The sequence below is a fragment of the Cryptomeria japonica genome, chromosome 11 (assembly GCF_030272615.1).
Source record: "Cryptomeria japonica chromosome 11, Sugi_1.0, whole genome shotgun sequence".
In the NCBI taxonomy this organism is placed as follows: Eukaryota; Viridiplantae; Streptophyta; class Pinopsida; order Cupressales; family Cupressaceae; genus Cryptomeria; species Cryptomeria japonica.
In genome coordinates this window covers 707,806,366-707,950,544 of record NC_081415.1, presented here as the reverse complement: position 1 = coordinate 707,950,544, position 144,179 = coordinate 707,806,366, and the positions used below count along the sequence as shown (strand labels likewise).

Below are 144,179 nucleotides of genomic sequence, written 5' to 3'. Positions count from 1 at the left end.
AATTTTCTTGTCGGTTACTTGGGTAAGCGAAATGGCTTCAATCCACTGGGTGAAGTATTATGTGGAGGTAATGATGAAATTGTGATCATTGGATGAAGATGGATGGATTTTACCCACAAGGTCTAGTACCCACTAACAAAAGGGCCATGGTGTTGCGATTGGTTATAGTTCTTGCACTAGTGCACATATCAAATCTCCGTGAACTTGGCACTTCTTGCATTTTTTGACAAAGTAGTAGGATTATTTTTCCATGGAGGGCCAATAGTATCCTACCTTCATGATCTTTTTAGCCAATGAAGGGTGGCTCGAGTGAGCCCCACAGATACCATCATATACTTCTTCTAAAGCTATGGTCACCTCACCTTGCTCTAAACATTGGAGGAGAGTATCGTCAAGACTTCGTCGGTATAGCGTTCCGACAATGATAGTGTATCGGGCATATTGGCATATGAAGGTTTTTCGTTGATTGTTTTATTGGTTTGGTGGAAGGATTTGATCATGCAGGTAAGCATAAAACTCACCATACCATGAGGAATCGAGACCAATGAGTTGACATACCATCTCAGATTCTAGTATATCATAAGCGGGGATCCAAAGTTGTTCAAATAAGAACTCATAGCGTGTTGAGTTATGTGGAAGATCAAGGAGAGAGTCTATGGTATCCATTGCATCTGCAACTCTGTTTTGATCTCAAATAATTTGCTTGAAAGTGATAGCTATAAATAATTATTTGAAGCTATCAACCATTTTCTTTGAAGGCATGAGCTTATCATCCTTAGTTTGGTATTCATCATTGACTTGTCGAATGACTAGTTGTGAATTGCCATATACTTGTAGCTCCTTTAAATTCCATTGTAGGACCATTCTTAATCTTGCGATCAAGGCTTCATACTCTGCTATGTTATCTGTGCATGGGTATGTGAACCTGTATGATTTGGGAATGCTATCACCTTGAGGTGTGATGAAAAGAATGCCAACTCCTGAACCATGTCTAGTGTATGACCCATCAAAATATAACTTCCATTGTTGTGTTGGAATGAATGTGAAGATTTCCTCATATGAAAAATTTGAGATGAAAGGATGGTATTCTATGAGTAGTTCTTCGGCAATAACTTGTCCTTTGATTGCTTTTTAGTCCACATACTCAATGTCAAATTCGCTGAGAAGCATAACCCACTTTGTCAAGCGGCCTGTTAGTGTTGCTTTACTGAGTAGGTACTTGAGTGGATCTATCTTGGCAATGAATTCTATCTTGTGTGTCAGCATGTAATGCCTCAATTTTGTGGCTACTAAAATCACAACTAGACAAGCTCGTTCAATAGGGGTATAATTGAGTTCATACCCTACCAAGGTTCTGAAAATGTAGTATACTGCACATTCTTTGCCTTCTGCATTATGTTGTGCTAATAGTACTCCTAAGGACGTAGTTGTAGTTGCTATGTATAATAACAATGGCCTGTCTGGAGATGGTGGTGTCAGTAATGGTGGCATCATCAGGTAGTCCTTTAACTATTGAAATGCTTGCTGGCAATTCCCTTCCTATTTGAAGTGAACATTCTTATGGAGAAAATGTGTGAAGGGGTGACATTTATTGGCCAATTGTACAATGAACCATCGGATTGATTGTAGCCTTCTTTTTAATGTACACAATTGACCGATGTTCTTAGATGGTAGCATTTTCATGATTGCTTTTACCTTTGCCAGATCCACCTCAATTCCTTTATTTGAGACAATGTATCCTAGGAGCTTCTCAGAGGTTACTCCAAAAACATACTTCTTTGGATTTAGGCATACATTATATTGCTCTAGTCTGATGAAAATTGTGTCTAACACAGTGAGGTGACCCTCTCTTGTTAATGATTTAGCTATTAAATCATGCACATAGTCTTCCATTAGTGTATGCATCATGTCATGGAAGATGGTTGTCGTTGTTCTTTGATATGTGGCACCTGCATTCTTGAGACCAAATGGAATTACATTCCAATAGTATGTACCCCATGGGCATGTAAAAGTTGTTTTATATTGGTCCTCTAAGGTGACCTTGATATGGTTGTATCCTAAAAATCCATCTATGAGTGATAGCATTGCATGTCCCGCTGTGAGGTCCATGATCATATCAATGTTTGGAAGAGGGAAGTCATCCTTAGGACATGCTTTTTTTAGATCTCTAAATTCGATATAGATACAAATGCCCCTAGTTGGTTTTGCCACTGGTACAAGGCTGGAGATCCATTATACATAATCAATTGGTCTAATGAAACCAACATCTAACAGTTTCTTGAGTTCTGCTTTTACTAACAGTGCAATCTAAGGATGCATCTTTCTAAGATTTTGTTTTATTGGTTTGGCTCCTTCTGCTACTGTCAAATGATGCATTACTAGCTCTAGATCTAGTCGTAGCATATTTGCATAGGACCATGCAAAATTGATTTGTCACTTTTGAAAGAACTCTATAAAATCAGGATCTTCAGCTGGAGTCAGTGATTCTGCTAGATGTATTATATGTGGATTTTTTGGTGCCCCCAAATTGACTTCCTTTTTTTCTTCGATGAGAATAGACAATCTCTCCTGATTAGTGCTGAAGGGTAGAATTTCAAACCTTCCATCTCTTGCGCCTTAGAGAGGTTTTCACCTTTGGATACGTCCTTTGTTTTTACTCTTTTGGTCTCCACAAGTGCCACAATGTGGTTTTCACTTGAGGATCTTGTTTTGATCGTAATATTTTTGTGACTAAAAGGTTTTGCATTCTCTCCAAAGTAAGTCGTGTTGTTAAGTTTAATAGCGAATCCAACTTTGTGATCCCCACTTGGTATGGCATCCCGTAATTCAAGAAAGTCTATGATTGCATCATCATTTTGGAAGGTGTCAAGGTGTGGGGGATCTTGTTGGTCCCAGTCAATGAGTTTAGGGTAAATAATTGGTATTGCTTCATCTATTAGGTTAATTTCATAGGATGTGTTAGTTAGGGTAAGCATGGAGGACTCAAGGTCATCGTCAGGACTATCCTCTTCGTAATTGGGCTCGGGAGGTGACCTGTCTATTCTTGAAGTATCTTCAATATTGAAATCCCAAAAGGTTTTGATCCACACCTCTCCTTCAACACTTTTGTCTACAAAAGGACCGAGAGAATCCACTTCAAATTCATGTGAAGCCAAAGAACCCCATTCGTATTCATGTGAATCTGTCTCGGAATCACTTGGTAGAACTTTGTCACTATATGTTATAGGGACGTCAGCCGATGTGAAAGGTTTGTTGATAGCTGTTGCAGGGGTTTTATTTGATGGGGTTGTTGATGTTTCTTGGGTGCCTGAAGTGGACAAGAGTTTTATCCCGGGAGTGACAGTTTGGCGGGTAGCATAACTCTTCGCTTGTTGTATGTAGAGACTACAATTGAGAAGTGGTATGCTTTTGTTTGCTTGGAATCTTGAGCTTAGAAGAGCCTCCTAAACCAAGATTTAATCTAAGTCCAATTTTATCCCGTGTATGTAATAATGGTTGCAATGGCTCTTGTAAACCTTGTTTGTGGGATCCCAATGCACTATGGCCATCATAGCCCATCTTTTACATTAGGGTAAAAACTTTACCATACCTCTCTATAGGGATATTGATTTGTTGTCTAGAGGTATCAGAAGGGTCTCTGTAGATCCATCCTGCCAAGTCTTCATCAATAGTTTCATGTTCTTGTGATCTACCTCAAATGAATAGATCAAGTGTAGTAGTGTTGGTTGCCATAAGAGGCTCGAGTGACATTTGTGGTTTTCCATGAGTCCCAGGTGAGAGGGGTAGTTGGCTAACACGGAAAAGCTAACTAATATTATACTCTCCTAAGCCTTCATCCTTTACTTTAATTTTCAGCTTCTCCTATTTGGTGTAGGGATCAGTGGACTGGTGAGATTTGCTAGGTGGACATAAGCCAAAAACACAAGTTCACATGTTAATAAGTTAGTTCCAACCAAAAACCAACCCAAATGATCCAAAATCCTTCACATACATATCAAAAGAGATAAAAGCATACAAAGAAGCATAAACAAGTGAAAGAGGAATAAGAAGACTCCCTAAGATTCTCCCATGATGCTTGATGTTTCTCCCTTGTTCTTCTCCTCTCTAAGATCCAAATGTGTGAGTGTAGGTCTTAGCATGAGCACTAACTATGGATGCCAAATGGATATTCCAATGGTTGAATATGATAAAATTCCTATTGCTATGAAAATGCTAGAATAAGATTTCTATGAGAAAAGCTCTATGATAATGTAAGTATAATAACAATGCTCAAAATGCTTCCTCCTTTTCTTGAGGAATGAGGTTCTATTTATAGAAGAAATGGGCAATTGGATGGTTAAGATTAAATTATCTTAGCAAGGGATAGGATTGAATGATCCTCAATCCATGTGATACTTTCAACCCTATCCCATGTTGACAAGTGTCACCATGAGAAGGCTTGAGAGGAGATAGAAGAGGCATTAAATTCCTGAAGGGACGTGATGGTTACCCTGGAGGTTTGGGTTAGGGTTGAGTTAGTGGATAAAACTTTTATCTAAAGGATAAACTCTTGTGCAAGAGTTAAAGGGATAAATAAGGTCAAAGCAATGAATGCTTGAAGAGACACATGAGTTAAAATGATGGTTAAGCTAGAGAGAAATTCTCTAACCAAGGGTCCAGGTTGAGTTAACCATCAATGGTTATGTAAGAGCCTTACAAGTTTTGGAAGACTTTGAAGGTTATCTTGTTGAATAAATAAAGACTTTAGTGCTTTACGAAGACTTTCAATGTTTTTAAAAGTTATTTGTTCTCAAGGAATGTGCAAATGATTAGGAGGGAATTAGGCTAATTAGAATGGATTAGAATATTCTAGAAGAAGGGTTAGTGCGCAAGTGGGAGAGATTTTTAGGATTTTTAAATAAATATAAATTTATTTAAATATGTGCAACTTGCATTTGGATAGATATTTAAATAAATATTTAAATATAAGAGGGATTTAATTAAATGTGAAAGGGGGATTTAATTAAATAAATAGGCTTAAGAGGACTCTAGAAGGAAGCCATTAAAGGCTTGAAGACTTTGAGGGAAACCATTAAAGGCTTAAGAAGACTCTAGAAGGAAGCCATTAAAGGTTTCAAGTGGGTGAGGATAAATGAGATTTTAAATAAATAATTCATTTATTTAAAATAGTGGTGCAACTTGCATTTGTAGGAAAATGCAAGTGGATGGGGATTAAATAAATATTCATTTATTTAAATGTGTGTGCAACTTGCCTTTTTAGGAAAATGCAAGTGGGTGAAGGATAAAGGGGATTTAAATAAATGTCTATTTATTTAAAAATGGAGGGAATGATTAAATAATTTTTTTTTTAATAAAGCGGTAAAAAATATTAATAATCAAAAACAAGAATTACATAAGAAAACCAGAACCCCAAAGCTCCAGAAGAGAACAAAAAACTAAACAAGTTATCCACCAGCTTCATAACTATCCATATCCTCAGTAAAGATCATATGCAAGTTCTAATAGTAATCAGGAGAAAGATGCTCCCAACCCTCAACTTTCCAATCATCACCATGTTCCGAAGCCCACTTAGCCAAACAATCGGCTGCTCTATTCCATTCACAAGGAATGTGGATGAAAGACACCTTCTCCATCATAGCACTAATTTGCAAAATGTAGTGAACAATCCCTTTCAGCTGCCAATTAATCCCACTCACCTTCTGCTCAATCAATAGATTAACAATAATCTGTGATCTGATTCACAGATAACCTTACGCCACCCCAACTCATATGCACGCTTCAGAGCATAGAAAATTACTAATTCCTCCATAAGATTATTAGCATGCTACCCTTTATGCACTGAAAAGAAGAAAACCACATCCCCCATACGGTCCCTACCAACACCTTCAATCCTAGTAGGACCCGAATTACCATGAGAGGAGCCATCAGTGTTAATATTAATGGATTCATCTTGAGGGGGAAACCATCTTGTCACCCTTTGAACCTTATTCATAGCATGTCAACCTCTCCTGACACAAGTTGAGATAGGAGACATCTCCTACAAACCCAACCTACTCACAATGTCAGCCTCTTCTCTATCCAAAGGAAAATTCACCTCACATTTAGCTTCCACCGTCTCCTGGATTATTCAAATTATTCTATTGTACACTTGTTGAACTAATAGTCTGACTTCCTGAAAGATCCTCCTATTCCTCTCTATCTAGATCCGCCAAAGTATGAAAATGGGCCCAATGTGCCATACAATCTAGAGAAGAGAGGACAAAATAGGAGGCCTGCCCAAACTGCTCCAAAACTCCACCAGAGAATCCACGTGAACACAAAGATATTTCCACACCCCCCACCAGTAATGCCAGATCTACATTGAGAAAGGGCATCTGAAGAACATGTGTAAAGAATCCTCCTCCCCATTACCATACAAAACATAGATGGAAGGACCATGGAACCCACGCTTGTGAATATTCTCTGAGGTTAGACATCTTTTCAAAGCCAAAGTCCAAGCAAAACAGTTACACTTCGGCCAAGAGAATTTGTTTCAAGCATATTTCCACCAGTGCACTTCCCTCCCCTCAAATCTATAGGACAATAGCTCCTGGTACCCATTGGTAATAGTAAAAACACCCTTAGGATTCAGGGACCAAGCAAGTCTATCCCTATCCTTAAGGGAATTACAGTGTCTACTAGCCAAAATTCCATGAAGCACACCGCAATCTTCCTCCATACCAACAACCAACCATTCATTAGGAACCTTCCACCACATCATCTCCAATTTCCCACACCTATAAACAAACTTAAAGTCGCTCACTCTAGACCACCCTACCTCAAGGAACCTCTGGCAAAAATTCACTAAATTAGGAAACTGATCAATAATGGGAGGGTAGTCATCCCAAGAATCGAACCAAAAAAGCACCTCTTCCCCCCTCTTATAGATCCAAAATAGTCCTTCTTTTATTAGTGTATCCCCTTTCTTGAGAGTACTCCAAATCATACAATCTTTTCCTGCAAGCAGATATCTTGGGATTTCCTCCTTCGGGATCCTCTGCAAATACTTGTAAGACAAAATCCTAGCCTAGCCTTGATCCTATTCAACACACCACATCCAATACAATTTTGCTGCCAAAGCCTCCCCAAATAAAGTAGACTGCCTTAAGCCAAGCCCACCCAACTATTTTGGGCTGCACACCAAGTCTTATTTGACAAGACTCCATTTAGAGCAGGACAGGTTGCTTGCCCATAAGAATTGTCTTGCCAAAGAATCCAATTCCTTCACAAACCACTTTGGGGCCTCTTGGAGCATACACCTATAAATCAAAAGAGCATGAACCACCAATTGGATCAATTGAACTCACCTAACAAAGGATAACCATCTGTGTGTCCAATATTCAGCCTTCTTGCAAAATTTGTCCAGAATACCCTGCCAAGAGTCCCTGGGAGGATTACCAGCAGAGATAAGAATACCCAGGTAGGTCAAAGGAAGAGAACAAACTTGGAATCTCAAGATATGGACAATCCTCAACTGAATATTTCTAGGTGTGTTGAAGAAGATAATGGAAGATTTATCCCCATTGATCAACTGGCCAGAAGCACCAAGATAGACATCCAAGACTTTACACATATTTTTTAGCTTCTTTGATCCTAACTAGTTCCATCAAGGTCGTATCATCCACAAACTACAAATGAGATTGAGGAGGTATGTCATTACCCCAACTTCAACCATGAATAATACCCATTCTCACATTATACTTAATCAATCTCCCCAGAACCTCAACCAAAAGAATGAATAAGTACAGGGAAAGAGGGGCCCCCTGACGAAGACCCGTGGACGCACCAACAACTCAGTATGATCTCCATTAATTAGCACAAAGAATGAGGTAGATGAAACACAACTCATTACCCATTGGATCCAATTATCGGCATAACCAAATGCCCTAAGAATATTCTGGAGGAATTACCAATAGACTCTATCATAAGCCTTTGCCATGTCCAGCTTGATAAACATAGCTTTATCCTTGGAAACTGCCATAGAATGAATGATCTCAGTAGCAATGACCACTCCATCCAAGATTTGATGACCCTCCACAAAACCACTCTACTCCTCAAAAATTACACCCCCAAGCCATTTATTCAACCTTTCCGCTACCAGCTTAGAAATAATCTTATAAATCACATTACAGAGAGATATAGGGTGGAACTCGCCTAACCGGTCAGCCATATCACACTTGGGGATGAGAGAAATGAAAGTCACATTAAAAGCCTAAAGTATCTGCTTATTCCTCTGGGACTCTTGGATCACCTCCAATAAGTCCAATTTGATAATATCCCAGAATTCTTGATAGAACTCAATCGGAAACCCATCCAGTCTAGGAGCTTTCCCCTTCTTCATATGGAAAACAATCCTCTCAAGTTTATCCAACAAAATGAGTCCCATAACTTCTCATTCATCTCCCTGATTTTCCTCTTCTGATCCCCCTAAGAATCCTCACTAAAAGGGATTGCAAATGCTGCATAGACTCCCTAGAAATATCTTGCAAGGATAAACACTACTCACCTCTATCATTAACCAAAACAGGGATGGCATTTCCATGTCTTCTTGCTTTCACTAAATTGAAAAATAACTCAGTATTCTTATCCCTCACTTCAAGCCAATCAATTTAAGCTCTTTGTTTCTATTAGATTTCCTCCCTAATCTCCCACTCCTCTAAAACCTTGACTACCCTATCTTCCTCCCTAAGCAAGGCTTCTGACATTCCATGCTCTCTTATCTCTCTAGTAATGCCATTCAACTCTAATTGAGGAGCTATCTTAGCATGAAAAATATTACGAAAACACTGACGATTCCACCATTTAAGCTGAAACTTAACAAATTGCAGCTGCTTGGAAAAAGTGTACATAGCGGTGCCAAAGGCTAGCCTCCCTTTCTTCCACCACTCTGCAACATGATCCTGCAAAGAAGAATATCCCAGCAATATAAGATGGAATTTGAATGAAGGAACGTGAGTGACCCGAGTAGAAGAAGACACTAATTTGATGGGCCAGTGGTCCGAACCTCTCCAATCTAAAATCTCAGAGCATATGGACCACCCCCCACCAACCCAAAAACTAGAAACCAAAAAGTGATCCAGCCTCTCTGCAATCCAATACTCCCCTATCCTCTTGTTGTTCCAAGTGAAAAAACCATTACTAGGCTTGTTTTCAACAAGATTCAAGGTTGATATACTATCCCGAAGAATGAAGGAAGAAGGCTCCAACCGCATAACACCACCCTTCTTCTCACTCAGCTCTAAGATGGCATTAAAATCACCTGCCATAATCCACGAATGGAAAGGAAAAAACCCATGCATAAAAGTAATATAAGACCACAATTTCTGTTTACCATGAAGATCAATGGGGGCATAAATGTTAGTAAGTAAGATATATTCCCCAGTCTCAAGGCTAGAAGCAACCTCAGATAAAGATGACCTAGAAGATTTACCCACAATATAGGACGAATCCTCAAGGGGTTCCAAAGACAAGCCACACCTCCAAAGGAGCCATATGCCCCAATACACTAACATTTGCCTCCCGCCCACAACTTTGGCACTAGACCCAACATACTTTCCACGGATAATTTAGTTTCCTGCAAGAAAATGACATCAGGTGAATGACTCCTTATCAATTCCTGAACTACTTTTTGTCTAGGGCCATTGTTCAAGCCCCTCACATTCCATGATAGCACAATCATTTCGAGGGATTAAAAAATGAGAATCTAGAGTCTTTACTGACCCTAACTCAATCAAATTCTCCCCCATCAATTTGGTCTTATCCAAGTCCTTCATTCTTCTAGCCTTCAAAATCTTCTTTGTTGCTTCCTTTTTAATGTCTTTCTGAAGAAGACCCGGATGTGAAGAGATCTTATTACTTTTAACCCCAACAGAGTTCAATTTCCTTGCTGTAGGAGAAACATCCCCACCAGCCATCTTCACTTCAGCACTAGCTATGGGTCCCTCCTAAGCCACTACCTGATGATCATCTCCATCTGTTGACTCCCAACCTCCTGTTGAGCCTAGGTAGTATCCAAGTTCACACTATCAGGAACCAACCCTGTTGCACTATGATCCAAATGAAGCATCCTTGGATTCACCTCCTGTTGGCTAAGATCATCCAAGGCTTCAAATCTGTTAAAGGTATCCTCCTCCTGTCTCTCCTGCAAAGACCTCTTTTGACCTCAGTTCCTATTCTTTGTCTTAACTGGGATGAAACCATCAGCACCCACAACCTCACTAGACATGGAAGCTTTTCCTTTATCGGCCCCATCAAGGTTGCGGGAAGGCTATTGAGGTTGATGCTCAATTGGTTTAGACCTAGGGAACTTGTGCTACAAATGACCATACTCATGACATAGACAAAACCAAAATGGTAAAGTCTCATAATCAAGCTGTTGGACCCAAGAATAAGAGCCTGCATACATATCTATAGCATCTGACAAAGGCTTACTAAGATCAATTTCAACACAGATACGAGAAAAATTCATTACCTTTCTCCCCAAGGTTTGCATTGAAGATCCAACAGGCTTCCCAAGCAATGAAGCTAGCATTCCTAACACATCCTCCCGACAACATTCCACTAGAAAATGAGGTAATCGAATCCACACTGGGACCCGATTTGGGAGCTCCTCTGAAGGGTTAAATCCTGCATGCCAAGGTTTGATGAACAAACCCACTTGATTATAAAATTACAACCCTCCTTCAAATACCCTATTGCGATCATCCATGCAATTAAAAGTAACCATGAAATAATTGTTAGCCAACAACATAATATCCATTTTCCCTTCCGGCACCCAAGTCCTTTGAGCCCAATTCTCCAAAAACTGCAGAGAAACCCTCATCCCCAAAAATTTACAATATAACGAGTATTTTGAGAAGTATTCAATGTGTTCGGCTATCATCTCTAGAGGAATTACCAATTTCGGCCTCTCACTGCATCTCTCCAGACAACCATTAATCTTCGTAATCCGAGAGCCATTAGGCATACCGACACTACCAAACCCCAAATCTGAAACAAAAAGATTATTATCAAAGGTATTGATACCTTGGGATGGGGATTTCAAACCCAGTACTACATGAAAATCCATGTCGGGTGATGCCCCTGAGGCCTCTCCTCCAGTTCTGGACATCACAACTCACGACAAACCCACACCCCAAAGGGAGATGAAAGAGGAATCCATACACCCCTACAATACACTAAACACCCACCCCTTCCAAGCACCACCAAAGGGAAATATGGCCCAAATCCCCCCACCCCACAAGTTATCCACAAAGCAGCAGAAAAAACTTGAGTTCCTACCGCACTTTGCACAAACCCTCCACCCACATGTCACCACATCACCACAAACACTAGCCACCCAACAAATAGATCCTCCCCTCCCTGCAAGAAGACCCTACATCATTCCCCCGACGCATAGGCAAACAAAGACCACCCACAAGCTAGGGTGTCAATGCCCTAGCTCGAACCCTGCAACCTCCCTTAGCACTCGAAGCCATCTGGGAGGGATTAATTAAATAAATATGTTTTATTTATTTAATTAATTGTATGAATTTGGTTAAGTTAATTAAATCAAATAAATTAAATAATTTATTTAATTAATAGAAGAAGAGGGCTAGGGTGAATTAATTAAATGTTAATTTAATTAATTGTTGATCGATGGTTAAATAATCAAATAAATACTAAGTATTCATTTAATTAAGTGGATAGATTCATGTGTCTATAGTAGATATAAGCATTTGTATTCTCAGATTTCTTTTCATGTGCCTGATCAAGATATTTAAAAGATTTTTATTACTAATTTACAAAAAGATATTAGGGATAAACTTCTCTTAACTGAGTTACTTCATTTCCGTAGTTGTGCGCAGTACTTCACAATTATCAACTGACTGTGAGTCAATTGAAACAATCATCTCCTTCCATGGCTCCGAGTGATAAGGGTGATAGTTCTCAACAACCATTTGTGAAGTTCAAACCAAACAAAGGATTCATCAAATTCAATGACAACAACAACAACAACCAATCAATCAACTGGTAGCCACTACAGGTGTGTCTCCTTTGTCTAAATACTTTAAAAGAGAAAAATAATTTACTCCTTTGAATGAATATTTGCATAGCATTATGTCTGAGTTAATATCAAGGAATGTGTTAAAACTTCCCCAAATTAAACCAATTGATCCATCTAAGACAAATTCACCTTAGTTTGATGCTTATTATTTTTGTTGATGCCATCGTCAAGTTGGTCTTGATACTGAAAAGTGTTTTTCATTGAGAAGTAAGATTCAAGATTTGATTGATAACAATACCATATCTATGGCAGGTATGAATGATAAATGAAACAAATTTGTAGCTCCTCCTAATTAAAATCTTCAAATTTTCACTGATCCTTTACCATCCCATTCCACTAATGTGATTGAGACTAATCATCTCCCTTTCTCTCCTAATGATGTTGGCCTTGAATCTAATAATATGGTGAATCTTGTAGATAAACAAGAACCTCCTAAGGATTTGTTCATCACATTTGATCCTAGTTAGACCATTAAAGCACCCAATGGCCCATTACACATAAGTGCAAAAATCAAAGGCATACCCACTAGAGGAGTGCTTATTGATCCTACTTGTATGGTTAATGTGATAATTGAAGAATTTATTTATACTTTACAATTAAATTAAGTGATATATGATGATATTGATGTGGCAGTTAGAGTATTTGATGGATTTTCTTGTCCTGCTATTGGTTCTATTACACTTCCTATTGATGTCAACACTAAATGCTTAGATGTTCGATTTTCTATCATTCCTAAATCCGATCAATTCCATGTGAAGTTGGGACATCCTTGTCTCTCTTACATGAAAGTGATCGCTTCTACTATTCATAAGTGTTTGAAGTTTCCTCATAATGTTAAAATCATGATTATTAATCATAGCATGTATCAACCTACAATGAGGCATGGAAATGTTTGTCTTGATTACTTTTGGTCTGAACAATTCCAACCTCTTCAACCTAGAAGTGATGCTCTCTTTAGATCATATACCACTTCTTGAGGATAAGATTATTCTTCCTCCTAAGGAAAGAGATAATCTTCTTCCCAAAGAGGCACCTATTCCTTCTCATAAAGAGAAGAGTATACTTTCCCCTAAGAAACAAAATATTCTTCTTCCCAAGGAAAAATCTATTCTTTCTCCTAAAGATGAGTCCATTCTTCCTCCCAACGGTAGAAAAATTCTTCCTCCTAAGTATCAATATATTCCTCCTAAGAGTAGACATATCCCTCCTCCTTATGATGGACCCGATCTCCTTCCTACACCTCCCATTTCTCCTTTATATGGTGTGGTTCCTCCTCCTTCATCGTATAGAGAGAAGCAACCGACCTCTCCTATTGTCCAACCTAAAAGACCTCAACCCATTCATTCTTTCCTAAAATAAGAGATGAAGCCTATACATGATGAACCTAAACCTCCTCAACCTTCAGCCAAAACTAGATGAAACCATTGTGCGAGAGAACATCAATGGAGATTTCGTGCTAGAGCTCATGAAGTTGTTCCCCAAACCATTTCTTCTCCTAAAACACCAACTGTTGACATGATTCAATTTTGTCCTAAACAAGATGTTCAACCTAATTCTCCAAGATGCAAAATGCCTAAAAAAAATGATGGTTCAACTTATATTCCTATTAAAGCTCCTAATCTTATTAATCTTGATGAAGAAATAGGTGAAAATATTTTTAATGATGAAAATGTTGATCCTAATATTTCTGATGATGAATATGAATATGTTGATGTTGGCAATGATTTATCTGTAAAATTTTCAAAAGCATTAATCCTAGCTCCTAGAAACGAACAAAGTGACTCATCATTAGAGCATGGTCCTTGTTTGGAACTTGTGTTAGCTCCATCTATTGTGCTTGAAGTAGCTCCTCTTGCATGTTGTTCACCTTTTGAAAATAATGATCAGCAAGATCGGGGGGAGGATGACGTGCTTGATTAGCTTGATTAGCACCATAGATTCTTTCACTCTCTCTTCTCTTGCTTATTTGTGACATTCTTCTATTTGTTTCACCTATTCTTCTATTTGTTATCCCTAGTGTTGTCTACTTGAGGACAATGCAAAGCATTGAGATCTCTTTTGGTCTCTTCCATGTTGACTCAAAAGACACATGTGTTGCCTTTTCCAAGGTGGTTCCTTTCTTTGGGGGATGAGGATAATTCTATGCACACATATATATATATATACATGATATACATGAGTTATTATAAAAAGCATACTGACTCCAAAGTTAGGTGAAACCACGTCGTGTTTTGTGCTTTGTGCTCATTATCCTTTGACTTATCCTCTCTTGGGGGCTAAATTATTGTGATAATGTGCTTGCATTTTTGGGTGTATCCTACCATAAAGCAATTGCTCCCAACAAGGCATGTGCAATCGCTTTAACGTAGGGACATACACTTCGCTCATGATTTTCTCTCTTGATACTTAAAGTTACTTAGAAAACTTTGTCTTTGTTTTGTAATTTTTAGTATCTTCTTGTTGTCCTTGATCTCGATGCGGCCTAAATCATGAGGCAGCCCTATGAAACTAGTCCATTTTGTACCTCACGTCCTTCGGGAAAGGCTAATCATCCTTGTTGATTAGTCACTTTTCATTTTGCCTCTTTATGTTTAGTCATTTAGAAGTTATAGGTTTTCTTTGTTTTTACTGACAAGTTGGGTTTTAAACCCCGACCTGTCAGTTTGGTCTCCCTGACATGTCGGGTTTTAAACCCGGACCTGATAGTGACTTGTTTTCCTATGAACTAGCATGACGGGTTTTAAAACCTGACATGCCAGTTCCTCCACCTTGCAACTGGTAGGTCGGGTTTTAAACCCCGACCTAGCAGTTTTAACGTTTTTTCCTTCATGAGCCTTTTTCAACCAAGTATTTCATCCAGTTTGATTCTAGATCTCCAGTTTTTTCTTCTAATGATGAATATTGATCATGGGCCTAACAAACATGTTCTTTATAGCATCGTTGCAAATGTCCAAGTCATCCGCAAGCAAATCAAAGGCCTCTCCCATTCATACAAATCCATCATCTAGCAAACTTGTATACAAAAAAATGAAGCTGAGATGAAATCCATCTAGGCTAAATTTGAAGAATTTAAATCCAATGAAGAGGAGAAAGATGAATAAAGTGTCCCCTTTTTGACACTTAGTTTTTCACGTAGATGCATTTTTAATGTAGTTGCATTTTTAGATGTAAGTTTTCTCGCAACTGCATGTTCCCTTTATGTTGTAGTTGTAGTCAAGCGGGACTATGGAGTTAAATTAGTCAACTATGCCCACCTTTTTCTCCTTTTCTCTCCTATATATAGAGGAGCCTCATTTCTAAATAGGAATCTTTGATATGCTTAGCAAAACTCCGCCGAAATTTTGTGCCAACTATGACTTTGAGCTTTTTGGATGTAAAATTGGATTCAAAGTAATATAAGAAAGCAATCCATTAGACCTCAACTTTGAGTGAGTAGAAGATTGTGGTTGTGATTCGAATTACTCCTATGTTTAGTTCTCATAACCATTCTTATATATATTAGAATTTTGTGGCAAATGTGTCTATGTTATTGAAAGAGATTTCCAAGTGTGTTGAGTAGACTTTGAGCTAACAATATTTTTGGGAAATTTTCTAATGTTTAGTGATTAATGGCAGGCTTTGTATTGCTGCTATTACTTGTAGTTTTAAGGATTGAGAGATTACACTTGAAGAGTTTGAGTTGCAAGTTAAATTTCCTATCATTTGTAATAATTACCTTAGTTAGAATTACATTCAAGAAAGACTTTGTGGTTCTTGATTGTAAGTTTTGGTGTAATTTGTTGGATTAGTTTGTTCATTTCTTTAAGTATCAAAAGTGATAGAGAACTATAACAAAGTGGAGGGAGAATACATAAACTCTTAAAAAAGAGAGTTATATGCCCGAAACCTACCCACAGATTTAAGTTTCTTATAATTAGAGAAGAAATGTCAAAGGGAACCTCCCCTTGTTGAGAGGAGAGATTAATTTCTCAACATAACTGTGTGTGAATTATATATTTTGTCATTGGTACACTAGTGATAAAATATTCACCCAACATTTCTTTTCATGACTCATAGTAAGAGAACCTTACTACTTGTAGTCATGCTTCTCTCTTTCTTTGTCATGATCTTCCCTTTTACCTTATCATTGAAGTCGTAAGATCCTAAAGTCCACTAGGGGCTGGGTGTATCTTGCCTCTTTGACGTTGTGAAAGTATTTCAATCTAAATTCCTTGTACTTTACATCGAGTATTTGTGTAAACTCATACTCCCGTTAAAGTGGGGGTTAAATGTAACATTCTAAAATTGCACCCCTTGCAATTTTTGATCACATTTGGGTCTTTGCCTTAGTGTTTGGGCCCCTCGGCCTAATCAGAGACCTAATTATGCTTACACATGTCAAAAAATTCATTCAACTCAGTGATGCACCCAACTTCCACCTTGATCCTACCCCAAATTAGGGTAGGACCAGGGCATGGTGTTGGCAATATTACAAGGATATTGAGAAGAATGTTGATGATTATGGACATAACTGATTAAAGATGTTTTACTATATTGATATTATTATTTTGTCATTGATGTCAAGAAATCAATTTTCTAATTCAGTATGATGTTGCCATATCTTAAGAAATATGATATGAAGATTATAAAGAAGTCGGTGAAGACACAGGAAAGAATATGATGAATTAAGGAATAAGTTATTCAATGGGCAACTCTACCGAGTCAGAAAATGATGAGATCTTGATGTTTTAGATTGTTCTAACATCATACATATGTTGTAAAATGTAAAGGTTAATACTATACTATGTTATCAAACAAAGAACCTAGTCGGTAAACCCTAAGGAACCTAGTCGATAAAGCCTAAGGTTATCGCAGTCGGTTAATGAAGAGAGAATGTCTATCGAGTAAAGTTTAGTATTCACTGAGTTGTAACCAAGCTATAACATAATGCATTAAATGTTTACATGTGATATTTAATGAAAGATGTTGATGACCTAGAACGGATCAATGATTGGCAAGCCGTAGAAAAAGTTTGTTAACGAATCTAAGGCAATGGAAAGTCGGCAAGAAGATCTACAGCTCAGATTGAACCTCATTACCCTAACACAAGTTCCAAGATGGATGTGCAAGTTCTGAGGTGGGGTAAAATGTTTTCAGATCGAAAGATACAATGAACCTAGACAAGATTGAAGATCTGATGGCTATGATTGATCATGGGAAATGTGATCAAGGAGATTAAGCGGTTAGAAGATTGTTTATAAATAAGGAACTATTGATAAATAATGTATGCGGGCAAGTGTATGCACAGGGATGCTACATAGTTATTACCAAGCACAGAAGCTTGAAGACCTGTTAGAATAACAGAGTATTGATGCCCAGCAGACAAACAAGATTAGTTCTATGTCTAGATTGTATTGAACAAATAGGAATCTGCTTTAGCGTTTTAGATGTGAAGTTGCAGATAGATTGTATTACTGGTATTGTGTGAAAGTGATAGGCAATCTCTTAACCGAGTGGACTTAACAGTCTTATATGTAAATCCTCTAACAAGGTGACATTCTGATTGAGTGTTTGAAATCCTTTGACAAGGTCACTTCTAACAAAGTGAAGATCCTAACAGATCTGAGGGAAATCCCTTAACCGGGTCACATCTAGCAATGTGTTTTGTAATCTTTAACGAGATTGGCTTTTAACCGAGCATACTCTAGAAGAGTATATTTCTTAGTGGGTCCGAAATCCCATAGTGGTTTTTCCCTATTTGGGTTTCCACGTTAAATCTGGTGTTATGAGGTTTATATTGTTCATATGCTTTTGAGTTTGCATGTTTGACAATTTTTTATTATATGACTAATATATGTTACCGAGGTTGAATCTGATGTTTTTATTGATGATTAAGTTTGTATGATTCACCCCCCCCCCCCCCCTCTCATCTTGTTGGTTGTTGGATCTGTACTTATATTAAGTATCAGAACTATCAATTGGTATCAGAGCTTTGGACTCCAAAAGGAAAGTTTAAAGGCACTTGAGTTAAAGATCCAAAGATGTATAAGAGGGATGCACCTAAGCTGAATAAGTCAAGTTTCTCTACATGGCAGAAAAGGATGAAGCTACATCTATCAGGAGTTGGAGAATATGCTTTATACTTTCTGGAGAATGATTTTGTTGCACCAATCACCTATCCATTGACTATGGAAGAGATAAAGGCAAAGCAAGAACACATTCAAGCAATGATTGAAATAACATTTGCATTGACCGATTTTGAGTTTAATGATCTAGAAGGCTGCAATGATGCAAAGGCAATGTGGACTAAGCTCATATCTGTATATGGAGGAGATGAACATGTTCAAAGAGCAAAAATTGATAGTCTAAGAGGACAACTTGAATCTATGAGGATGAATGAAGGTGAGAACATAACCCAGTACAGTACAAGACTAAAGGAGATTGTAAATCAAATCAAAGGAACAGGAGGAACTATTGAAGAAAAGGATGTGACAAGTAAGTTGTTAAGAACCCTTCTACTTGCCTATGCAATCCGAGTCTCTACAATCAATGAATTGAGGTCTGTACCTAATATGCTAGTTTCCTTGGATGCCACTATTGGTAAGCTACATGCATTTGAGTTGAGTAATTTTGATAACAGTGGGTCATCGGTAAATAAAGTTGAATTTGCATTTAGTTCTTTTCATCTGAATGAATCTAATGATTACAATGAGAGAATGTATAAGTACTCTAAAGGAGATCACAGTGGAGCAAGTGAAAGATTTCGAAAGAACATGGAGGAGGTACACAAACTGTATGAAGAAATCAAAAAGCAAGAAAAATTTGAAGCACTATTGGCCAAAAGGTTACCAAGAGGCAAAGGTAAGTATAAAGGAAAACTACCTTTGAAATGTTTCAATTGTGATAAGATTGGACATGTGGCTTCTAACTGTCCAGACAAAGATTTCACCGAAAAGAGAGATTACCGAGATGATAGACAAAAAGATAATCATTACAGAGGACACCGAGACTTCAGAAGAAGAGATAAAAAGACATGCTTGATTGTTGGTGAGGAATCTGAAGATGATAAATTAGATGAGACTGATACGAAGGAAGTTGTTTATGTGGCTATCAAGGATGGATCAAATGAAGAAAGGTATGAAGAAAAAGCCCTAATATCTCACATAAACACTAATGATTCTTGGATTATAGATAGTGGATGCTCACATCATATGATAGGAGATAAACACAAGTTTGTTATGTTAGAAGATTATGATGGAGGCTATGTTAGATTTGGTAATGATGCACCATGTCTGGTAAGAGGTAAAGGATCCATAACACTTCTTGATAAAGCAAGATGCAATGATGTTTATTGGGTTGAAGGTTTGAAATATAATTTATTGAGTGTAGCACAGCTAAACAATAGAGGTTACCCAATAGAATTTCAGAAAGGAATTGTCAAAGTTCATGACAAAAATGGAAAGTTAGCTACTACCGGGACACAAACAAAAGGTAATACATTTCACCTTGACTCTACTCACAACAAGTGTTTGCATGCAAAGATTGATAATACCTAGTGTATATGGTGAAAATGGATAACAATAATAATGATATTGAAAGGCTAAATGAATTCAACCACAAAACCCTAGCCTAACAACAACAAAGATCCATCATAACATATGAAGATTACCTAAGACAATGCAAATCAACGAAATCACAAAGATTATACCATCACATGTCCAATAGGGTTTGAATCTCCATTCTTCCTATCTCCATTGATCTTGCTTGATATATTGGCTCTCAAATTTTATGTGCACAAGAGCTCAACAAAGAACGGAATGTGGTTGCAAGTAGGATCATAGTGTAGTCAAGTGATCAAGTAGTTAGGTCATTAGGATGCATCATTAGGGTTTGATAATGAAGGAAGCATCTCCTTATATAGAAGACACAATATGAAATGAAGGGATAAGATTGAGAGGTGTAAAAAGGAGGTCGGCTATGATTAGAGGGTAGGTAAGGGAAATAATAAAATAATGAAAGGGGTAGGTAGTGTAGGAATTAAGAGATGAATGACATGTGTCATAGGTAGAAAAGGATAATGAATTAATTAAATAAATAAAGATTTATTTCCTTAATAGAAGAAGTGGGATCAATTAAATAAATAAGATATTTATTTAATTTAGGAAAATGATAATTTAAATAAATAAATGTATTTATTTAAATGAGAAATAAGGCTAGAAGAGGATAAATGAATTAATTAAATAAATAAGGATTTATTTAATTAATAGAAGAATTAGGCTTAGATAATTAAATAAATAAAATATTTATTTAATTAGATTAGACAATTTTGGGTGTCTACATTTTGCCCCTCTTTGAGACAATGCGGCTTGTCGCGTTGTTTCAAAGAAGATAAGATGAACTGATACAGAGTTGCCCCAAGATGGGAATGATATGCCCCCTCGAGAGATTGGATGAAAAAATGTTTGAAAAGATTGCAGACTTGAAAAGATTGCAGACAATCTCTCTATAAGAAAGAAAGCCGAGAATGGACTGACCGGATAAAGTGACAGAGTCACAGGATAACAAAGACTAACTCGGGAGACGAGGGCTAGGGAAGTCTATAAGATAGACCATGAGGGAAATACATCCTCATTGTCATCTACACATCCAAGAGATCAGAGTGCAGAGTGAGATAGAGCAGCAGCAGTCAGCAGCAATGGCAATGGCTCACAGATTCGATCGTGTTCGCCGATTCCAAAGGCCAGCAGAGGCAGGAAAGCCAGTAAGTACCACAAAATCTCCTTGTACTTTGATGCATTTATTGTTATCATTAATGCATACTAGGTAATGTAATAAATGTGCATTTATGTCAGGAAAGCGCGTTTGTGTTTAAAAAGTGTGAAGTTGCGTCTTCTAGGTCAAATCGACAGTTCTGTGATGAACATACGTTGTCGTCTGGATAAGCTGCTGAGAGGATACACTCAAACAGGTCCTCTAGGGAAGACTAGGATAGATCAAGGCACTTTGTGATGAATAGTGAGTACCAAGATAGAGAGTACTTTGTGATGAACAGGGAGTACTAGAATATGAGCAGCACTTTGTGATGAACAGTGAGTGCAAATGTGAGTAACACTTTGTGATAAACAGTGAGTGTCACACACGTAGTACTTTGTGATGAATAGGGAGTACTACTAGGATAAATAGCAACACTTTGTGATGAACAGTGAGTGTCACTAGGATAGAAGCAACACTTTGTGATGAACAGTGAGTGTCACTATGATAGATAGCCAGATGCACTTAGATAAAAAGTAGCATTTTGTGATGAACATTGAATGCCACGATGACTGACATGATTGATTTGCTTGACTGCAGGAGTATTTGCCGATGCTGGAGTCACGGGAGAGATTCCCGTCTACTCAGAGGTTGCGACCTGAGCTGACAGCCGAGGAGCGAGCTGCTATTGAGGCGATGGGATTGAGACATGTTCTATATGTGCCTGAGTTTCAGGTGAACATGGGATTGTTGACTGCACTGGCTAAGAGATGGCACTCAGAGACTTGTAGTTTTCATTTGCCGATGGGTGAGATGACAGTCACCCTGGAGGATGTATACAGGATTCTGCGGATACCGATCGATGGGGAGCTGATTCCTTACAATCGAGACGGAGACAGGGATGCCCTTAGATGAGTGTTCTAGGATCTGGGACTAGAGATGAGGGTGGGACATGTGGCATGGGATACCATGACATGGATAGGATTAGCACTACCAACAGTGTTGGCAAGAGTTATCAGTGGGTTCCTCTATCCGGATAGGGTGACATAAGGGGTGGTTGTAGAGGACACAGGGGCCAGGAGAGATGATCTTGGGGCGGGTCCTTCTAGGGCTCAAACTCTGTCAAGGCCACCCAGCTCTGAGGGAGGGAGTTCATCGTAGTCGTAGAAGGCTCCCTATGTATCAGTATTGTACCATTTTGTATGATGATGTAGACACCTGCAGGTGATTTTGTAGCCATATGTATTTTGACATCATTGTATCATGACACTTTATATATATATATATATGAGATGATTCGTCTTTGTGGCAGCTATATGCATGTGTACCTATGTGATGTATGTTTCTATGTGATGCTTATGATATGGATGCAAATATGTATATGAGGCAATGCAATATTTTTTTGTTCTTTTATGTTTTATATGTGTATGCATGATGCAAATGTGAATGTATGTAATGCAGATGAATATGATAATGCAAAGGACTATTTACATGATGAAAATGTAAGATGTGCTAACATGTGTTGTGTGCAGGATATGGTGCAATTGTGATATCTATATGTATGTATGAAATGCTTAATATGTGGTAATGCAGGTGCAACTACATGAAATGCAAATGTTTTTGGTGTGTCATTATACTCAGTCATGTGATAGCAGGCTACGCAGACTCGAGAAGGATGATGGAAGTCAATCAAGAAAGGGGGATGGAAGACAGAAGATATGAAAGTGAAAGAGCTTCTTGTGCGTTATCATCATTGAGCTTTATTATGGCAAGTAGGTTATGACAATCGAGGCATATGTTTGACCCAGAAAGTTATTGTACCTGTTTGCATGGAGATAAGACAGTCACAAATGAAGAATGACTCAGATCATACTAGACTCACAGTGTCCTCATATCCGTGGACAAGTCATAGCATTACTAAGAGACAATCCACAGACAGTAAATACAAATAGGTGATGATACCCCATCCTCACCTTTCTAGTCAAAGACATCCTGGAGATAGAATCTCTAGTCAGAGACATCCCGGAAAAGCTAAAAGACATGTCACCAAAAGATAAAATCAAAAGAAAACCAAGACTCGACACCAACATCCACTGTAGTCCTCAAGTTTAGTGTCTCTTGTCACTTGTATAAGTCTTATTTGATTGTGGTCACAATGTTTACTTTCACAAAAAGGATAGATAGCACTGAACCATATGTTGTTTGAGTCTGTTGAAAGATTTGATTTTGTTGAAGCCCATTGTTGCTGCTGTGTCTCATTCGAAACTGACTGAATCCATGAAATTGATACTTTATTGCAGATTGGCGATGCAAGATGCTACTTTATTGTGGATTGTGCGCGGATAGACTGAAGGAAGCTGGAAGAAACTGTATTCCTCGAAACATGTGATGTTCTCAGTTCCACACCCATCACTAGACGTAGGATTTGCCTTAGCCACAAATAGGATCTAATTTATTATGGATGGAAAGGGAGGTGAAAAGGGAGGTTTATTATGAATGGCTAACGAATCTTTGGTCGATCAATAACAAGCCATGATGGGAATGGGTAAGTTTATTATGGATGAATAGGTTGTAAGTGTGTGCAAAGTGAAGGGATGAGAGTGAATCCTGAAGGAGGGAGGAGCAATGTCTCTACACATGGCGCTGGTGACCCAGTTTTCACCATGGTACTTGCCCAGGGCACCAGCGAAGTGGTTTTCACCGTTGGAGGAAATTATTTCTCTTTACTTTTTTCGATTTGTCAATGTTTTTTGTGTCACAAGGCACCTGTTTGCCAGGTTTTCACCAAGTAATGATTTTTTTGTTTTATAAATTTTTTTGTATTTTTGAATTTTTTGATTTTTTTTGTATTTTTGAAATTAGGATACTCCAAAGAGCTATGTGTAAAACCTGCGAAGGTGCATGTTGTTGATAGGATCCTCTAAAGGTTCACCTTCTGTAGTTGAGAGTTGATATGCACCAGATCCATATGCTGATGTGATGATGTAGGGACCAAGCCAGTTTGGTTCGAACTTGCCCTTCTTCTCTCTGTCTTGCTGATTTTTGGGGTTTTCTCTGAGAACCAAATCACCTACCTCAAATGTGCGAGGCTTGACTTTGTGATTATAATTGCATTGTTCCTTGACTGAATGATATGTAGTTCGAGTGACTGTCTTCCTTGATAAAGGAACTGGGGTAGAATTACTAGCGTGTGGACTACACAAGCCCGTATGTGTGTCACCTAAAGAAGTTTGGGCATCCCTGATAACAAAGTCCCTCAAGGAAGCTCCATTAAAGGTCCATGATGTATCGCGAGAAGGGAAAGGATGTGCGGAACAAGTGAATGAGTGATGAAGGCTTATGATTGTGAAAAGAAGTGAAAGTAGGATAGCATGATGGAGACTTAGGATCAACAAGTATGCTTTTTGACGTAAAATTGTAGAACTTTTGCCCCCAGTTATTTTGGTATTAGGGGAGATCAACTCTTGCTCTTTTTGTTGCATAGGATTTTTATCCTTGACTTTGATTTTGGTAGAATCCAATAGCTTTTGATTTTGATTTGGACTAAAGGACTTCTCTTTAGTTTTGACTTTTAGTTTTTTCTATTCATAGCTTGATTTTTCATCCCCAATGAGGAAGGGCTTTTGTAATTCTTGTTGATCCAAGTCTGGAAGTGGAGTGGAAATGGAATTAGTGGATGATATGGTAAAGCTATGTGAGTTCTCAAGAGGGTTGGCGATACGCTCAATAGATTCTTTATTGGATCCACTCTTAGGACTATTGATATCAAGAGTTGCTTGCACCACTAGAGGAGGTTTGCATTCAGACTCAATAGCCACAACACTAGGTGGTTCACACCCAATTCCTTGGTATTGGAAGTTGCTTGTAGACTGTTCCTGTTGACTGAATGTCTTAGGAGATAGTGGGAGTTGCTCAACATGAAAGATATACTCACCACATTCCAGGTCTTTAACCTTGAATTTTTCTTTGAGCTCTGCTTGCTTTGATGTAGAAGCTTTCAAGGATTCTGGATCCACATATGTCGAAGATGGAACAACTTCTCGATTGACTGGGATTGTCATTTCTGATCTAGGTCGCAGATTGTTGCAATATATGAATGGATTTGGGTCAGCTTTGATAGTCACTTCAACTCCATTGTGTGGAAACTTGATGCAACGATGATATGTAGATGGGACTGCCCTCATTTCATGAATCTAAGGACGTCCTAGTAATATATTGTATGTGAGATCCAGGTCTAGGACTTGACAAACCACATCCTTTGTAACCGGTCCAACTCTGAGAGGTAAGGTGACTGTACCCTTGGATGAACGCTCTTCATCATCATATGCTTTGATAGTAATTTTGTTTGTAGAATTCACAGCTTTGTCGGAATATCCTAATTGTTTAATAGTGCTCAATGTACAAATGTTTAGACCTGCTCCTCCATCTATCAGGACTCTTTATATTCGATGTTTGTGTATGAAGGCTTCAATGTGTAGTGGTGCATTATGTGGCTGACTTACGGAGGCATCATCGGCTTCTGTGAAAGTAAGTGAATGTGGAACGGAAAGGTATCCCACCATGGCCTGAAACTGGTCCATGTTCAGATCAGTAGGAACGGCGGTGTCTCTCAAGATTTTGTCAAGGATGGCTTTATGAGCAGGGGATATGCGTAGGAGCTTAAGAACGGAGATGAGCGTGGGTGTCTTCCCTAACTATTCTAAAAGGTCATAGTCAGGTTTGGTTGATGAAGCAATGGTGTTTTTAGTTGGAGCACCCTGCAAAGTGATTTTACCTCGGCGGGTTGTAACATGACATTCAGAGGTAGGTTCGGAAGAAGATCCAATGCCTTTTAGGACAATCTTGGGTCTCTGGGTAGAATTCTCAGAGGTTTTGTCCTTGATGATAATGGTAGAGATGTAATTGTCTATTGAAATGTGATTGATAGTTGAATCGTAGTTGTAAGATGCTCTGGTATAGTTGGTTTGATCCTCTGTGGCTTTAGCTTTTCCCTTGTCATGTTTTGGGAATGGTTCCTTAAACATCTTGTGTTCTTGATTAGACGAATGTCCCTCAATCTCAATGTCACCTCTATCAATGAGATCTTGTATGATGTTCTTCAGTCGATGACAATTTCCTGTCTTATGACCTTTGCTCTTATGAAATTCACAATACTCATCATCATTCCACCAATTTGGTTTAACCTTTGGCTCATATGGAGGAAAATCTGGAACTGTGATTACCTTGTTTGCCACTAGCTTCTTGAAAACTGACTCAAGTGGTTCTCCCAATGGAGTGTACTTCCTTCATGATCTGGAAGTTGTTTGAGTATTCACTTGATTGTTTGTAGAACTTGATCCTGAAAAGATGACTTTGGGTCGCACTGTGTTGGCATCAACAACACCATCATTGACTGTGTTCTTGTTTTTATTCCAAAATCTTGGCTTGTCTTTTCCTTTAAATTCATCTTTGTTTTCCTTGAATATCTTGATGACTCCTTGTTCAATTAGGACCTTTTCTGTCGCTAAGCCTTTTTCAATAACGTCCTTGAAGGTGGACAAACAAGCTTTTCTTAGATCATAGCCAATGTCTTTGTTAACATTCTGGGTGAACATTTCTACCATTTGTTTTTGTGGAATTTCACAAGAACATCTGCTGGCTAGATTTCTCCATCTTTGTAAGAATGACGCAAAAGATTCTCCCTCTTTTTGCTTGGTGTAGCACAAAGTAGTGACTGATATGTCTATCTCTATGTTGTAGGAGAAATGTTGGATAAATGCCTCTGCTAGGTCACCCCATGACTTAATACCAAGTGGTAGTTGGGAGAACCATTCCATAGCTTGATCACCTAAGCTTTGTGGGAATAATCTCATCAAATATGTCTCTTCTGCTGCTACCTCAATGCAAGCTGTGAAAAATTGTCTTATGTGTGCCTTAGGATCCCCTTTTCCTCTATACTTATCAAATTTATGCGTCACAAAGTGTGTAGGAAAAGGAGGCATTGGAATGCTCTTGTCAAATGGATAAGGACATATATCTCTCATTGTGTATGTTGGCTTCGGTGTATTTATGTCCTCCATTTTCTTTTGTAAGTCCCTAATTTGTTGCTCCAAATTTCTCTTAGGTGGAGATCGACTTCTTGGACCATACCCTATGCTTGAGGCACCAATTGGAGGAGGAGCATATTGCATATATGGATGATATTGATCATACACATGTTCATATGGAGGAGGTCTGTAATGATGCTGCGTATATGGACCACTTGGTATAGATTCATGTTGAGGAACACCATATCTATTTTGTGCATGTATACCATACTCTACAGGAATGTCATGTTCTATTGTATTGCCCCCAAATTTGACACGGGGTTTCCTTGTGTCCAAATTTTGAGCATGCCTTTGAATATCCCATTGCTTTGGTGGTTGATCCTTAGCATTGATATGTGATTGAGCATATTTTTCTCCATAAGACTTCCATAATGGTCTGTGAAGGTGAGTATCATATGTTTGACCATGTGTATGTGGGACCTCCGGTTTTTGAAGCAAAGCTAATGGTGATTCAGGTACCATATGTGGTCCTCTATTTCCTCCACTATTAGGTCTCCTTTGATCCATGTTGGAGTGAGGTTGTTGCAAAGGTCAATTTTCCATTATTTGAGACATGTCAAAATCATGAGGTATCTTGGCTCCACTTTGTGCCATCATTTGTAAAAAGTATTGTCTATCCCTCCTCATTATTTCCTCAACCAATCGATTAAAATGGGGATTCATAATGGATTCTTCCACATCTACTGAATGTACGGAAAAGTTGTCCATATTGTCATTGTGTGTAGCATTGTTGTTTATAGTGTCCATGTTCTCAACATTTGGAATGTTTCTATAGGCATCCATGTCAAGTAATGTAGCATGATCAGAATTGAAAAAGATCTCATTGTCATACTCATAAGAACTCATGTTTGTGGACTCTTGAGCCTCCTTAGTTTCTCTCCTATATTTTTGAAGGCGGGTTTCAACCATGAACTAGGTATTAACCAAGATGTGTGAGAGTAGATGAAAAATGGAAAGAGTATGGAAGACCAAGAGTTGGATGAAATGTAAATGAATCTGAAGTGTACTTGCAATGTCCAAAGTGTAAGACCAAGTATGTATGTAGTAGAGTAGGTGTGACTTCCAAAGAGAGGATAGTTTCTCTTGATGAGGTAAGTTGACCTTGACTCTAAGTAGGACCAAATGAGACCCAAAGGTAAGAAACCTTGATGAGGGACCACTTAGCAAAGTGTTGTTGTATGTAGTGTGTTGACAAAGTATAGTGAGGACAAGCAAGTGACTTTTTGACTCAAGTTTAGACAAGTGTGACTGTAAAGTGAGATGTGAAGCAATGATGGATTATGTGAGACCCCAAGACAGGTTGAATGCTAGATGAACCCTGGAGAAATGACCTAGGAAGCTCAAGAATTCTGAAACTGATTGTGTTTGTTTGCTGGACTGTAACAGTTTTTCAATTCTGGACACAGACGCGCCTGTATACTTCACAGACGTGGTTTCTCGACACAGACGCGTTTCTGAGATTTTTTGCAAAGGTGTAATGTTGATTGTTGGAACACAGACGTGATTCTACCCTTCACAGACGCGGTTATACAACACAGACGCTATTATGTCCGACATAGATGCGTTTCTATAAAATTTGTGCAATTTTTTCCAATCTGTGAGGTCATTTTGTTGTAACTAAATCTGACTGTTTGATTGTTTTTCGTGACAAGAGGACACAGTGTAGATGAAGACCCAATATTTGCAAGTGTCTAGACTCAAAATGACTCCAAGAAAAGTGTGTTGTTTGATGTAAAAACGTTTTGCATACACTTGAAGACACAAAAGACACAATGTTTTGATGTTTGGTCTTGAATGTTTTGAATGTTTAAAATAAGTCAAGCACAATTCTTATGGCTGTCCAAGACAATAGTTGTTGATCCCACATGGGGTTTTACCCCCAAAGCTACGCTATTCAGAGCGGATACTTAGATGCTTGACCTCACTGGCTCCACCCTCGGCACTCACTTCTCGGGTCAGCCAAGCATCAATCCCCACGAAAACTCCACGTGGTGAACTTTGTATCTCTACTAAGAACCGTATGTGTGTGGGCCACTACCAGAGGTCCGACCTCCTACCCCAACAACTAGAAGGATTTGGGCTTCTAAAACAAAATGGTGCTAGTAAGGGCATCCGCTCGTGTGGCCATACATGCGGCACTTTCAGCTCTATAAATACAGAAGGCTCCCAGCCGGTAGGGGTTACGCCCTACAACTGATCAAATAAATTTGATAAAACGGGTTTATGGGGAGACATAGTGTCAGTATGAACTAATCAGCACACGTTATTCATAGTTTTCACCATGAATACATTTGTTTATAGTGGTTCAGAAGAGGTGGGTTTTCCTCGCTACCACTTGGGTCGTTCTTTTCTCACTAGTAGTCCTAATGACCACACGAGAAGACAGGCCCTCTAAAGATTAAACAAAAAGAGCCTATTGCTCAAGACACAAAAGACAATGATTCAATTTTAGTGCACCAATTGAAGTGTTTGCTAGTCTATGAAAACAAGGCACACAATAAAAATCCAAAAACCCTTGCCAAGGACCTGCAACAAAGAGTTGTTAGTAGTTTGGATTGTTTCAAATGATTACCCCTTCCTGCAAGCACACAAGTTAGGTAAATTTTAAATCAAAAAGACTTTGTGAAAATAGGGGCCTTCGACCAAATGATTTTGCTTTCAAGACAAGCTGCACCAATTTCGTTAGCTAGATCTGAAAATGTTAGCTCAAAATAAACCAGATCTGAAACCCTAAATGCAAAATCCGAAAAACTGAATCAATGAAAACCCAAAATTTTGAAACTGATGAACACAGACGTGGTTACCCTCAACACAAACATGACTGGGTGACACAGACGCGGTTCTGTGAGACACAGACGCGGCTACAGTACACAGACGCGTCTTCTGGACATAGACGCGGCTAAAATCAACGCAGACGCGACTTTACAACACGAACGCGTTTTCCTGAACCTGCAAAAAATAAAATATTGGCAAAACACATATGCGGATCCAAATGCCACAGACGCGCCAGAAAATAAAAAACGCGATCCGAAATTACGCAGACGCGGAAATATCAAAATGTAGCCGAAAACGTCGGATCTGCAACTTCACATTACAAAATCTGCAACAAAAATGTTAAATACAAAAGGGAGAAGAGTCCCACCGGGCGTGCCAAAATGTATATGGTGAAAATGGATAACAATAATAACGATATTGAAAGGCTAAATGAATTCAACCACAAAACCCTAGCCTAACAACAACAAAGATCCACCATAACATATGAAGATTACCTAAGACAATGCAAATCAACGAAATCACAAAGATTATACCATCACATGTCCAATAGGGTTTGAATCTCCATTCTTCCTATCTCCATTGATCTTGCTTGATATATTGGCTCTCAGATTTTATGTGCACAAGAGCTCAACAAAGAACAGAATGTGGTTGCAAGTAGGATCGTAGTGTAGTCAAGTGATCAAGTAGTTAGGTCATTAGGGTTTGATAATGAAGGAAGCATCTCCTTATATAGAAGACACAATATGAAATGGAGGGATAAGATTGAGAGGTGTAAAAAGGAGGTCGGCTATGATTAGAGGGTAGGTAAGGGAAATAATAAAATAATGAAAGGGGTAGGTAGTGTAGGAATTAAGAGATGAATGACATGTGTCATGGGTAGAAAAGGCTAATGAATTAATTAAATAAATAAAGATTTATTTACTTAATAGAAGAAGTGGGATCAATTAAATAAATAAGATATTTATTTAATTTAGGAAAATGATAATTTAAATAAATAAATGTATTTATTTAAATGAGAAATAAGGCTAGAAGAGGATAAATGAATTAATTAAATAAATAAGGATTTATTTAATTAATAGAAGAACTAGGCTTAGACAATTAAATAAATAAAATATTTATTTAATTAGATTGGACAATTTTGGGTGTCTACACCTGGTTATGGCATAAAAGGTTTTGTCATGTTAATTTTGATAATCTGATCAAGATAAGTAAGAAGCACAGAGTAAGAGGTCTACCGAGTCTTGAAAAACCTGAGAATGCTATGTGCCGAGGATGCCAGATGGGTAAGATGACAAGATCTAGCTTTACAAGTAAGTCCTACACTTCTAAGGGAATTTTAGATCTTGTGCACATTGATCTTTGTGGTCCTATGAAAGTTCAAAGTTATTATAGTGATAAGTATTTCATATTATTTGTGGATGATTATTCAAGGATGATGTCAGTAATGTTTTTAAAAGAAAAGTCATAAGATTTTCAAATGTTTAAGTGGTACAAGGCTAGAGTTGAAAATGAAACAGGAAGACAACTGAAATGTCTTAGATCAGATAGAGGAGGAGAGTTCACATTTGATGATTTCAACCTATTTTGTAATGATCATGGTATTAAAAGACAAATCTCTGCACCAAGAAGTCCACAACATAATGGAATAGCTAAAAGAAGAAACAGATCTATTGTGGATTGTGCTAGAACACTGATGATTGAGAAGAAGGTTCCACAAACATTTTGGAGAGAAGCAATAAGAACAGTTGTTTACACGTTGAACTAAGTTCAATTGAAGAAAGGTACTTTGAAGAAACCTTATGAAATCTGGTATGGCAAGAAACCTAATGTAAGTTATTTTAAGATCTTTGGAAGCAAATGCTATGTTCATAAAGATGATAGAAATGGCAAGTTTGATCAGAAAAGTGAAGAAGAACCATTTCTAGGATATTCTTCTAGAAGCAAAGTATTTAAATGTCTGATCAAATCATCTAACAAAATAGTAGAAAGTGCAAATGTGAAAATTGATGAATTTGCATAAAGAACTAATGACAGGAATTCCAAAGAACCAGAAGACTATGATGAATTTGTCTATGTGCAACTGAGAAGTCCTACCGAGATAACTGTTGAAGGAAATGAGGAAGATATCCAGTTACCGAGTGATGAAGAGTATCATACAAAGCCTACTGAGCCTGTATTAGCCAAATATGTCAGAAGACACCATGCACCAAGTCATAGTATAGGAGATAAGGATGATCTAGTGATGACAAGGAACAAATTGAGACAGATCACATGTTTGATATCTGAATTTGAACCAAGAATAGTAAAAGAGGCATTCAACAGTGAAGATTGGATAAATGCTATGACTGAAAAGATTGATCAAATGAAGAAGAATGACACATGGACACTGGTCCCAAGACCGAAGGACAAAAATGTAATCGGTACAAAGTGGATCTTCAGAAACAAGCTAAATGAGAAGGGTGAGGTCATTCGGAACAAAGCAAGATTGGTTTGCAAAGGTTATGCCCAAGAAGAAGGAATTGATTATGGTGAGACTTTTGCACCTATTGCTAGACTTGAAGGAGTTAGAACATTGTTGGCATATGCTACTTTCAAGAACTTCAAGGTATATCAAATGGATGTCAAATCTGCATTTCTGAATGGAATATTAGAAGAAGAAGTTTTCATTGAAAAATCTGAAGGATTTGTTGAAGACAATAATAAAGATCATGTATGTAAATTGAACAAAGCTTTATATGGTCTTAAACAAGCACCTGGAGCATGGCATGAAAGATTGCACTCTTATTTGATTAAGATTGGTTTTATAAGGACAAGTGAGAACAACAACATGTACATGAAGAATGATGAAAGTGGAATACTAATCTCGGCCATATTTGTTGATGATATTATATTTTGTGGAAATGACTCTTCATGCAAGAACTTTGGAAATGAAATGAGCAAATAATTTGAGATGTCATTAATCGGTGAGATAAAGTATTTTATAGGCTTACAGATACTGCAAATGAAAAATGAAATTTTCATTACTCAATCCAAATACATAAAGGAAATCTTGAAGAAATTTGGAATGGAGGATTCAAAGCCAGTAAGTACTCCTATGACTACAAACTGCAAACTATCAAAGAATGATGAATCTGCATCTATTGATGAGACACTCTACCGATCCATGATTGGAAAACTACAATATGTTGTTCATAGCAAGCCAGATATAGCACATGCAGTAGGTATTGTTGCAAGATTCTCTGCAGATCCTAAAGAAAGACACATGACAGCAATCAAAAGAATTTTTAGATACTTGAAAGGCATTGAAGATTATGGCTTAGTATATTAGAAAGGAAATGATTTTGATTTAAAAGTTTATACTGATGTTGATTAGGCAGACAACATTGATGACAGAAAAAGCACAAGTGGAGGAGCTTTCTTCCTAGGAGAAAGACTAGTGAGTTGGCTTAGCAAGAAACAAGGATGTGTTTCTCAGTCAATAGCCGAAGCTGAATATGTTGCTGCAACACTGAATTGTACCAACATTGCATGGATCAAACGATTGTTGGAAGGTATAAATGAGAAAGTTACTAAGCCAGTAACTATATTCTGTGACAATACTAGTGCCATTAATATTTCAAAGAGCCCTGTTATGCACTCTAAGACAAAGCACATATCTATCAAATATCATTATCTTAGAGAAGAAGCTCAAGAGAAGAAAGTGGTGTTGGAATATGTTAATACAAAGGAACAAATAGCTGATATCTTCACCAAGCCACTACCAAAGGACACTTTTGAATATCTCAAAAGTAAGTTAGGAGTCCTACCCCTATCTTTTACTCACTGACCGAGATCGGTGAAAGCATCACTTCGATGACTCTATTGAATATCTTTTAGGGAGTTGATGCTGGAGTGATACACTTTAGAATGTTTTTCTGAAAGTGTACTGGAAATAATACTGGGATAATACAGAAAATGATACAGAATTGTAAACAAATGCTCTGACTGAGACTCTGTTGATACACAACAGCAGGAAATACTTCTTACAGCAAGAAATTATGTTTTAGTTCTATTATTTTTGGCATTGTTGTCAAAGGGGGAGAAGACCAAGGAGAAGACCAAGAAGGAGAAGACCTACCTAGGGGGACAAAACTGAGAAAAAGACTGAAAATAGAAGAGAAGTCTGATGTATGGGGGAGAGCATTTCAAAATCACAGCAATCTAAACTTTTAAAGGTCAAATCAATTGGTTTTTCCATCAATGTCAAAGGGGGAGATTGTTGGCAATATTACAAGGAAATTGAGAAGGTTGTTGATGATTATGGACATAATTGATTAAAGATGTTTTACTATCTTGATATTATTATTTTGTCATTGATGTCAAGAAATTGATTTTCTAATTCAATATGATGTTGCCATATCTTAAGAAATATGATATGAAGATTATAAAGAAGTCGGTAAAGACACAAGAAAGAATATGATGAATAAAGGGATAAGTTATTCAATGGGCAACTCTACCGAGTCAAACAATGATGAGATCTTGATGTTTTAGATTGTTCTAACATCATACAAATGTTGTAAAATGTAAAGGTTAATACTATACTATGTTATCAAACAAAGAACCTAGTCGGTAAACCCTAAGGTTATCGCAGTCGGTTAATGAAGATAGAATGTCTATTGAGTAAAGTTTAGTATTCTCCGAGTTGTAACCAAGCTTTAACAAAATGCATTAAATGTTTACATGTGATATTTAATGAAAGATGTTGATGACCTGGAACGGATCAATGATTGGCAAGCCGTAGAAAAAGTTTGTTAACGAATCTAAGGCAATGGAAAGTCGACAAGAAGATCTACAACTCAGATTGAACCGCATTACCCTAACACAAGTTCCAAGATGGATGTGCAAGTTCTGAGGTGGGGTAAAACATTTTCAGATCGAAAGATACAATGAACCTGGACAAGATTGAAGATCTGATGGCTATGATTGATCATGGGAAATGTGATCAAGGAGATTAAGTGGTTAGAAGATTGTTTATAAATAAGGAACTGTTGATAAACAATGTATGCGGGCAAGTGTATGCACGGGGATGCTACATAGTTATTACTGAGCACAGAAGCTTGAAACCCTGTTAGAATAACAGAGTATTGATGCCCAACAGACAGACAAGATTAGTTCTATGTCTAGATTGTATTGAACAAATAGGAATCTACATTAGCGTTTTAGATGTGAAGTTGCAGATAGATTGTATTACTATTATTGTGTGAAAGTGACAAGAAATCTCTTAACCGAGTGGACTTAACAGTCTTATATGTAAATCCTCTAACAAGGTGACATTCTGATTGAGTGTTTGAAATCCTTTGACAAGGTCACTTCTAACAAAGTGAAGATCCTAATAGATCTGAGGGAAATCCCTTAACCGGGTCATATCTAGCAATGTGTTTTGTAATCTTTAACAGGATTGGCTTTTAACCGAGCATACTCTAGAAGAGTATATTTCTTAGTGGGTCTGAAATCCCACAATGGTTTTTCCCTATTTAGGTTTCCATGTTAAATCTGGTGTTATGAGGTTTATATTGTTCATATACTTTTGAGTTTGCATGTTTGACAGTTTTTTATTATATGACTGATATATGTTACCGAGGTTGAATCTAATGTTTTATTGATGATTAAGTTTGTATGATTCACCTCCCCCCCTCTCATCTTGTTGGTTGTTGGATCTGTACTTATATTAAGTATCAGAACTATCACATGGTGCCCTGGTCCCCCTTAATGGGGACCTATCCTTGGGCCCCTCCCCTTGACTTATCTCAAATTTGAAGCAGGAAAACCCCTCTATGTCAGCTCATGTCAAAAAATTAATCAATTAATCCTACATAAAAGTATATAAGAGGGATTTCCCTTCATTTGACAAGATCATGAAACACACGATAACACACAATCATTATCAAGCATCTGAGCATTCGAGAGATCAAGCATTCAAGAGCAATTAGGAATTTTTAGTCTTCCTTCAAGATTTGGAGTAATAATAGAGTCAATATTTCAAGTATTGAAGAGGAGATCATCATTCTAATTCAAGAAATCACAATTCCATGTGGAGGCAAGCAAACCTTCACAAAGAGGTATAAGCATTTCATTTTCAATCAATTCAACATCCCTTGAAAGAGGAGGATTTCTACTTTTAGTCATTTGAATTACATTATTTCAACCACTTGGTTAATTCCAAAACTAGGGTTTTACCTAAAGGCAAACCCCTATTCCCAATACATTTCCCTTTCCTTCTATGTGCAGGAAGCAAGTGCACCATTGTTCTTCTGGAGTTAAGATTTATTTGTAGAGACAGAAAAACCCTTTTCGATGCTTGAAAAGTTCGGAGGACCAAGAGGGGGGTGACTTGGTCCGGACACATGGTCCCTGTAACTTTTGGTCGATTTCGTAGAGTAGCTCCGAATCATCTCAAACTTCTCAGATCCAAAAGCACGATAAAATCCTGAATCTATAGCTTGTTGTTTTCTCATCTTTGTCTTCATTTCCAGCACTTAGTCTTAATTCAACTAGTCAAATTACAAAAGAGGGTCAAATACATTCCAAACACAACACATCTACTTAGTATTCAATCCTTGTATCATTTAGGATTGTATCTAGTAGATTTATCCCCTCTTCTGAATGTAAAGTCCTCCAAGTGAAAATCAGCTTCGTGATTTCCCTCTTCCATTTGGTTAATTTACTAAGCTTCAATTTTCCACTCTAAAACATGAAACATAGTCTGGAAACTGAATTAGATTCACATATTAAGCCTTCCTAGTCCTTCCCAATCAGATACACCAATGTAGGTACTCTAAATGCAATAACAACTAAACATACATACAATCAAGCATAGGAGAAACACATATAGATATAAATGAACTCAAATCGAGCCTTATTAACCCCCAAACATAGATACAATAGAGGAAAACTTGAAACCATGCATCTGGAAACCACTCGAACTCCCAAACTATGAAATCAATGCCAAAATTACCCAAACCCTAACCCCTATGCAATTGGCCTGACAAACTATATAGTTGGAAGCTTCTCTCTATTGTATCTATGTCTGGGGGAAAATCCATGATGAAATAAGAGAATGCAAAAAAAAATCCCTCACAATGTAATCAATCAACCCCTTTTTTCACAAGAATGGAGCAAAGCCAATATCAAACTTCAATGATTTAAAAGCAACATCAAACAAAAAAAATATATGAAAAATAGCTCAACCACCACGAAGTTGATGAAATGACATTTCTCTATATTTATTTGCAAAATTTCACCTCTATTTGCAAAAAGTTATGCAACAATGAAAAAAAGACCTATTTTAGGCACGTTTAGAGATCGCACCAAGCTCCTAGTCCCACAATGTGACCAAAAAGAACAATTCCAATGACAAAATATTAAGCCCTCGAGGGCAGACAATCTCGATAGATGAGATATGTGGTGGGCTCTCATGCCACATCACCACTCCAAGTCAACCACCAAGAGCCAAGTCAACCACCAAGAGCCAAGTCAATGAGTGCACAAGCCAAACACCACAAGCACCTCTTGTACACATGGGGAGGTACTTTGGATCACAACATCATGTTCACACAAAATGATCAAATATTGTCAATATCGATTCCTCAAATGTACACATCTTAGTTACTTCAATCATATCTCAATAAAATTGTGCATATTGTTATTTTCCATCTTTCACACTCCAATGTATTATCTATATGATATTGTAACTAAATGTAAATTTATTATTGGTATTGAGCTTTTTAATTGCATTTGAGGTTTGAATACTAATTCACAACTCGGGGATTTTTATCCACACTAAGCAACCCTTCATGAACTAGAAGCTACATTTAATTGTCAACCTAGGGATGTGAACTTGAAATGAGTCAACATTGTATGTGCACTATGGAAGCCTTATAAGCTATTGTATTAGTTGGGTATAGAAAATAAACTCAAAACAATAAACTAAATTGAAAACACAACAATGTTGGAAATAAAACTAACTACACAGCAGTAGCTGCAGGCAGACTGGTTATTTGCAACAATAGTGGCTGCACACAGACTGTTCTAAAACTAATGAAATAAAATATGTTGAAACAAAAAGTATCTTAAACAATTGATCACTAATAGTATATCATAATGAACAACAATCTAAAATACTACAAAACTAAACAACAATGGAGTCACGGTTCCTCAAGTGGGCCTTGCTTGAGTTGCTAAAATCTTAGTCATTAGCATTCAACATCTAATGTGCAAGATTCATTGCTCAAATCATCTTCTTATTGAAAATAAAATATTACATGGACATATATCAGACTTTCTGATTGAAGTTGGACACCATTAACAAGACTCAACACTAACTGGATACTCTCTACACTATTCTCAACACTACTAACTCACAACTCAACAAAATCTTAGATTTATGCTCGAGGCTTGAGATTTGGAGTAATTACAAACTCAAAAACTTATTAAAAATTTCATTTCTCCCGCGACAACAAGGAGATGACTTATTATACTCATGACTGATAATAAAGATTAAACTAACAAGAGTTGAGAGAATTCTAATCCTCTTCAAACTCTTACAACTAAAATACAATCATGACTGAACATGTGTACAAAACATGTTATAATTATTTATGAATTATCAAATATTGTTTCCATGAGATTTTTTAATGTTCCTTTACTTTAATAAATCCAAATATATGAACTCATGAAGAGGTAGAAGATTCCAAGTTGAACTAAAACTCTTTCCTTAACTGTTGCCTGGAAATATGTCATTTTGTCTTAGTCAACTTCTGGTGAATGTTGTTCATTAACTATTATGAATCAGCTCAAAAAATTTAAAGGGTTTTTATATATCCTTTTAATCTTTCTAGATCATTTTGAAAATATGAATTTTGTTAAGAAACGAGTGAGATATGCCCATTTTACTGAAACTAGTTTTCTGACTTTTTCTGCACTTCTAGTCAACTGCTACATCTGTCAATTGCCAATTTGTTCCTCCTTCCTTCTAACTATATGAACGACTCAAAAAACTCACAAAAATTATATTAATCCTTCCAAAATAATTTACATTCAACAATAACCATTTATTATAATATTTTACCTTTATTTAGCATCAACTAGCTAGACATACAAATGCATATCAAACACCATTAATCCTAGTTAATGCTTCACAAAACAAGGGTAATGTTTAGAAATAACTTGGAAGGAAATTATAAAAATCAGGTAAAGTGTGATAAATCATAAAACAATATAGAAAAATTATAGGCTCATCACTTGGTATGAAATCATATATATTGTTTTTTTTTTCTTGCATTGACAATATTTAATCATGTGATATCAAAATTCAATCTTGTTAGGCAAAAAATAAAGTTGATACGACGATTCAAACTATTTAATATTTTTTATTTTTATATATTTTTATTTAATTAAGCTCATTTTTATATCATAATTAAAAATTTGATGCTATATCCATTACAAAACTTCTAAGACTGTTAAAGCTTCAAATTATTAGTGATAAAATTTATTTTCCAAATTTATTGGTTAAATTAGGGATAATTTGATTACACGATGAATCAAAATTTATCACTACTCTAATTAATTACTACTAAGTACACCTATAACTATATTGTTCTTTGGATTCTAGATGCAATTCAAATATATTCTTTGAAAATCAAGTGGGCTAATAGATTTTTGTAGCAATTAATGCTAGAAAAATTTCATATATTTTTTATTTATTGGCAAATCTAATCAAAGACAAATATAAAGTTGCAAATAATTCAACACAAAATAATAAGTGTTCGTTATTTTCCATTCAATACATAGCACTTATATAGGAGTTCATTCTCCTACATTATAGGATCCACTTCTTTATAATAAGTTATTTTAACAACTCACATACATGTAATCTCTCGTACAACTAATCTCTCTCTCTCTCTCTCTCTCTCTCTCTCTCTCTCTCTCTCTCTCTCTCTCTCTCTCTCTCTCTCTCTCTCTCTCTCTCTCTCTCTCTCTCTCTCTCTCTCTTTGTGTGTGTGTGTGTGTGTGTGAACTAAAGGACCACAGTAACAATATTAAATATGAACTAACAATAATACTAAGTTTTTTATCAACAAATTCATAAATAACCTAAACACATATGTGAACACTAATTACCATCAACCCCCCTTAGTGTGAACATGAGGATAAGGTACATAAAAATAATTGATGACCACATTCAACATCTCACCAAAAATATAAGGTAAGAGTAGGGACGTACACATAGATACTCATGACAAGAAATAGTGGAACTAGCTTCACTATGCTTAGTGTACTTTCATCCAAGGATAGGGATAGACCTGTCTACTCATGGAACTAAGGATAGGGACTCACACATCTATCCAAGGTCTTACATCAAATTTAGATAGGGACGAGCACATCTATCTAACATCAAAGTCATAAACATGGACACACACATTTGCTCACAACAATTATGATTGGGGACATACACAACCAATTATAATCACCAACTCTTGTGATTGGGGACGAACACATCCAATCATTTGCATCATCTTGTGAATAGAGACAAACACATCCACTCACTAGCAACCAACAATATTTATTGGGGACAAACACATCCAACCACAACATAAAAATAGTGAACACCAAGTCGTCATTTATTACAATGTTTAGCCTAAAGGACAAGGAGCTCACTACCCCTGATAGGACTTGCAAGACTTGAAGGGAAATGGGGCATCCCTATAAAACCTTTTATATTACTATGAACCTACAGTATCATTTTTTTCTTCAAAATATATTACATGTTGATACAAGCACATACTACTATGTCGTAAAAGGGAAAACGCACATAGTTGATTTCCCATACATTAAACCTTAAAGGAAAGATGATGCAATTTATAGATCTAAGAAAATTTCAGCAGCATTATGACATACAAGTTTAATACATCAAAATCATTAAACAAGAAGAATGAGACAAAAGAGAGATCATAGATATACGTGGGGAAAACCCTTTCAAATAAAAAACCTCAAACTCCAAAACATTGAGCCAATGCATTATTCAACAACAAGTTACAATATATTTTCAAGCTCTAAGCCTTTATATGGAGATTTACATCCTATTCCATCATGGAGAAATTTTGGTAGCATAACCCCTATGAAATGAACTCCACTTCTCACTTAAATCAACTAAGTCATCAACATACATAGAGAGCTCAACACAAAGAGGTAGGTGCCCATGGTTTCAAAAACTATCTTCAACGTCTAAGAGGTAAGTTGTGTCATAAATAACATCTTGCTAATCCCATGACATATTTCTCATAGCAACGCCCAAGGCAACAACACCTATCTCATCCATAATGATCATCTTCCCAAATATAATTAAGAGCAACATAGAAAATACTATGACCAAGATTAGGCACCTTTCTTATGTCACACCATTTGTTAAAAGTGACCTCCACCATAAATGTCAATAACCAAAATACAACTCCAATACATAATAAAAGTCGAAAACCAGGACTCTTTAGTCAACATACGAAATTTTCAAATCAATTTCCACTCCAAAATGAAAAATATGATAATATCTTCCAAGTGGGTGTTAGAACTTCCTAAAAATAGGAAATATGTCATCTCATCACCTACCATGTAGGATTCCAACTCACCAAGAGGTCCCACAAAGTGAATAACAACTTAGGATAAATCAATTAAGCAACAATTAATTAAATAATTCGACATGTCAGGAATCTAAGGTTGAGACACATTAATCCCAACAAGGCTAAGGCGCACAACCTCAAGGAAAGATACAAAGGAATGCACATACTACCAAAAGGAACATACCTTCTTCCGACAAGAGCAAAGGATCATGAATTAAAATGAAAAAGATCTCATGATCATGAAATTGTCCTTGAACCACTGCGTCAAGCAACCAATATCATGACAAACACATATGACATCAATTATTGTCTCAAAGCTCTTCACAAATTGAATTTTGCACTTCTACTACACCAAATCTACTTGCCCATCATTCACATCCACTTCACATCAATCTACACATATCACATACCTCAACTCATACAGCCACAAATCTATATATGCAAGATCTTTCATTGAAACTTTCAACTAGGTTGACCACAAACATAATATACAATATTACAATAATTTGACCACCCAAACTTATAACATTCATTGTGGTCCACTCGAGGAGATAAAGAGGACCCAAACACATCACAACACATCCTAGAAAATCCACCAAAGTCAACATCAACTATAACATGTAGAACAACAAAGAAACATGTTAACCAATCAGCCCAAAAATAATCTCTAGTGTAAAATACACAATGTAGATCTACACATGCCACGATGAGACTCGTATCAACATCCAAACTCAACCTCCAATGTATATTTGAACCAAAAAAACATGATCCAAACAAGATAGACCACCTTATTCAATCTAAAACCAAATCAAATAACTTCACTTGTTGATCAAAACAACACTAGAAAAATGAACTGGAACATTGCACAAACCAAATGAACATGTCCTATAAGATGCAACACTTGAATCCACACGTTAGAGAACTGTTAAGCATTCTCCAAACCAGTTCTGACAAACATCTCACTATCAAAACAACAACAACTAACTCTACCATTTGAGAAACAAAGGACCTGTAAACCTGATAGTGCAACATACACATATCATAAACATTATATCCAGAACCGCAATCCATATTCTTTTTAAGTCGGAGGAATGCAAAGCATTCTCCCATTGGTACATTAAATACTCTTTCTACTACATATTGAAATTTCCACTATACCAACCTTCCAGAAACAACTCAAAATCACTACCTAACCACTCAATAACATCAAAATACTCAATTTTGAACCATAGTGACATCAATGAGAACACCAAAAATATTGACATTTCAATAACACAACTTAACAACTCAAGTTTCCATCATTCTCACTCTTTGTCATTGATGGCAACATTTTTACCACCAACGATAAACAACATCTATAACTCTCTCTTCCCAACATTATCTCTCTCCTCCTTTGACATCAAGGACAAAGGACACGCTACAAAAAATAACAATTACTTTACTAAACTCTCTCCCCCTTTGTAATTTCTACACCACTCCATCCACAATCCATGTCTAGGAATCACACACCACATTTCTCCCCACGAGGGTAGCAACCACATCAGTCTAGGAGACAAAATATGAATTTTAAAACTTCCCTTGGATAGATGCACCACTTCAATGCATATAGTTTGAAGAATGAGGGGCAATAAGCTCTAATTTATGTTGAAAATACTCAAAGGTATCCTTTGTCAAAGCCTTATTAAAATTATCTACAATCTATTTCTTAGTGGGCACATATTCCAATCTAGCCTCTTTCTTTGCAACCTTCTCCCTCAAGAAATGATATTGGATTGAATGTGTTTAGTCCTTGAATACATTATCAGATTCTTTGAAATGTTAATTACACTTGTATTATCACACATAACATGAATTGTCTAATCATACTTCACCTTGATATCTTTAAGAGTTTGTTTCATCCATATGACTTGAGTATAATAATACATTATTGCAATGTATTCTACTTCTATAGTAGATAATAACACTAAATCATATTTCTTACTCAACCAAAATATCAATTGTCTCCCAAGAAAAATGCACCATCACTTGTACTTCTCCTATCATCAACACATTCGACACAATCAACATTAGTATATTCTCTCAAAGTGAAATCATCATCCTTCTTATACCATAATCTGTAATCTAGAGTCCCTTTCAACTATCTAAATATCCTTTTTACTGCTTAATCATGAGATCTGTTAAGATTAGTCTTATATCTAGCAACCAAACAAACAACCTGCATAATATCTGGTCTTAAAGCAATCAAATAGAAAAATAATCTAATCATAGATCTATACTATTTTTTATCAACATCCAAAGATGCATCATCCTTGCTTAACTTACAACTAGTAGCTATAGGGGTTGCAATTGGTTTGGAATTCTCCATCCCGAACATCTTCAACATCTCCTTGATATACTTAGTCTGAGAAATGAAAAATGCCCTCTTTTGATTGTGTAACTTAAAGATTGGGAAAAAAAGACAGCTCGCCTATCATAGATATCTCAAATTCCTTCTACAAACTTTTTACATACATCATCATCTCCTCCAAATGTGATATCATCAACATACACAACAATAATCAACAATTTATAAATATCAACTTTGAAATAAAAACTACTATTGGTAGTACATTTTTTGAAATTCTGTCGTGACAAATACTTATCTAGCCTTGCATACCAAGCTCTAGGAGCTTGATTGAGTCCATAAAGTGCCTTCTTGAGTCTGCAAGCCATATTTGGATCTTCTAACAACTTGAATCCATCTAGTTGTTTAATGTATACTTCTTCTTCAAGTTCTCCATTCAAGAATGTTAACATGACATTCATTGTTGACGTGACATCCATCTGATATACCTTAAAGTTCTTGTATGCAACAAATGCAAGAAACATCCGTATAGCTTCCATTCTTGCAATCGAAGTAGATGTCTCCTCAAAATATATGCCTTCAACTTGCTAATAAGCCTTACAAACCAATCTTGTCTTGTTCCTTGTAACTTTTCCATCTTCATTTGTCTTGTTTTGGAACACCCACTTAGTTCCTATAACATTCTTATCCACCAATCTAGGTACTAGTTCCCATGCCCGATTCTTCTCTATCTAATTCAACTCCTCTTCCATTAACTTTATCCAACTTTCATCCTTGCTTGCATCCACATAGGTTTTTGGCTCCACCTGAGATAAGAAACAATAATTTTCTTGTTTAGGATTTTGCAAGTCTTCTTCTTGTCTAAACTCCTTTATTCTCATCTCCAATGATTTTTTCCTCTGAATGATTCTTTCACACATACTTTGCTTGTGTCTTAAGTGTCTATTTAGGTTCTTTTTTTTCTACACTTGTTTCATCTTTATCTTGTGGAGCAACCTTCACTTCTACAGCCACCAAGACAACTTCTATTTTCATCTCAAATTCAGGTATAATCTTATTATGATTCAATTCTTCGCTAACTTTGACATTTATACTCTCCACAATCTTATTTAGCCTCTTCTTGTAACACTGGTATGTCTTACTTCTTGTAGAGTATCCCAAGAATATTTGTTCATCTGACTTTGAATCAAACTTCCCTAGATATTCCTCATCTCTCCTTATGCAACACTTTCTTCCAAAAATTCTAAAATACTTGATTGTAGGAGGTCTTCCATTCCATAGCTCATAAGGTATCTTTGTGTGATTCACTCTTATTTGTACCTTTTTAAGAATGCAAACAATACTATGCATCTACTTGATTTTCAACCATATACTTGAATACTTTAAACTTCTCTAGTACTTCAATTTTTTCTCTCAAGAAAGTAACCCATGACATTCTAGAATAATTATCAATAAGAAACATAAAATACCTTTCACCATTCAATTCTCTTGTCCTTGTAGGTCCACGTAGATTTGTATGAGTCAACACCAAGGGTGTTGAAGTAGAATAATCTTTGTTCTTGAATCTTCTCATTGTTTTCTTTTTTGATTGACATTCCTCGCACACAATATCAACAGGTTTGATAATCTGTGGTAAATCTCTTACAACACGAGTAGAACTGATCTTCACCATATTGTCAAAATTGATATGTCCCATTCTTTTGTGTCACAACCAACATTGACTATTATGTGCCAACATACAATCGCTTCCACTATTGTCCTTCACATAGTAAATATTCTCATTAGTCCTTATACCTTTTAGTAACTAATCTTTCAAAAGTTCCTTTTCTAATTCCACATCCAGACCCATGAAATATGAGCTTATAACACTTACTATACACCTGACTCACACTCAAAAGATTATGTCTCAAACCCTTAATATAATAGACACCATAAGTCTTATGCTTACCATTAATTAAAATAATACCTTTTCCACAAATAGGTGCAACTTCCTCACCTGCAAATTTTACGTATCCACCATCATACTTCTCAAAGTCAATGAACTTTTCTTTATCACTTGTCATATGATTGGAAAATCTAGAATCAATTATCCATGCTTTAGGCTCAACCTTTGCATGTAGTGCAGTCTTCACATTCACTAATTTATCATTGTTCTCCACACCTTTCAAATTATCAGACCTTTCATTATTATTCTCCTCTACAACTAAAAATAATGATTATTGTTTTGATTCATCACCATCTTCATCTTCAGATGAATAAGTCTCAATTGAATATAAATTCTTCTTAGGCCTATCTTTGTCATTTATTCTCTATATTCCATTTAACACTATCATTTCCCTTGTTATCATCATTAGATCTTCTATTGTAATCTCCCTTATAAGTACATCTAGAAGTATGATGACCAATTCTTCCATAATTAAAACATTTGAAGGGTAAATTACCTTTGTATTTTCGGATCCTTTCTTCATTCTTCTCGCAAATTTTTCTTCTAAGTCATCTGTGTCATTGTTTGCTTCAAGTTCATCTTCAGTATTCTTGGTAGCTTTGAATGTTGATTCTTTCTTCTCTTTTTGCAGGTCATCTAGCTCAACAATCTCAAAGGTAGAGAGTGAGCCATAGATCTGTTTCAAAGTGTATTTTTTCATATCATGACTTTCTTCAATGACATGTTTCTTAGCTTTGTTGCATTTAGACAAAGTTAACATCACTTTTCTCACAACATCACTTTCTTCTAATTTTCCACCAATGCCCTTAATTGTAGTCACAATCTCGTTTACTTTGTGTAGATATCTTCTAATGTTCTCACCATCAAACATCCTTAGGTTCTCAAATTTATTCTTCAAATTTGTTAACTTGCCTTGTTTTGTCTTCAAATCACCTTAATGTACACTACTCAACTTCTCCCAAATTTCTTTAGCCTATTTTATCCCCACAACCTTAGCAAATACTAAATCACTTAAATAGCTGACACTAACAACTCTAGCCTTCACATTATTCTCATGTGCCTTAACCTCATCTGGAGTTTGAGGTCCATTTGCCGGAGTAGTACACCTAGTTTGGATAATATCTCATATTCCAGTCGGCAAAGGTTCCAAATGATATTCCATCCTTTCCTTCCAATAAGAGTAATTTGTGCCATCAAACTTCAGTGCTTTGTAATTAACTTCCTATGCCATAGATCTTCCTCAAGTAGTTAAGCTTCTCTAAGGGGAACCAAGTTCTAATACCAATTGTTGAACACACTACATGAGTAAGAGGGGGAGTGAATCAATCTAGACCTCAAAATACTTTTCTTCTTGTTTTTTAAACTTCAAACCACAATTAACTAATTATTGCTATTACGAAACATGAAAGCACAAAGCACAATAAACACATGAACACCAAATTTACGTGGAAAACCATGGTGAGAATCACACTCACAATATGAATAACCGATTACAATGTTTAGACTCAAGGCCAAGGAGCTCACTGCCCCTGATAGGACTAGCAAGACTAAGGCACACAACCTTAGGAAAATATATAAAGGATTGAACAACCTGCCAAAAGGAACACACGTGATCATGAAATTATCCTTGAATCACTATGTCAAGTGACTAATATCATGGCAAACACATATGACATCAATTACTGTCTCAAAGCTCTTCACAACCAAACTTTCACACTTTTGCTACACCAAATTTGTTTGTGCATCATTCACATCCACTTCACATCGATTCACACACATCCCATACATCAACTCATACAACCACACATCTATATATACAGGATCTTCCATTAAAACTCTCAACTAGGTTGACCACATACAAAATAAACAATATTACATAAATTCGGCCACCTGAACCTATAAAATTCATTACAGTCCACTCAAGGAGTTACAGAGGACCCAAACACATTACAATACATCTTCTAAAGTCGATTTTAACGAATTACACATGCTAGAACATCCACCAAAGTCGATATCCACTATAACATTTAATTATTTAATTAATCTAATTGTGGTCTTCTAAATTAATGTTTTATCGTTTCTCATCAACTATCCAATTTCTTTTAATCAATTACTCAATTAGCATTTCCTCTCTAAAATTAATTAACAAATTTTATTATTTAATTACTTTAATTAAATTAAATTTCTATTTTTTCCATAATTAAATAATTTCTTCAAATTATTTAATTATCTAATGTATTCCTTTCTAATCAATTCAAATATTCAAAATTAGAATTTGGAATTATAATTTTAAATTAATTTCATTTCTATTAAATTTAAATGTCTTTTCAAGTTTTCAAAAATCAAAATAAATTAAAATGCAAATTCATGCCAAATTTCTACAACACATGCCCAAAATCCTAACTGACGCTGACTCTAAGTTTAACTTCCGATCAACTTTTTTGATTAATTAATCAATTTCGTTAAAACTAATAAGTCAATTCAATTAACTCTTCAATCACTTTGTCTAACTCCTAATCAACTTTTTTGAACAGATCAATCAACTCAGTCATCTCCTCAATCTAATTAGTTAACTAATCAATCAAGACTTCTGACTAATCAATAAAACCTGTTCAATTGAGTTCAACTATCAATTAGCTCTATCATGCAACCAATTCAATTCATAATCATCTCCAATCAACTTTGTCTCAAGCAATTTCAATCGCTAATCGAATCGGTCTTCAAATTGATCTCAACCATTTGAATTTTTCATTAAAATCTATAAATTCAACATCATTCTCCCTTTCCATCAATCACTATCTTCAAATTTCTTATGTCAATGTCATGCAAGTTTCACAATGCAATATTGAGAGCCATCCAACTGCAAGATGCAAAATAGATTAATTCAACAAAGGGAGTTTTCCTTAATTGATTTTATGCGTTATTGATGTTAATTGATTTTCATTGTTGTTACAGATTAAATAATTGTATTTGGGTTTCTAGTGGTTAGCTTGGTAAATCTGATTACAATGGTAATTTTTTCCTATAGTACGGTAAATTGATTCAAACCCACTCAATTGTTAACCTAATAGTTACAACTCCACTTTATTTGACTAATTCACACATTGATGCCTACGTGGTTGCAATAATCACATTACATGAGATATTTTTTCATTATTTCATGTGGTCAAACATTTTATATGCATGCATTAGAGATCCACAGTTGGTATACATGTTGTAGACACCTAAAATTGTCATGTCTAATTAAATAAATATTTTATCTATTTAATTATCTAAGCCTAATTCTTCAATTAATTAAATAAATCTTTATTTATTTAATTAATTCATTTATCCTCTTCTAGCCTTATTTCTCATTTAAATAGATATATTTATTTATTTAAATCATCCTTTTCCTGAATTAAATAAATATTTTATTTATTTAATTATCCCACTTCCTCTATTAATTAAATAAATCTTTATTTATTTAATTAATTCATTAGCCTTTTCTACCCATGACACATGCCATTCATCTCTTAATTCATACACTACCTACCCCTTTCATTATTTTCTTATTTTCTCTACCTACCCTTTAATCATAGCCAACCATTTATCTTTTACACCTCTCAATCTTATCCCTTCATTTCATATGGTGTCTTCTATATAAGGAGATACTTCCTTCATTATCAAACCCTAACTACTCGATCAATTGACTACTTGACTACACTACGCTTTTCATATGCGATCCTATTTGCAACCACATTTCCGTTCTTTGTTGAGCTCTTGTGCACATATAAAATCTGAGAGCAAATATATCAAGCAAGATCAATGGAGATAGGAAGAATGGAGATCCAAACCCTATTAGACATGTGATGGTATAATCTTTGTGATTTCATTTGATTTGCATTGTCTTAGGTAATCTTCATATGTTATGGTGGATCTTTGTTGTTGTTAGGTTAGGGTATTGTGGTTGAATTCATTTAGTCTTTCAATATTGTTATTGTTGTATCCATTTTCACCGTATACATTTTGGCATGCTCGGTGGGCCATGGATTTTTGTTAGATCTGTGTTTTTTGCAGATTTTTCTAACCCTATATTGTTGTTTTGTAAAACAATTTGAAGAATAACCTTGTGCAGCTAGGGTTTTAGACACAAAATCAAGATCTTGGAAAGATTTGATCATATCTCACAAACAACTTGGAAATTTTGCACCAAATGTTTTTTTCAGGTTGAAGAAAGTATCAGGAGCTCTCAAATCCAAAATTCAGAATTTTTGGAGCGCATTTTCATTTTCTATGAATTTTTTATGTTTTTTCATAAAAAATTAATTTTGAGAGCAAATAAGAGAATTTTTTGGATTTTCTTACATTTTTGGAAATCCCTCATAAGTATACATAGGATATGTATGTTCTTTGTGATTTTAATTTTGATGCAAAATATTTCCCTAAAAATTGGATCTTTAAAAATTAGGGTTTTTCCTTATTTTGATCAAATCTCACAAACGGCTTCGAATTTTGACATAGAATTTTTTTTGTAGGTCAGGAAAAGTATCAAAAGGATTTAGTACAAATTTCAGATTTTTTGGATCAAATTTTCATTTTATATGAATTTTTTATGAGTTTTCATAAAAAAGTAATTTTGAGAGCAAATTAGCGAATTTTTTGGATTTTCTTACATTTTTGGAAATCTCTCAGAATTATACACAGGATCTATTCTTTGTGATATTAAATTTGATGCAAAATCATTCCTAAAAAATTGGGTCTTTGAAAATTAGGGTTTTGCATTATTTTACTCATATCTCCCAAACTCCTTGGATTTGTTGCAGAAATTTTTTTATGGAGGTTTGGAAGACCATTAGGACTCTCCAGTAGAAATTTCAAATTTTTTGGATTGATTTTGCATTTTATATAATTTTTTTATGATTTTTCATAAAAAATTAATTTTTGGAGCAAATTAGCAAATTTTTTGGATTTTCTTACATTTCTGGAAATCTCTTGAAATTTTACAGGTGGTTTTTTTTATGATGAATCAGATCTTTGAATTGGTCAACAAAATGCATTGTTGAAGACCCATATTTCATAAAGTCTTTTGGATCTAAAATTTACCTAACTTGTGTGCTTGCAGAAATGGGTGATTATTTCAAACAATCCAAACTACTAACAAATCTTTGTTGTAGGACCTTGGCAAGGGTTTTTGGATTTTTATTGTGTGTCTTATTTTCATAGACTAGCAAACACTTCAATTGGTGCTTTAAAATTGAATCATTGTCTTTATTTCTTGAGCAATAGGCTCTTTTTGTTTAATCTTTAGAGGGTCTGTCTCCCTGTGTGGTCATTAGGACTACTAGTGAGGAGAGAACGACCCAAGTGGTAGAAAAAGAAAAACCATCTTCTTCCAAACCACTATAAATAACTGTATTCATGGTGAAAACTATGAATAACGTGTGTTGATTAGTTCATACCGACACTATGTCTCCCCATAAACCCGTTTGATCAAATTTATTTGATCATTTATAGGGCGTAACCCCTACCTACTGGGATCCTTCTGTATTTATAGAGCTAAAAGTGTTGCATGTATGGCCACACAAGCGAATGCCCTTACTGGCACCTTTTTATTTTAGAAGCCCAAATCCTTCTAGTTGTTGGGGCAGGAGGTCGGACCTCTGGTAACGGCCCACACACATACGGTTCATAGTAAAGATACAAAGTTTGCCACAAAGAGTTTTTGTGGAGACTGATGCTTGGCTACCCTGAGAAGTGAGTGCCGAGGGTGGAGCCAGTGGGGTCAAGCATCTAAGTATCCGCTCTGAATAGCGTAGCCTCGGGGGTAAAACCCCATGTGGGATCAACAACTATTGTCTTGGCCAGCCATAAGAATTGTGCTTGACTTATTTTAAACATTCAAACATTCAAAACCAAACAGCAAAACATTGTGTCTTTTGTGTCTTCAAGTGTATGCAAAACAATTTTACATCAGACATCACACTTTTTTTGAGTCATTTTTGAGTCTAGACACTTGCAAACATTGAGTCCTCATCAACACTGTGTCATCTTGTCACGGAAAAATAGTCAAACATTCAGATTGGGTCACAACAAAGCAACTTCACAGATTGGAAAAAATTGCACAAATTTTGCAGAAACACGTATGTGTCTAACATAATAGCATCTGTGTCGTATAACCGCGTCTGTGAAGGGCAGAAACGCATATGTGTTCTCAGAATCAACATTGCATTTACAAAATCTCAGACTCTCGTCTATGTCAGGAAATCGCGTCTATGCAGTATACAGGAACGCCTGTGTTCAGAATTGAAAAACTTTTACAGTCCAGCAAACAAACACAGTCAGTTTCGGAATTCTTGAGCTTCCTAGGTTATTTCTCCAAGGTTTCATCTAGCATTCAACCTGTCTTTGGGTCTCACAAATTCCATCATTGCTTTACACCTTACATTACATTCATATTTGTCTAAACTTGAGTCAAAAGGTCACTTGCTTGTCCTCATCATACTTTGTCAACACACTACATACAACAACATTTTTTTAAGTGGTCCCTCATCAAGGTCTATCACCTTTGGGTCTCATTTGGTCTTACTTAGAGTCAAGGTCAACTTACCTCATCAAGAGAAACTATCCTCTCTTTGGAAGCCACACCTACTCTACTACATAAATACTTGGTCTTACACTTTGGACATTGCAAGTAAACCTTAGATTCATTTACATTCCATCCAACTCTTAGTCTTCCATACTCTTTCCATTTTTATTTATTCTCACACATCTTGGTAAATACCTAGTTCATGGTTGAAACTCGTTCCCAAAAATCTAGGAGAGAAGCTAAAGAGGCTCAAGAGTCCGCAAACATGAGTGCCTATGAGTATGATAATGATGTCTTTTTCAATTCTGATCATACTACATTACTTGACATGGATGCCTATAGAGACATTCAAAATGTTGAGCACATGGACACTGCAAACAACAATGATACACACAATGACAATATGGACAACTTTTCCATACATTCAACAGAAGTGGAAGACACCATTATGAATCCTCATTTCAATCGATTGGTTGAGGAAATAATGAGGAGAGATAGACAATATTTTCTACAAGTGATGGCACAAAGTGGAACCAAGATCCCTCATGATTTTGACATGACTCAAATAATGGAAAATCGACCTTTGCAACAACCTCGCTCCAACATGGATCAAAGGAGGCCTAATAGTGGAGGCAATAGAGGACCACATATGGTGCCTGAATCACCATCGTCTTTGTTTCAAAAACCAGAGGTCCCTTATGGTCAAGCATATGATACTCACCTTTGCAGACCATTATGGAAGTCTTATGCAAAGAAATATGCTCAACCACATACCAATGCTAAGGATCAACCACCAAAGCAATTGGATATTTAAAGGCATGCTCAAAATTTGGACACAAGGAAACCCCGTGTCAAATTTGGGGGCAACACACTAGAACAAACTTGTGACATACTTGTAGAGTATGGTATACATGGACAAAGCAAATATTTCGTTCCTCAACATGACTCTATACCAAGTGGTCCATATATGCAGCATCATTATAGACCTCCTCCATATGAACATGTGTATGATCAATATCATCCATATATGCAACATGCTCCTCCTCCACCCGGTGGTTCAGGCATGGGGTATGGTCCAAGAAGTTGGTCTCCACTGAAGAACAATTTGGAGCAACAAATCAGGGACTTACAAAAGAAAATGGAGGACATAAATACACCGAAGCCAACATACACAATGAGAGACATATGTCCTTATCCATTTGACAAGAGCATTCCAATGCCTCCTTTTCCTACACACTTTGTGACACCTAAGTTTGATAAGTATAGAGGAAAAGGGGATCCTAAGGCACATATAAGATAGTTTTTCATAGCTTGCATTGAGGTAGCAGCAGAAGAGACATATTTGATGAGATTATTCCCACAAAGCTTAGGTGATCAAGCTATGGAATGGTTCTCCCAACTCCCACCTAGAATTAAGTCAGGGGTGATCTAGCAGAGGCATTTATCGAACATTTCTCATACAACATAGAGACATACATATTAGTCACTACTTTGTGCAACACCAAGCAAAGGGATGGATAATCTTTTTCATCATTTTTACAAAGATGGAGGAATCTAGCTAGCAGACGCTCTTGTGAAATTCCACAAAAACAAATGGTGGAAATGTTCACCCAAAACATTAACAAGGACATTGGTTATGACTTGAGAAAAGCTTGCTTATCCACCTTCAAGGACGCCATTGAAAAAGGCTTAGCGACAAAAAAGGCCCTAATTGAACAAGGAGTCATTAAGATATTCAAGGAAAACAAAGATGACTTTAAAGGAAAAGATAAGCCAAGATTTTGGAATAAAAACAAGAACACGGTCAATGATGGAGCTGTTGATGCCAATACAGTATGACCCAAAATCATTTTTTCAGGATCAAGCTCTACAAACAATCAAGTGAATACTCAAACAACTTCTAGATCACAAAGGAAGTACACCCCATTGGGAGAACCACTTGAGTCAGTTTTCAAGAAGCCAGTGGCAAACAAAGTAATCACAATTCCAGATTTTCCTCCATATGAGCCAAAGGTCAAACCAAATTGGTGGAATGATGATGAGTATTGCGAATTTCACAAGAGCAAAGGTCATAAGACAGGAAATTGTTATCGGCTGAAAAACATCGTACAAGATCTTATTGATAGAGGTCACATTGAGATTGAAGGACACTCATCCAATCAAGAACATGAGATGTTTAAGGAACCATTCCCAAAGCATGACAAGGGAAAAGCTAAAGCCATAGATGACCAAACCAACTATACCAAAGCATCTTATAACTATGATTCAATTATCAATCACATCTTGATGGACAATTATGTCTCTACCATTATCATCAAGGATAAAATGCTTGAGAATTCTACCCAAAGACCCAAGATTGTCCTAAAAGGCATTGGATCTTCTTCTGAACCTACCCCTGAATGTAATGTTACAACTCATCGAGGTAAATTCACTTTGCAAGGTGCTCCAGCTAAAAACACCACTTCCTCATCAACCAAGCTTGAGCATGATCTTGTAGAACAGTTAGGGAAGACACCCACACTCATCTCCATCCTTGAGCTCTTACGCATATCTCCCGCACATAAAGCCATTCTTGACAAAACTTTGAGAGACACTTTCATCCCTACTGATCTGAACGTGGACCAATTTCAAGCCATGGTGGGATACCTTTACGTTCCACACTCCCTTACATTCACAGAAGTCGATGATGCCTCCATGAGCCAGCCACATAATACACCATTACACATTGAAGCCTTCATGCACAAACATCGAATAAAATGAGTCCTAATAGATGGAGGAGCTGGTCTTAACGTATGTACATTGAGCATTATTAAACAATTGGGATATTCAAATAAGGTTGTGAATGCTACAAACAAAATTACCATCAAAGCATAGGATGATGAAGATCGTTCATCCAAAGGCACAGTCACCTTGCCTCTCAGAGTTGGGCCAGTTCCAAAGGATGTGGTTTATCAAGTCCTAGACCTTGTTCTCACATACAATATATTGCTAGGACGTCCATGGATTCATGAGATGAGCGCAGTCCCATCTAAATATCATCGATGTATCAAGTTTCCACACAATGGAGTTGAAGTGACCGTCAAAGCGGATCCAAATCCATTCATATATTGCAACAATCTACAACCTCGATCGGAAATAACAATCCCAGTCAATCGAGAAGTTGTTCCTTCATCAACATATGTTGATCCAAAATCCTTGAAAGCTTCTACATCAAAACAAGCAGAGATCAAAGAAAAGTTCAATATTAAAGACATGGGATGTGGTGAGTGTATCTTTCATGTTGATCAACTCCCACTATCTCCTAAGACATTCAATCGACAGGACTAATCTATAAACAATTTGCAATGCCAAGGAATTGGGTGTGAACCACTTAGTGTTGTGGCTACTAAGTCTGAATGCAAATCTCCTCTAGTGGTGCAAGCATCCCTTGATATCAATAGTCCTAAGAGTGGTTCCAGCGAAGAATCTATTGAGAATTTCGCCAACCCTCTCGAGAACTCACATAGATTTACCATTTCATCCATTCATTCCATTTCCACTCCTCTCCCAAACTTAGATCAACAAGAATTACAAAAGCCCTTACTCATTGGGGATCAAAAATCAAGCTATGAAAAGAAAAATATAAAAGTCAAAAATAAAGAGAGGTCCTTTAGTCCAAATCAAAATCAAAAGCTATTGAACTCTACAAAATTCAAAGTCAAGGATAAAAATCCTATGAACGAGAAAGAACAAGAGTTGATCTCCCCTAATATCAAAATAACTAGGGGCAAAAGTTCTACAATTTCAAGTAAAAAAGAACACTTGTTGATCCTAAGTCTCCATCATGCTATCCTACTTTCACTTCTTTTCACAATCATAAGCCTTCATCACTCATCCACTTGTTTCACACATCCTTTCCCTTCTAGCGATACATCACATAACTCTAATGGAGCTTCCTCAAGGGACTTTGTTATTAGGGATGCCCAAACTTCTTCAGGTGACACGCATACGGGCCTGTGTAGTCCACACATTAGTAATTCTATCTTAGTTCCTTTATCAAGGAAGACAGTCACTCGAGCAACATATCATTCAGTCAAGGAACGTTGCAGTTACAATCATAAGGTTAAGTTTCACACATTTGAGGTGGGTGCCTTAGTTCTCAGAGAAAATCCTAAAAATCAACAAGACAGAGAGAAGAAGGGCAAGTTTGAACCAAACTGGCTTGGTCCTTACATCATCACAACAACATATGGATCTGGTGCATATCAGCTCTCAACTATAGAGGGTGAACCTTTGGAGGATCCTATCAACAACATGCACCTTCGCAGGTTTTACACATAGCTCTTCCGAGTATCCTAATTCAAAGATACAAAAAAATCAAAAAATTATCAAAAATACAAAAAAAAATCAAAAAATTCAAAGATGCAAAAAAATCAAAAAATAAAAAAAGTAAAGAAAAACATTTCGTCCAACGGTGAAAACCACTTTGGTGGCGCTCTGGGCAAGTACCATGGTGAAAATCGGGTCACTGGTACCATGTGTAGAGACATTGCTCCTCCCTCCTTTAGGATTCCATCTCATCACTTTACTTTGCACACACGCATGACCTATTCATTCATAATAAACATACCCATTCCCATCATGGCTTGTTATTGATCTACCCAAGATTGGTTAGCCATTCATAATAAACCCTCCTTTTCACCCCTTTTCATCCATAATAAATCAGATCCTATCTATGGCTAAGGCAAATCCTACATCTAGTGATGGGTGTGGAACTAAGAGCATCACATGTTTTGAGGAGTACAGTTTCTTCCAACCTTCTTCAGTCTATCCGCGCACAATCCACAATAAAGCAACATCTGCATCGCTAATCCGTAACAAAGTTTCATCTTCTCCGCAATAAAGTATCAGTTTCATGGATTCAATCAGTTTCAGATGAGACACAACAACAACAATGGGCTTCAACAAATCAAATCTTTCAATGGACTCGGACAACATTATGGTTCAGTATGATCTATCCTTTTGTGAAAGTAAACATTGTGACCACAATCAACTAGACTTATACAAGTGACAAGAGACACTAGACTTGAAGACTACAGTGGATGTTGGTGTCGAGTCTTGGTTTTCTTTTGATTTTATCTTTTTTGGTGACATGTCTTTTAGCTTTTCCAGGATATCCCTGACTAGAGATTTTTGTCTCCAGGATGTCTTTGACTAGAAAGGAGAGGATGGGGTATCGTCACCTATTTTCTTTTGTTGTCTGTAGATTGTCTCTTAGTAATGCTATGACTTGTCCAAGGATATGAGGACACTAAGAGTCTAGTATGAACTGGGGCATTCCTTGTTTGCGACTATCTTATCTCCATGCAAACGGGTACAATGAATTTCTAGGTCGAACATATGCCTTGATTGTCATAACCTACTTGCCATAATAAGCTCAATGATGATAACGCACAAGAAGCTCTTTTCCTTTGCATATCTTCTATCTTTCATCCCCCTTTCTTGATTGACCTTCATCATCCTTCTTGAGTCCGTGTGGCCTGCTATCACATGACTGAGTATAATGACACACCAAAAACATTTGCATTTCATATAATTGCACCTACGTTACCACATATAAGCATTTCATACATACATATAGACATCACAATTGCATCACATCCTACACACAACACATGTTAGCACATCTTACATTTTCATCATAGTTATTTGCATTATCATATTCATTTACATTTCATACATTTACATTTACAACATATAAAACATAAAAGAACAAAAATATTGCATTGCATTGTGTACATATTTGCATCCATATCATAAGCATCACATAACACATACATCATAAAGCATCTCATCACATAGGTACACATGCATATAGCTGCCGCAAAAGATGAATCATCTCATATATATATAATCAAAAGTGTCATGATACAATGATGTCAAAAATCATATGGCTACAAAATCACCCGAAGGTGTCTACATCATAATACAAAATGGTATAAAACACTGATACATAGGGAGCCCTCTATGGCTATGATGAACTCTCTCCCTCGGAGCCGCCTAGCCTCGATGGAGTCTAAGCCCTAGAAGGACCCGCCCCAGGATCATCCCTCCTGTCCCCTCTATCTGGTAGTGGTGGAGGACCCATAACCCCACCGCTGGACGTCTGTCTCCTCTGGCTCCCTCCCGTAGTTGTCGTTGTCCACGATGGTCTGCGGAAGCTCCTCGCCCGCTGCTCTAGTGGCACTGCCCCATAATATAGGTCTCGCCAGTAACCTATCTCCTCCCCTGCCTGTAGAACATAGGCATATCTGGCTCCTGTATCCTCTGTCACTTGCCTCCCAGCCCTCAGCACTGTCTCAGCCTCAGTATAGCGTTGGATAGCCTAATCTTGCTTATGCTCTATCTCCCTCAGTCACCTCCTGAGCCTAGTTGTCTCCCTCTCCAGGTCCTGAATCTCATCTTCCTGTCCCTGGTAGATCTCCCTCAGCTCAAGCAACTCATCCTCCTCCTCCTCCGCCCCCTATACCTCTGCCTGTGGCCCCCCCTGTACTGGTGCCCGTGCCTGTACCTGTACCTGCCTCTGCCCCTGTCCCTGCACCTATCTAGGACCCTGTGCTGCTGGCACCTGTAGTGGCAATCCACAGCGACCCCTCACCACCCGATCCTATCTCTCCTCCCCACCCTCTCTCCGTGGAGCCACCCTCCTCTCTCCAGCTGCACCCCGCCTCCTCCGTCGGCCTCTATCTCCACCATCTCCATCATCATCCCCATCCCCACCACCATCTCCATCTAGAGGCTCCCCTAGGTCAGTCAGTCGTGGAAATGGATGCTCAGCCCAATACGCCGTGTACTCTGCATCCATGCCTGCATCCTCAATCTCTGGCCACATATCCCATGGCATCGACACCATCTTTACTGGCTGCATCATGACCTGATCATACGACAATAATGGCCCAAAGTGTGCCTGATCTCTGATTGTCCAAGCATACATCTCGGAACCCCGTGGCATCCGTTGAATCCTGCCAAACTGTCTACCCACTTTGTCTACCAACTGCCTCTCCAATACATAGGGTGTTCGCCCAATCAGATATCTTCTTCGAAAAGTGTAAGGTAGATCCACTGCGTCCTCCTCCCACTACTCGCACCTGAGGTACGACCTCCATATCACTGTGTCGATCTCATCCAGGACTCGACGCCAATGCTCCAACCTGCCAATCCGTGGCTGTGAGGTAATCATATCATACAGATGTATAAAACTGCGTCCATGACCCCTGCCCCTGAAGTGTATCGGTCGAGTAACTGGCAGATGCTCATAGGTCCATACCTGTAGCAATGTGACTCCGCAGCCCAATCCTATGGATCCATGATAAACAAACTGATGTAGCTCATAATACAAGTGTGTCAACACACATGGTCCCCAGGTATATCTGGTGTGTTGTGTAACCAGAGTCTCCAAGGTGCTCCCCCAGCCCACAGCCAATCCTCATGTCGCCCTGTCTGGACACAGGAACCCACTGATCACTCCTGCTAGCACTGTTGGTAGTGTCAGTCCTGTCTGTGTCATGGTATCCCATGCCACGTGTCCAGCTCTCATCTCTAGTCTTGGATCCTGAAACACTCGTCTCAGGGCCTCCCTATCTCCCTCTCGATCATAAGGAATCAGCTCCCCATCGATCGGTACTCGCGGTATCCTATAAACATCCTCCAAGGTGACTGTCATCTCACCCATCGGCAAATGGAAAGTGCATGTCTCTGAGTGCCATCTCTCAGCTAGCACAGTCAGCAGCCCCATGTTTTCCCGAAACTTAGGCACATACATAATATATCACAGGCTCATACCCTCAATGGCAGCTCTGTCCTCAAACGTCAACTCTAGTCACAACCTCTGAGTCGATGGGAATCTCTCCCGTGACTCCAGCATAGGCAAATACTCCTACGGTCAAGCAAATCAATCATGTCAGTCATAGTGGCATTCATTGTTCATCACAAAATGCTACTTTTTATCTAAGTGCATATGGTACTCTATCCTAGTAACACTCACTATTCATCACAAAGTGTTGCTTCTATTCTAGTGACACTCACTGTTCATCACAAAGTGTTGCCGATTATCCTAGTGACACTCACTGTTCATCACAAAGTGTTGCTTCTATCCTAGTGGTACTCCCTGTTCATCACAAAGTACTATGTGTTTTTGCACTCCCTGTTCATCACAAAGTGTTGCTCATATTTGCACTCACTGTTCATCACAAAGTGCTGCTCATATTTTAGTACTCCCTGTTCATCGCAAAGTACTATGTCTTGGTACTCACTATTCATCACAAAGTCCCTTGACCTATCCTATCCTAGGGCCTCTGCTTGAGTGAATCCTCTTGAGTAGTTTTCTAATTGGCAACGTATGTTGTATCACAAAATTGTCAATCCTAGTCCTATCTGCTATCCTAGTCTTCCCTAGAGGACCTGCTTGAGTGTATCCTCTCAGTAGCTTATCCAATCGATAGCGTATGTTCATCACAAAACTGTCGATTTGACCTTGAAGACATAAACGCGCCTTCATGACATAAACACGCATGCTCTGCACAGACGCGCCTGAAATACATAGACGTGCCTATGCTCTGCACAAACGCGCCTGACCTGCACAAACGTGCCCATATTTCACAAACGCACCTAAACAACGCAGACGCGCTTGCATTTGGCACAGACGCTTTTTCTAGCATAGACGTGCCTGGCACAAACACAGACATGCCTAGCCAGCATAGACGCACCTGGCACCAGCATGGACGCGCCTGGCACCAACACAAACGCGCCTCGACGTTTTTGGACATTTTTGACATTTCCTAAACAAGCATTTATTGTGCTACCTATGATGCATTTATGACAACATTTATTACAACAAAGTACAAGGAGGGTTTGCGGTACTTACCAGCTCTCCTGCATTTGCTGGCCTCTGAAATCGACGAACGCGATCGAATCTGTGAACCATTGCCATCGCTGCTGACTGTTGCTACTCTATCTCGCTCTGCACTCTGATCTCTTGGATGTGTGGATGACAATGAGGATGTATTTCCCTCGTGGTCTATCTTATAGACTACCCTAGCCCTAGCTCTCATCTCCCGAGTCAGTCTTCATTATCCCGTGACTCTGTCACTCTATCCTATCCGGTCAGTCCATTCTAGCCTTTCTTTCTTATCGAGCGATTGTCTACGATATTTTCAGACATTTTTTCATCCAATCTCTCGAGGGGGCATATCATTCCCATCTTGGGGCAACTTTGTATCGGTTCATATTATCTTCTTTGAAACAACGCGACAAGCCACATTGTCTCAAAGAGGGGCAAAATGTAGACACCTAAAATTGTCATGTCTAATTAAATAAATATTTTATTTATTTAATTATCTAAGCCTAATTCTTTAATTAATTAAATAAATCCTTATTTATTTAATTAATTCATTTATCCTCTCCTAGCCTTATTTCTTATTTAAATAAATATATTTATTTATTTAAATCATCCTTTTCTTGAATTAAATAAATATTTTATTTATTTAATTATCCCACTTCCTCTATTAATTAAATAAATCTTTATTTATTTAATTAATTCATTAGCCTTTTCTACCCATGACACATGTCATTCATCTCTTAATTCACACACTACCTACCCCTTTCATTATTTTCTTATTTTCTCTACCTACCCTTTAATCATAGCCGACCATTTATCTTTTACACCTCTCAATCTTATCCCTCCATTTCATATGGTGTCTTCTATATAAGGAGATACTTCCTTCATTATCAAACCCTAACTGCTTGATCAATTGACTACTTGACTACACTACACTTTTCATATGCGATCCTACTTGCAACCACATTTCCGTTCTTTGTTGAGCTCTTGTGCACACATAAAATCTGAGAGCAAATATATCAAGCAAGATCAATGGAGATAGGAAGAATGGAGATCCAAACCCTATTGGACATGTGATGGTATAATCTTTGTGATTTCATTTAATTTGCATTGTCCTAGGTAATCTTCATATGTTATGGTGGATCTTTGTTGTTGTTAGGCTAGGGTTTTGTGGTTGAATTCATTTAGTCTTTCATCATTGTTGTTGTTATCCATTTTCACCGTATACACATGTAAATAAGTTTACTTCGAAATGTTGTGCATGCAACTAAGGTTAATTGTTTGTAAGTAATGTTCAAGAGCATTTTTTCCCTTGTGATAAGATGTTCGAGAATACAAGTTAGCAACAATTGAATATGTTTAGAGTAGTTTATAGGGGGCTTGTGTGTTGTAAGTAGATTGTGGAAAATGTGTAATATTATTTAGTTTACATTATTGTGTATGTGTTTCATCTATTGCTTTCCACAAATATATAGGAGAAACACAAAAATACTAGGTTTATTGTGTCATGTTCATTTCAACATCCATGGTTCTAGTCACAAGCATGATTGTTGATGGAGTATCAAGTTACGTGTTAATAAATAATATGTATCCAAAGACTCAAGCAATCAATCAATATGCATGAAAACTCCATTACTCCCATGTTGCATATAAAAACATTAAAAGAAGGCACTGTGCACTTGAATGACATGGAGAAAAAGGTCTCAAGATGTATGAATAACACGTGTTACATTAATTTAAGTTGCACATAGGAGAGATTAGTCATTAACCTTAATTTAGCCATTGATGAATAACATTTCACCATATGGCCTTATTTACAACAAAGCATGAGCCTTTGATGATAATTTTGTTGAACTCACCATAATGATGTTGTTGTAGCCATGTACAAGAGGTGGGACTGACTACACAATAGTAAAGCATAACCATAGCCACACACATTTCCAATGACTAATTTATGATGAGCATCTAACGAAGGATGACCAATTCTTCCCATTATTTGCTATATATTGTAAGAGATATACTCAATCACCACATTATTGAAATAACAAAAAGACTTATGCCTTTAATTAAATGTATAACATATTAAACAAGTGAACATGAGATTAAGATAAACTACCAATACAAAATACGTTTCACATTTTAAAATAAAATAACAATAAAAAACTATTGATTATTTGATTCACATCAGTTATAACACCAACTTCGATGCCAAATATTTACTAATATTGTTTGTACCATACTTCCAAATATATTGCAATAAGAGAGACTTCACAACATATTTTTAAATAACAAGATTTTTTCAATTCCATAAAATTACCCAAAATAAAAATAGAACCAAAATCCCTTTCATGGGATCACATCCTTTTGACATGGTCCCTAGAGATAAGCTTTGGCATATAATGGAAGAACTTGGGATTCACATGCATCTCAGGGCAACTGTTCATAGGCTACATGATGAGGTTAAATTCAAAATCAAAACTTCAGCTGGCATTTCAAATAGCTTTAGGTGCAATATTGGGGTCAAACAAGGGTGCCCTCTATCTCTTACCTTGTTTGGCTTATATTTTGACAAGCTTGAAGAGTGGTTAAACATGCAAAATGGCCAGGGTACTCAACCAAGTGAATTTGTGTTAAGGTTGCTCCTTTATGTGGATGATCTCATTTTGATTGCTAAATTTGCCCTTTGGTTTGCAAGAGCATTTATTTGCTCTTGAGCATTTTTGTAGCATGGTGGGAATGCAACTTAACATTAGCAAAATGAAAATCATGGTTTTCTCCAATAGAGGAAAACAAAATTAGCATAAGTTTTACTTTAAAGGTACCATTCTTGAAGAAGTTACAGATTACAAATATCTTAGAATTGATTTCAGCAAAAATCTAAGTTGGGAAGGCTACAAGAAGAAAAGAACGTTAGGAGGTTGGAAAATATTTTATGCTCTTGAAAATAGATGCAGAGAGGGAGAGTTATGGGTTTGAAAACCATCCAAACTCTTTTCGGGCTTTTAGTGCAGCTGGTTGTCCTATATGGGTGTGAAATTTGGGCCAAGAGTACTCCAGTCTCACAATGGAAGCAAATCGAGAGAATTAAAAAACGTTTAATCACAATCAAGTTAAAAATTAAAGTAGAGTTCCCTATGACATCAGGTTAAATGAAATGAGATCTTCTCATATTGAAGCAATTTCTATGGTGCACCTCATTAGCTATTTAAAAAGAATCAAGCAAAAGAGAGAAGGTAGATGGCCTAAGGTTGTCTTTAATGACATATTGTGCAAAAGAAAGAAGACATGGATACAACAAAACATCAAATGGATGAGTACATGGAAAATTTATTTGAATATGTGCCCCACAAATAATATAGAGATAAATGCCTTCATCATGGATATGTTCTACAAGAGAATATGGGGTATTGGGCTAGGAATAAAGAAACAATACCATATCACCGAGTTCAATCCCATGTGTGATCATCTTCAAAAAGTTTACATAGGGGCTAATATCTCGCAGAGAGCTAAAATTCTTATTGCTCAACTTAGAACTATCTCTCATCAACTTCGTTGTGAGACTGAGCAGTGGAAAAGGTCAAAAGAAGTTTGTGAAGAAAGGGTTTTCACTTTTTGCACCTCTGAAAAAGTGGAAATTGAAAAACATTTTATCTTAAGTGTGTTGCCCTCAAAGACAACAAGGATAAGTTTATTAACATCTTAACCGCTAGCTCATGGTATAATTTATTCAGCGAGGAGTATATTGAGAAGGTGGGAGCACTCATCATCAACTTGTAGAGGCAAAGAACTTATCTGTAGAAGTCGGTTTTGATCAGACAGACCATCCCATAGACTATCCTTAGCCTTGTTAAAATTGTCTTCTTCTTCTTCTTCTTCTTCCTAACATAATCTTCTAGATAAGGACCAACTCACATCAACTTAGATGTGAAACAAGGAGACGGATGATACCCAAAGAGGAATGGAAAGATAGAAGATGTAGATATTGCAACCAAGGGGTGGTGGAGATAGAATAACATTACATCATGGAATGTCCAACCTACAATGACATTCAGATCAACTATGTGAAGACACTAAATTTAAGCACCTCGAGTAACCTATTTGACGAAGAAAATATAACAAGAATTGCAGATTCCTAATCAAGATACACAACACAAAAGGAGAAGGAGGTTTAACAATCACAATATTTTATTTGGGTTTGTTTGGACTTTGCATGTTTCTTTTGCTAGCTATCTGTGGGTCTCATAGACTCCTTGGCCTCGTAAACATTATTAAGATGGACCAAAAACTAACTAAATGGGATGGTCATGGCTATGCAATTATCACCATCTTTATTTTTTTCTTTTTTGACAATAAAGAAAGCCAAAGCAAGATTGTAAATAAACAGTTTTGGTCAGTAGGGAACTCGTCTTTTAGGGCTATTCGTTGGGACCCTGAGGCTTGTAATGATGAAATTCTCACCCTATCTTGTCCAAAATGGATAACCATTAAAAATATCCCGCCATTTCTCTGGTCTTGTATTGATAAAATTGTAGAACCCTTGGGGAAAATTGTAAAAATTGACTCCTCCCCCTCGGTTCTCCCTCATCTTGATGCTAGATTACTCATTGCCCTCAAATCAGGTATGGTCTACCCCACCGAAATTGCTATATGTTTGGACAATAAAACCTTTTGATGTCCAATTGAATACATGGGTGGCATAGATGCCTATCATTACTGTAAGGTAAGTGTCCATTTTAGAAGTAAATGCCCTTTAATGACAAATAAAACCAATAGAGTTAAGACACATCCTTCTGGTCCTCCCCCCTCCGTGACTCAGACTGCCCCTTTGAACCTCCTCCATCTATCCCTTCTCATGATCCTCCCTCCGCCACCACCCATCCCCCCCCCCCCCCCAACCTGTTTTTCCCCCCTGCCACCGCCTTCCCCTCAAACCCCCACCCCGAGCCCCCCCTTATTCCTCGGCCATCTCGATGGCTAACTCCATCCTGAATTACAACAATGCTATTAAGGAAGCCCTCTCTGCTGCCCATCCTCCACCATTTAGCCCCTCTAAGTTTGTTGGCATCCCCAATCTTCTCCCGGGCCCGAGATCCCATAATGCACAACAACTGGTGATGGAAAAATTGAGAAGAGCAACTGAAGCTAGGAAAGTGCTTGAACAAAACCTTCTTAAGCAAAAATTGGAAATTGAAGCCTCCCCGTGGCAAATACCTGGCCTTGAGGACATGGATAAGGGTGCTCCAATTATAATAGATATTATTAGCAGGGCCCCAGACCAGGACCTTGAATAGTCTGCATGTAAATATCTTACTAGACTCAAAACTGATGAGACTCCTACCCTAGAAGTGGAAGTGGGATGACCTACTATGGATGAGGTCTTAGTAGTCCCTCTAGATGCACCCATTGACTCAGAGGCCACTACGAGAGACCCTGCTAGCAATACCTATTATACTTCTAGCACCCCTATTGATGCCCTTAAGGTAGAGCAAGCTACCACCTAAGAAGTGGGGATCATCATGGACCCCTTCACTCCTAGAACACTAACTTTGAACAAGGCTCGACAAATACACATGAATTTACTATGGTTAAAAATAGGAAAACTAGAAGGAAGAGATCCCCCAAGAATAGTAAAGATAGTGCTTCCAGGAAGGAATCCCTTGGCCCTGAACAAATATTTGAGGCAAGGAAGAAGAGAGGTAAACCCTACTCTTCTATTGCATTTGATGCTAGCAATACCACAAATAAAGAGGAATGGCCTAAATGTTTTGAGGGATTTAAATCCCAAACGGACCCTACCCAACTAAGTGAGTCATGTTGAAAACAATCTCTTGGAACATCAGGGGCCTTGAGGCCCCTGATCAGAAATATATCATCAAAAGATTCCTTAATGGCCATAAAAACATGGATTGCTTCCTCCTACAAGAGCTAAAAGCTGTGGGTTTCACCCTGCAAATCGACCTTAAATGTATCTGGAGGGAGGCTACTTCCTTTTACACTAACCATACCAAGGGTAAAGGAGGCACAACCATTCTACTTAGTCCTAAATGGGCCAACAAAGTGATCAACTAGGGGCAATCCCCTTATGCCAGGGCTATATGGGTTTCTATTCAACTGGAAGACCATAAGTTTGGAATTTGCTTTGTATATGCCCCTAATGACTATAGAGAGAGGGGGGAGCAATGGAACTGGCTGACAGGGTTGGAAGATATCTTGTGGATTATTGGGGGGGAATTCAATATGGTTGAATTAGCCAATGACAAAAAAGGTGGCAACAAATTTGAATGGAAAGGTTATAATGGGATAAAATGATTAATAAACTACATTCTATTGATCCTATTGCTGAAAGAAAAGACCAATTGAACACTGTATGGTTCACCTGGTGTAACTACCAACAGATGAATAAAAGGATCTACTATAGGCTGGACAAACTTTACTTCAATAAATGCCACTTTAATATTGGCAAAGGTGCTAATGGAGATCATTACTCTGTCTCCCCATACGCATTGTCAAATCACCACCCCATAATAATGGGAATTGACCTCTCTCCATCTGGCCTCCCCCCCTCTTCAAGGCCTCCTTCCTTCAACTTAAACACTAAACTCTTGGAGGATGAGGATCTTTGTTTTGCCCTGGCCTTCATCAGACTGTTTAATATGAAAGATCAAAACTGACTCTCTGAGATTGATAAATGGAACCTGAACATTAAAAGTTGGACCACCCTTTGTCAAACAGTGGGGAAAAAGAAAGCCAAGGATGCTAGGAGGGTAGAAAGACTGCTCCAGGAAGACCTTTGCATTGCAGAGACGAACCTACAGAACTCCCCTAATGATGAAAACCTTACTAACACTCTGGTGTCAATCAAGGACCACCTCACGAAGATACAAAATAAGAAAATTAGAGGGTTGAAAACCAGGACCAAATTAAACTAGTTGGACTCGGGAGACAAGGGATCAAAATTCTTCTTCCAATTACTTAAAGTCAAAGAGGCAAAAGAGAACATCAATGCTATTTGGGATAACAATACCCATATTACAAATTCATATGAGATCCTAAAGTGCTTCTCCCAATTCTGCCAAAAGCTATTCACCACAGAAGAGTTAAATGATGACTTTAGGGCTGCTAGGGAACTCATTAAGGAGTTGAGCCCAACCAAGCTAAATGCTAAGGATTATGAATCTGTAGGGAAACCCATCTCAAGAGAGGAAATTGCAAAGGCCATCTCCTTAATGAGCAATGACAGGTCCCCTGGATCAGACGAATTTTCAGTGGAATTTTATAAGAAAAACATTGAGTGGATTGTAGGAGATCTCCATGACCTTTATCTGGAGGCTATCAACAAAGGAACCCTAGGCAAAGAAATCAATCAAGGGCTTATCAAACTCATTCCTAAGGAGGGAGACAAGACATTGCTTAAGAATTGGAGGCCTATCATGCTACTAAATGTATCTTATAAGATATTGGCCAAAGTGGTAGCCAACAGGTTGATTAAAATTCTGCCAAAAATAATCAGCCCCACCCAAACAGGTTTTGTTAAAGGCAGATATATCCTTGAAAACTTGGTGACCTGCTGGGAATCACTTGAGTGGGCTAAGGTCTCAGGATAGAATGGGGCCATGCTATTGATTGATTTTGAAAAGGCATATGATAGAATAGAGTGGAGTCTCATAGTCCAGATGTTAGTAAGTTTGGGCTTCCCTGAAACATTCTGTAAGATTGTGCAAACACTGCTCTGCGATGCCAATGTTGTTGTGGATGCAAATGGGAGAAGATATGATAATATTGTTCTTTCCAGGTCAATTAGACAGGGATGCCCACTTGCTCCAACCCTATTTATCCTAGTTGTTGATGCTATGCACTATGTTCTTAAGGACTACACTATAACCCCTAGGGTCAAAGGTATTTCTCTCCCTAATAAAGAAGAAATCATCAATGTTCAGTTCACAGATGATACAACTATTCTATTCACCCTAGATGAGGGGAACTTATCCTCTCTCCTCCATAACATTGAAATTTTCTATAAGGCCTCAGGCAGTAGAATTGCTCTCCACAAATCTACCCTGCTAGGATGGACTGACTCCCCTCCCAACTAGCTGTCTAAATTTGAATTGAAATGGAGAGGGTTGAACACTATCACCAGATATCTGGGTATTCCCTTCTCCGTCTCCTTGAAAATGAAAGAAATGTGGGAGTGGTTCAGGAATAAGGTGGATAAAAAACTCACCAAATAGAACAAAAACTTTCTCTCCCTGGCAGGTCACTTCCAGGTCTATCAAAAAATCTTGTCATCATATAACATCTACTACTCCTTAGCTTGGCTATTCAACAATTACCAGTTCAACTATCTTCAAAAACAAATCAGGAAATTTCTTTGGTCAGATGGGAAGGGGAAAAGGAAACAACATGCTATCAAATGGGATTGGTGTGTCAGATCTAAGCTTCAGGGGGGCATGGGCCTCAAATATCTTAAAATCCAGGGAATTGCCCTAGCTACCAAATAGATTTGTAAAGCCCTTTATGGCTTTGAACCTTGGAAAATTCTGATTAGACACGATATATAGCAGTCCACCCCCAAAATGGCAAAAAATTGGAAGAACCTATCCATGGGGGACCTGATTGCTGGTAATTTTGAGATCTCCCCCACGGGATCAGAAGTCTTCAAGTCTATATGGAAGGCTTGGGACCATGTCAAACAATTCATCAGCAATATGAACATTATTGATAATATGGGTTCTCTCAACTTGGGCAGGTCTATATGGTGGAATACTCTTCATAATGGGAAACAGTTGGCCTGTCTTCAAGGGTATTCTGCCTTGAAATGGCACAATCTAGGTCTGGTCACTTTTGAACTCATTCTGGAAGATGGTACCCTGACCTCTTGGGAGACTTTGAGCTCCAAAATCAGCCTCCCCATCTCCCAAGCTAGAACCTACAATGTCCTCGAAACTGCACTCGTCCCCATCCTCTCCTCTCCTTCCCCCTCCTCACTCTCCCCTTGCTCCTCCCTCTATTGGAAGATGGCTCCCCCCTTCCTCTAATAAAGGCCAAACTGATCTACTCTACCCTTGATGACTCTGAAGATATTCTTGCCCATCTCAACAACATCTGGAACCTCACCTGGGACTCCAAAAAATGGCACACTTGGCTTTTGAGATTCTGGTCTAATCCGACTGAACCAAAAAATAAATTTTTCACCTAGAAACTCCTGCTACACAAACTGCCGCTTAAAAACAATAATGGCGACCCCTACTATGTAAAATCCGTCATCTCCCTGAGTTTGTATCTCATATTTTCTTTGAATATCATTTTGCCAAAGAAGTATGGAAATTATTTGGCATCTCAGTTAATAATAAATGTTTTTCTATTGAAGAGGTGGTACTTGGTTATGTTAGAGGTGGTAAGAAATGTGCTAATCTTTTTTGGTCTGTTATCTCCTTGGAAATTATTTGGATCATTTGGAAATCTAGGAATGATGATGTGTTTAATGGAAGGGGTAGATACCTCACTGAGTCTCTTAGGAGACTCGTTCGTAACCTTGTTGATATGCAGGTCACTGTGGTTCTACGGCTGGACGAAGACAAGTTTTACAGATGGCTGAAGAATGGAATAACTGTTGTATTCATTTGAGAGCTCTCCCATGGCTTCACCTGGGACCGTATGGGAAGCAACAAGACACATTTCGAGCATGCATTAATGAGATTCATGCAAGAGATGAAGGCAAGACAACAGAGGGAGGATTTTATCTAACTAGAACTGGAAGGCCTGTCTTCCCACCCCTTCAGAGATAAGTTCACCGAAGGAAATGTGCTGGTATGGTGGGAGGGCGAGCTAGGATCGACTGCGTGGCTCCCCCCTATGGGTGACAATGATGATCCTGACTCTTCCTTCCTGTTCAACTAGTTGTCAATCCTCTATGTTATATTTGGTTATGGGACTCTTCTATGTAATTTTGTAACTCAACCACATCCTATGTATATGGCCTCATAATATGGCTCGCGATCCTTCCTGACATGGTTTTATCTACACTATGTGTTTTAAATCGTTAGCTGTATGTGTGTTCTCCAGCCAAGACTTTTGAATTTTGTATTGATATTATATGATACTTAATACAAAAGAAAAAACTATATTATTAAAATTTTATATATTATTGTTTATTTTTAATTTCACTATATTCAAATGATTTTAAATGTATAAATATGTAATAAAAATTATATACTAGAATAATGATTTAATATATTTTATAAATATATTTTTTTTGTATCTTTATATAATGATTTATAATTTTCTAAAAGGATATACAGACATTTAAATTTAAATAAATTATTATAGTAAATATAATACTTTTTAGTTTAAAATTATTATAAAAATATAATATTTTTTTCTAAAATAAATAATAAACAATGTATAGTTATTCTAAATTTGAAAATATAAAATATTTTGTTCTTTTTTTTTCAATATAATATTTGAATTGTCGTATAATTTAATTTTTAATAAATAATAATTTTGTTTTTTGTAAGATATTTTTAAATAATAAATAAATATTAATAATAGTTGCATTTCCATTGTAACAAAATTTGCCTTTTATTTCTTAGTTTGATTTAAGTAAATTTTATAATATATTTTTTATTTTAATATATTAATTGTTGTAATGAATAGTGTATATTTATATATTATATTTAATAATATTATAAAATTTAAAAGAATATATTTTTTTAAATATCGAAATTGTTTAATGATTTAAAGATTATTTTGCAACAAAAATTGATTACAAGATTTATTAAATTATTTTATTATAATATGTAGATTACCATTTGTACGAAGGGTCGAGGTTAAGGTTATCTTAAGGTTATGGTTAAAGGTTGGTTAAAAGTAAGGTTTTCATTCTAAGATAAGGCTTAGGGACAGTATCAAGGTTCAATTAGAGTGAGAGTTAGTGTTATTTTAATTTAAATTTATTATAATAGAAATATAAAAAATAATAATTTTTAGTTTAAAAATATTATTAAATGTCTTAACATTTATTTTATTTAAAATATATAACAAACAACATACATCTATATTGAGAAGGGTTCAAGAACAAAAAGGTAAGGGTTTCTCTCCCAAGGAGGACGAACATCAGGAAATGTAGAAGGATGAGGATATGGAGCCCATGGATCACCTCGGGGAGGAAGAATTGCAGGCCCTCAATTGCAAAGTCCATGAGTTGAGGAACTGCTTAGATAGTCTGGAGGCGGATGAGGAAATTCAAAAGTTGAAAGAGGAAATTAGAGAGATCAATAACAAGTTGGATGCTAGGGACAAGCATCTCGTTAGCATCAACAAATTCTACATTCGTGTCATGCACAACTCGGTGTTGACGCTCTGGCTCCTTCATGATAGTTTTGCTAAAGATGAAGCTGACAAACAATCTAGCAAGGAACTCTATAGGTTCCTTTCTAAAGATTGGGGAAATGTCATAGATATGATCGGGGTTCATAAATCAACCCCCCCTTTTTTTTATAGATAAATAGTTGTAGAGGGACAACACCCATTATATTAATATAAAATATTTTTACATGTATAGTTTTGGAAATATGTCATGCTACCTACAACCTACTCCCTAAAGGCCAGATGCTCATTAGCTACATTTGAGAATCGAAAAAACCTACTATAGAGGCTAACTCCTACAGTATACCAGACTACCACCCTCCATAATTTTACTATATTAACAAAATTCAAGCAAATGCTTGTTGATGATGCCAAAATTCAAAAAACTGAAACAAAAGGAGAGATAGCCCCAAAGGCTCAGACTGAACCACCATCCTTCTCCTCCAACGCCATTGCCTCAGGTTCGTTGTCCTCCTCCTCTTGTAGATTTTGCTCACTTTCCTTAGCTTTTTGACAAAGAACCGCTTTCAACACCACAGGGCAATTCATCCCACAGTCCGCGTGGAACTTCGAGTCGACCATTTCCTCCGGGAGATGATCATCGTTCGGAAACCATTCTTTACCATGCCAAAGCCCCTCACATTGTCAGGTTCAAGATCTCCATTGTCCAGAATTCCAATGTCCTGCCTTTCGCTCAAGCCTTCCACTAGAACAAACTGCCTCATCCAAGCCTTGCTAGGCCCTGACATAACATCAATTGCTTCAAGCAGGAATGAAATATTCCTGTCCTTCCCGTCCCATTCCGCAACCAGGCTCCCCTGATCAAGAGCTTAAACCACCACAAATTTCTTAACCTCAACTCCTGCTCCCAATGACATGTAGTAATTTTGTGGCAATGGGGTACGCAAATTGGCATCATTATTATCCAGGGCAACATCAATCTCACCAAGAAAACATTGCTTGAAGATCATTTGAGTCATTTTCTTGACCTCCTGCTTACTCACCCCCATATATACTAGCATGACGATAAACATGGCCGAGATATCAGAGTTTACCTAGTACCTATGATAAACTCTAATAAAATCCCCACCCAAAATTCTTTTTACAGCATGCAGTATTAGCGGGTGCTTCATGGCCATGACTGCTAGTATACGTTTGTCAGAAATTTCCCCCTAGAGGGTCATCTGTCGCTTGGTGGATTCCAGCGTTATAGGTGTATCCATCCCTAGAAACCCTAGCAGCCTATGCCCAATCACACCGCTATAGCTCAAATACACCAGGTAGTATGTGAAAAATAAGAGCGTGGTGCTATAAATAGACCAAGCTTACATTCTCATGATCGCTAAGGGGATGTAAGATGTCCTAGCACTTACTGATATTTAATGAGACCTCGTGTTAACCAACTCATATGCCATCCCACATGATGTGGAATATCAAATCCAATCTTGCCTATAGAGTAAGGAAATCAATGATCTCATTGATCGAGAAGAGCAAGGGTGATGTGTCGTGTGGGAATAATAGGCGTCATTGAGGTATGATGTTAGTATGGTACCATACAATCATATAGTGACAGACTGTGTCGCCGCTTTAGCTAGATCATCTGCTATCCCATTCCCTTCCCGATAGATATGGCTTATACGAAAGTCATCCAGATCATTCAACAAAGATTTGATTGGTTGGAGCCATTGGTTGAGGATCCAACATGGAGTTTCATTTTTCCTAGTCACATTTACCATATTTAGGGGTAAGCCTTCCAAATGGATTTTTCAGGCCCCACTACAGACTTCAACCTATAGGCCACGTACTGCAACATGAAACTCTACTAAATTGCTTGTAGAATGACCAATGTGTTCTGAAACTTCCATTAGGGAATTATTGAATTCGTCATGAATCACACACCCAATGCCACTAGGGCCTGGGTTGCCCAAAGAAGCCCCGTCAAAATTAATCTTGACTCAACCAGGATTAGGTGTATCCCATTGAACCAGGGGTCTGGATCGAAGCGAGGGTTGGAGGAACTATTCCCAAACAAAGGCAGAACATAAAGACTTGGGAAGGTGAGTTTTAGTCTACAGTCCCAACCTGGGTATACATTTCTCTTTAATGTCTTCCCTTTTGTGACTTCATTGATTAGAGCAATCAAAGAGGTTTCTATCTTCTGACACAGGGCCCCTGAATCCATCAGCTCGTCCTGAAAAATGTGCCTGTTGCGCTCTTTCCATAATTCCCAAATCGAAAGGGATGGGAGAATTACCCATATATCCCCAAATACACCCTTCGAGGGTTTTTGTGGCCGTATTTTAAACCAGTTGTCAATCCTTGCAGGAAACGAGCAATAGTAAATCAACCCCTTAGTCTATTAGTCTTTTGTTGGTTTTTGCTCTTTGGACTTACGAGGCCTTGATGCTTTTGATTTTTGCTAAACTCTCACTACAAACTTTGTTTTTGTGATGTTTTGATGTTGTTTATGTGCTGTTGATAGTCTCTGACTATGTTAAGGGTCAACGCCCTGGTTAAAGCTGCTTCACTAATCAAAAGCATACATTTATATTAAATTTTGAAAAAATATAATATTTTGCTCTTTTTCTTTAATACAATTATTTTATGTTCATCTTTACAATATTTAAATTATCTATTTATTTTATTTTTTATAAATAATAATTTAGATTATTGTCTTCTTAATATAAAATTGATGAAATTTAGTTTAAAAAATAAATATTATTAATAATTATTATAACTATATTGTAAGTTTTGATGTTTGGAATGTAATTGAGGTGTGTTAAGCTAGGGGGTTAAAACTAAAATTCCTTAGCTTTTATCGCTAAGCTAAATAACTCATACCCAAAGGAGTTTCTCACCATATTACTAAGGATAGTTGTAGGTTGTAGGAGACCCTCATCAAGACCTTCCAAGCTCATTTCCACATAAGATGACAACATGATTGAATTGATTCAAAAGTTAAGGTTTCCATTCTAAAGCTTGGGGTTAGGGTTACAGTTGAATGAGGGTTAATGTTAGCATATATCCAAGACTATAAATTAAATTAGGGTTAGATATAGTGTTAGGGTTAGGGTTCAATTAGTATTAGGGTTAGGTTAGTATTAGGGTTACAGTTAATGTGTTCTATATTAGGATTAAGATGTAATTAAGGTTAGTGTTCTCTTTGCAATCCTAATTATGATCATAATCACAACCGTAACCCTAATCCTATCTCTAACCTTCAAACGTAATTCTAACCCCAATCCTAATGGTAAACTTGATTGAATTTCTAACCATAATTGTGAACTTAATCCTAACCAAAATCTAACTCTAATCCTAATTTTCAATTTAATCCTAACCCTAAACTTAACACTAACTCTAACCCCAACAAAGAAGACATATCAATGATCAAGACCAAATCTATTTAATGTAAACTATTTCATAAGTTATTTCCTCATATTCTAAAAAACTTACAATCTATAAAAAAAAGATTAGAGAAGATTTATAAGTAGGATCTCACACGTTGATGTATGTTTACTATAACATACTAAACTTAAGTTGGGAAGGGTACAAAAACAAGAGAGTTTTGGGAGGGTGGAAAACATTTTATGCCTTTAAGAATAGGTGTAGAGAGGCTGAGTCATGGGACTGGAAGACCTTTCAAACTCTTTTTGGTCTTTTAGTGCTTCCGGTTGTCCTTTATGGCTGTGAAGTGTGGGGCAACAGAACTTTTGTCTTGCAATGGAAACAAATTGAGAAAATTCAAAAACGTTTGATTACAAACAAGTTCAAGCTTAAAAAATCAGTATCTTATGACATTATGTTGAGTGAAGCGGGGGCAACACCCATTGAGGCTATTGCTATGATGAGACTCATAAGTTACTTAAAAAAATCGAGAGAATGGATGAGGAACGATGGCCTATGATTGTCTTTAATGATACTCCATGCAAAAGAAAGAAGACTTGGATGCAACAAAATAACAAATGGTTAAGAAAATGGAATATCTACTTGAACGCGTGCCCCATCGATAGCAAAGAGATAAAAGCATTTGTTATAGACAAGTTTCACAAGTGCACTTGGGATAAAAACCTTGGGAGAAAGAAAAAATACTATATTGAAGAGTTTAACCCCAATTGTAATTATCAGCAAAAGATGTACATAGGGGCCAATATTCCTTGAAGAGCCAAAATCCTTATTGCTCAATTAAGAACTAATTCTCACCAGCTCCGTAGTGAAACCGGTCGTTGGAAAAGACCTAATAAAGTTTGGGAGGAGGGAGTATGCATTTTTTGCTCAACGGGTAAAGTGGAAACGGAAAAACACTTCATTTTAAAATGTGAAGCTTTCAAGGACAACATGGACAGCTATATTAACATCTTGACAACAAATTCTTGGGGCAATCTTTTCAGTGAAGAAATTGTTGAGAAGTTGCGAGCACTTATCATCGCACTGCATAAGAAAAGAGCTGAAATGCTAGGGCAATCAGTGTTTAATTGAATGTGGTTGACAGTTTTGTCCCATAGACTATATTTCTACTATAAATTATTATCACAAATTACTGTCGGTTGTCTATATTTCTACTATAAATTATTATCACAAATTACTGTCGGTTGCACCTTTTGGTGCAAGCGCTAGTCTTTGATTGCTCGGTAAATGTAAATATTTTTCTGTAGACTGGCACTGTTCGCCTGTATTTCTCTCGCGCCAGTTCGGTACGAGGTGAATATATATAAGCGCTTCGCATCAGCACGCTTGATTTTCCAAAAGATTTCATGGCACCGAATTGTTGACGATTAACCGTGAAAGAAAAAATAACTGTCTGAGCGAGAAGATTAGAGAGGCAGCAGCGCAAAAACAAAAGGCAGATGTATCTGAAGAAACCCCCTTGGGCTGAGGAACTCCTCTCTTCCTCTTCCTCCCCTTCATCTTCATCCTCATCCTCATCCTCATCTGCTTCTTCGCTGTCTTCTTCGTCTTCATCATCAGCTGCATTGGTAGTAGATTTGGTGAAATCGCTGAACAAAGAGAGGCTGTATAGAGAGTTCACCCTTACTCTTACAACTGCCCTGCGCAATGCGAGTGCAGAATTCTCGTTTGTGAGATCGAAGGGTCTCTCCACGCTGTTAAAATTTGCCTCCTCACTTTCTGAATCAGATTATATGGTCGAGCTATTCCAGGAGACTCAGACTCTCGCACACCTTCAAGGTTAGGTCATCTTTTCTTTTCTTTACTTCGATTTTTTTCTTTTTTCATTTTGTTATATTCGTTTTGCCAGGCTACCTCCGGCATAGATGCTACGGTTAAGGGTGTTTTTTCCATGGAATTCGCTCTGGACTCAGGGCATTGTTGCAGATATATTCACCCTGGATTTGAGTTATTGTTTCCGTCGAATTCACCCTCAATTTAGGCTATTGTTTCCATCAAATTCACTCTGGATTCATGGTGTTGTTTTAGTTAAATTCACCGGGACTTGCATACGGTCTTGTTCAATAGGGTTATTGGTACTCTGATTAAATTGGATGCGGTAATTTTTCCAATTTTGACATATTTTTTTAATTCTTATAATTTGAACCCATGACTCCACATAGGAAGCTCCGATAATTAACTCGTGCCCTTAACTTGATTATGTCTGTCATTTTAAGGCTGTATTTTCCCTAGACCAATTGCCAATTGGAACCAGGGATTGTTTAAAATATAACTTAATTTAAAGGTTGTACTCAAATAATTCCATATAGAGACTAAAGATAAAAGGAGCATGTGTTGAGATGAAAATGTTGATGGTTTCTTACAAAATAAATTACAAGCCTAGTTCCACAAGGCGTTTCATTTACTCTGATTAAATTGGATGCGGTAATTTTTCCAATTTTGACATATTTTTTTAATTCTTAGAATTTGAACCCATGACTCCACATAGGAAGCTCCGATAATTAATTCGTGCCCTTCACTTGATTATGTCTGTCATTTTAAGGCTGTATTTTCCCTGGACCAATTGCCAATTGGAACCAGGGATTGTTTAAAATATAACTTAATTTAAAGGTTGTACTCAAATAATTCCATATAGAGACTAAAGATAAAAGGAGCATGTGGTGAGATCAAAATGTTGATGGTTTCTTACAATAAATTACAAGCCTAGTTCCACAAGGCGTTTCATTTTAAGACTGTTTTTCTGAATCACTGCTGTTGGAGGTGCCATTTGGCATATGAGATCTTCTTTGACAAAGTCTACAAGGGAATTTTCTTTCATTTAAATTGTGGGTTGACTTCCAGATTTTTACCGGATGAATAAGCTTATGCACTTTGGAGTGTTTCCTTGGTCCTCGGGCTTGTTTTCTTCAAAAGAAGTGGGGTGAGAGTTGAGTGCGTATAACTAGCATCAAAAATAGATATACATCAAAAATAGATATACCACTGTCTGTGTGGCATTCATTTTGAGTACCTTAATATGAATTTCTTAATTTAGATTTTGAACTACGCTGTTTTATTGGATAAGTATTATGGAAAGTTATGAGATGCGTGTAATGTGTAAGAATCCCCGGTCTTATAGAGCCTTAATCCCTGAATTTTGTGAGTTTAGTGTATTGACATTTCGTCAAACACTTTGTATGCAAGCTGCCTTGTTCGTTTTCTGAGTGTGTTTGTTTTCAGAACAGCAGACTAATAATTCCAAACTAGTACAGTTAATGTATGAACTCGTAAAGGAAATGATAGGGCAATTTATCAAACACTTGTTATACAATATAACAACAAATAGATAGTTTAACAACTCAGATTTCATGATATTATATCTTTTGTTACAAGTCAAAATGACTGCTGTTACAAAATTAGAAGTTCTGAACTGAAATAACTTCACATTGATAATGCTCATCTAACTCAAATGTTTGCTATTCATAATCTGACAAATAAACAAGGCCTTTCTACATGATGCTCATCTAACTCAAATGTTTGCTATTCATAATCAGACAAATAAACAAGGCCTTTCTACATGCCAAAATGTGAAGCAATCACTTCCAAATCTGACCCAGCTGAAATTCCAAATATAACTCTCAATGTGCATGCTCCAACTCCCTAGAGGCTGCCAATTGATGGTAAATGGCTGCAATGTCTCCTTAGATGGTAGTGATGCCTCCCTTAAGGGTTGCATCCTCTACTAAATGCCCATAATCCATTATTAGCTGCTGCAACTTCCTTGAAAGTGCCTCCACACAAATCACTGATTTCAAACGATTATTCAAAATCCGCAAACAACCTCCACAGTGCTATGATGAGTTGTAGAGAGATGTTGTCTGTAGCAGCCAGCAAACAAGATGAACTGAAATGGTAGGGGTTGACTGTAGCACTCATGGGTACTATAGCACGACACTGTAGCAAGTACGGACTACTGCTGCATGCTTTCAAAATTCATAAAATCTCCAACCCCTTTGTTTGTGAACAGATTTGTTCTTGTGATTTTGTCTTGGAAAATGACTCAAAAGTGACCAGCGAACAGCAACAAACTCACTAACAGTGGGAGAGATCACTATTGAGTTAATAATCTTCCCCTGCGTTTGAGAGGGGCAGCTCCCCCATATGATATGATTTTGGGTTTTCGGGGTATTTTTTTGACCAGAAAGTAGAAAAGACAAACACATTCTTGTGCATAGCCATGACACAAATGTGATTAAAAACTATAGATTTTAGAACGAAGGGAACAAAGACAAATGACACACAGATCATCCACTCAGCACCTGCAAATGATAGTAAAAGAAACGAAGATGAATGGAACGCAGATCATTCACTCCATACCCACAAATGATAATTGGGAGAATGAACAGCAATATCTTTCAAGTATATATTTAGAACTCACAGATCCCATAATAGATATGATCACAGGTAGATATACAGAACCACCAAAGAAAGATTGCAAAATTTACTCACAGGAAAACTTACAATCAAAAGAAAAATGATCAAACACATAGATTCAAAATGTTGGAGAGATCACTATTGAGTTAATGATCTTCTCTTGTGTTTGAGAGGGGCAGCTCCCTCGTATGATATGATTTTGGGTTTTTGGGGTATGCTTTTGACCAGAAAGCAGAAAAGACAAACACATACTTGTGCATAGACATGACACAAATGCGATTGGAAACTTTAGAATGAAGGGAACAAAGACAAATGGCACACAGATAATCCACTCAGCACCTGCAAATGATAGTAAAGGAAACAAAGACGAATGACACAGATCAGTCACTCCATACCCACAAATGATAATTAGGAGAATGAACAGCAATATCTTTCGAGTATATATTTAGAACTCACAAATTCCATAATAGATATAATCCCAGTTAGATATACAGAACCACCAAAGAAAGATTGCAAAATTTACTCACAGGAAACCATACGATCAAAAGAAAAACAATCGAACAAATAGATTCAAAATGTCTTCTTATTCCTTCAATGAAAAATCAGAGCTCACATACTCTACATTCTTTGCATAAAAATGACTGTTGAGAAATACTCTGCCCTCTTCTTCCCTGAACTGAATCAAGATCGTCCTTCTAATCGATTCTCACTATCACATCACAGTGTGATGGGGATAAAAAATCGAACCCTTCTAATGTTCTTTAATTACATATTTAAAGGCTTTCCCAGTGAACCTTTTCAGTTCCAACTTCCATAGTTGCTTCCTTCAATTTTCTTTCCATTTTAAAAGTTTATAAAATTTCACATAATATGTTAAAGTGAAATTTATAATGGTAAATAAACCTCCGTGTATATTTAGAAGATATTGAGAAAAGACTATGAAAATTCTCCACAGTGACAGGGCACCTGATCATTTGAACACTTAGTTCTAATGGCCAACTGCCACTACCTTCGAGATCATCTTTTGCAAGAAAACTGCCTTCTTTGTGAAACATTTTTAATTTTTCAGTAATCTTCAATTTATCAACACACTGCAAGAAATTCAGATGCTTGATGGTCTGTTCCAGTAATGAATCAATACTTATTTCCACCATATATAATTTTCATAATTCTCTGACACAAACTTGCATTTGTTGTTTGTTTTTGACAGTCGCTTGCATACTCAAACTGCAATGGTATCATTGTAATATATGGTTTCCATTGGACAAATCCACTTCTTGATAATCCTTCTTGCTAATAGTTTACTGTAGGTGAAGAGCTTCTGTGAATGGCTTTGCAATACAAGCTATGAGTCTGGAGTTGTTTCCATTCCAAAGCTACTATTGCCTTTGCTAAAGCTTAGTCATTTCAGAGCGCTCGAGCCTTCCAACTTTGAACTACATGTTGTGAGGCACCTTGTATGTTTGTGCTCTATGTAGTAAAACATCTAGATCAAGCCTGATAGTGCCATGACTATCCATTCTTAACTTCACATGGATTTCATTTTTCACAACTATTATTGAATTCTGCTTGAAATTTTAAAGCCATTTCAGTAAACAAGATTAATGTACACCATACAATCATCGCTTTCAATGAGACAAAATCATTTGAGGCATGTTGATGGCCATCTACTCTTTGCTCGAACATTTTATAATAACCAAAGTGATTCAGTTTTAGAGCACTGTGGGGGAATAAAATTTTGTGGAGGCGTCAGACATATTAGTGGTTGTGACAACCACTGGGGTTGCCGCTACATGTTTCATTAGTAATAGAATGTACCATTGCCTTTTGAACTATTGGCTTTGTTCCTTTCAACTTCCACTTTAAAATGACAGTAAGTTGTAGAGTGTTGGGGAAGTGGAGAGGTTTCAGAACCTCTTTCGGGTTTCTGAAAATGGTTCCAGTCGATGACCTTTTCCTATTCTTGATTTTTGCCCCTTTAAACATTATATCAGTTTATTAAGGGGTTGTGAGAGGTACATCGGATGTCGCCCTTGTCCTTGCAATGAACAAAATATTAATAAAATTTTGTTTTGACTTTGTTTCCCTACTTTACTCTCCCGACAATTTATCAATGTGTCAGCCTTTTTAATGGTTGCCACAATCATTGCGGTCACCGATGGAGGTTTTGAAACCTCATGTAATCTTCAATGCAACAATTTATTCTTTCTTTCTTTAACTTTTATAATGGTTGTCAGGGAAATTGAAGGTTGTCACAACCTCATTGGGATTTGACAAGGTTGTGACAACTCTGTTGGGCCCTGACGTTGATTTCAAAACCAACCTAAAAAACCGACGCTAAAGACATACTTTTTTTTTTGGATGTGCAAGGAATGCTTTGAAAATAGAACCTCATCGGGCTTAAGATGGGTTTTGAAAACCCCGTCGAAACCTGACAGTGGTTTTGGAATTGAGGCAAAAGTCTGACTTTGAGTAAAATGGCTAAGTTTTAAAGGATTTTGAAGGACTTTTAGGGAAATTTGGCATCATGAGATGACTTCGAAGACTTCTAATTATTGACTTAGCCATTAGAAGGACAAAATGAAGGTTTTTGAAATAGGATGTTAAAAACGAAGACTGTCACCCTTCACAAAATTTCATCAAATCTTCACAACTGATCAAATAAGCACAAATGTGATTCTGGAATGAATCCACCCAATAGGCTGAAGGTTTTTGTCCACACAACTGTCTTACCCAAGGGTTCTCGTCCTAGGGCATGCTGAACCTGCAAACACAAGCTCTCTGAAAGAAATATCAAAACTCCAGATGTCCATATGATTTTCTCTCATCTCTTTATAAAGTTTCAGTTGGATCTTCTAGAAGGATCTGATTTAACCTCCTTAAAGCTTCTAGAAGAAACTTTATTTAATAAAGTGGCTTTGATTTATTTTTCCACTTAGGTCACTTTAAAATATTTAATAAAGTGACTTTAATTTATTATTTTTAACTAAATTAAATGAATATTAAGTTATCCTTTTGAAAAATTATTTATTTTTGGACAACTTAATTAATTAATTTAACTGATGTCACTTAATAAAAAATTGGGGACATTACATAATGCAGTGTAAAACAAGCTAGGACTGAATTCTAAAAATTTATAAATATGCACCATTTTGAAATGTATCATTACATAACATTTTTGATGCATGTTGAGTGGAGTTACACTCACATAATTACTATGAGCGTTTGAGTTTAGGTCACACTTTCCTTTTATGTGGTGGATAATTTGAATCTAGTCTGGAAAAATTGACTAAGTCTGGAAAATTGAAGAATCCTCCAAAAACTAGATTTTGCATTATATACTTAAATGTTATGATCCATATATGAATCCTGACGGAGAGTCCAAAATGTCAAATTTCGCTCCTGACCCTTCCAAAGGGTCCAAAGCGAAATTCTCTATAAGACATTCTACTTTGACCCAAACTTAGAACTAACTCATTCTCAGGCATTATTGAGGGCAAAACACTTGTTTGGCTGAAGAAATGTGAGAAATGAAGTCAAGATTTGAGCCTAAATGTGAATTTCACTCCTGACCCTTCCAAAGGGTCTAGAGCGAAATTCTCCATAAGACATTCTACTTTGACCCAAACTTAGAACTAACTCATTCTCAGGCATTATTCATGGCAAAACACTTGTTTGGATGAAGAAATGTGAGAAATGAAGTCAAGATTTGAGCCTAAATGTGAATTTCACTCCTGACCCTTCCAAAGGGTCCAGAGCGAAATTCTCCCTAGACACTATTTTCTCCCTTGTTTGGGCTAACATCCTTGTTCCTTGGACATGGTGGGGGTAGATTTCCTTGGACATGGTGGGGGTAGATTGATATGTTCTTGCCTCAAACCTCCTCTTGCAAATATGCATATCCAAGTCTTCCAAACCATGCCTTAGAAGTTCCAAACTTGGTCAAGTTAAAGAGCAAAATAGAGGAAATATGAATTTCGCTCTGGACCCTTTCTAAGGCATGGTTTGGAAGACTTGGATGCATATTTGCCTTGTAGAGGAGGTTTGACGCGATAAAATGATGGAAATCAACCTGGAAGGAGAATTTTGCTCCTGACCCTTCCAAAGGGTCCAGAGCGAAATTCTCCATTTGACCTTCTTTTTTGCCTTAGGCCCTAAGTTAGCCTTGTCTGGAGCTAGTTTGATGGTGGATTGCCTTGATTATGATGAAAGGACCTTGAAATTGATCAAGTTTGAGAGAGAATTGGATAAATGAAGTGGAAAATCAACCAAGAATCAGGATTTCGCTCCTGACCCTTCCGAAGGGTCTAGAGCGAAAATCCCCATAACTCTCATTTCCTTCCTAGTTTTGGCCAAGTGTTGGTTTCTAAAGCATGTTGGAAGGTGGATTGATGTGTTCTTGCCTTGAGAGGTGGTTGAAAGCATTGGGAGATGAAGATTTTGCCTAAAGGATGAAATTCGCTCCTAACCCTTCCAAAGGGTCTAGAGCGAAATTCATTATAAACCTCATTTGCTCCCTTGCTTAGGCTACAAATCTTGTTCCTTGGGTGGAGAGTGATGTATTTTTTGCCTTCCAGAGAAGATTGGAGTTGAAGAGATGAAGAGTCAAGCCTAGAGTAGGAATTTCGCTCCTAACCCTTCCAAAGGGTCCAAAGCGAAATTCCACAAAACCACTTTTTTCTCCCAGTTTTGTGCCAAGTCAAGTGCGGGTCAGGGTGAGATAGGATTGGATATGTCCTTAGGAATGACTTTGAGCTGCTAGTGATCAATAAATTTCAAGGAATTGAGCAAAAACTAGGATTTCGCTCCTGACCCTTCCAAAGGGTCCAGAGTGAAATTCCTAAGATCACCTATTTCCCCTTCAAAACAAATCAAACTTTTGGTTCTTATGGCCTAGATAGGAATGGAGTAACATTTTCTTGGCCTTTGAGGTGAATTGAAATGGAAGAATGAAGGAATAAGCTCAAGAGCAAGGATTTCGCTCCTGACCCTTCCAAAGGGTCCAGAGCGAAAATCCTAAAACCTATTCTATCTTCCAAAATTTGTGCCAAGCCAAGCCTAGACCAAGGTGAGAGAAGTTGGGAGATGCCCCTAGGATTGCCCTTGGATGGATTTTGGCCACCAAAAACGAAGATTTTGAGCTAGGACAAGGATTTCGCTCTTGACCCTTCCAAAGGGTCCAAGGCGAAATCCTAAATAGGTCTTGTCCCTGGCCATGATTCTTAGCGAAATTCTCCTTTCTAGCCATTTTGAAGGTCGAGCAAGTTTTGTCATGTTGAGAGAGGGATTCAAAAATGGAAGTCCAGGTATGAAAAGTGAAAAGAGTAGACTTAGGTGAAGGAAAACAAGCAAGTCAAGAATTTCGCTCTTGACCCTTCCAAAGGGTCCAGAGCGAAATTCTCAATTTCACCTAATCTGCTCATGATGAAGGTCAAGAGATGGATTCCCAAGCCTTGGTGGAGAGAAGACTAGTGTATGCTTGCCTTGGAAGACATTTTGGAGTGGAGAAGTGATAGAATTTGAGCCCAAACAAGAATTTCGCTCCTGACCCTTCCAAAGGGTCCAGAGCGAAATCCTTAAAACTCCATTTTGCTCCAATTTTGCATCAAACTCAGTATTGGTTGAGATTATAGGGATCCTTAGGCATGCATCTAAGCAAGCATGGTCACAAAATGAGAAGAATTTAGGCCAGGTATGCAAATTTCGCTCCTGACCCTTCCAAAGGGTCCAGAGCAAAATTTTATAGGGCCTATCCTTGGAGAGGATATTGAACGAAATTCCATTTTGATGCCTTCTCATTAATGATTTAAGGTGGAAAATGCAATGTTGAAATGAATATGTCATATGTGCTTAATCATCCTTTGGTTTATTTTGCAGATGGAAGAAGACCATGCCAGGGCAGGGACGACCTCTTCTAGTCCTTCATCATCAAGGACGTTCCCCATGCAAAAAGGGAGGACTCAAGGTGCTTTGAAGCGTTGGAAGACTAGGGGTGTTCAAGGAGTTCAAGTTAGCCTCAAGACCTCATTCTACCACGAGATGACAAAGAAAGGCTTTGCCAACACTTCAGGGCGAGATGTGCTACTGGAGAAGGAAGACTTGACAATAAGGAAGCCTGATCAAGTAAAGGAAGTACATCATTCATCATATCAAAGACAGAGGAGGATCAACCAAGCCACAAGTATTAGGCAAGGTGGCATCCCGGTCATCATTCCTCCGGTCGGATTGGTCCACCTCAGCATGTCCAGATTCAATGTACTTGACTCATTGGAGGCGGCACAAACTTCGGTGTACCCACCCCTGCTTCCTATTGGTCCTCACTCCGGGAATGTAATTTTCTAATTGGCTAAGGAAGTTTGTTGTAACAAACCCTAATTAGGGTTTCTATCTTGTAATCCTAGCCATTGATTTGAAGGCAATCAGAGCCATCTGTTGGTAAAGGGTTCTCTATATAGAGCCCTAGCTCCTCATTTGTAACGGTTAATAGTGAGTTAATAGTTAATAGTTAGCTAATAGTGAATAGTCAGAGAGTAGGAAATAGTTAGAGTAGAGTAGAAAGAGAAGGCAAAGATTGTTGCCAAGATATTGTTGCAAAAGACTTGTAAACTTCATTGAAGAAATGGTGAATTCTATGGGTCGATTCAACAATTTGCATGGTCTCTCTACTTCTCAAATTTAATTTCATGTTATTAGATGAATGGAAGAAATTTGTATGATCAATGGTGAAATTTGTATATCCATACTACTAGCGGTTTGTTGATTGCAAACTTGCCTTGCGTAGTCAACTGGAATCATTCAGCTTAAGCTTAACTTCAACCTGACGATGTCTATGCTTGTAGCGGTGATCTGAACATCATAAAGCTTTCATTAGAAGATCGCACTAACCTTGTGGAGATGATCCTAGCATGTCAAAGCAAGACTTAGTTAAAGTTTCATCAAAGGTCATCCATTGCTCCTACATTCTGAGTGTTAGAATTAGATCCTCCTCCAACCCTTATCCTTTTCCCTTTTTTAAATCAAGGACCAGTGAAATTCCACATTCTAGTGATATCCAAAGCAAATTAGGTGCTCAGGTCATCGAATGTAAGTCCCTTTGTGATTCTAGCAAAATCACATCGTACCGCAAAGAGCTTACCCACACGTAGAGACCCTACATATCAGAACCTTGGAGCTACTCCGATTGATCCTTCTGCAAGATCTTCAGCATTCGGGGAAGCTTTATTCAAGAGAGGATAAGGTACCTTTAGGTATTTTATTCTATGTTTGGTTGTGTACAAAAGACACATCAACAAAACTCTCCATATCCTGAAGGGTGGGACCAAGTATCCCTTGCCCCTGCATGATGTGTCTCATGCCATGTCGTCACCATCTCCGGGGTCTTGGTTGCTGGCCAACCGGGCTGAAAACACTGTTGTGCAAACTCCTCTTGGCACCCAAACCTCATAAAGGCCAGTAGCTTCTTCACCTCTGGTAATGCTCTTGTATCCACTCATAAGGCCAGGTTCGCAATGCCACGTGCCACCTCAGTAAACCCTTGCAACTCTGCCATGAATCGCCGAATGGGTCCTACGGGTCTGGTTGTGAAATCCGAAGGCTTGTGGCTGTATTCTCCCGTGCTGATAGGGATTCTGTGTCAATCGTCCTATTGTTTCCAGACTGGAAACTCTCATCTTCTAGATTAATAACAGTGAGTGTTCTCCTTTACACTTTCCCCCTGACTGGGGGCCTCCCCAACCTTTTCAACTGCCTCATCAGTGATCTGACCGACTGCCACTATGCGTGGCGAATGGGGTGGAGGTGTGTGTGGTGCTAGTGCGAACTTGCCTAGCCAGCCATCTAGGGATGAGTCCACGTCCTTCTCCTGGCCTACCTCATCCGCCACCAGGGTATCCAGTACGACTAGCTCCTCTTGTATGGCCCCGTCATCTGTAGGAGTCCCTCCATGCATCATACCCTCGACTGTAGGTGTTTCTGTTTGCACCATTCTGTTGCTTGCACCACGTACCACACCTTCGGCCACACCTTCTGCCGTAGGTGTATGTAGGTGTATGACTCCTTTAGCCGGTTGAACTACTCCTCCAATTGCCAGTGCAACCTGGGGCAAGGATACTCATACTTGTGCCCGAGGGGATCCTTCTGCTACTTTCTAAAATAATACTCCTACGAGAGTGGCTTCTCCCAGCGGAGTGGCCATTGTTAGTGATTGCATTGGTACCAAGTGAGCAGAAGGGGACAATCTTGGAGCTGCGAATTTCACCTGTGCTATAACTGTTCCGGGTGTCTGTACTTCCCCTTCGGCTGTGGGCTGCTCTACCTCTTCTCCTCCTTTTGGCCGTGCTTCCATCCCTTCAACCTCTGCAACCTCCTCCGAATCCACACCTTGTGGCGCCATCCTGAACCCTTCCTCATCACTTCTGCTTTCCAAGTCCTCAATTTCTTCCTCCCTGGCTTCTGTATCCTCATCTAAGCTTTCTTCTTCCTCCATATCTTGCTTCCTTTTCTTCTTGGTAGGCTGAATGGTATCATTCTCTAGTGTGCCCAAATGAACCTAGTAATACATGGCCAGTTTGTTAGGGTACTTGACCCTACCTTGTGGCTGAAATCTGCCCCCCTTTTTTGAGGGCACTTGTGTGCGTATGACCTCCAAGAAAAGATTGATGGCATGGTGGCACATATAGAATGTCTTGTGCTCCAACGAGAGAAAATCATGAATCCTATCCGAAAGCAACTGAGACCAGTTATACACCTTACCCACACTGATGCCATTCATGAGTCCAATCATCCAAATGGCAATATCAGAGGCCCTACTTGCTCCTGTGAGCCTACTCTTGACGAGGTCCATCAAGCACCGCCAGTCGCCATCAGCGATGCAGGAGCGCTTTAGTCCCCTGTTGTTGCTACTTCCCCACAAACTTTTCCATTCAATAGGGGTCAAGTTGCCATGACAAACCAACTTCAACAAAAAGTCTTTTCTCTCCTTAGTAAGCTTGCTGGTTGGCTTCGTGGTTGGCTCGCCTCTGTGTCGGATGCCAAACACTCGTCGAAAGTCATGTGGCGTGAATGATACAATGGTAGTACACCCCCTGGTACTCCACAATAGATTTTTGTCTGAGGGAATCGTAGCTTGCCACAAGAGTTCGGAGAACTAGCTCAAACTCTTTTATATTGAATATCTGTTGATATTAATTAGGGAAGGGCGGATTCATATTGCCTTGGGCAACATTGGAATCCGCCCAAATAAGGTCTGGCCCCTCTTCCCTCCAACGTGGCCCTATTTCCCACGCTATATCATATAAACACTCAGCGCACTATCCAATAGGGACGACCCTATTAACAAGTCAGATAAAAGGAAATAATTAAAAGTTTAATTATTGAAAAGCCGACCTAGTTAAGGGGTTCGCTCCATATAAATAAAAGATCAAGATTCATTTGTAACACAATCAAGTCAATTAAGCTCCTTCATCTTATGCGAAAATCTTCATATTTGCCTAAGTGTGAACTTCAGTCATCTACAACTACAACAACCTTCATCTATCATTAGGAGGTGCGAAATCCATCTTGAGGTGTTGGCAAATTCAGTGAATGCACAACGAACTGATTGGAGATCTGCTATTCATACACACACAGCTAGGACTACCATTTATGTATACCAAGCGAACTGCTTAAAGGACTGCCATCTAGGTCATACACAGGGAATTCTTTGGAGGCCTACAATCTAGGGTAATGGAGCAGCAACATCTATCCTTCATATGACAGCAAGTGATTGTTGAAGGAAGTCACCTCATACCTCTTTGACAGCAACATCTGAACCTGCAAATACATGAGATAAGTGTTGTAATGATTACATAACTATAATCCATAATTAGATCTAAGGATCTTTTCTGGCTGGGTTTTTCTTCCTAGGAGGTTTTCCCAGGGTAACTGTGTCTTGCTGTTAATTTGTTTATTTCTATGTTGTCATATTCTTTCAGTTAAACAAACTAAATTTAAATTTCTAAGTTATGTCAATCTGAAAGTGTTAAAATTAACATGGTATAAGAGCTATAGGCTAGATCAACTTTCAGATTTCAGAATTCAGTACTCCTTTATTTCCAGATTGTTGTCTCATTTTCAGGTTAGGTCAATGGGGCTGAAAGTTGAAGATAGGCTTGATGGGAATCCAAACTTTACTGCCTGGAAAGTTCGAATCAAGTTGGCTCTAGAGGAAGAAGATCTTCTCCAATTCATAGAAGCAAAAGAGCTAACCGAACCTACGGATGCAGTCGAGCTAAAACAATTCAAAAAGGATGCTGTCAAGGTCAGGAAGATTCTCATTGATTCAGTCAAATACCACCTAGTCACCTCTATTGCCTCATTTACCACTGCAAGGGAAATGTTCAGCCATTTACAAGGTACATATGAAATTAACAATCTCAGTAGGGCAATTACTTTAAGACAACAACTACTTAATATCAAAATGGCAAAAGAAGATTCTATTATTTCCTACTTTATGAGAATTTCAGAACTAAAGAATCAACTAGGTTTAATTGGCCATAACATGGAAGATAAAGACCTTGTCATGATTGCCCTAAATGGTCTACCTCACTCATGGGAGTCATTTATCCAAACCATAAGTGGTAGGACTGAGTTACCCACCCTTGATTGCCTTAAAAATGACTGTATCCAAGAAGAGTCTCGCCTCGTCACAAGAGGACAAGCCAAAAGTCCCCATATAGATGATCATCACATGCTTGGAGCACAATGCAAGAAAGGGGGAAATTGGAAGAAACCTTATCCTAAAAGAAATAGGGAATTTAGACCATTTAGTTCCCAACACCCTTGGAAGAAACCAAGAGATACCTCGCGTGTCCGTTGCTTTAGATGTGACAAATTTGGTCTCTATGCTAAAGAATGTCAACATAACCCTAACCAAAGTGAAGCCAACCTAAATGAAGTATCTGAACAAAATGATGATTTTTTATTCATCTCCGCTCTGTCTAGCAGTGTTCCTTCAGATAGCAATACTTGGTTGATTGACAGTGGTGCCTCCAGACGCATCATAGGCTACTGTGATCACCTTTCAGACTTAGTAGAAAAGGATACCAGCTTTCATGTAGTAATTGGTGATGACGTTCGTTATTCGGTAAGAGGTTCTGGCTCTACCTCTTTAAATTTAGTTTCTGGTATTTCCTTGCACCTTAGTGATATCTTGTTTGTTCTTGGAATTAAAAGAAACCTAATTTCCATTTCTACTCTAGAAGATAAAGGTTATCAAATTGCATTTTCTGATGGAAAAGTTCTTGCATGGCCTAAGAAATCTAGTTTTAAATTTGCTCGTATAATTGGTCATAGATATGATAGTCTTTATAAACTCTCTACTAAACCTATCCAAGCACTCATTAATGAGGTTCCCGAATCCTATGAGTTAAGACATAGAAGGCTTGGACACTTGCATTATCAAGCCCTTCCATCCCTTGAAAAGTTAGTCAAAGGTATGCCTAAACTCAGTCAAATCCATGATAACACTTGTAAAGGTTGTGCTATAGGTAAAAATGTTAAAAGTCCATTTCATAAAAGTGAAAATAGAGTTAAAGACAAACTAGAACTTGTTCACTTTGATTTATGTGGTCCTATGTCTATAGCTTCTCCTAGTGGATTTCTTTATTATGTGATCTTCATAGATGATTTCTCTAGGAAAACTTGGATTTACTTCTTGAAATCTAAAGAATCTGATGAAGTCCTAAGTAAATTTAAAGAGTTCAAAGCATTATCTGAAAACTTCTCTGGTAAAAGAATTAAATGTTTAAGATCTGACAATGGAGGTGAGTACACCTCCGGTAGCTTTTATGATTTTTGTGTTGAGTCGGGAATTAAGAGGGAGTTTTGTGTTCCATACAATCCTCAACAAAATGGTGTTGCCGAAAGAAAGAATAGGACTGTTGTGGAGGCTGCAAAGGCTATGATTCACGATCAAGACTTGCAGACCTCCCTATGGGCAGAGGCCTCCAGAACAACAGTATATATCCAGAATAGATGCCCTCACCGTGTTCTAAAGAACATGACCCCTGAAGAAGCCTTCACAGGATCCAAACCAGACATCAGTCACCTCAGAATCTTTGGAAGTCCTGTTTATGTTCATGTGCCCAAAGAAAAGCGAACCAAGCTGGAACCCTCCGGAAAGAAAGGCATTCTTGTCAGTTACAGTGAATCCTCCAAAGCATTCAGAATATACATCCCAAGTCAAAGGTATGTTGAGGTAAGTAGGGATGTTACATTTGAAGAAGATATTGCTTTTAAGAAATCAAAAGGTTCTTGTGTTATTGATGAAACTAATGACAATCAAGATATAAATGTTGATTCTAACCTTGAGATTCAGAGGGAGCAAGTAGAACCTCCACCTCAAGATGATCATGACGATCCACCAGAGCCCATGAATCCCACTGATATTTCTAGTGACATTGTCGTTACCAAAAAGAGGCCTCTTTGGGTAAGGAACACCATTCAAGAAGATGAAAGATTTGCTGCTCCTAGTGGCACCTTCCGTCAAACTAAGAGACCTTAGGTATTCTCCAACTACGTTGATTTGATGTGCAATCTCATTGAAACTGAACCTTGTAATGTTGAAGAAGCCTTGATTTATCATGCCTGGAAGCTTGCTATGGATGAAGAATATCAGTCAATCATCAAGAATGATGTGTGGGACATTGTGCCCAGACCCAAAGGTAAATCTGTTGTTTCTTCTAAATGGTTATTTAAAATTAAACATAATGCTGATGGTAGCATTGAAAAATATAAGGCTAGATTTGTAGCTCGTGGTTTTTCTCAAAAGGAAGGCATAGACTATGAAAAATCATTTACTCCTGTTGCTAGATATACCTCTATTAGAACTATAATAGCCATTGCTGTTGCTAGGGGTTGGAAACTACATCAGATGGATGTTAAGATTGCCTTCCTCAATGGTGTCATTGAGGAAAAAGTCTATATTGAGCAACCTGAGGGTTATGATATTCAGGATAGATTAACTCATGTGTGCAGGTTAAAGAAAGCTCTGTATGGTCTTAAACAAGCTCCTCGTGCTTGGTATGAAAGAATTGATAAATACTTGCTAAGTCTAGGCTTTTGTAAAAATGATGCTGACTCTAACATATACTTTAAGGGAGCCTATGATGAAATGCTAATTCTAGTTCTTTATGTGGATGACTTATTCCTTACTAGTAAAGATGAACTTATTATTAGATGCAAGAAAGAATTAGCTTCAGAATTTGAAATGAAAGACTTAGGTCTAATTCATTATTTTCTAGGTCTAGAAGTATGGCAAAGATCTAACGAAATTTTTCTAAGTCAAGGAAAGTATACTAGTGACATTTTGAAAAGATTTAGAATGATGGATTGTAAACCCATGTCTACTCCTATGGAATCTAACTTAAAGAAGTTAAGTGTTTCTGCAGCTAACTTTGAATTTGCAGATCCATCTGAGTACCGGCAGTTGATTGGATCATTGATGTATCTAGTTAACACTAGACTAGAAATATGTTTTGCTGTAAATGCTCTCAGCCAGTTCATGAGCATGCCCAAACATGTTCATTTTGTTGCAGCCAAGCATATCCTAAGTTACTTGCGAGGCACAGTTGGTTTTGGGCTGAAGTATCCACTTAACACTCCAATAACCTTGGAAGGTTATTCAAATGCAGACTGGGCTGGAAGCGTCAAAGACAGGAAAAGCACCTCCGGTATTTGTTTTAGCTTGGGATCCGCAGTAATCTCTTGGGCTTGCAAGAAACAATCTTCAGTGGCATTGAGTACTGCTGAAGCTGAGTATATTGCAGCAAGTGTAGCTTCTAGAGAAGCAGTGTGGCTTCGCAAGCTTCTTGCAGGGCTGTTTGGTCAGGCTTGGGATCCTACAGTTATTCACTGTGATAACCAGAGTTGTATTAAGATGTCCATCAACCCAGTGTTTCATGACAGGTCAAAACATGTGGAAACTCACTATCACTTCATTCGGGACATGGTGCAAAGAGGTGCTATTCAGCTGAAGTATGTCAGCACTGATGAACAGGTTGCAGATATTCTTACCAAGCGTTTATCCAAAGTGAAGTTTGCGTACTTCAGGGACAATCTTGGTATTATGGAAAATGAAACCCTAATTGAAAGGGAATCTCAATCTCAGTAATATGTCGTGTTGTATCAAACCACCCTCTGCGGGCAATGTAAGGTGGTATTGCAAAACTTCTCAGGGAGAAGTATAATTATTAACCATCCTCTGCGGGCAATGTAACATGGTATTGTAAATATTAAACCACCCTCTGCGGGCAATGTAAGGTGGTATTGTAAACTTCTCAGGGAGAAGTTTAATTAGTAACCATCCTCTGCGGGCAATGTAAGATGGTATTGTAAAATGTTAAACCATCCTCTGCGAGCAATGTAAGATGGTATTGTAAAAACTTCTCAGGGAGAAGTTTAATTGTTAAAACCATCCTCTGTGGGCAATGTAAGATGGTATTAGTGTAATTGATTGACCATCTTCTGCGGGCAATGTAAGATGGGCGAAAAGATCCTCTCCACCCTCTGCGGGCAATGTAAGGTGGATCCAGTCTATGCTTGTGTGCAAGCTGGAAGATTGTATTATGTAATTCCATTCCTTGCTTGTGTATGCAAGATGAAAGGTTATAGTTATGTTCTCCTCCCTAATTAAGAGGGAGTGTTGATATTAATTAGGGAAGGGCGGATTCATATTGCCTTGGGCAACATTGCAATCCGCCCAAACAAGGTCTGGCCCCTCTTCCCTCCAACGTGGCCCTATTCCCCACGCTATATCATAGAAACACTCAGCGCACTATCCAATAGGGACGACCCTATTAACAAGTCAGATAAAAGGAAATAATTAAAAGTTTAATTATTGAAAACCCAACCTAGTTAAGGAGTTCGCTCCATATAAATAAAAGATCAAGATTCATTTGTAACACAATCAAGTCAATTAAGCTCCTTCATCTTATGTGAAAATCTTCATATTTGCCTAAGTGCGAACTTCAGTCATCTACAACTACAGCAACCTTCATCTATCATTAGGAGGTGTGAAATCCATCTTGAGGTATTGGCAATTCAGTGAATGCACAGCGAACTGATTGGAGATCTGCTATTCATACACACACAGCAAGGACTACCATTTATGTATACCAAGCGAACTGCTTAAAGGACTGCCATCTAGGTCATACACAACGAATTCTTTGGAGGCTTACAATCTAGGGTAATGGAGCAGCAACATCTATCCTTCATATGACAGCAAGTGATTGTTAAAGGCAGTCACCTCATACCTCTTGTGATAGCAACATCTGAACCTGCAAATACATGAGATAAGTGTTGTAATGATTACATAACTATAAGCCATAATCAGATCTAAGGATCTTTTCTGGCTGGGTTTTTCCTCCTAGGAGGTTTTCCCAGGGTAACTGTGTCTTGCTGTTAATTTGTTTATTTCTATGTTGTCATTTTCTTTCATTTAAACAAACTAAATCTAAATTTCTAAGTTATGTCAATCTGAAAGTGTTAAAATTAACAATATCGACATTTGGATGGCGTGATCTACTTCTGCCTTCTTGAGCAATTTTTTTTAACTCATAATCTGGTGGGGTTTCATCCCACCAACTACGACACTCACTTCCTGTCACACTCTTGAATTTCAAAGTTTCCACAATCACTTTCTCCTAGTCCCCCTGTACCTTTGGCCTTACTTTGGCTTTCTTACTGCTGCTTGTCTCTCCTATGTTTGTCGCCATCGTTGCCTGTGTGGGGTTCTATGCCATTTTTGCTACTTTCGCCTGCCTTTGGCAGTTATTATAATGGTCCGAATTTTTTGTCCAGTTGGGGTCACCCCAACTTGTCTTCACCGTACTGACGCCACCCAATCCCTCTTCATCGTATAGACTGCCAACGACTCCCTCTTCTTCACCGTACGAGCTACCTATTCCCTTTTGCCTTGGTTGTACGGATCCGTACGGGTTTGGTTGCAACCCCTGTATCTACAGTTTCGACTTGGCAAAAATTTTGAATAACATCATCAAATCAATAGCCCCCTCTATCTAGTTTACCACCTTGATCGCATCCATGTTAGTCAAGTTTGAAGTTGAGGCATCTTGGCGGCCTTAATACCCATCTCTCAACTTGAGCACATTTTTCACATGATTATGCACAAGTATGGGTGCAAAATGCGGTTGTGCTTGCAATATGTACCTGGCGCTTACACTTAGCTGAATTTTTATGTCTCCTTCACATAATGAGGCCTCTTTATCTATGGGGTGCCTAATACAAGGTTCTTTGCACAACTGATTGGAGTCTTGGTCATCCAAACATCCCCATTCTACCCTGGGCGCAAAATACACATGGATGTGCACTACATGGGCACACAGTGCATGTGTACATGCACTATGCACTCATACATATACTTAGCCAAATTTGAAAACATGTCATCAAATTCCATGGTTTCTAGATTGAGCTAGCCGCCTTCAACATCATAGTTTTGGATCAATTTTGTCTTTGGATTGCAATTGGGATGGTTGTTGAATTGCTTAAAGCAAGCTTGGGGGCTCATGGTCTTGGGCGCAAAATGCACCTAGTGAAGCACAACCTAGGGCGCATCGTGCAAGTGCAATTGCACTATGCGCTCAACCCTATACTTAGTCAATTTTTCCATTTTGCTCACAAAGTTGATGATGCCCTTGTCAAAATGTGATGCCTTGAGCTTGTTCATTGGTAGGTTTAGGATCACTTGATTGTGCTTAGGATTAAAGGGGGTTGGGCTCATAGAACGTAGAGTAGCTTGTACGACATGGGCCGCATAGTGCAAGTGTATCTGCACTATGCGCTCAAGCTTACACTTAGGCAAATTTTACACTTTGTCTTCAAATTTCATGGCTTCTTGATCAATTTGATCACTTGAGAGGGCTTAGGGATAGGATTTGGATTGCTTGAGGGTGTCTTGGAGTGTTGCATTTGAGCGCATCCTATAACTGAGCATGCACAACCTTGATGTTGTTTTAACTTGTGTTTGCATGATGAAGCTAGACCTAAGGAATAGATTTGCCTAATCAGATCATAATCAGATCAATCACCACTCATCTTCTAGGCTAGGCGCAAATGAAGGGTCCTTATGCACAAATTTTGCCTAGAGCACATAATGCATACATAGGTGCCCAAACATTGTTAGCTCATCAAGATTGACTCCCAACACTTAGACAAATTTCACCTCTCCTTGATCCCAAGGATCTTGAAATGATATGCTTGTAGTTCTTGATGGAAGAACTACAAGTAATTTTACCCTTTCTAGCTTGCATATCATTAAACCCTAATTAGTGACAACTCTAGCAAGCTTTGGCAACTTAGCAACATTTGGCAACATTGGTAATTTTGACCTTGACCTATCATACTTGACAGATTGAACTAACCCGCTCTCTCTAAAAGGTTAAAGACTAGGAGATTGATGGCAAGCTAAGACAAATAGCTAGAAAATCCTAAGCTGGAAAGCGAAAAAGTGGGGGTTCCCATTTGCAATGGGGTGATGTGTGAAAACGTCACAACAAACTAGAGTTGGGAATTTCGTGTATGTGTGGATGACTGGAATTATGCTATTGGAGCAACACTCGCAAAAGTGGGTCCCCAAGGCCTTGACCACCTTGTTACTTTTTGCAAGTTGGCTATTGTCAAGAGCAAAAGAGAACTACATCACGATCTAGAGATTGGCACTTGAAATGGCGTACTTGGTGCAAAAAGTTAGACACTACCACTTGGCTACATTGTTTACATTCTATGTAGACCACCAAGCTCTTATGTATCTAGTGATTAAACCAATTATCTAGGGACAAGTGAGTAGATAGTTGTTGTTACTTCAGGAGTTCACATTCACCATCATCGTTAGACCTCGGAAAAGCTATGTCATAGCTGACCAACTCTCAAGGATAAAGTTGGGAGAACCATTGGAGGGAGTAAATGCAGATTTCTTTGATGCTCACCTATTCCAATTTTTTGCACTTTCACTGTGGTACAAGAATATTGGAGAGTACTTGTCCACAGGCACGTTCCCCAGAGAGATGTTGACACGAGAGAGAAGAAAGCTTGCCTTGAAAAGTAGAACTTTCCAGTTGGTAAATGGGTTATTGTACAAAATGGGTTTTGATCAAGTTTTCAGGCAATGTGTAATGCAGGAGGAAATACTTGGCGTATTGAAGGAAGTGCACAAAGGTCTTGCAGAAGGACACATGGGACTTGACGCCACAACTAGAAAAGTTTTACTGGTCAGGTTGTGGCTGCCTACAGTACACATCTACGCTCAAGAGTGGGTAGTAGGGTATGATAGCTGCTAGAGAATGGGCAAACCTCTTAAGTGATATTAGATGCTTTTATTCCCTTCACAATCCCAGGAGCTCTTTGAGAGGTGGAGATTGGACTTCATCGGTCCATTGAAGGTTAACCAACAACATTGATGCTGATACATAGTGGTAGCAACAGAGTACCTAACCAAGTGGGGGGGGCGAGAGCACTATCGAAAACATGGCTACGAGTACGGTGAGATTCATCTATGAATACATTGTCACGAGGTACAACATTCCAATTTAGATCACAAGTAATCGGGGAGTACATTTCGTCAATCATGTCATTCGGTTGATGACGACAAAGTTTCGAATCATTCACAACTTTTCAAGTCCGTACAACTCGAGAGCAAATGGTTAGGTCGAATCAACCAAGAAGGTATTGGTGTTAGTCATTCATAAATCATGTTGCATCGAAGAGGCTGACTATGAGGAGAAATTATTAGTTGCATTGTGGGCATACTGTACAACATACAAAGTGACGATAGAGCATACATCCTTCCAGTTGATGTATAGTTAGGAAGCAATTGTCCCTGTTGAGTACATGGTACCAAGCATGAGAGTAGTAGTGGAGAATAGAATTGGAGACGAAGAGAGTTTGAAGGAATGATTATTTAAATTGAACATGCTGGATGAATGGAGAGTACTTGAACAATGGGCAATGGAGAACATGCACCAATGTGGAAAGTATTGGCACGACAAACATCTCTAGAGAATGAGATTCCAGTCATGATAGTTAGTTTTGAAATATAATAGTTGTAACGAGATCAAGCCAGGTAAGTTCAAGGTGTGATGGCTCAGTCCTCCATAATCTGAGAAGTTTGTGAGCATAGAGCCATCAGATTGGAGAATTGAGATGACACTTTGCTAAAGGACATTAATAGATCAAAGTTAAAACTGTATAAAAAAAGAATGGAGACACCCGTTGCAATCAACATGGTAGACTACAAAATGCGTGAAGGGGATTTAGATGCGAGATTAGGAGGACTAATAGGCGAGTTCCCTCTTGAAGACAACAAAGAAATATCAGTAGTAGTAGTAACAATGAAACCCCAATTAATCAATTGTATGCACGTACCACCACCAACAGAGATAAGATTTAATGATTGTACCGAAATCATACAGGACCCCTATGCTTATCTCTTGTTTGGGTATGTAAGCTATGAAATGGATGAAGAGATCAATGCAAATACAAAACTAGAAGGGAGTGAAAAAGAGTAGGAATGGCTAGAGTTTTCCGAGGAGGAAGGAGAAGGCTCAAGGCTAAAACTAGTACTAATGGAATCTCCAATAATAATAGTAGAACAATTTTGCTGGAAGGGAATGATTGTTGAATATGCGAGGGAAAAAGGGTTACCACCACCTCCCCTAGATTGTTCTCGCCTAAAATGTGGTAAGTGGTGAACAAATGTACTAGATACACAATCATACAAGGAGACAATGTCATATGGAACCAACAACGAGGAGAAAGAGTATGGTGTGGTTGCAACTCAGAAGAAGGTATGGTGTTAGATAAAATTTTCAATCTTGAATACAATGGTACATGTTGTGAAGAAGAGTGTTTTAAATGGATGGAAGACATGTACATGGAGATATGATATAGAAATAGGAGTTAAAGGGAAAAGAGAAAATTGACAGAAGGGATACAAAATGAGAATAAAAAGTAGAAAACAAGCATGATAGAAAAAAAGAGAAAGTCAAGGGATTTTTTTTTTATGGAATATGCTAAGGCCAAAAAAAATTAAATTAAAGAAACAAGTTTTGGCAAATGGAGAAAAATGAGTTTTGATTGAAATATTAGAGTTGGAAAATTTAAAAAAAGTGAAGGCCAATTTATTAATTTGGTGAGAAAAGTAATTACTAAGGGGGCCGATTTTTTTTTGAAGTGTCGGAGGGGAGAAAAATTAAAATAAAGATCTTTGAAGAAAAGAAAAGCAAAAAAGGAAGAAAGGAAGGACAAAATAAAGTCAAGTGGCAAAAAGTAGTATTAAATTGTCTAGTGATAATGATCAAACATTTAATTAAATTACTTAAAGAGAGCAAGAATGGAAAAAAGGACACTTATAAATTGGAAAATAGTGGATTTGAGTTGTTCTACCGAGTAACAAGAAGGCTGAAGATGAAGAAGGTAAATTGTACAACAAACTCAAAGGTAGAAAAAAGCATTGTATGACACCTTAAGCAAACCGTATGACAAAGGGTAGCATACGACACCATAAAGGCATCGTATGATAGAGGAAGGGCATCGCACAATATCAAAAAGGCAAAAAGAGGAGCAAAACTATATCGTACGATATTTATGATGTATGTGGCAATAGGTAAATTGTACAACAAACTCAAAGGTAGAAAAAAGCATTGTATGACACCTTAAGCAAACTGTATGACAAAGGGTAGCATACGACACCATAAAGGCATCGTATGATAGAGGAAGGGCATCGTACAATATCAAAAAGGCAAAAAGAGGAGCAAAACTATATCGTACGATATTTATGATGTATTGTACAAAAATGGGTTGAAGTGATACGAAACCATATAGAGGAGGGAAGTAAAAAAGAAGCATAGTAGGGTTGAGCCGTACGCCAAAGGAACTAAAGTGTACAACTACAAGTCGCACAACTGCAAGGAGGAATTGTTTAGGAGGTCGTATGGAAGGGAACCGAAGCTGTACAAGGAGAAAAAAAACTAGGCGATACAAGGAAGAAAGAATCAGGTTGTACGAGTGAAGAGAAATTAAGCAGTACACAATCAAAACTACAAAGCAATATGAAAGTAATAAAGCAAGGATGCACACACTAATATACAGGAAGAAGCAGGTACAATAGAGAAACAAAGTAAGGTAGAATATACAAGAGGAAGTGAGTACAATAGAGCAACAATTTAAGGTAGCTCACAAACCGTTACCATAACTGCTTTCTTAGGAGTGTTTTTAAGGTTGGCTGTATTTTGCCAAGAGTGCAAGTTTCATCCATGCAAGTAGTAGCAAAGGGAAGAGATTTAGACCCCGTGTGCATCAGGGAATGCAGCAAGAGATGATAGCATTACTGCGGACACCATCACTTGAGAGAGCCTAAGTGGCAATGAGTGTCGCAGCTAGTGGCAGGCCACAAAAGATAATCATCTGTTGAAGATGGCACTCAAGCATGCATAGCTAGACAAGGTTGCACAATTATCTTTCTTTAATGCTCAGGGTTTTGCCTTATTTGAGGGCTATGGTGGTACAATACAATTTACATTCTCCCAAATCCGTCATCCAATTAGGGGCTGCATCATCATCATATCATTTTGGCCCGTTGTGTTGACAAGGGTATTTTGGATACCCTCAAGGGGAGCTTCCATTGCCAAGTTGAGTGGAAAGATGAAATGGCAACATAAGGATGACCTTCTAAAGAGAGTGTGCCGGTCAGATCTTACCAAGGAGGAACAAGACAACATATTGAGCATTGGTAATAGTAGGGGACTGAAGAAGAACTTTATTGCCATGGCTGAATGGTGATGCATATTGGATTTAATTAAGAGTAGACTCACGGGTGCAAGCAGGGCATTAGACATTGCTGTCTAGATTATAGACCTAATGGTGGGACTAAGCATTGACGAGGTGTATAATTGGGCAAGCGTGCTCTCGGAGAGGATCAAAGAGTTCTTGTGCGTGAAGCACAAGGCCTTTTATGACTCAACATGCTATTGGTCTCTCCTCGATGCCATTCACACTTAGGTACCCTTAGACAAGTGGGATAGATTGCAGCTAGTTGGCCAACACACTATTGGTCTCTCCTTGATGCCATTCACACTTAGGTACCCTCAGACAAGTGGGATAGATTGCAGCTAGTTGGCCAACTCAATGCCTCCTGGCCGATCGCATTCTATTGGGTGAACCTAGGGGTGCAGCCGGGTGGCAAGGAGCCACCACAGCTAACTATGAAGAGGAGGAAGCAGAAGGAAGATTCAGGAGCAGTGATGACCCCAAGGCAATAGAGTTATCTTCTTGTTCACGTGAGTATGAAGGAAATATCACTAGTAGTGAAGGCATGCTCGGAGAAGGATGTGGAGGAGGCCATTCTTGTTGAGGATACGTCCAGAGCACCCCTGTCAACAGTTCACATACTAACACAATCCATACCATTGCTGGTAGTCCCATCAGCAACAACCTCACCTTCATTAGTAGTACCACTGTTAGTGGTCCTATCAGTGGCAGCTCCACAACCACCAATTGTGGAGCCATTGGTGGCAGCCCCATCGCTACCAGCTGCGGAACCATCAGTGCCAGCCGGACTACCTGCAGCCACACCTACGCTTCCAAGAAAGGGTACACTTTGCGTAGAAGAGCCAAAGGCCATTGATAACTGGTAAGACATGCTAGGGGTACTGCCAAATGCTCCTCCAATAGAATCCTTGGAATGATCTCTCCTTTATATTTTATTGGTGAATTAGTCACCACCTTTCACGAGAATTGAGTCACCACTATTCATTTCTGCCTTTTGAAAATAATAAATAATTTTCCCAATTCATTCCTTGGATGTCCTTTTCAAATGAAATGTTCTCCCTTTAATATCTTCAAATTTGAGGGAGTCACACTTCTTCATCACACTATTGGCTTTGCAAGAGTTACAACCCTTCATCACAGCACTTGGAGAATAATAATTTAAATTATTTAATTTTAAATAGATCTCTTTCATTGTAGAAAATTGCTGCCCTTTTATAAATTCTTTAATTTAATTCTAACCCACTTCCTCTATTGATTGCTAGCATCTTTTAGTTTAGTTAGCCTAAGTCATACTTTAAAGGGTTGTGACTATGATTTAATATAGACTGCGATTTCTTGTAATTGCTGTGATTTAACTTTTATCAAAGCTGCAATCTGGTAGCCTTTTTGGTGGGGGCATGGCAATCCTTGTCTTGGAAGAGAAATTAAAATGGTAACACATTAGCTGCTGAAATCATAAACAAATTGATTGCAGCCTTTAGGGTTAATAAAGAAATAAAGAAAAAGAAATCCTTGACCTTAACCTCAAACTAAAAATATTAGTTTATATTTAAGGTTAGGTTTAGCATAGTAGCCTTCAAGTTTTGTAAACACTTAGAAAACGCCTAACATAACCCTAACTGTAAGGTTCTAAACTAAAAAAATAGGTTGAGTTAGGTGTGGGACTTTAGGTTTAGTAAAGAATAAGAAGAATCTAACTCTAAACTTAAAAGCGGTTTCGGGCTAGAATTAGGTATAGCATATCGCAGCCTTTAGATAATGTTTAGTAAAAACTAAAAAGTAGAAAGACCCTAAAACTAACTATAAATGAAAAAACTATGTTAGGTTTAGGGTTTCTGACATTCTGTTTTATGGTTGTTGTTAGGGTTAGGCCCTTACGGAAGTTTCCCGTACGGAAGTTTCTAAACTTTTAACACATAAATTTTAACATAAAAATAAGCCTAACATTATGTTCAATGCTAACCCTAACCTCATAAAGCTAAAGCTCAAACCAAAAAAAGCCCTTATTGCCTTACCACTTTATGTGACATTTTGAAAATTAGTGAGAAAACCTAAAAGGAATGTGGAAAAGTTCAAAACCAGCAATGCTGAGGCATGCGCTAATTTGTTGATCACTTTTCCTTTGAAAGATTGAAAAAGCTTGTTCTTTGAGTGAAGAGTTGAAAAAATGAAAAAAAAAGGGAAAAAATAGAACTTTGTTACGAAGAGACCAGTGTGTTTTTTGTACAGATCACAAAAATACTGCAGCTTATTAGCAGAGTATTGATGTACTGCATTTTTTCAAAAAATTGTGTGTTTTCAATTGAATGGTCCAGTTGACTGAATAGAACAGTTGGCTGGTTTAAACCAGTACAAACTCAAGGACGCGCTACAGTTAACCTTGAGTTTTTGGTGGTTTATGCTATTATGTGTAGCACAATTGGGAACAAAAAGGAGAATAGAAGAAATATGTCATTATCTAGGAATATTCTAATAAAGTCGAAAACCTGTGTTTGAAGAGATAAGATGATGTGGAACATCCTAGCTGGCATATCTCTTTCCAAAATGATGAGGAAGAGAAGTGGACAACATACATTCTATGTTTTTTAATATATGAACCACAGACTATGCAAGCTGTAGTGATCTTCCCTTCAAATTTTCAGTTTCTGTGGGCCAGTGTGACATGGAAGCATTTGTTACTGTTTGTCTGTAACTCAAGTTTGAAATGTTAGTAGTCATGTGTAAAAGATTTCTCTTGAACTTTGAGTGAGTAGTTTCATTCTTCCTTCTTGCTATACTTTTGATGAAAATTGAATAAAAAGTGTTCCTTAAGAATTTGGTCATTTCTTGAACCATGGACATGCAACTGTGATATATTTGCATTTTAATCCAGTCCAGCAACTTCTGATCCTATCCAAAATTGAGATATCACAAAATTTTGACATTGTACATTCTACACAACCTGGTGAAGATACAGAAAACAAGCAGCTGAAAGTATATTTGCATTTTAATTTGGCCAGCAACTTATGATTCTATCCAAAATTGAGATATCACAAATGTTTGACATTATATATTCTGCACACCCTGGTGAACATACAGAAAACAACCAGCTGAAAGTATAAAATGACAGCCAGAGAATACTAGAAAAGTAGATGCTCACATTGAAAGGAGAGGGAAACAGATATTTAACCAAACTTTTTGCCAGTTAGCTTTTATATTCTTCTTCCAAAATCAAATCCTTCGCCCTCACCATTTGGTGTGATTAGTTTTCCTTTTTTATTTTATTCTAAAATTCATAAGCATGGTTGTGAATCATGATTCATCTTTTAGTGTCATTCAGCTGATTTGATCATTCACATGTTTTTATGACAGTGGTCCCTGTTTTGTTTGCAAATTCACTTGCCCCTTCAGACAGTTACTCAGTGCAGACTTTGGATCATAACTCTGATGATGATTCCACAAAAGTTACAAGTCCTCCTACAGATAATGAGGTGACCCTGGCTCTTTGCGTATTAGAAGGCTGTTGTCTTCTTGACAGGGGTAGCAGGACTTTGGCACATCAACACATGGCCATAAAGGTAAAAGGCTTCAATTAAGGTGTATCTGGATGCCTTGTGTTTCTGATTTATTTCTTGTTAAATTGAAGTAACTTATCATTTGAAGGTTAGAATCGGTCTAGTAAATAATTAATAAACACAAATGTGTCAATTCTCTTTCAAAAAATTGATGACAGTTCCCCATAAATTTCAACAAGGAAGAATATAGCATAGCATACGTTAAGAAGAACCTAAGCTATCAAGAGATGGATATGGGTGAAATAGTTTTTCAAAGAACCCTAGGATATTGTTTGGTGTTGATTTATACATGAATATATACATACATGTATATGTATATACACACATATGCATCTATGTATATATACACATATATGTCTGTATTTATACACAGAAATATCTATGTTACACAGTGTTTTTAGGTCAGGGACAGCAGAGGACTTGGGGACATTTTTCCAGGATGGCACTCCAGGGGTCAGCTTTTGGGGATGGAGGGGGATGTGTGAGAGAGAGTCAAATTTTTACAATTTTATCTACACATGACAATAAAATTTAAGTTTAGAGTCTAGTCATTCATGATTCAATGATTCATGATGAGCACACGCTTATGTTGAGGAGGGCGGGGGTGAATCAGTATAAGATAATCTCTTACATTTTTAAGTTAATAATCACAATAACATCAATCATGCAACATAAGCAATTAAGAACACAAGAAGAACACAAGATTTACATGGAAACCCTTTCGAAAGAAAACCACAACAAAATATTGCTTATATAAAATTCTCTTACAAACTTTGTAGGCACCAACCTACTGGAAACACCAATCCCCGCTTATCTTTGTAGGCACCAACCCCTTGGAGACACCAATCCCCACTACTGAGCACCAACCCAGCAAAAGACACCAATCTCTTCTATTGAGAGGCATCAACCTCTAATACAACAAAGTTTTAGTCTACTTGGTAGTAATTCTCTTTCAAAAATCTGCTATAAATCTGTTCATAAACCTGCTATAATTCTGCTCTTAGATCTACTATAACTCCTTTACCAAATCTGCCTTGAATAATCTTCTATATTTCCTTATTCTCAAATCTGCTTGTGTTTATGATATGTCTTTTATTTATCACTCACTCTTTATTCTCCACACTTCACAAACTTTATTTATATCTTTTATTTATATCTTCATGAAGGAGGGGAACTTCATCAAAAAACATATCCTTTACAAACGGAGGCAACACTTCATTTATATGCAACCTTTCATTACAAAACATGGCCCCTCACTATGAGGGGTCGGCTGCTTTAAATAAATATAAATTTATTTATTTTTAATTTCCGAGGAGGGGCAGCTCTATAAGGGGGGTTGGCTCATTTAAATTAAATTTATTATTCTTTTTACAAGGTGCCAAAATGAATTTGGGTTGGCCAGCATTGAGGTAATATCGTCCATCAAAAAGTGTAATTGATTATTGGCCTTTGGCCTTCTTGCTTCAGCAGTTCTTCTTGTGGCAGTGATCAGTTATTCTTGAACATTTCCTTTGACATCAATAATTCCATCAATTCATACATTATATCAAAAGAAATAGCAGCAAGTATGTTCATTGAATCAAGTATAGCAGCAAAACACATACAAATATAAAAGATTTGATTTCAATGTTTCATTGCTCAGTAGGCAATATCAAAATGAAGATGCACAACTATGCATCATCTAGGCAATCAATATCAAAAGAGTCATTTGCCATTGAGTCCCTATGTATATCAAGTTGTGACTCATCCAATGGAATCCCAACCAATCCTAGCTACGCCTCCTCCTTGTCAATCTGTTTTGCATATTTAGGATCAACATTCCAACATGTAATTGAAGTTTGTTAATACTTAGGAGTTTGTTGATCTTGGAGTTGCAAGGCACTTTGAACAACAACTGACTTATCTTCTTGTGTAGAGGTAAGCCTATTTCTCTTGACAAGTGTTGTCTAGATGTAATCACCGTTGATAGAGTGGACAGAGCTATAGGTGGACCAATTCCTTTTTGCAGAAGAGGAACTAGAAATGTGTGAAAGTCGGTGAATAGCAAGCTACGTCAGCTCTATTATATCCTTCCTATGCCATGTCCACCATCCTATAGGGTCTGTTTGAGCAAGAATAATCTTATCTGTCCAAGCCTCTAGTTTGCTGAATGTTGGACGTCAAAGATTAACAAAATCAATCCATTGCATTCAAAGTTTGCTTCATCTGTAGTATTGTTTTAAGTGCTCTCAACCATGAACCAAGCAAGCTTACAAACCCAACTCGAATTAGTCACCACTTGTACAACTTTGGAAGATCCCAACCTCCTTTATGGCCTTCCTCAAGGTCTGAAACTGATAATCTATATCTTCGGGATTCATAGAGCAATCAATAGATCTAAGAAAGCTAAGAAAGTAGGAGCCAACCAGACATGTAACAAGAATATTAATAAGTGTTTGATGTTGATTATCAGTCCACTCATCCATGGGGATGGAGCAACCTGCCCTAATCCATGTTTGTCTCATGTCCTCCATTAATACATTCATCTTGGAATATCGTTTCTCAAGGATGGAGGTATGCAATCTATATGCTCTTTTGGGGCTATAAGATGAACCAATAGCATTTGATTACTTGAACTTATCTTGAAATATGGAGAATGAAACAGATGAAATAGGATAGCAAGGGCATAAAAATTTTGGTTAATAAATCATCAGCATCCTCTTGTGCATGAATATTCAACAACCTCGCCATTATATTTTGTTCACTAGTAGTAGTGACCTTCCTCTTTCTTTTATCACAAATAGAACCTTCTCCTCTCACATCCCTGCTAGCAACAGATGACACATTGAAAGACTGAAAACCTGACATGTTTGATTGTGAAAAACTAAAAAAATTGAAAAAAAACAGCAGAAAAATCATAAATATAAGTGTAGCTTACCTTGTAGGTGCTGAAAGTGTCTAAAACCTGCTTATTTTGCCCTTTCTTCCTCTTCTTTCCTTCTAGGTTTCTTATAACTCCTCAGCTGCTATAATAAAAATCTGTCAAAATGATGATAGTAGAGTGCCGAAAGTTGACTTAATCTATAGACAACAAATCTGCGTTAGCTCTGTTCTATTGTCTTTTCCTTAGCTCTGCTGTAAAGAATTTGGATTCTTAGTATGCTGGAGTACAAGTGATACTTCCTTTAACAGGTCTAGTTTTTATTCCATGCTTATGTTTTTCATTTTTTAGGGTTGCAAGAGGGGCATTGGAGGGCTTGTGGGGCCCCTGCACCCTTTTTAATTTTTGTTTTTTAAAATTAGGCATGTTTTTCCTTGACAAGGACGTCAGGGACATCTGGCCATCCCTGGAACAGTCAGGGGACATCTTAGATGTTCCTGTCCATACAGAGAACACATGGGTTGGGATGTAGGGCCTGATCTTTAGCTATTTTCGGAATGTGTCCTTAATTTGCAAGATATGGGGGGAATGGCTAGTGGATATCCCTTGCTGTTTTGAAGTCCCAGTGATGCATGGGGGGATTGGAATGTTGGTCTGGGGGGTAGGAATGCGTCCCTATGTAATAGAGATAAATATATAACTAAAAAGTATACAAAAATAAAACTAATATTAATACAAAAATAAAGCTAATATTAATACAAAAGCAGCAGTTACAACTGCCATCATTCTCATCTCTACAAAATGCGACAAAACATAGTTGTGTAGACTATTTTGGTGCAAATCTATTAATTAAAATTACTTACACATATAAACATACATATAAACAAATGGGAAATTTATTACCAAATTTCATGCCTTAAAATGAAAGGAATAGAGGAAATCTCTCTAAATGTTTTAATGAAATAATTTCTCCAGTAACTTTTGGCATATACAATCAAATACATGACTAATAACTTATACGCGAATGAGCACATCAAAGTCTGCCTATGGTTACTCTTATATCTCCTTGACATTGAAGTATATCTTGTAACTTGTCAATGTTTATTGCGCTTGGCCTCAATACAAATGATTGTTAGGATTATAGTGGAAAAAATGCAAACAAACTTCAATATTCACATAGCAATCAGAATTATAGATGTTCTATACAATGAACTGTACAAATGCATGGTGCTAGATGCTGTAAGAATTATTGCTTAGGAAATCGCTTGCAGATATTGAGAAAAATAAAAATAGGTATGCCTTGCACCACATAGATGTGACTCATAGAATACGAGATCCCTCATGAATGCCATAACATGAACCATTGTAAAATGAGCATGATGGATGAAGATAATTCTGAAATATTTCATCTTTGGTTACTATAGTTAGTAGGTGTTAGATAATAAATAAATGTCATGTTGTTAGTAATAAATATCAAGTTAGTAGATAATTAAATAGAAGTTAGTTTGTGGTGAGTTGGTTGTATGCATAAATGGCTTTATAAAGTCATATATTGAAATGTATTGCTTATTATTTGTGATCCCAAACTAATAATACTAGCATACCTATATTTTAAAAACTTTATGTAAGGTATGCCAAGAGATATCAATTTAAAGACAATTGTTGATGATTAACATAATCTAATTGAATGTAGCTTAACCTACATGGATGGCTGGACATCATTTGTTCTCTCTTTTACTAATCTCAATAATTGATGCTAAGAGTTCATGCAAAGCCTCACTTAGCTTGGAGGAGAATATAATGCCAATCTGTGTTTCTATTAGATTGATCTTCAAGTTTTCAAGCAAATGCAATTAGCAGGTGTAAGCGAAATTTGCGGTCTAATGCTTAACGACTTGACTTGAGTCATCTCAGAATTAGTGGGGAGTGGTGACGCCACCTCCCACTCAAACTCCACTCACTAATGATTTCAATGTAGTGGTAAATTGATGAAGCTTCTGATAGTAATGAAGAAGCTTATGTGGATCCCTCTAATAGGCTCTTAATTCTCTACGACACCTTTTCACAAAATTTAGTTGCTTCCCTTCATAAATTTATAATTTAACTCTTTATTTTTATTTTATTTTAAACAATAATACAAGGTTCTTATGATGTCACTTAGCTAATTCAAAATTCAACAAAGCTATTGTTCAAAATTCAATAATTTCTTAATTATGTTTTTTAATAATATAAAAAAAAACCAAAAAAAAAACCAAGCCAAAATTAAACCAAAAACCGCAATAATCAGACCTCATGACTAATCTAAACACCTACATGAAAAGAATAAACACAATTGACTGTCAATTGCCAAAATAAGTTCTGTTCAACCACAAAAAATTTAATGAGATTTACTAGTAGTAATGAAAGGTTGTTATTATAATCTTCAAACATGACATCTTACTACTTCAACTATTTATTGGTATTATAATCTTTCAAAAATCCTTTTTTGGGATTTACTATATATGAATAAAAGTAAAACCTATGCCTTGCTTCAAGTGGAATTCTATTTTTCGTTAACAACAATTAAAAAAGTAATGAAGGAAAAATAAGGGATAAATAATACAAAACAACTAAAACTGTAAAACACAAGTTCAACTAATCTACGTAGAGCTTCAACTCTTTCCATCAAATGCTAAAAAAAATGATGTACTCAAAAAATAGACAAAACAATGAAAAGTAGCAAGCAACTGCTGCCAATAAAGGTTTATAAAAAACACAAATTATATATTTTGCTTAAAATTAGAGCTGCTGCTCTTACATACAAAAAAAAAGGCTGATGCTTGCTTGTATTCTTTTTTTTGCTCTCTAAACATATATATAATATATCACACTGTTTTCAATGCATAAGTTATTGTAGAAACACTTAAAGTTTTGATATGCAGCGGAGCACTCATTATGGACTTGGCTGCTTCTCTGCTTCTCCATATGCACGATGCCAAAGACTCTCTTCTCTCGTTCAGTTTTCCATACCAGTATTGCATTCAAATAAATATCACCACTATTTAGCATTGGAAAATTGAAGGAAGTTGGTTATAACGGTATCACTTTCAATAACTTAATTAATTTTATCATCCTGATCATGGATCTGATCATTGAGTCTGATCTATATTTTATTCATTAAATCTACTGCTTTACCCATCAAATATTATCTAAATCTGTTTAATTGAAAAAGCTGGGTATTAAAAATTGATATCCGAATTAATTTTCCAGATGTGAGGGCCTTTTGATAGGCTGCAACATCCACTGTATAGAGAAGAGTATCATCATCTACACATTCTGATTTTTTGACTGATATGAATGCTGCACCATAGAGCTTGAAAAAGAAGATAAATCATTTTATAGGGATCACATTCGGAGAACTGCACATGCATTTAAATTAACATTAAGACTCAACAATGCTATAAGCTCCTTTGCTCGTTGTTCATGCTTGAAATGCAAAAGAAAGCAGATTAAAAAATGAAAACATTTGAACTTATGGCCTCCTTTGCCCTTACATCTTCAGACTTGGAAAGTTTTCAATGCCTCCAAAGGACATGCTAAGCTGGAAAAACAACTTTAAAGATAGAAATAAATGTTCTTTCATTTTGAAAATATTGTCATCAATATTTTTTAAATATGAATTTAGAAACTTACTTTAATTACGTTGGCAGGCATTCTACATAGGCAACACGAAGTGGATGTACATAAAATCCATTTTTAGGAAGGCTATCCTTATCTATTGAATTACAATTTATTATTTAATATTATAAAGAAAATTCTATTTTTTTCAGAGGGATATCTTTATCCATATCATTCTTATGCTTTTTTTTTGGTAGGTAAATTGTGGGATTGGGGCCTACTCCCATTATAATAACAAATAAAAGAATTAAGACTGCTTCACACCCACAAATGGGGAGAACTAACAGAGCGCTCAGAGAAGAGAAGACAATGTAGAAACAATGCTACTGCAACACAAAAACTATACGATCAACCACCATTTATGAGCTACTCATCTAGCCTTTTTGCCTATCCCCTTCTTCTTGCTCCTAGTGAGGAAGGCATCCATGGTCCACTGGGTACCATCATCAACCACATCGTGACCTTCAATATGTAGCTTCTCAGCTTCATATTTGCATCCCTTCCTTTTTTAAGGTTTAGAGATGGCACTAGCTGTTTGCGAGATGGTGCACTTTTTCACAGGAACCACTACATCATCTAGGTCACAATAATCAGCAAATTCATCGTCCAAGTCATCCGTGAAGGGATAAGAGCCCTTAGAGTCATGTCCATTACCAACAACTTCATCAAGTTGATTATTAGTTGCCAGAAATTTCTCATGATTCTGCCATATAAAGTTAGGATCAGGATCACTAGGCTTCTTGACCCACGTTTTGAGACTGAAGCTCCTTGGGGCATCAAACATGTAGGAGGAGCACCCAGCCACCATATGACCAAGCTTGTTGCAGCGAAAGCATCTGAGAGGAAGGCCTCAATAGTTTTAAAATTGGGTCCAGTTGCTGTGAGAAGAGTGAATCAGAATAAAATGGTGCACTGTCTTAGCGACATCAATGATGATACAAACCCAAGTGTACTTGCAAAGTGGATCCACTGATTTTGAATCTAGCTTAACAAAGGAGCCAATATGTTTGATCATATCCTTAATGAGCTCTAGATCCCACATGATCAAAGGAAGATTGTATAATCTGATCCATATGGGAACATAAGTAATAACTGCAACAGCGGGATCAAAAAAAGGATGCCAAGAGGAGATAAATAGGCCCGACTTCCCATAGAACCAAGGGCCATTCTGCTTCACAAAAATACAATCTTCAACAGAGGCAAATCGAATCAAGAAGAAACCAAAATCAAGGATTTTGATTTCGGGAGTTGTCAGGTTGCGCCAGGTAACCTTATCCACTTGACAAACTGGTTGACTGGAGGCTGCCTACTCATGTAAGGAATGAGAAGGGATCGACACCGATATCAACAAAGATTGAGTCAATGCTTGATTCCGAAATGTGGAAAGCAGCAGGTTCATCAACCATCCACACCACAGAATCACCCATCGTGTAAGTTTGAAATTCTGCCGAGTTCGTAGCAGAGCCAGGGTCAGCAAGGCCCGAAAATGGAGGGTTGGGCAATATATTAGGGCTCTCCTTGAGTACCTGTTGTTGGCGGCAGTTTTTGCCCACGTAGATAAATAATGTTTTGTTGGTAATAATTGGCAATTTAATGAGTAATTATTCCTAGGTAGTTGCCAACGGTTGGCACTCTTAACCAACCACTGAGTAGTATATATTCCTTGATTGGATCGGGAATAGGGAACGATTGTATAACCATTACATAATTTGGAAATAAAGTTATATCATTCTGGCCATATGTGGATGTTTGCTTTCTGAACTACTGTGTTGATTATGTATACTGTTACATTCCTGTTTACTATGTATAGTTAAAGAACACTTCTGTAGGGAGTAAACATTTTGGCGCTGTTGCCAGTTTGAACCTGGAGATCTAAGAGTGCTCGAGAGTGGCGACAGGCAGGATGGCAGAGTAATGGGCCGATCATTTGAGAAATTGTTGTTCATCAGGCTTTTGTCTTTAGAGTTAATTGTCTTGTAAATTTAAATCTAGTTTGTGTTTATTGTTGTTTGAAGATTCTAGTTTTGGTTATGAGGTAATACTTATTTGATGCATTTTTATTTATCATTTTATGGTGTTTTAACTCTCTCAGTAGCTTGTACTATTTTGTATGAAATTGCAGCCTTCACATGTCTCTGCAGTTGGCTGTACGTTTTGCAAGAAAAAATATTAATTTTTATGCAATCTGTACAAGGTTTGGGAACTTATATTTATACTGAAAGTACATTATTTCAACTTGCCATACAGACCTTAATTGTGACGCAGCCTTCTTAGGCAGTTTGGAGGCTGTTCCCTCTGCAAAAATGTTAATGTTTCATATTGCATCAGGCCATACATCATAGTTAGGGTGGCGTTTAGATTTTTGGGGCTGCTGTAGTTTGTTATTGGCTGATCCTTGCTCACTATACCTGTTGTATAGTCTATTATTAGAAGCATTTCAACCAGTTTATATCCTTAGAAAATGTCGCACAACTTGAGGCGTCATCTAGATCAGTTTTCAGTAATACATCATTAGTTGAGGCTTTCTATAAGAGGTATTAGTTTAATTTCATGATTCCAGAACGACGCTTTCCAAATTTTTGGGTTTACAAAATAATCATTGAAGTTTCAAGTTTCTCTCATAAATCTAATATTGTAATAACTAGATGGTTTACCGCCAGTCACAAAAATTGAGAATAAAGATGCTGTGCTAGCAGCTTATGAAGCCATTTGGTTGAGGAGCTTAAGTGGTGTTTTACAGGTGAGTCAAAAGGAAGAAACATTACTTCATTGTGCTAAAGATGGTAGAGAACCAAGTATTGAATGCACAAATAAAGTGTAGAAGCACACAGTCATCACATTTGATAACTAATGCAAAATGGAGGAGTTGAACTGCAGTATTGTGCAACTCAAGAGCTAAGAACTGGCATCCCAATGAAACCTCTTGGACCTGATAATATCATCAGGTTAAGAGATTAGCTTGGTGTAATTGCTTAGATGAACATTAAAGGATAGTAGTAGAATATGCATACCAGTTAGATTAACTTAATGGCTAGGGGATAGTTTCAGACTTCAGCTGACAAAAAATGTTATACAGACCTGACAATAATGAATGGAGTATTTCTCTTCCTTATTTCTCTACTAATTACTCCTGTTCTATTTTTATGATAGGATTTAACAGATATATTTTGGGCTCAGATTTAAAACTCCAAACAAAATTAGCTAAAACTTCTCTAGCAAAAGGAATGAAAGATTTACTATTTCATGAAAATGTGTATTTTTCATTCAACAAGAAATTATGAAAATCTCAGTAAGAACTTGCTGACCTGGAAAAAAAGCTTGGAAGCTTGGCAAAATTTTACAGGTTCGTTGACGGACTGGATGGATTGATAAGTCGAGCCTTTATAGGTTTTGATTTTACAGGCTTAGCTCACTTGGAAAATTCACCAAATTTTGACACCGTGTTTCAAAAGAATGCACTTGTAGTTCCAGCCAATGATTCCATTGCATACAATGTCACATGTAAATTCCAAGGTAGCCACTTATCAAGCCAGATGGGGAGAGATAAAACATATGAGTTTGAAAGACAGTATATATTGCAAAATTAAAAAATACATTTACAATTGTGATAAATAACAAGCTGACAAAGCTGAGAGAAACCCTGCCTCTGGTAAGCTCATGCCCCTACCCACTTGAGAGAACAACTGTGAAAAGATCTTCATGGATGTTGTAACAAATCTTTCCACAACATTGAAGTGACATGCTAACCTCATTATTGACTCTAACATGAAGTTAGATGGGCCCTATTACTGCTTTTCCTTGAACACCATGATTTAGTTTGTTCATTACTATTAAAACTCTTGTCAAACTTCAAGGCATTCACCAATATGGTTCTCATTCTTTCCAGGCCATTCATATTTCTTTGTTGCTTTTTAGGCTGATTGATTGAGCCTCTTCTCTTTTTTCTGTGCAACTTTTCGGTTTCAGATGTGGTTTTATTAATTTCAGCTAGTTTCAAATATAGTTTCTTTAAATCATCTAGTTTCAAATGTAGTTTAACTAATTAATGCGAAAAATGGTCAATTTGTCTTCTTGTTCCTCAGTGAAGAAGCTGTGAGGAGGCAAAATTAAGGTCGCTTTGGAGTGTTTGATTGCTGCTAACAATGGTGGGTCTGTGTCAGCAAAAATTTGTTCTCTCCAGTGATGCTTGCTTGAGAATTTTGATGCATGACTTTTTCTGCCATCCTTAACAGTGTACTTTGGGTCATCATCTTTGGTGTTGAATAGGATTGAATTTCGACTATTTTAATCATTCTTATTTATTTTCTTCATGTTGCCTCTGCAGGTGCAGATAGTCGATAGATGACAACCTCCTCTAGAATCTGGAAATGGGATCCATCTAATCTAGGCAAGGTTTTCTTGTTAGGTTCTGGTGTCATTGAAATATGTCAACTTTATTTTTAGACATGGACATATTTGAAGAAACTATTGTCAGATCTTTAGCATGCAAAGCATCCTTGGTTGTGGACTTTGGGAATATAATGATTAAGTTTAAGCTTTTTCTGCCCAATGTGAGTTTGTGGAGAGAGATGATTCAGCTATTACCAAAATTTTCAGGGATCACATGCTTTGCTCTGATGATCACGTGATTTGATCTGTCATTACTACTTTTATAAATTATTGCGTTCCACTAGGATGCATCCATAGTGGTCATTTCCCAAGAATATTTTGCACCTGAGGGAGTCCAGACTTGGCATGCCCATTGAGGAAAGAAATACACTTAAAATGAAAAACCACTAATGTGTGGTTGCAAACCTTAACATTTTTAATTTGCACCTTTGCATGATGCCCATCACATTTTGACTGTGTATTGTCGCTTCATTTCAAGTTTGTCTCTGTATGAATGTTTGTCTTTAAGTTATGAAAATACCTTGTTTTGTGCTGCTTCTCTGTGTTTATCTGCTTCTGTGGATGCTCAAACTGTTTAGTACAAGTTAGCTTAGCTACAGTTGTGTCTTTCTGTTTCCAAAGTTTGTCTATCCTCAGACCATAAAAGAAATGTATCTATATATTCTTTTCTTAAATGATTTCTGAAGTTTGTGTCTCCTTGTCAAAATATTCCTGCTCTGAATTATTCAATCTCATTTGAGAATTTTTTATTGCTCATTTCTAACTGGATGATTATAGCTGTGACTGAATAGTTTTGAAAGTCCATTTGATTTAGATTGATCCTTAGCTCTAAATGGCTTATTCGTAAGTGTGATTTCTGGTACTTAGATTCTTATTTTTATTATCTAATAATGCTTTTTTGGTAGCTGTATTAAGAAAGATCTCTAACTCCACGGATAAGCATGATTATAAACTATTTCTCCATGAATTCAATCTATCCACAGAAAAATGCAAACTGGAATCTAACCATTAAGCCAGAATTTTATTGCTGGAATCACAGAAAAATTTAGACAACCAAATTACACCAAGTCTGGTTATAGATCAACCTGTTGTTCTAGGTAATCTGTAGTTGTACTGTAAAGAGGGACTGCCTTCTGATCTGCACATTCTGCTGTTAAGAATCTTGCCCTTTTGAGGGACTTTACCATAGACTATATATAATCATAACCAAAGATTTTAAGACTCGACAACAAAAAGTTCATGGCCATTCAGCCAAAAAAGCACATGGCTATTCAGCCCATTCCAGAGCTGTCCTGCCAAAAATAAGAATTTTGCATGCAGAAGCAGATAAGTAATCCATGGGTTGAATCCTGCAATTGGCTGCTGCATCAAAATTTGCATGCTTTGGAGTCTTTGAAGAACATATTACCATTTCAAAATGTGGTTGATAATCTGTCTGTTCAATTTGTAAACCTTTGCCATACTAATTAGAACAGAAAAATGTCACAAACATCATTAGGCTGCTTGGCTTGAGAGTTTAGAGTAAAAGAATGTTGATACTCTTGCTGTAAATGCCACTAAGTTGCTGTTTAGCAGCAGCAGCTGCCAACTCACTGGAGAATAAGAGTGGGTACCTTACTTGACATAGGAGTCAAATACCTCAATAGGAACCAGATCACATCAGGTTTCGATACATCATTCTGATGCCTCTCTAGTGGCAGCAGTAACCTATCCACATGAGAAGCATCAAGAGATGGGTGTTGCAGAAGTCCTGTACCTGTTGAAATATGAAGAGGCTGAATCTAAAAGATGTGTAGATGAGGCTCACATTAAGTTACCTGACTTTAGTGAAGAGGTAGGGGTAGACCCATCCTTCTGATGATTCTCTAGTGGATTCACTGTTGCAAGTTAAAGTTTCAACAGGTGCAGGACCTCTGCAAATCTCCACTGCCTTAGATTCATGTTTGTTGGGATCAATGCACAACCTTCCCACATTGTTTCCAATTTTATCCCTTGACCAATTTATTTAATCATTATGGACTTTGCAGCATAATTTTAATTATCACACCAAACTCAAACTGTTGAATGCCCTCATGGATGGACAATGCATTGGTGCCATTGAACATGAGTTTGGCAACCAATAAGGTGGACAACTGCCCTTACTTTTAGATGAGAAGCATGCTGCCAAGGACCATTGCTTGAAGGATGCAATTCATTGATGTTCCTTGGCTCAATATTATTAAAAAATAAGCATGAAAGAGTTTGCAGTTGCCAATTTCAGTATCTTGGGGTTGTTGATGCTACCTGCCAATGTTTTCTTGCAGAAATTAGTGGCCTAATGTATTAATCCTTAAGCTCTCATCAATGAGCATTGAGAACTTTGTTATCTGTTAACTGTTTCATGCATAGTTTCTAGACTCATATTCAACACAAACTCAACAGGCTGATTTTATAGCTGGACTTGGATTTGGCTCTCAAATTTGGAAAATTGAGAAGACTATGAAATATAGATGTTTTTAATGAATTTAATGTTTTTTCTGTGCAGTTTCTACTAAATCAACTTTAAAGATATAACAAACTATTGATGATATGAGATTTCCACAATCCATAGAATTTTTATGTGAGCAAACTTCTGGAATCGATTGTGTGCGAGTTTCTTGGATCAAAAAAACTCTCACACAATCGATTCCAGAAGTTTGCTCACATAAAAAAATATAACAAACTAATCAATTAAAAGTCACTTTGATCACTTACACTAGTCTACATCGAGTAAAAGAATACAAAAGCGGATTTAAGCTGAAAAATAACATTTTTAAATATATAAATATTCTCAAGTGTCTTTGGTGTACAAAAACTCATGGATTTTGATATCCATGGCATCGCTCAGCTGATTGGTAGTAACTCTACAAAGAGGTAGTAACTCTACAAAGAGTCTTGTGCTTGCATCTTAGATAGGTTCTTGATGGTGCTACAACCATGATATTTGCATGTCAGCCACATCCATTATGGCAATTGCCTCAACCACAAGATCAATTTGATCAACTCAAAACTTCCTTATTGTCTTTAAAATTTGAGTGGAGTTGGAACACTAGATTCAAATAATAACAAAAGGCTTATGAAATAGATGGTGCCCTTGCTGATTAGTGATTTTCGGTGTTCCACGAGATGTATCCCACCCAAAAAAACCCTACATTTTTGAGAAATAGGAACTTGGGGAGAAATGACCCTTGTCGTATCATCGCCACCTCAACGACCTTGAAGATGCCGCTAGGACATTGGGGACTTCAGGACATCCTTGAGATGTTTGAGGGACTTCCAAGAGTCTCCTGAAAGCCTTAGAGACACCCAAGTGTCTTCTACTGCCAAATAGCCAAAAAGGCAATTTAAAAAAAACTCAAAAAAATTTCAATCATTATGCATGCCCAAGGTTGAACCCTATTGGCCTATGAGCACCACCTAAACTCCACAAGCCCTATAAAACAGCCAGGAATCCTCTTTTCAACTCTAAAAAACAAATCAACAAGAAGCTAATAGTGTGAGAGTAAGTTTTCTATCTATGATCTCTTATGCATTTTTTGTCATCCTTGATTATAGCAGTGTTCCACGGAAACGCGTTTCCCCCTCCCAGGCCCAAGTCCCCCCGTCCCCGAAACTCGTCCCCGAAACTTTTTCCCTTTGTCCCCCTGTCCCCAAAGCCCGTCTCCGCGTCCCCCCGTCTCCCCATCCCCAGCGGTCGTGGAACACTGGATTATAGAGATGGGTTTCAAGCATGCTTTTGAAATTTCTTGCTTCATTTTGAAATGCCTTGTCCAATAGGCCTCTTCCTTGGTAAGGAGTGGGATATTCTACTTGGATAGAGGGTGTCTCTAAGAAATGATGTTGGGAGGCCGTTATTGAATGAGAATTTGTATGTAAAGTTATTGTTTTTTTTCTTTGCTGAAGGATGAAATCTGAGTTTTGCTCTTTCAATCACAACATCAACTTCTTGTTCTCTAATGTATGCCATAATTTTTTTGTTGTTGGCCCTTCACACACTCTAATCCCTTTTCCACTTATGACACAAAAGTGATTTCTTACTTGACTATATGAGCTCTTAATGTTGACTTTACACTCATTCCAATTCCAAAGGAATGCCCCACCTCCTAGAAGTTGGTCAAGCATCGTAGTATATTTCCATAAAGGAGACGCTCTATCAATTTATTTATTTTGTTTGCATCAACACTCACTAACTTTGAACTATTGGCCATTCTTGCAATTTGATTTTGTTGTTATAAGAAAATATACAATTTTAAATAAAAAATAAAATAAAATAATTGCAAGCCTAAAATATGTACAAACTAATGAAAGTTCAAACGAAGATCAAAAAACATTATAACAAATAGTGAAACTTGTTTCTTTTTTTTTTTCTTATAAAAACTTGAAAAAATTGTTAAAAGACTATAGAATAAGGTTAAATACTTACCTTAGATGATTAAATCTTGTTTTTGCAAGCTATCTTTTCTCCTTTGTCACTCCTTGATCGATCACCTTCGAAAAAACCAACTACCCTTCAAAATGCCAAAATGAGAAAAAAAGAGTGAAGAGAACAAAATGATGTTTGTTGTGGACGATATAGTGCTTTTAGGGTCATTTTTTTGCATGTTAAAAAAATGTCTTTTACGCACTTTTTGGCGTTGAGCACCACTGGGTACGCGTGGGTGCACCTAGGAATGCCCAAGGAGCACTTCGGACGCGCTAGGTTCCCTGTGGGTATGTAGGTGTGTAGGCTTTCTTGGGTGGGTGCGTACCTACAGGGAACCCGAGGTGTTTGGGTCGCTCCTTGATTGTTCTTGGGTATACTTGTGCTAGGATGCTCTCGGAAGGGGTAGGAGATCCGTTTCCTAAGTACCTGATAACTTAGATTCAATGTTTTCACTTCTGGAAAAATTCAACGCCTACAAAGAGGATTTGCAAGCTCATTGGACATAAATTAGGTCATCGGTGAACAAAGGACCTAAAATTTGGTTGTTGCACTTAACCATTATTGTTTGGTGATAAGATGTTGAGTACAACCTTCATAATTTCTTTATCTGTTTATTGATTTGTTTTATTAGTACAAGATTGTGGTGGGTCTATGAACCTACATGGTTCATGTAACATGCATCGAAACTAGGTCATTGCATTCGCCGAATTTCAGCCATGAAGTTCGAAATTCGGCAGATTTCAAAACATTAAAAAAAATTAGGTGAAATTCGCTATAGATTCGTACTGTAAAGGGCAAAACTTGTTCTCATAAAATATGTTTTAAAAAATGTCGGGACTATGGAAAGCTCCGCTAGTCATCGTTGAGAGTTTAGCAGCATCCATTCTACGATGGAGTGAGCTTTCGCAGGTTTTTTCACGCAGAGTCTGTCCGTCAGTTCCAAAAGCCTCTGTCGTTTCCCCCTCCCGACCGATAATATCGTAAAAGAGGCACTGATATTATTAAGATTCATGGTATTGAAAAGTTTGGATATGAGTCTTTATATATTTACATAGTTTGTAGATTGATTTGTTTGGAATGAGTCTATATATAATTGTTTTTGATATGTTTGGATATATATGAGTCTATTTATATTTATATGTTAGAGTTATTAAGATCATAGTGTTGAAGTTATATGTTATTAAGATTGTAGTATTGAAGTTTTTTTTTTAGTGTTTGAAGTATCACTTTATGTTATTTATACTTTTAATGTCTGTTATTTATACTTTATGTTTTACATCACGTCCATTTGTTATTATTCTTATATAATTTTGTTTATTTTTCAATATAAAAAACTTAATATTTTAAAATATTTAAATTAAACTTATTATTATAATATATTTATCATTTAATATATAAATTTAATATATTTTTTATATATTAATAATATTTTAAATTAAATTTTTAAACATTATTTATTATTATTTATTTTCTTTTATGTTTAAATTTATTAGTAAATTTAAATATATTAGCATACTATATTATTTTATTACTCAGTTTCAATTTATTACTTATATTAAAATAAAATAAAACTATATAAGGCAAATTTAATGCCGAATTTTTTCTTTCCAATTTTTTGCCCTTGCCGAACTTCATCCGAATTTTATGGTTGCCGAACTCAAATTCGAATTCGAATGTGGTGACTTAGCATGGAAACCATAAAGGAAGGAAATGACGAGTCTCTTGATTGTTTCTTGGAAACCAGCCCAAAAACATGCCATCAAAATTTTCCAGAACTGAAGCTCTTCTAAAATACTCTTGGGCATTTTTTGGAATGATTTTTGAGCAATTTTTGTTTTGATCCTATTATATTTCTGGGTTATTTGCATTTGTGAACATTTCTTATGAGAAACTGGGGGTGGGCTCTCAATTGCATGTAAGATAAATTCACCAAAAGCATTTAGGTCGTTCATATGGCTAGTGCATCCCCTCAAGCAGACCTATAATATAATTTTGTGGCTTTCGATAATGTGCTTTACCATTGCCTTAAGGGGCAGTTATACAATGGATTACAATAGCGTCTCAAGATTGTGATTAACTGATAAATTTTATATATAATTCTGCCATAAATATCATAGATAAGTTTTAAAGTTAATTATGACAAAATCTGCATATTAATTAACACAAAAAAATAATATGATAAAAATTTGTACAAAAGTACATTAGGATTCTCAATGTATGTTTGTATTTTTAAAAATGGTATTAAATGAGGTTTCTTGTAACTTGACAACACGGGACTCATTATTCAAAGTGCAGTGGCATGTTCTAGTTGAAGTTCTTGAGCATTTCTTCTGAAATTCAGCCGTGAAAAACTTATTGAATTGTTCTGTGCAGAAATTAATTGGGTTGCTCTCTTCTGGTGGCATAAATCAACAAGCTGCTTGTTTGGATGCTTTTGCAGCTTTAATGCTGGACTCACCTGAGAACCAGAAAGTAAGAAGACTTGGATAGCATATAAATTTAAAGTTTATTCATGAATATGTATTCATCTAATAGCATTGTAGCTTGCAGATTTCCTTTGCTTCAACAACTTCTTGTGTCCATATAGGTGTGTAGTGCTTGAAAGATTCTGAAATTGTTGTCTCACTTCTTTGTGTGGTGGCATTATTTTTCAGCATATTTTTGATGTTATAAATCTAGGTAACATTGTCATACTAACTGCTTCTTTTGTCTTCTATTTGTCCACTCAAAGGCATCTTTAACAAGTTTTTGTGCTCAGGATTTGATTGTCCAAAACAATGGTTTTCCATTATGTTTTTAGCAGGACAGAAACCATATGAGAAACAAGCCACTAAAAAAGATGTCATCTTTCTCATTTTTTTGACATTTCAAATAATGACCATATTAAAGATATGCTGGTGGTTAATTGCACATTTAGATAATATAAGAACATAAGAAAATGCAAATCTTCGGATTACTTGTTTCAAAAAATTTTAGTAGATTTTTGTGCTTGTAAGTCGAAGTTGGTATGGTAAGTTGTTATTTTGTGCTCTATAATCTCTGTCAATTTAATTATCATAAAAGATAAAAAGGCTTTCTCTAAAATCTTTGTAGAATTGTGGTATTAGTTTAGAATAGGCTTAATTTGCTTATTTCTTACAGGAGTTTGAACGCTCTCATGGAGTTAGACAAATTGCACAGCTGGCTAAAACACGTAACATTGATGAAAAAGTGAGGTGTGTATACTTTTATGCGCATACAACAACACACTGTTAGAATAATAGATACGAAAATTGGTGTCCCACTTTGATACTTTGGATAGGTTTCTACTATCTTTTATTGTAGTGCTAGGAATATGGAGGAAGGTCTTTTTTTAGTTATTACATGCAGGTGTACAATGAATGCCTTTTCAATCATGACAATGTTATTGAATCTGTTATTATTGCTTCTTTGATTATGTTAGCTGCTAGAATATGCACTCTTATTGTTTTGTGTCTTTGATGGCGTGTTGTGTGGAGTAGACTACTCCCTTTGTGTAAAGAATACTTGTGTGCTCTTGCTTTATACAAATTATATGGGCACTTAGTTGAATGGCCTGCTATCTAACAAATATCACAGAACATAATCTTTGGTCAATTCATTTTGGTGTGGCCCTCTACTCTACAATCAGTACAGCTTAATTCTCAAGGTTCTTTGCTGGATCATATGGAGCATATCTCTTTGCAACACTTGAATTGATCTTGGTTTGCTATAGCTTACATTTGAGTTTGCCGTCATCATCATTTTTTTCTTTTGATCGCAAAGACATCTTGTCCTCACTTTCTATATCCATAACTTTGTCGTATGCTTTTGCATAAGACGAAGGTTGTACTGCTTGCATTTTTTCCATAATGAAGGAACAATACCTTGGATGAACCATCTTGTTTTCAATTTGTTGGTTGATTCTTTCCCCAATTTAACGAATAATTTTTTGAACCTACTATTGTAAACTCTCACATTCTCAAGTTTCCCGTCCTAGGTGTTTTATATTTCTGCAACAATTTCATTGTTATCCCAAAGCAATATATATTCCTCCTCTAAGGCCTTTTGTAATTTCTCCCACACATTTTGACTGGCTAGCTCAATCTTTGTGTACCAGTCAACTGACAATACTATGATGATGATCGGGAATGACCATAGACAATAATCTTTATCGTTCTACCCAATTGCTCCCCAAATGGTTTCACAAGTTTTGTGTCTCAGTGGATATTGAGATTCATCTTTCATGAACTTAGGTAGGTTTTGCCTTTATACTTAGGCTAGTTGGAGTCATCATTCCTTGTCCTTGATGTGAGTTCAGTGATTGGAACCTTTTCCTTAGGAACTTCTGAATCAAACATTATAGTGCTTTTTTGACACTCTTAGACATGTAAATCTGAAATTGGTAGCTTGTAGACTAATATCATTCATAAGGTCTCTTTTTTACACTCGAACCCTTTGCTGTGTTGTTTTTGGCTCAATCTTTTCTTCGATCAACTCCTCTTCAGAGGAACAAAGATTGTTTTCATTCACATCCCTTTCTTCATCTCTGAAGAAGTCCTTGGACTGCATCTTAAGACTCAGATCAAAGACTTTCATTGTATAGAGTAAGCTTTGTTGGGTCCTCCTACTAAACTTGGTTAATGAGATAACACATGCTTCAAGAAGGGGAAGAGGTTTGGCGATCTTGACCCACTCTTCTTTTGTAGCCTGTAGGCTGTTCTTTGTAGACAATTGAATGTTCTGATGGATTTTGTTCTTGATTGTGACTCTAATTTCAGCTTTCAATTTGATTCCGACTCCAACACTGGATTTGAAATTGTGCCGAGGAATTCTTTACAACTGTTTCCCACAATCTTCTTCTTCTTTCTCTTTGTTCCACTAGTCTCAAAGATTGTCTAATTTCTTGGTTCATTTCCTAACCACTTTGTATTTTTTTCTTGCCTCTGTTCAGGCTTAATGGCATTAATTAATTGGTTACCAGGAAGTGCTGGTTTTCATTTCGTTCTTCCTCTTGTTGACAACTTATTTCTTTATCCCGCTGGAGTATTTTTAGGCAGTGTGTTTTGTGGTCACGTTAAGCCTGAAGATCCTACTGTATAATATAATGCCTTGCAAGGTGGGGGTAGGTGGTTCAGCAGAGTATCCATGTCTTCAATTAATGTGAAGTTGATCTAAATTGTATTGAACGATACTTGATCCCTCTCAGCTTCTTCACATAGGTGATTCTATACTATAAGATAATAATTATATTGAAAATCTCTCATGAAATCATTCTCCCACTCTTGACTTGTTTCTACTACTCTGTTGTTAAGCTATCCATTGATGGTTCCATCTTTCCTAATTTGTCAATAAGTATTTTGACCAACTTTGAATTTTTAACAATCTGCTTGCCCTTTGTTATCTGGCTAAATTATCAATTGCATAAACTAACAGTGCTTACTGGATAGAGTAACATAATATAACATAATAGAAGCTTTAAATTTTTTTTTTACATACATGTAGATCAGGGAAGCCCAAACCAAGATCGGACACTTCACCTTTCTATGATTATTCAATATAAATGGGACAATGGTTGTTGGTCAGAACAAATTGGCTAGGAACTGCTACAACTAAACATGAACAACTCGCATAAAGTTGACGAGTTACCACCAAAAAACTTGGAGAAACACTGATATATTCTGAGTTGGGAGTTCTCCATCTTCCATTAGACAGAGAGTACATAACCTATTACAATGCTTCTTGTAGCATGATAAAAAATGCCAAGACGAACTTGTGCGAGTCTATATGCACTGCTTTAGTTGAATATAGCTGTGTTAGATGATGTTATGAACCATTAACTATATCAGGCACCTTGGAGATAGGAGATAATAAAAAATTTAGTGCAAAAGACAATGAAAACACATGTAGCGTACCAGATGCTGTTGCCAAAAATAGATACAGCAGTGTCAAGCAAAAATATACAGATTCTTGGTGGTTGTGCTGGGCATAGACACCATAGTAACACAAAATGGCAAGGCCCACTTTAGGCAGCACATCAACTGCTTGGTTGACATGTTTCAGAATGTGCAAAGTTCAGAGTATTTCAAAGTTTACTAATTCCAGCATCATTAGAAATGATACATTCTGCAGTTTCCAAGACTTTGTTGGTGATGTGAAATAAATTTTAAGTTTTTTTTAGTATATAGTCAGAATTTAGAACTATGAATAGTATTATTGAGTTACGTTCTGCCGAGAACTTCAAGGTGCAGTGGACGACAAGGAAAGGGGAGCACGGAAAGAGAATACCAAGAAGTTATATGCAAATCCTTGCAAAAGGTGACAGCTTCATTGAGTTCCCATATCTTCATACTTCTGGGGAAGTGTTGACGTGTATTTTGTACACTATCAAACACAGAATAAAATACCTAAAGGTACCTTATCCTCTCTTGAGTAAAGCCTCCGAATGCTGAAGATGTCGCGAAAAGGATCAATCGGGATGACTTCAAGGTTCTTGTATGTAGGGTCTCTACGTGTGGATAAGCTCTTTGTGGTATGATGTGATTTGTTGGAATCACAAGGGGACTTACACTTGATGCCTGAACTTCTGATCTGCTTTGAATATTTGCTGGAACACAGGCTCTTACTAGCTTTAATTTGAAAAAAGGAAAAAAGAGGAGGGTGAAGAAAGGATCTAATCCTAACACTAAGAATGTAAGAACAATGAATGATCTTTGATGAAATTCTAAGTAAGTCTTGTTTTGACATCACAGGACCATCTCCACAAGGTTAGTGCGATCTTCGAAGGAAAGCTTTATGATGTTCAAATCATCACTACAGGCATAGACACCATCAGGTTGATGCATATCAATGAAGAAGCGACAACTGAAGTTAAGCTTAAGCTGAATGATTCCAGTTGACTACACAAGGCAAGTCTGCAATCAACAAACTGCTAGTAGTATGGATGTACGAATTCCACCATCAATCAAGCACATTTCTTCCACTCATCTAATAACATGAAATCAAACATGAGAAGTATAAAGACCATGCAAATTGTCGAATCGACCCATAAATTTCACCATTTCTTCAATGAAGTTACAAGTCTTTTACAACAACATCTTGGCAACAATCTTTGCCTTCTCTCTCTACTCTACTCTAATTGCTATTCTCTCTCTATCTTCTAACTGCTTCCAACTATTCCTAACTATATCCTAACTCTTTACAAAATGAAATGCCAGGGCTTATATAGTGCCCTCAATACAATTCGATGGCTTAGATCAATTCGAGATCAACGGCCAAGATTCAACAATGAAAACCCTAATTAGGGTTTGTTACAACCATTACATAACATTTAATGCTTGACCAATGATAAAATTGTATTGCTTGGACACATGTCCTCTCTAAAAAATTCCACCAATGGATAGCTGGGGTAGGTACATCGAAGTTTGTTCCACCTTCCATGAGTTAGGTACATTGAATCTGGAAATGCTGAGGTGGACCACACTGATTGGAGAAGTGATGACGAGAATGCCACCTCGTCTGACACTTGCAACTTGGTAGATATTCAACTTGATGTTGTTGAGAAGCTAGCTTTAATTAATTCATCTGGAACTATCTGCTTCTTTAACGAACCCTTGTTCTAAATTCTTGTGTTCTTGATGTGCAGGATGATTGTTGTACCTCACCTTGGAATACTGGATTGGAGAAGTCGCCCTTGATGACGTTAGTCCAAAGAAGGCCGTCCTTGTCGATGCTAGACTGGATCGAAGAAGGTCGTCCTTGTCCTTGCTTGATCGTCCTTGATCTGGGTTGATTTTCCTAGAGGAGAGTCTTCCGACTTGTAGATCTTTCGAGCTTGGAGTCGCCATCTTGATACCTACACAACATTTCAAAATTAGTAATATATCTTGAAATCTAAAAATTAAACTTTAAAAGGAAGATTCAAGATTTTAATTTAGGAAAGCTCATGATAAATCTTGAGTTATCATTTCCTAATTAACCATGTAATACTTAGATTTTTCCAAAAAATGTCTAAAAAATCAAACCTTGAATAAGGGTGTCAAGATGATTTCGCCATACCTCCTCTTGAGTTTTAAACTCTAAGAAATGATGTAAAAAATAGATGAATTTTGCTAGGCAAAGTGTAGATCAAAGCTCTCCCTTGGATAAAATGCACCTCCTTTAGCTTGGAAAAGAACTCCACCTTCCTCTTCAAAAATCTGGAAATTCGCCTTCAAATGTCTTCAAAAATCTGGAAATTATCCTCCAAACTAGCAAGAAATACGCCTCTCCAATAGCCTTCAAGATGAATTTCGCCCTCCTCAAATTGCTCTTCAAGTTCGCATGAGAGATAATGCAAGAATGATTTGAATTTGCTAAAGAACCTCTCCCATTATATAGAGCACTCACCTTCTACTTACCCATGAGGCCGACCATGCAAAATAGGCCAAAAATAAACAAAATTAATAAAAGGAGAAGGCCGACTTGCCCCAAAACATTAATCAAAAATTAATTATTAAATAATATGCGCTTTTATTAAATGTCAATTTGATTTTAAAATATCTTGGAGTTTTAGCGAAATTGGCATTCAGTGTGTCTTAGAGGGCATTGGCGCCTAGGCATGGTAAAATATTGATTTGTAAGAACCTCGCCTTGGTCCCTGGGAGAGGGACAGGAGGGCCCCTTCATTTTTGACCTTGATCCTTCATTTTTTACGTTCAAAACCTCGTTCCTGACGTTCAAAATGGCATTTTATCTGGAACTTTAAGTTCAATTCATGTGATCTTTGGAAGGAGCTTGCCTTAAGGCATTTTCGCTCTGGTCCCTTGGTGAGGGACAGGAGCGACCTTTGGTTCATTGCACAAACTCTTGATCATATCAACCTCGAATTACTTTCTAGACATAGAACATCACTCCCCACTTCATCCTGAGTCCTGGCAACAAGAAATAGCATTTCAAAATGTAGGCACTTAGGCATTTTGGAGATTTCGCTTTGGTCCCTTGGTGAGGGACAGGAGCGCCCTAGCCAATTCTCATCAAGTCTTGTGGTCTTTGCGACTTCGTTCTTTCTTGTAGCACTTTAAATATCATCGCCATCTTGTGCCTTGACCTGGATTCATCCCAATTTGGGAAGGAAGACATGATAATGTGTTTTTCGCCCTGGTCCCTTGGAGAGGGACAGGAGCGATTTTGCAACTATGAGCTTACTTGTGTTTTGCTAGCCTTCAAAATTATCTTCATTGTACCAATCACGCCCCTTTTCATTCATTTCAAACATAAACTCACTTTACCTTTGCCAAGAATTTGCCTTTTGAGAAAATCGCTCTGGTCCCTTGGAGAGGGACAGGAGCGCCTAGTGCAACTTGGGTTGATTCTCTCCTTTGTGGCCTATTCAAGTTATATTCAACGGGCAAAACATACTTCTTTTGACCTCTTCAAATCGCGAAATCACTTAAATCTTGCGAGGATAATGCAAATTTGGAATTCAAGCTCCGGTCCTTCAGTGAGGGACGAGAGCACTTTTTCATTTTTAAGCCAATTCGTCCTTTTTTGCTAGTCTTCCAAATTATCTTCAATGGATGAATCTTGCCCTCTTTCATTCATTTCGATCACGTAACTTGCCTTGGCTTTGCAAGAAATTTGTATTTTTAGAAAAGAGGGGCGGTCCTTCAGTGAGGGATGGGAGCACTTTTGAAAAAGTGGGACGGTCCTTCAGTGAGGGACGGGAGCACTTTTGACATCTTGGCATACCCTTTTGTTCTTTAAATCTCTCAGTTGCGTCCAAGGCATAAAACATCCTTCGTCCTTCCCATCCAAGTCAAAGTTTTGTCATAAAATATCAAACAAATAGGAGAAACTTGAAAAAGTGGCACAGTCCTTCAGTGAGGGACGGGAGCACCTTTTGTCATTTGGGTTGATTTACTCCTTTGTAGACTGCTTAAATTATATTCAATGGACAAAACATGCCCTCCTTGATCTCTTCCAATCATAAAATTGTCTTGATCCTGCAAGAACAGTGCAAATTTGAAAATCAAGCTCCGGTCCTTTAGTGAGGGACAAGAGTGAATTTTGCCCTCTAGGCCAAATCTTTTCACTTTTCATCTCGAATTTCCTTTGCTAGGGAAGATTTCACCTTACTTCATGCTATGAATAAAAGTTAATGTCCAAAAAAGGTCTAAGAAGGTGTGCTTGAGGAAAATCGCTTTGGTCCCTGGGAGAGGGACAGGAGCGAACTTGTCTTGTTAGGCCCAAAGCTCAATCTTTCGTTGCCAACGACGAAGTCTGGATACTCCTTTATGCTCATTTCATCCTTCATTGTGTCTTTGATGTTTCAATTTGACCAAACAAGGTCGGGAATGACTCAAATAAGCCTTTTCGCCCTGGACCCTTGGTGAGGGACAGGAGCGCTTTGCCTTGGTCCCTGGGAGAGGGACAGGAGCAATTCGCTCTGGATCCTCAATGAAGGACAGGAGCGGAATTTGACTTTTTGAACTCTCTATCAGGATAATTTTTATGGAATATAACATTTAAGTATAAGAAAGAAGAAAGATATTTCTTATACTTTAAGTTATATTCCATATATACTTTCAGGGTGTTTGAGAGTGGTTTCAGACCTCCAGGAGTTATATTGCAAAATCTAGTTTTTTGAGGTTTTTCAGTTTCCAGACTTAGTCAAATTTCAGGATCAAGACATTCCAGACTTAGCCAAATTTTCAGGATCAGGACTTCACTCCAGCAGGACCTGCTATCCTATTGATCTCCACGACAGCACTCATAATGCAAAGGCTAACTAACAAAACCCTAAAAGACCAAAAAACAAACCCTAAAAAAGCAAAAAAACAAGGGTCCCCATTTGCAATGGGGCGATGTGTGAAAATGTCACAACAGGAAGCACCCCCCAAAAAATGAGGACAAGGGTCATGTATCCAGGGAATGCACTTTTGAGCTCCCCCTCTATCAAAAGTAAGGGGATTCTTAGGCTCCATGAAATTTGAAGGCCCCTTGGCAAGGCTCAACATTTTGTGGTATCATTAATTTAGTTTCCATGTTCTTTCTTAGGATTGAATTAGGCTAAGTCACCAGGTTCGGCCGAATTTCATCCTTGAAGTTCGAAATTCGTCGAACTTCAAAAAAAAAAAAAAAAATCATTGAAATTCGAATTTAATTTTTTTTTGTTTTAATTTTTGGCCTTCTTCTTCTGTTAATATTTTTTAAACACATCTTCAGTCTGTCGTGAGTCGCAGCCTGCAGGAGAAGTAGTCGCGGTCCCGTGATAGTCGTAGCTTGCAGGAGAAGTTCGCTTGCAATTTTTGCCGCCGTTCGTGCCCTAGCATATGTTTCCTATGGTTTATATTTTATAAATGTCATCTTTTTGTAACGATTTCAAATCTATTTATCAATGTTAAACTATTTAGGCAATTTTATAGATATATTACATATATTTATTAAAACAATTTAAAAATTACATATGGCTAATTTAATTCGAATTTTATATATTTCGAATTTTTCCCTCATCGAACTTCATTTGAATTTCAAAGTTGTCGAACTTCGAATTCGAATTCGAACCTGGTGACTTAGGAATTAGGGTATTAAAATTCAATTTTACAAATTGGGAAAGAGAGGGGGAGAATCTAATAGGTGTATGGAAGGATGACGAATCTTGGGAATATTGAATTTAGTGGGAGGTTAAACACTTTGCCAAGCAGGGGTAACTTTTCTGTAGACATAGTAGAACTAGAATTTTGATGCTTATTTGAGCTTTTGATGCTAGAGCCCAATTTTTTGCTAGGCTAGACACATTTATAAAAGGTTTCTGATTAAGCTCAAGCCATAGGAACAACAGACCTCCAAAATGAAGAATTTCTTGTTCTCATCTTCCATATTTTTTAAAAACCTCTAACCCTAGTTGACCCTAAATCAATAATTTTTATTAAAAGGAAGTTCTACAACAATTTGATGACCTTGCTTGCTTATGTGAATTTCCGCTAGCTTGTGGTCAACCTTAGTAAAACTAAGGTCATGAGTTTCAACATCTCCAAATTCCAGCTTTCAGATTATAGTTCTTTTACAAGGGGGTAGCTTTGGAGATCACATCTACCTACACATACTTGGGTTCCAATTTTTTGGTCCCTCCTTCAACATGAAGTTTGCCTCATATTCATGTCATTGGTATCTGGGTGTTTGGGAGCTGTTGGTGTGTTTTTTATGCATGCGTAACTCAGAATAAAATATCCAGAGATATCCTGTTCTCTCTTGATCAAAATCTTCTATGTGCTAAACAGGGGGATTGTGTGATCACAAAGATGACTCCAAGGTTCTAGATTCATGCAGATAGTCTCAGTTGGTTCGTTGTGATATGCTCGTAATCTCAAGGGGGACTTACACAATTGTTCGAGGAGTGAATCAATCAAAGGACTCTGTTTATTGCCGACACTTGTAACTTTCGCTTTTTTGAAATGATTTTGCAATAAGCTCCTTTCAATCGTAATTCCACTGAGACTTGGAAAAAAAAAGGGAAAAGGGATGAGGGTTTAGGAAGATCATTCTAACCCTAGGCTAATCCTATGAACTTGGGAGACGAAAATTACAAAAGTGGAAATAAAACCAATTCTTGCTTTGCCAAATTCAATAAGTGCACAAGAACGATGCAATCTTTTGTGGAATTCAAAAGATTTCATATTACTCATATTCACCAACATTTTGAACAATGAATAAAGCAACAGAAGTTAAATTTCTTTTACTAGTTGAGGCTAACTTTGCACGATAATTGAAAATCATCCAATTATTAAAAGTATGAACACACCATTCCACATAGAGCAATTCCATCAAATCCTTCATTCAATCTAACAACTTAAAAATAAAATCTATTCTATTGAGAGCCAAGAAACCATGCTAACTTGCAAAAGTAGACAAGATTCACCAACAATTGAACAATGAATTGTGTCTTAGCACTTAAGAAGTATCACTACAACAATTTCTCCTCTCTCCCTTTACAAATGAGAGGAGGGTTTATATAGGCACCCCATTACAAAACAACGACCTAGAATGATCCAAGATCAACGACCAAGATTAACAGATAAAACCCTAATTAGGGTTAATTGCAAAAAAACTCCTTTTGGCCAATGAGAAAATTACAATGTTTTGGATAACCAATGAGAAAATAGGAGCCATTTAATATCTTCCACTTGTTGAGTCTGGTTCGTTGCACTTGGACATGTCTAACTGGGAACCCTTGGATTGGTTGGTTGATGACTAGGATGCCACCTCAGCTTGCCTTGCAGATTTGATTCTCCATCCTGCAGAAGTGTTGATACCTTACTCTTGGACTTCCGAAGGAAATTCAAGATGATTAGAACATTTTTCTTCATTCTCATTGTTTCTTGAACTTATCGCTCCTTGGTGTGGAATCTTTTGTGTTCACCATCATTCTAAAGTTTTCTTTATGTTCGAACTAATCCTCATCTTCACTTTGATTTTGTGCTTCTTGAACAATCCTCCATATTGACAAGTTCTTTCTTTTGATTTTGGATTTCCAAAAGAAATCCAAGGTCGATGTAGAGCTTTTCATCCTTGAATGTCTTAATGGAGTGGAAGTCCTTGTTTGTTTCATTCATCTTTGGATTTCATCTTGAAGCGTGAACGTTGTCCTTCATCAGCACCTTTCTGGAAGTCCCTTCTTGAGCTTACATCCATCTCCTGAAAATTATGAAAGAATTCCTAAGTTAGAAGAAAGGGAGTTTGATATTCACTTAAGGAATTTTGAAGGATATCTCTGATTTTGCTCATTAAATTCTTCAAATCAGACTTAATCCTGTCTGGAAAAACAAAAATCAGAGTTAGAGAAATTCTGAAAACTAAAATCAGACTAGGAAAATTCTGGAAATTGTGAAACTAATCTGATTTATGAAATTTCTGCCCTCAAAATTGAAAAAGCATAAAAAGCAACATTATTTCTTGAAGAACTCGAGGTGGGAAATCATGTGCAAGTCTGATAATCAGAATTTTAGACTGAAAGAAGGAAGTCTTGAAGTGCAATTTGAGCTTGAAACTCTGAAAATCTGCCTTAGAAATTTTTATAAACTTGAAAATATTGAAGAAATTCCTAAAAAGAATTGCTTCCAACTCAGCCTGATTTTTTCCTTGGATCGTCTTGTACCTGAAATTCACTTTGAGAATCTACCTTGCAACTTGAAAGAAATTCTTTCTTGAGCTCCAATTTTGAATTCTGAGTATCAACTTGTGAATGAATGAACGCCAATGCTTGTGCTTACAAAGAGCTCAACCTTTGTTTTATTTCACTTTTTTTTCCTTTTTGTTTCATTTTTGTGTTTTATTTCTCTTTTACTTAGCAAAAATTTCTTCTTTGTAATACTTGGGCAAACTTTTTGCTTTAATTCCTTTTTCCTTTTCTTCAACACTTTTCCAAAAATTTTAAACTCTTCTCTCTTTCGGCTGGGCGAATTCTTCTTTTGGTTCCATCCTTTTTGCTTTATTCACTTTTTCATCTTGCCAAAACTTTCAAACTTTTTCCTTCCAAGAGTTAGGCAAATTCTTTCATGTGCCTAGCCTTTTTTGTTTTAATTCTCCTTGTCACCAACACTTAGGCAAATTCCTTGTGCTTTATTTCTTTTTCCTTGTTTTAATTCGTCTTAACTTGACCAAATTTCCTTGTCTTGTTGAGTGAATTGTTTGCGTTTCTTCCTTGCTTTAATCCATTTTACCCTTAACAACTTATTTTCTTCACCTAGGGTGGACTCATGATAGCACAAGGAAGATTTTCTCATGCCTAGGCAGACTTTACCTTAGGTTAGGGAACTTTTCCAACCAAGGGGGCGGACTTTGCATGTTGACAAGGAACTTTGCTCACCTCCCTGGGCAGACTTTGCATGAGATGAAGGAAGATTTTACCATGCCAAGGGCAGATTTGCCATGAGGTTGAGGAACTTGATGTTATGAGGTAAGGCAGAGTTGCTATGTGCCTTGGAAATCTGCCCATACTGAACCAAAATTTCAGACCTTTCTCTTTTCAAGTGCCAACACTTAAATCGTTTGTTAATTTTATTTTCCTTCTCAAAGTGCTCACCCTTAACCAAATTTCACACCCACTCCTAGGGCGGACTTCATGCTGCTTGGAGGAAGTTTTTTAATGCCTTGGGCGGACTTCATCATTGCTTAAGGAACTTTGTCATGTTGCTAGGCGGACTTGGCATAGGAGTAAGGAATTTGCATGTGAACTCCATCTTGACTCAACACTTTCTTGCTATCCTCCAACACTTGGCCATATTTTCTTCCATTCTCTTTGAGCAGACTTGGATGTGGCATGAAGAATTCTTGCTTGGAAAAGGGCGGACTTCACGTGCTCAAGGAACTTTTCATGGAAACTTGGAATTCTTCCATGGAAACAAGGAATTTTTGCAAGGAAGAAAGGAATTTTTCCAAGGAAACAAGGAATTTTCCCAAGGAATTTCTTAATATCGACTCCAGACTTTGTCATTTTCTCATGATCTTCAATTAGCATTCTGGAAATTTTCCTTTGGATTCAAAAGTTTGTATTGGATGAATTCTTTCTTGACTTGACTCTTTGCCCGACCCAATGACCACCCGTGACCTCAAAAAGCAAAAAAAAAAAAAAACAATTTTCTATTTTTAGAAAAAAACCAAAAAAGTAGGTTCTTGGATTGGCCCCAAAATGCCAAAAACAAAACTTTCTAAATTTAGAAAAAAGCAAAAAAGAAAAGTTTCCTAAAAATAGGAAGTTGTCAAAATTGACCCCAAGAAATTGCGATTCTACTCCTTCGATCTATTTGGGCACATCCGTAGCGTCAAAACACCCTTTCGACCATTCCTTCACTTTACCGACTTTGGGGTCTCTTTCAAATTTTGAAACCCTGACTCATTTGCAGAGACGAGAACAAAAAAAAAGGGGGTCCCCATCTGCAATGGGGCAATGTGTGAAAACATCACAACAAGAGCCTAGCTTGGGACCCATTGATTAGGTTTGTATTGAGAGAGTCTAGATCAAGGTTACTAGGAGACGGGGGTACTTGGAGACTTCAGAGACTGGCACCGGTACTGGTATGGCTAATTTTCAAAAATAGGAGACGGGGGGGGTACTTGGAGATGCCGATTTAAAAAAAAAAAAAAAATTAATAATTTCTAAAACATATCATGACAGAGAACTTTGAAACAGGAACAATGGTAAAGTTTAACATTAACTTTAAAATTGAACAAAAATTGAAATTAAAATTGTTTATATTGTTAATAGCCGGTCTAAATTGTTTAGTGAAAGTAAGGTAATATAGATGTTGAGCACACTCAATATTGTCTGCTAAATAGTGAAGGCAATTTCCATTTAGACTATTACAATGATAAGAAATCAGTCTCACAAAAAGTCTATGCTATCAATAGATCCAATCACTATAACTTTGCACGGATTTGCATGGATTTTTGTCTTTCTGTGAAACAATTTCCTTAATAGTTATTTCCCCATGGCTTCGCTTTGCTGTAAGCTTCTCTTATTTATTTTTTATATTTTTTTTGCCCTTTTACTGCATTTTGCCCCAAGTTTTTTAGGAGACTTCATTTTTTGGTCGGGAGACTTTGGAGACTTTGGAGACTTTGGAGATGGCAGTCAAAAGAACCTTATGCATCAAGAAGTTTCTGGTACTGGAGACGGGTAGGAGACGGGTCTCCTGGTAAGGCTGGTCTAGATTCTCATGTTGCAACTTTTATCAGGTGCAAGTGTATTGTTCCTTACAGCATTATCTAGGTAGAGCTTTTTGTCTAGTCATTGTGTCTTATGACTATCTTCTGGTTTATTTTTACATACACAGACTTGATCCATGGGTTGCACTGCCTTTGGTCATGACAGATATCCGTATTTGGGTGTTTTAGCTCTTTGTTCTTCTAAGAAATTGTCTCATAGGATCCAATTTGGTGCCATTATTGTTGGTATTCCAAAGCTAGCTTGCTCCTTTCTATTGGCATCTCTATTGATAGATGCCCTCCTTTCATGTATTCCTTGTACACTCCTCACCGCCTTCCTTCAAAGAGACCATCACTAGAGCTGCTAGAGGGGACATTTACAAGCTGTACGTCTAGGTTGCTTGGACCTCCCCTCTTGTGCCTCTCAGCTTGAAGCTTGCTTTTTACATTTAGCATTTGCTATAGGTAAAAAATGGTATATTTTGCTGCCCTTGCTATCTCCAATGTCATCTATCACATGGCTTGAGGTTTCTCCTTGGCCAAATGAGGGTACGTTCCCTGGATGGATTCCTTGCTCTTGATACTCATGGTAAATCTACACAAACTGGTTTCAATTGTCTACTTTGATTTCGTTCCTTTTGTTTGGAAATAAATATTCAGAATAGAACTGAATGCCACTAGGGAAATTTGTAAATTGAAGTTTTAAAGTGTTCTCCCAACTCGGGCTTTCCTTCTCTATTCAATTGTATTAGGAGCTATCAACATTCAATGCAATTTGTAAATGTAATTTACCTGTTCTTTTTAAAATAATTTCTCAAACATAACCAATCATAGATAATTGTAAGATTTATCTAGGTGTTTCAATCTTGCTTTGCTGTCCACTTTTGAAGGCATTATTTATTAATGTATCTTGAGATCTGCACCGCAAACTGGAGCATCTTAAGTGCATGAAACATTTATAATGCAATAAATCCAAAGTTAATGAGTTATTGATAATAGTAATCCTTTAACAACATCGTTAAAAAAAAATTGGTGCTCCTTTTTGTTGCATGCCAGAAATCATAAATGCTTGTAGTAGACTATCAGTAAGCATTTGAGGATCTGTCTCATACAAGGTGCTCTGGTTATCTTGTTTTGTGGGATGTGTTATTTTACTGGTCTCAAGAGCATTGAAAAATTTGCTGAGTGACAATCCCTAGATATTGTTTCCCTTGCAACAATGTTATGGGATCTCATTTACAGAAACGTTTTTCTTAGCAGAGTATATGTTCATTTATTTCAATTCTTTTGCTAGAAATCAATTTCATGATCTGACGATGTTTCATCTTCTGTGCCATTTAAATAATGCCAAATTCAAAGCTTTATGCTGAATCTGATGCTGCCACAAAGATGCCTCTGGATCTTTGGCTTTTGCTGAGCATTTGTATGATGATCACAAATTCCAATGAACTTCAAATTTTATTTTGTGAGCTTCTTTTTGGGTGTACAGAGGGTTATTTTTTGTGCACAAATTTCAAAGTTAATTATCATTTTTATTCGTCAATTTTTAAGCTGTCAACCATGGATTATCTGATCTTAAATTTTATAGCTAGAACAAAAAGCGAGCTTTATTTACTAGGCAAAGCCCTTCGACTTTGTTCTATAGTTTACTTAATGCCTATGATATTTTTGAAATCTATTTCCATAACAGCTATATAATTTTCCCTTCGATTTTTTGTCATTGGAGCTGAATGTACTATGCAATTAGCCATGCAACATATGGATCTTAGAGACATTGTGTCAAAAATGCTTAATGTAAAGAAATATCTAGAAATTGCAATTGAAAAGTCTTGATGGGATTTTTGACATTTGGAACCTTCTGCTTTTGCAAGCAGGATTAAATCTGCCGAGTTCTTGTTATTACTTGTAGGAAATTTGCTTCCTTCAACTAAGTTTACACACAGTTTAGAGTACGAAGAGGAAAGAGAGGAGGGCTTGAAAATGGAGAGTCTGCAAGATGATATTTTGGAAGTTCTTGGAGAAGAAATTGCATCTCTGTTATGGGCAGTGGGTCAACTAGGGTCATTTGACTCACAGAAAAAACAACCTTCATTACAATTTCAGGCTCAACATTTGGTGGACAGTTTGGATTCACAACTTTGGTGAAGGTACAATTGAATATTCTAAAAGACACTTTGATTCGTTATTTTTAGAAATAGCTATTCAGGCCAGGTAGGAAGCAAGTATATGTTATAAAGCAAAGACAAGCATGCAACATTTTTATGTACTCCCCAAAGAAGATCTTTTTTATGAGACATAATGCTCAACTGGGAAGCTATAGAAAGGGGCTGCAATTTCAGCTTTCTGGCTTCTTAGCTAGTGTGCTTTTATCCATAAACTTGTTTAAGCTGTCACTGCTTGTGTGAAAAAAAATGGTATATTGCTTCAACTTTGCTAATTTTAAAAGGTTGTTTACCTAATTGTTTCATAATTGCAATTGCTTCTTCTAACGTCAGATTTTTAATAATTATATAGACTGTTTTATTTGAATATTGAAGTTAGATGATACATGATTCAAACAACATTCTTTGATGAAGATGCACGAAGTGTGCCTTTGTACATCGCTTATAGGTTATTTCCCCAAACGTGAGATTGATTTCTAAACACCATCTAACACCATGACATGGTATGATGTAATTTGTCAGTCTATTAAATAACCGTTGTAATGCTAAACTCTGTGTCTTTGAAGGAGAACATTTGGCAGCTGCTGTTTGCTATACTATAATTGGCTGATACATGTAGATGAGATTTTCGTCATATGCACCTTTGATACTCAATTTCATGTTGCATGTGTAGCTTGAAGAAAAGCATTTTTAATTGAAACTACTATTTTTTTAGGGGCTATAAATGGGTCACATCATTCTCCCATTTTCTCTTCGGTACATCCTCTATCTTAAGTTTTAGTGATCAGATTAAGTAGAGATAATTCAAACACAAATGCACATAATTTACCCTGGGAAACCCTTCCTCTTGAAGGTGAAAAACCCAGCAAAGAAGTTCCTTTATATATTTATTGATACACAAGATGTCTTTACAATGAATCTGCTCCACTCCTTGAAGCTATATGATGGTATAGATTCTCCATAATTCGCACTGCTGTATGAATGCTGTGAGATGATCTATCTAGATCAACCTGATTTCTATATCAATCTATATGTCTTGAAGATGAGAGCCAGCTGCTGAACAAGGAGTCGATCTGTTAGAGGAAGAACACAAACTGCTGAAAGAGAGATATTGATCTGCTGAAGGATGATGATGCGATCTGCTGTTGTGTGTATGATTCGATTGCCTTGGAAGTGAGAAGGGAACCAAACTATATACCCATATCAAGTGTGCATCCAATCAACACGATCATCCCAATAGTCGGCTTCTTATAAACCATCACATCTCTTTATTAGAAATCGGTTATAATATAATTAATACATCTTCCAAGGTGGCGGAACATATATTAGTTATGTTTAGTTAACAAACCGATTCAATATAAATATGAAAGTCGGCAATGTATAAAAGTCGAACAAGTTAAATGTGTAACGCCGATAGGCCAATTACACATTTGTATTTGCTATGTCGGCCTCAAAGGAGTCCGACTATAACTATTAACATTAACACTCCCTCTTAGCTAGAGAGGAATCCTTCTCAATATCCGAGTCACATAGTGACATCCACCATGGCTACTCCCAGGGGGTGGGTCCATCATGGCTACACCCATGAATGTAAATGCAAATGAACACAAGTGCCCAACACGGAATCACTCAATGTGATGTCATCATCTCATCATGACGTTCACCATGGCTACTCCGAGAAGGTGAATAAATACAAGTACTAAGTCATGGAGTTTCTCACATGACATCCACCATACCTACTCGTAGAGGATGGATCCACCATACCTACTCACAGAGGGTGGAACAAGGGCTTACACCTCAAACTTCTCTCACAGAGAAGAATGCATTAACAAGGGGTTGCACCTCAAACTTCTCTCTCACAGAGGGTGAATAAGCACAAGTACTAAGTCATGGAGTCTCTCACATGACATCCACCATACCTACTCACATAGGGTGAAACAAGGGCTTACACCTCAAACTTCTCTCATAGAGAAGAATGCATTAACAAGGGCTTGCACCTCAAACTTCTCTCTCACAAAGAAGAATGCATTATAATACATATCAAGTAATCATTGATGCTGAGACTCCCTCTCAACAAGGGCTTCATTCTCCACAACTCCAAGCTTCTCTAAAAAATGCACAAACTTCACTTTGGCAAGAGGCTTGGTGAGAATGTCAACCGTTTGCTCCTTAGTACAAATGTATCTCAACTGAACAACATTCCTCTATACTATATCTATGATATAGTGGTATTGAATCTTAACATGCTTTGTTCTATTATGGAACATTGGATTGACTGAAAGCTTCACACAACTTTAGTTATCGCAATGAATGGTAGTAGGCTCCAACGATTGTCCAAACAATCCCAGAAAGAGCTTTCAAAGCCACATTGCTTTGCGAGTTGCCACACATGCTGCAATGTATTCTGCCTTTGCGGTGCTCAGTGCCACTGAAGATTGCTTCCTGCTACACCAGGAAATCATAGCAGATCCCAAACTGAAGCAACAACCAAAGGTGCTCTTCCGATCAATAACACTACCTGCCCAATTAGAATCATAATAGCCTTCTAAATGTAGGTCCACACTGGAAGAGTATTTCAAGCCATATCCAATTGTGCCATGCAATTATCTCAAGATATGCTTGGTTGCAACTAGATGTATCTGTCTCGGTTCACACATGAACTGACTCAGTACACTCGCTGCCTCAGTGCACTCACTACAGAACAAATATCTGGTCTAGTGTTGACAAGATACATCAAGGATCCAATCAACTGTTTGTACATAGTAGGATCCACAAGATCTGAACTAGCTGCAACTTCCCTCAATTTCTTCGAGTTAGTTTCCATCGATGTGGACATAGATTTGCAATCTATCATTCCAAATCTCTTCAAGATATCAATGGTGCATTTCCCTTGACTTAGGATAATCTCATTGGGCCTCTGCCATACTTGCAAACCTAGAAAGAAGTGCATGAGTCCTAAGTCCTCCATCTCGAATTTTGAAGTCAACTCCTTCTTGCATCTATGGATGAGATGATCTTCCCCAGTGACAAATTGGTCATCAACATAAAGTACCAAGATCAACATTTCACCATTGAATACCTTGAAGTAAAGATTCAAATCAACATCATTCTTGCAAAAACCCAAGCCCACTAAATATCTGTCAATTCTCTCATACCAAGCACGAGGTGCCTGCTTAAGACCATATAAAGCTTTCTTCAATTTACATACATGAGACTGTTTCCCATGAATCATGAACCCCTCAGGTTGCTCGATGTAGACCTCTTCCTCAATCACACCATTGAGAAAAGTTGTCTTCACATCCATCTGATGTAACTTCCATCCCTTAACTATTGCAATGACAATGATGGTCCTGATGGAAGTGTAGTGAGCAACGGGAGCAAATGTTTCTTTATAGTCTATTCCCTCTTTCAGAGAGAAACCACGAGCCACAAATCTAGCCTTGTACTTTTCAATGCTTCCATCAGCTGCATGCTTAATCTTGTACAACCACTTGGAAGATACAACAGACTTCCCCTCAGGTCTAGGAACGATATTCCACACATCATTCTTGATAATGGATTGATACTCTTCATCCATTGCATCTTTCCATACTTGTTGTTTTGAGGCTTCATCAACACTGAAAGGTTCAGTCTCAATAAGATTACACATAAATGCAACATAGCTAGAGAATCTCTGTGGTCTTTTACTTTATTTGAATGTGCCTCTAGGAGTTGCAAATTGTTCTGCCTTTTTAGTGTTTCTTGCCCAAAGAGGTCTCTTTTGAGTCGCAACAATATCTCTAGGCCCATCAGTAGTAGGATCCAAAGGTTCAATTGGATCATCATTCACTTCAGGTTCTGTAGACTCCCTCTAAATCTCAGGAGCATGATCAACATCCATGTCTTGAGGAGTCTCATGATTTTCATCATCTATCTCCATGCAAGAACCCTTTGATTTTTTGAATGCAAAATCTTCCTCAAATGTGACATCCTTGCTTACTTCTATTTGCTTCTGACCAGGAATATAAATACAGTAGGCTTTGGTTCACTATAGCCCACAGATATCCCTCTCTTGCCAGAGGGTTCCAACTTGGCCCTCTTGTCTTTGGGAATATGAACATACACAAAACAACCAAAGATTCTCAGGTGACTGATATCGGGCTTAGTGAAAAGGCTTCTTTAGGAGTCACATTTTCCAGTATCCGGTGAGGACATCTGTTCTGAACATATACTGTTGTTGTAGAGGCTTCTACCCATAGAAAAGTCTGAAGGTCTTGATCATGAATCATAGCTTTTGCAGCTTCAACAATGGATCTATTTTTTCTTTCTGCAACCCCATTTTGTTGAGGGTTGTAAGGGACACAAAACTCCCTCTTGATCCCTGCCTCAATATAAAAATC

General features: G+C 37.3%; 1 protein-coding gene across 1 annotated transcript; it reads left to right on the top strand.

Annotated features, from left to right (window-relative positions):
- The first annotated feature begins 77,009 nt into the window (after positions 1 to 77,009).
- Positions 77,010 to 140,075, top strand: LOC131061348 (uncharacterized). Its single transcript, XM_057994994.2, has 5 exons — positions 77,010 to 77,604; positions 105,409 to 105,614; positions 123,332 to 123,430; positions 124,100 to 124,173; positions 139,513 to 140,075. Exons 1-5 carry the CDS (start codon positions 77,265 to 77,267, stop codon positions 139,781 to 139,783), a joined length of 990 nt encoding a protein of 329 aa, XP_057850977.1. The 5' UTR covers positions 77,010 to 77,264; the 3' UTR covers positions 139,784 to 140,075.
- Positions 140,076 to 144,179: the final 4,104 nt, after the last annotated feature.

What these genes read in the sequence shown, in the direction of transcription:
- LOC131061348 (XM_057994994.2), top strand. Translation starts at nt 77,265, where the DNA reads ATGTATCTGAAGAAACCCCCTTGGGCTGAGGAACTCCTCTCTTCCTCT. An exon ending in ATCAACACATGGCCATAAAG is followed by an intron (nt 105,615 to 123,331) that starts GTAAAAGGCTTC and finishes TGTTCTGTGCAG; the next exon opens with AAATTAATTGGGTTGCTCTC. An exon ending in ACTCACCTGAGAACCAGAAA is followed by an intron (nt 123,431 to 124,099) that starts GTAAGAAGACTT and finishes TATTTCTTACAG; the next exon opens with GAGTTTGAACGCTCTCATGG.